Raw genomic sequence first — 110,928 nt, forward strand, 5'->3', positions numbered from 1 at the left:
AACCCCACGAAAGTTCGATACAGATCAAGACCAAGTTGGCATATATTATATAAGAGGAGTTCCTTTTTAGAATTACATCACAATAGCCTTTTCAAACATTGCGAAAGAACAGAACAAAGATCCAGCAGTGTTAAGGGTCAAACATAAATGGAAAGACAAGAACTCGGTTGACATTCGTCAGGATTATTTGCTGAAGAATGATCTGCGGTTCCACAGACGAGACCCAAGCACTAGTTTGTAAACGGTATGTGTTCCTGATGAATTAATAAGCAGGGCGAAGAAATGTTTTATGAAACTTAAAGAGACTGCACATTTCCCCAACATGGAAAGACGAAATTTAGAGATTGCCAAAGAGCCAAACATGTTACATTTCAGACTAGACCACCATTATCAACTATAATACCAAAGTCACTAAAACATCTAGCAGCAAGAGATTTGATGGGACCGTTACCTAGGACACGTAATGGGAATACTTTTATTTTCGTGGTTGTAGAATTCACATCAAAGTATGTCACATTGAACCCTTTGGAAAGTGCAAAGGGTGTTACAATCAGTAGAGCGCTGCTACGTGATTCCCTCAAACAAGTAGGACATGTAGAAAGGTTAATTTCAGATAATAGGCCCCAATATAGATCTAAACCTTGGTTGGCAACTTTAAAAAGACATAAAATTAAACCCATCTTCATATCCAGATACAAACCAAGCTCCAATAGTGCAGAATGAACAATGAAGGATATTGGGCCATGGTGACGGTTATATTGTAGTTCACGACACACTACATGGGATGCAAATTTACATCAGTTACAAACTATCATCAATGAAATGCCACACAGAACTACACGCTTACCGCCAATCACTGTACTCAAGAATAAAAGACCAGTGGATAGGGTAAGAGTAGTGGTACATGTAGTGGACTGACAAGGCAGTCAGTCCACAGAGACGGGTAGCCGAAAGGGCACACGTACACACACGCCGACTGGCGCGAAGTCTGGAACAGGATACGTGATGAATGTGATAAATAAAGAACGTAGCTACTAGAACACTTAACTTTTATATCGTCCTTTGGTATACAGCATTCTTGATGATACAAGTGAGACTATCTTGAGATACATGCAATGGTACAAATGGCGCCTTGCTAGGTCGTAGCCATGGACTTAGCTGAAGGCTATTCTATCTGCTCGGCAAATGAGCGAAAGGCTTCGTCAGTGTAGTCGCTAGCAAAGTCGTCGTACAACTGGGGCGAGTGCTAGTCAGTCTCTCGAGACCTGCCTTGTGGTGGCGCTCGGTCTGCGATCCTGACAGTGGCGACACGCGGGTCCGACATGTACTAATGGACCGCGGCCGATTTAAGCTACCACCTAGCAAGTGTGGTGTCTGGCGGTGACACCACAGTACAGTTCCCCCCATCCAGAAGACCATCACACTAGCAGATAATAAAATTAGCACTTGAAAACATCGAACGAGCAGCGGAAAAACGGAAGCTCAAAGCCGACAGAGGTGCGTCCACACGAGTATTCACGGTGGGACAGTTGGTTCTTGATAGAACTCACTTGTAATCGAATAAAGGGAAACAAGTTTGTCATAAATTTTATCCCGTGTGTAAAGGACCTATGGTAATTAATAAGGTAGTTCATGCCAATGCAGTGGAATTGGTGACCTCAAGAACTGGAAAGAATATACAGGGTGTCCGAAAAGACTTTCCCTGATTACATAAATTGATAACTCAGGCTAGAAGTAAGATACAAATATGACACTTGTGTCGAATTGTTTACAAGTATCAAAATTTTTTTTCTGTTTTAGGTTCGCAGTACGTAAGTAGTGGATGAGGTGCAGTGCTCAAGAAGCCATGTTAACCAATCAGGAGAAGGCACAGTGTGTCCTGTGGTACCATGAGACACGATCACAACCACAGTGCAGAGAAACTTCCAGACAACATTTGGAAGGAATCCACCTGATGTCAAGAGCATTGAAGTCTGGTATGAGAAGTTCAACAACACAGGATCGGTTGCTGACCTTCCGAGGTCTGGTCGACCAAGAACCTCAGCAGACAGGGTGGAAGCTGTAAGGCAGTCTTTTCTGCGGAGTCCGAAGAAATCGGTGCGCAGAGCCTCACGTGAATTACAGATGCCAAAAAGCTCTCTCCATGACATTTTAGACAAACGTTTATTGTTTCGTGCATACAAAGTGCAAATCGTTCAGGCTTTGTTGCCCAATGACAGTACACGTCGATATGACTTTGCGGTCAAAATGCTATCACGTATTGAGGACGATGATGGTTATCTCAGACGAATTGCCTTTTCCGACGAAGCGACTTTTTTTGTCAGTGGAGTAGTGAATCGCCATAATGTGCGCATTTGAGGTTCACAACCCCCTGGCGAGGTCATGGAGTGCACCAGAGGCAGTCCAAATGTGAATGTTTGGTGGGCGGTATTGCACGATCGAATTATCGGGCCATTCTTCTTCGCTGAGGCTACCATCACATCTGCAGTGTATCTGGACATGTTGCAACTGTATGCTGTTCCTCAGCTGCTTCAGTATCACCCCGATTTCTTGTTTCTGCAAGACGGTGCACCGCCTCATTGGGGTTTGGACGTCCGTGCCTATCTCGATATGACCTTTCCTGGGCGATGGATTGGTCGTGATGGACCAACGGTTTGTCCTCCACGCTCTCCTGACATAACCCCACTAGGCTTCTTTTTATGGGGTTATGTCAAGAACGAGGTCTACCGAACACGTGTACCAGATCTTGAATCCCTGCGGCAACGGATAATCACAGTCGTTGAATCGATCCCTCCAGTGATGTTGGCTAATGTGTGGACGGAAATTGAATATCGCCTAGATGTGCTACGTGCTACCAAGAGCGCTCATGTGGAAGTTTACTAATGTGTGAAAAAAACTTTGATAGTTTGTAAACAATTAGACACCAGTTTCATATTTGTATCTTACTTCTAGCCTGAGTTATTAATTTATGTAATTAGGGAAAGACTTTTCGGACACCCTGTAGGTCTACACCACGTCAGCCACCTTAAAGCTTATAATGAATAAAATTTATTACAGTAATCATATGGCAATTAGCAAGGAAACTAAAAATAATTGGAGCAGGAAGCAACAGAAATCAAGAGGCAGATAAGAAGAGCTACAAACAAGTAATTATTCAAGATTAAGTACCATAATACTAATCAATTTACCCGTTAAAGTAGATTTATACCAATTTGTGCATTCTTGTTATGTTACAGCAGAATTTCTAATTGATTTGAGACTATCTGCACCTAACATTAGCGGTATTACAGGCCAAAATTAATAGCTATGTAGAAAGTCTGTTTACCACCCTGGACTTGAGAAGACAGTAAGATACGTTATCTACTTGTGCGCGATCACAAAATGGCTATACCCACCAGCGCTTTACACAAAATAACTACACGTTACAATGCATGGTACGCGATCTGATACCACGACAATGAGCTGTCGATTACGAGTGTGTTATTGCAAAGGTATCCGTTTCCGTAGCGGGGGTCGCTGATGCACGCCTGTGCGGTGGCACTCGACTCGGAGATAAGACTGTTCGAATTCTGATGGTGGAAAATTTTCACTGCCAGTATTTCGTTGCCAAGGGGAGGAGAGGCGGTGTCGTAAAGTTCCCGATCGTCAGTCTTCGCGCCGATATCCTGATTTAAATTCCAAATCTCTCTGCAGTGTCTCATGAAGTGATGTTTTGCGGCAATGTTGATGGTGATGCATCTGTTGGATTCAGAGGTTATGCTCGGCGTCCTCCTTGGTATTAACGATAGGAGTAGGTTATGTGTCAGCACCAGGTTTCATCCTCTCTCTTCCCTTTACCCTTAACAACACAAACCCAATAGTAAACTGTACAGCCGGCCGGTGTGGCCAAGCGGTTCTAGGCGCTACAGTTTGGAACCGCGCGACCGCTGCGGTCGCAGGTTCGAATCCTGCCTCGGGCATGGATGTGTGTGATGTCCTTAGGTTAGTTAGGTTTAAGTAGTTCTGAGTTCTAGGGGACTGATGACCTCAGATGTTGAGTCCCATAGTGCTCAGAGCCATTTGAACCATTTGAACTAAACTGTACAAACACTCATCTCAGTCATCTGCACTACGTACGTAGACATCAGACACTTCATAACAAGTCGAAGGAAGTCAACAGCGAGCCATCTTCACTAGAAAGTTGTCTAGATCGGTGATGCAAGATTTCTGCATCTTCTCACCTACTCTCAGTCTGTGAGTATTGGACTATTTTGATTGAATGGAAAGAGTATTCGTGCCACCGTGGCTCTAAACGACCACCGTGGCTCTAAGCGAGGTGGCTCTCACGCCTTCGTCAGTGTGTTCTCTCGCTGAGTTTCTGCCACGCGGAATTATGTGGAAATAAAGTAAGAAACTTTACCTTTTGCCAGAGCGTGACACCAGCGATCAAGTTCGTCGTTCGTTGTCGTCGTCCTTTACTGATGTCTGAGTGGTAACCTGTATAGCTTCTTTGAGGCTTTTCTGAGCTTACGTTGCTTACTACACTTTACTTTCATACATTTAATGACGTGTCCAACAGATAACGCTGCTGGAAGAGATCTGTTACGGCGGAAGGGATACCTCGCTTTCCAAGACAAACCTGTGGCATGAAGAAGAGACCAACAGTATTTATCGCCCCAGGGTGTCCTCGTGCTTCCCAGGACGCATTATGGGAGAGAAGCTATGCGGTATGCTTCCCTCCCGCTTTTATTCCTTCTGGGCTCTCTACAAGGCTTCAACACACGAAAATAATTACCTTGACCCTTTCTTCAATCACCTTACTGTGTCATATTGGATGATGAAACTTGGTTACGTAATACGTGCGTAAACTGTCTCTATTTTACCTTCCAAAATGGGTTTCTGTGCAACGATACTTGCTAAAATTTATAGTAGGCTTCACACTGTAATTATTTGTTTAGATGCATACTTATAGTATTGATGTTACTAAACATGCACCCGCATGTGTGTTTGTCACAGTCTGTCACCAGGAACGGGCGCAGAGTGTTTCGACATTCGATAAGGAATAAAACCTAACCTCACCTTAAAGGGCGAAAAGGCTTAAAATGGAAAATAGTGGAAAATACTTACAACATATATTACTTAGGATGTTCGATGTTGGAGATAATGGGAGATTAACAGGTTTGTGCAGAAGTGAAGGAAATGAAAGAGACTATTATAGTAAAAGGAAAAGTATGATCCCTCCAAATATTCCAAAAATTAAAGGAATAACAAACAGAAAAATTTCTTTGCACATAACCATTAACTTAGACATCGCGTGCGCCAGTTCTGCTTACAATAATCGTGTGCTGAGTTGAGAGCTCCAAGTGTTAACCGTAGATAAGACGTTTATCTGATGTACGTATATAGGAGTGCGGACTGTTGAACTCCGGATTGTGTGTCGAGAGCCGTGTGGACAAGAGGCCGAAATGCGTCGCTTCCCCCTGCAGGTCGTCGCCGCTGTAACAGGTGGGTCTACGTTTTCCACGTGCATTTCTTGGGTCTACGTTTTCCACGTGCATTTCTTCCGTGGTGTAACTACAGTCATACTCGACTGCACGATGAATGACAGATGATACGTGCGTGGAAAACATATTGTTTCTTGTTTTGGGTGGTGCATGATTGACTAACATTACTTTTATATCCGATAGTCCATTGTCCAATGATAAAAGGATAATAATGAATGTAGGACTTATTCAACTTAAGTTAGAACTACGTAAAAGCTTTACAATTGTTTTTTATGTCCAAACCGTTGATAATGAATGAAATGCTTAACGCCTGTTCGATTATTGGGAAATAAATATGATATCATTCACAAGTTTTATGACCATGACTTCTATTAAACACATCCAAGCTGCTGAGGAACAGTTCCTTAAACAGTATTAAAAGACACATATTTCATAATGCACTCATTCTGTTGATTTTGGAACTTTTCTACCATCAACCCTGAAACTAAATATGCTGACCATATGCCAGCATAGAGTATATTTCGAAACTGAGTAGGTACGAATGGTGAACCTAGAAACAGTTTTCAGACACAAGTTTAATGTATTTTCTTATTTCATTTTTAAATGAAGGCATTCATTTTTTATGTGCTGCCGTCTTTTTTCTGAAACTAGAAAAATAACTCCAGAAAATCATGGCTTTTACAAATGTAAAAACATGGTCCAAGGCACAGCATGATCATGTACTTAGGAACAAATACTCTTCTGAAATTTAAAAGCGTTGCATTTGAGAAAATCTTGTCAGTGTTGTATTTAGTGCATAAATGGAAACAAGTGCTCGGTACAACACGCGGAAGCACACCATTAATCAAACGCGCCGAGAAAACCAGAGAAATCACATCACTGCATTTTGTCGTCCATCTCTCACATTATTACTCTACTACACGCCGATAATCAGTAAGAGAAATCAAATTAAGTGGAAGTAGTATCAAAATGCAGTTAAAAGATAAATACATTTTGAAATTAAAGCTATTCGAAACTAAATCAATTTCAAGATAGATTTAATCGTTAAGACATTACAGAAACTCAATTAATTTGCAAATATCACACATTTCACGATAAAAGACTTTCTTCAGTTTCAAGGTACGAGATGGTGAACGACAGGCGAAGTATGTCTTAACCTCCCACTCGTTATACAACTAGTTTTAAAAACATTCTGAATTTTACAGAATGAAATTTTCACTCTGAAGTGGAGTGTGCACTGAAGTGAAACTTCTTGGCAGATTAAAAGTGTGTGCCACCCCGAGAATCGAACTCAGGACCTTTGCTTTTCGCGGGCAAGTGCTATACCGTCCTTTTTTTTGCTGATCTCATTTCGTTCGTTATTGTTCGTTGCATTTGTTCGACCCAGACGTCCCATGACACCTGTTCAAGTTCATCGTTGATCCTTCACTCAGTTTTTTATTACAGACGGCAGCTGAGCCTCTGACCGAACACGCTGAGCTACCGTGCCGGCAACCTATCTGAGCTACCCAACCATGACTCACGACCCGTCCTCACAACTGTAATTCCGCCAGTACCTCGTCTCTTACGTTCCAGGAGTGCTAGTTCTCCAAGGTCTGCAGGAGAGCTTCTGTGAAGTTGGAAGGCAGGAGTGGAGGTATTGGCGGAATTAATGCTGTGAGGACGGGTGATAAGTCGTGCTTGGGTAGATCAGTTGGTAGAGCACTTGCTCGCGAGAGGCAAAACTCCTGAGCTCGAGTCTCGGTCCGGCACACATTTTTAATCTACCATGAAGTTTCATACGGGATTTTACTCACCATAAAATTGTGTAACTGCAGGATCTCTATATACAGGGTGTCTCACCGAACTCTGCCAATATCCCTGGAACAACAAAAGATATTGAAAAACGGTTTTCATGAGCATGAACGTACTGCAGGGCCTTAGGAAACCAAATACTACATGTAATTTTAAAACGTAAACAAATACTATTTTCTAGACAAACTTGTGTATTTTTAAATGAACACCCCAATTATTTCGTATATAATCACTTTCACGAAAAATCACAAAAATAATGGCGTTGGTTGCATCGCAATACGTCAATTACATCCCGAGAAATTGCGAAGCGAAGTTGACGCTTGAAATAAATGAAGCGCGCAGCTAGCACACGTCCTGAGCCTGAAGCGTGCACCTCAAGCTCTCTGTGTCAGGGGCTCACACAATGGGAAGGTATTAACAAGTCACAAATATAAACAAGTAACACGTCGAACGCAAAGTTAGGTTTTTCAAATTGTAATTGTATGTTTATTCTAGCGAAATAACAAGTAGAGCTACAATTAGAGATAACACACTTGATTCACTTTGATAAACACATTTACTAGTGCCCTGTCGTCCACAGAAACTGTATTGTTGTGCATTACACCCACATCTTGACCAATGAAACTGTGTCACGTCAATATATGTTCGAAGTGCCCTCCGTTTGCATCAATATACGTTTGCAGACGGGTAACGAGAGAGCGTTGCACAGATTGTAGAGTTTCTACAGATATTGCCGCACACGCCGCAGTAATACGATGTTACTTATCCTCTACTACCGTTGGATTTTTTTGATACGCTCTGTCTCTCACTGTGTCCCAGAGAAAGAAGTCTAATGGCGTCAAGTCGGGGGACTGTGCTGACCATCGCACAGTACCTCCCCGCCCCATCCACCTATTAGGAAATGTCGCATCTAGAACGTCTCTGGCAATTTTTCCATTGTGTGCGGGACATCCATCATGTTGCAAGCACATTGATAGACGAGTTTCCAATCCTAGATCCTCCACGAGGAGCGCTAGTGTGCGTTGAAGAAATGATGCATATCGCTGTCCATTCAAAGTTCCACGGTAAAAATAGGGACCTACAATACAGTTAGCAATGATACTGCACCAAACATTGACACTCCACTGTCGCTGATGAGCAACTTGGCGAATCCAGTGGGGATTTTGTACGGACCAGTAGTGCATGTTCCGCAGATTCACATTACCATGATTTGTAAATGAAGCCTCGTCCGTAAATAACGTGTTGCTTAGGAATACTGAATTACCTTGCAACTGATGAAGTGCAAAACGACAGAATGCAATGCGGGATTCAAAGTCATTCCCATACAGTTCTTGGTGCAGTGAGATACGGAACGAATGAAGCCGATGCCGATGCAAGATTTTGCACACACTACTGTGGCTCATTCCTACACCTCGTGCGATTTCTCGTACAGCCACCTGAGGATTGTGCGCTACAGCAGCCAGAACAGCAATTTAGTTTCCATTGCCAGTCGCTGGCGTCGTACGTCGACGTTTTGCGGTAGCCCAGCTTCCTGTTTCCGTGAGTACCTTGCAGGTGTTGCCAATGGTTCGGCGTGACGGACACCGCTGGTCTGGGTAGCGTTCAGCATACAGTGTCACAGCTGCGGTTCCATTTCTGTGACATTCACCATTACTTAAAATAATATCTAGTTTTTCTTCATTACTGAAGGCCGGCATATCGACTTAATGATGAAAAATGTAACAAGCCACAAGAAAACAGGTTTTAATGTGGCAACGTATGTAAATTACGTTACAGTATGAGAGCAGTTCAGCAGACCAGATTAGGTGACACTTGTACACTGAAGGTAGAGAGTGCCGTGGTGACATTGGCACGTTTACGGCAGGATACAGGCGCCAGTGCAGCCAACCCCTGCTCTCAGCACAGTACTACATGCGATGTATTACGTCAGAAACTGTGACGCCGTTGCTATCCTTTACAAGCCACATATTTCAGAAATTACGAGGTTTAGAAATGTGGAACCAAGTGTTGCCACTAATTGTACCTCTAGTTGTCATTTAGCAACAATAAACATTATGCGCAAGACATCCATAATTCTGATACCGCATTATTTGACACATTAAAGGAGGTGGAGCGGTTCAAGTAAGGTACAGCTCAAGAAGGGTCTAAACTACCCCTCTTTATGAGTGCCATCGGTGAAATATGGGTCAATGATGTTTTGTCATACAATACCACACCATACATTAACACTCTACTGACGTAGTGCGTCAATCACATCACGAATACCGGCAGCGTGAGGTGCACGTTTGAGTCTGAGGACGTGCGCTAGCTGTGCACTTTATTTATTTCAAGCTTCAACTTCGCTTCGCCATTATTTTTGTGATTTTTCATGCTATTGATTGCATACGAAATAATATGGGATGTCCATTTAAAAATATACATGCTTGTGTTGAAAATAGTATTTGTTTACGTTTTAAAATTTCGCGTAGTATTTAGTTTCCTAAGCCTCTGTTGTACGTTCATGCTGGTGTAAACCATTTTTGAATATCTGTTGTTGTTCCAGATATATTTGAGGTGGCAGAGTTAAGTGAGACACCCTGTATAAAAGGCAGTGTCCCGACTGACTGACTCACTCACTCACTGTCTCATCATCCCAGCCCAAACTGCTAAGGAAAAAACTTGAAATATGGAGATGGTGTTGATGTTATACTGTAAGCGCCATTTAAGAAGGAATTTTTCAAAGTTACACCCCAAAGGGGGTAAAATTATAGATGAAAGGTCTTTTGAAAATACACTACTGGCCATTAAAATTTCGACACCAAGAAGAAATGCAGATGATAAACGGGTATTCATTGGACAAATATATTATGCTAGAACTGACATGTGATTACATTTTCACGCAATTTGGGTGCATAGATCCTGAGAAATCAGTACCCAGAACAACCACCTCTGGCCGTAATAACGGTCTTGATACGCTTGGGCACTGAGTCAAACAGCTTAGATGGCATGTACCGGTACACCTGCCCATGCAGCTTCAGCACGATACCACAGTACATCAAGAGTAGTGACTGGCGTATCGTGACGAGCCAGTTGCTCGGCCACCATTGACCAGCCGTTATCAATTGGTCAGAGATCTGCAGAATGTGCTGGCCAGGGCAGCAGTCGAACATTTTCTGTATCCAGAAAGGCCCGTACAGGACCTGCAACATGGAGTCGTGCATTATCCTGCTGAAATGTAGGGTTTCGCAGGGATCGAATGAAAGTGATATGAGGCCGTTGGGATCCAGCACGGCGTTCCGTATTACCCTCCTGAACCCACCGATTCTATATTCTGCTAACAGCCATTGGATCTCGACCAACGCGAGCAGTAATATCGCGATACGATAAACCGCAATCGCGATAGGCTACAATCCGACGTTTATCAAAGTCGGAAACGTGATGGTACGCATTTGTTCTCCTTACAGGAGACATCACAACAACGTTTCACCCGGCAGCGCCGGTCAACTGCTGTTTGTGTATGAGAAATCGGTTGGAAACCTTCCTCATGTCAGCACATTGTAGGTGTCGCCAGCGGCGCCAACCTTGTGTGAATGCTCTGACAAGCTAATCATTTGCATATCACAGCATCCTCTTCCTGTCGGTTAAATTTCGCGTCTGTAGCACGTCATCTTCGTGGTGTAGCAATTTTAATGGCCAGTAGTGTATGTCGGTATTAAGGCGATTTTGAAGTTTCAACTACGAAAACTGGAATTTGGTTCCTCAATCAGAAATAATAAAAAACAGGTGTTTCAGAATTTTTGGAAATTCAACCACTAAGTGGGCAAAAAATGAATAAAAGCTTTTTTGGAAATAAATCATTATTAAAGACAATGCTATAGGATTTCTGAAGCTATATCTATAAAAACTGGTATTTGTCTTCTCAGTTACAAACGAAAATATATGTTTCAGTGTTTTTGGAAATTCAACCCCTAAGGTGTTTAAGTAATGGATTAAACGTTTCATGAGAAGATTTCATTATGAAAGCGTTTTTAAGGCTAAATCCATGAAAATTTGAATTTCGATTCTCAGCTAGAAATAAATCGTTTTACTGTTTTTGAAAGGTTAACTCATATGAGGGTTGATATAGAGGATGCAAGTTTTTATGGAAATAATTCATTATGCAATCATTTTTGTAGCTACATCTACAAAATTTGTATTTGACTTCTCTGTTACAGAGGAAAAAAATACGCATTTCGCTACTTTTGGAAATTCAACCCCTAAGGGAGAGGAACGTTTTATGAAAATATTTCATTGTGAAAGCTAAAATGCTTGAAAATTAGTGTTTGGCTTCTCGGTTGGAAATGAAAAATACGTGTTTCATTGGTTTTGGAAATTCAACCCATAAGGAGGTGAAACAGGGCCACTGAATCATACTTCCCCACCAGCCGAAACCGCTAAAGATAAAATCTTGAAATTTGGAGAGGGTGTGCAGATTATACTGTGGTGTCATTTAAAAGGAGACTCGTCGAAATTACACTCCTGAGTGAGTGAAACAGGGGATAAAAAACTGTATGAAAATATTTATTTATAAAAAAATTATAACTAAATCTTTGAAAATTGGTATTTCAGTTCTCGGTTAGATATAAAGAAATATGTGTAAGGGAATGAAAGTTTCTACTACGGAAATGTCTCCACTAGAACGCGAAAGGTATAATGAACAAAACTTTGGACTCCACCTACTAGAACCGCTTTTTGGTCAGAAGTACATTCGGAAAAGGCCATGCTTCCATAGTCTTAAAGAGAGTGAAAAATTAAGATGTTGCAATTTGTGAACAACATAAAAAATTCGATTAAAGAAAGGAAAAAAATACTGTATAGGCTATACAGTATACAATATTATAAATGGCTTCAATATATCGTACAGCACTTAAAAATGTAGCGCTCGAAATATTTACAAATGCTGCACAAAACACAATCTCATGTCAAGCAGCAACAAAAACTGTAGAAAATGGAGGAAACTGCAAACACTGAACAGAAAAAGGCATAGGTTCCTCTGTACACTACCCTCTAGGAACAGCACTCTCCCCTACATGAAACCAAGGTTAAGACGAATTCACCATCTGCGCAGAGATGTGTCGATAGCTGCCTAAAACGAGAAATTGTCCGGTCGTTGCATCGATGGTGGCTCCTTTTGAGATACAAGATTTGAGCCATGCAGCTGTAACTGTTTTACCTTTAGATAATCATTTAGCCTCTACAGTCTTGTCCGAGAGATTACATCTATGCTCTAAACCGTCGCCTCTTAAATCGGTAGATAAACTTGCTAACTTCCGACTCCTTCAGTCTGTAGCTGACAAAATACTCTAACCGATCGTTATCGTAAACCGTTATCAGCTACTGTCCTCCCGATAACACTTCTAACCGCACTCCCGTCAACTGATCAACTTATTGTCAAGAGGAATGGTTAATACGGATTTGCTCCCGACATACAATGTGGTAAAACCCAGCTCTGAAATACAAAGGTCACAGTGTTATCGCAGCTGTCATAGTTAGCTATACTGTTTTATCAGGGGACAAATATGAACCTGACAAATACGGTCTGCAGATTTAGTGAGACGGAGAACAGAATACATTTACGTCGAAAAACAAATATAACTTTCACTATGAGTTGCAGTCTCTGATTCGTAACTACAGAATCTAAGAATGAAAAAAGGAAGAAAAAATGAATTCGAACCTATTACTGACGGCAAGTACGTACAGTGTTAAAATGCGGATGACAAGTGAAGACTATTTCAACTAGTTCCGTATGCTGAAACAAAACTTGTCGGAAGGTATATAAAATATTATTGCAACGTGTCAAACATGCTAATATTTATCTTCAACAAAGTTGGGAATCATGATTTCCGACGGCTGCCACACCTCAGTTGTTACATCTTGTATATAATCAAGAATCAGCGAAATACATCTGTGTTAAGCGTATTACATCAAAATCGTAACCTGTTTATGAGATAAGGTGCCGGCCGGAGTGGCCTGGCGGTTCTAGGCACTACAGTCTGGACCCGAGCGACCGTTACGGTCGCAGGTTCGAATCCTGCCTCGGCCATGGATTTGTGTTATGTCCTTAGGATAGTTAGGTTTAATTATTTCTAAGTTCTAGGCGACTGATGACCTCAGAAGTTAAGTCAGATAGTGCTCAGAGCCATTTGAGCCATTTGAGATAAGGTATCCAGTTAGGAAAGAGAGTAAAAGTCCGTCAACTGCCTGTGTTTCGGCTTTTTGTTCTTCTTTCCGATACGTATTTGAGAGTAAAGGCTCCATCATGAGGGTTCGCAAGATTCGCTTGTGGTTTTCTGTCATAACCAGGTGAAACGATCGCAACTGCAGGGTGTTACGTTGTTATGCAAAAGGAAAGCCTCGAGAAAAATTAGAAAACCCTGATTTGGAGCTTTCGGGAATAAAAATCTAAAAATCTAAAATATAGTCAGTTGAAAGAATTCTTTACATAATATACAGGATGATTCAGCGACAGTTTTACAAACTTTCAGGGATGATGGAGAACGGTCGTGCGGGAACGATCTAGTCGAACGTTATAAGCGAAAATCGTTCCCATACCTCTGTCAGTGGGAAGATACGCATTTTAGAACCCGTGGTTACTAGAAAATTTTTTCTTGTCTTCGTCGATACTGCCTCCTCCAAAAACATGGGAAGCAAAGAGCTTGCAGTAGAAGAGGTTCACTGAAGAAGGTATGAGAACGATATTCGCTTATAATTTTCGACTCGATCGTATCCACATCAGGGTCGCTCGCCGCAAATTGATAAATTTACCCTTCTCCATCATCCCTGGAAGTTTGTAAAATCATCATGTACTCACTCTGTTTGTGCCACGGGAAGGCATTACGCATTTGTTCAAAAGAAAATAAGGGAAGAGGTTTCTGGAACTTGGTTAACATTTCATCAGGAGCTGAAATGTGCTTCCAGTAAGAGTTTGCGTCTCCTGTTTTGTAGCTCTGCATTCTTGACAGGTTTCGCAAATTGACCTAACACAAAAAATATATTATTCTTTAGAAAGAGATGTTGTGTTTTTTATGCTGAAATGAAATCATTGGACACTGTTGGTTTGATTGTTCAGACACTCCTGATCGCATTTATTAAACAACACGTAGATAATTTTGTTATTGTTCATTTGAAGTATGACATCAGAAATAGCGTTTCACGGTTTCTTCCAGTTCCGCTATTGACCCAACATAGACTTCCTAAGCGGAAGTTAGCGGACGATTGTAAGTCTCGGGAAGTGTAGTGGACATGGGATTTGAACTTTACAGCTATCATCGAGGTGCTGCTGCTTTCTTCACGTTCATATAAAATTCGGTTTTATGCACTTTATCCTGACTGATGACGCCACATTCCACTCACAGCATACATAAAATCTACCGTCTCTCGTCGCATTCGCGATATGAACTTGAAAGGGAAAAACAGTAATAAATACGTTTTATGAAGAGACAAATTCCATCTTGGCTGCATTACAGTCATAAAGATTTATTTCACATGGTCAGCTGATTTCGATGATGTGACACATTCATGTGCTTACTCATAACCTCATAATTTTACACAGTCCATGAACGTGTGGGTGTATACAAGACACGTCTGTCATTGATATAAGGGACCGTGGTCCGGGAACGATCAAGTCGAAAGTTATTAGCGAAAATCGTTATCATATTTCTGACAGTGGACTTCTTCCACTACAAGCTCTGTGGTTTCCATATTTAAGGAGGAAAATAATGAGTGAGGGACATTATTCTCGTCAAAGTCTATTACGATGGCAGCTATACGTTTAAATGACAGACTTACCATATACACACTCACACATACATGAACTGTAAAATTTAGAGGTTATGAGTAGAAATGTCACACCATCGAAATCAGCTGATCGTGTTAAACAGATGTCTGTGATCGCCGGCCGCGGTGGTCTCGCGGTTCTAGGCGCGCAGTCAGGAACCGTGCGACTGCTACGGTCGCAGGTTCGAATCCTGCCTCGGGCATGGATGTGTGTGATGTCCTTAGGTTAGTTAGGTTTAAGTAGTTCTAAGTTCTAGGGGACTGATGACCACAGCAGTTGAGTCCCATAGTGCTCAGAGCCATTTTTTTTTGTCTGTGATCGCTGTACAGTACGGGGTAGCAACAGCAGTTGCATTTACTGGTTCAATTGATACGCAACCGGTTTCGGTGTTACACTACACCATCTTCAATTCCTCTGCGACCGTGGGCGATCACATCGATGCCGGAAATCATTATTATACGTTCTGTATTGTAGTTTCGTAGGAGGTACAAACCATCGGCTTCCCTAAATTCAAGCGTCTTATCGCTTGTGACGTGTACAGTGGCAGGCTATAAATTTAACTGAAGAACTGACTCTGGATGATCATGTTGATGCCGGCGACCATTGTTATATTTTACGTGTTACACTTCAGTAGAAGTTCCAAAATCTTGGCGTCCGCTAAACTGAAGCTTCTTATTGCCTATGGTGTGTACTCAGCTGATGTATTGCCAACGTGTACGTCACAGATTATAAGAAGCTTCAGTTTGTGGATACCGATACTTTGGACATTCTACAGAGAGTAGAATAATGATTGTGTGTATCAGTGTGATCACCCACAGCTGTAGGGGGCCTGACAATAGTGCAATATGACACCAAACCGGTTGCGAATGAATGAAGTCAGTACGTACCGCTGATGATGTTATCCTTACTACATATGAGATACAACAACAACGGTTGTTGCAATATCCACCAGAAGATGGATGTACGGGGAAGGTGGGAAATGGAATTGTTTTTCCATAAATTTGTGGCTGCAGCAGCCGACATAAAAAAGTTACCATTTTTATGCACTGAACGGCAGTTTGTATCGTTTATATAGGAATTTGCTTTTAGAATCTTGCTGATGTATTTTGAGCTAAACAACTTACAAATTAATATCGTTAGCGACCAATGTAAGACGGCCCTTGACGTAGATTTGAGGTACGTCATAAGTTCTTATCGTAAAGATACTGGTGCTCTAAAAATAAACAAAGGAATTCTCGTTAACTTGTGCCTTAGTTCAAAAGAATAGCGATCCAGCTATTTCACCCTTTGCATAGAACAGCTGTTCATTCACAGTTGGCACACGTTGCAGCACGGGTTGTTCATCTGACAAAAAAGCGCTATATTCTGATCTGTCTTGGGCCTACAGATTATTGAAGCCCTCTCAGTCTGTCTTCAATAATATTCAACTCTAATTGGCTTTTAAGTAGCAGCCGTTCATTTAATAAGACCGTTAAAACATATAAGTGACTTATTATTAAGATGCCGTACAGTTTATGATTATGGGCGATAGCACTACGGTCATTTATTAACTAAGAACAGAGATTTGGATATCTCTTCCGCCACCATGAGCGTCGTAAGATATTGTCCAGCCGAATAAAATCTTGCCATCCCACAGTGCAGAGGCACTCTAACATGGCGTCTAATCTGACTGCACAATACGTATCGTGTCCAACAGTAAGGTGGCAAATATTAACATACGTTTCAGAACGATTGCGTGACTTCGTAGCAGAGCAGTCAGGACGTCAGACTGCCATGCAGGTGGCCCGAGTTCAATTCCTGGTACTGGCAGGGATTTTACGTTGGAACAGAGTGCGTTCAGCCTCGTTAGTGCAGTTAAGAAGCTGCTTGAAAGAAGAGTGACAGCTCCAAGGTCTGGAAGACTGACAAAGACGGGGAGGTGCACGTGCTCACCCCGTAAATCTCCATACAGGAACAACACGACGCGACAAACCAGAGGATGACGCAGCGGTTGGTCGGCAAGGCTTGATCGTCTGGCTCTGATCGTGGAGCCGCTCTAAACGTAGAAGTATAGCCTGGTCATAACTAAACTTCCGCTACTTGACAGGCCCCCTATGCAAAACGGGTATTCGTATGACAATGAAACTTTGTGGAACGGACATGACGAAGAGAAATAACGAATAAATCACTGAAAGAAAGACATTTTAATTTAACTGTGTGCCGTATTTGCGTTCTAGGTTTCAATCGTTTGCTCAATGTGACGACCATCTGCTTTCACCACAACCTGGAGCCGCACTACAGATTCCATGTTACAACTGCTCTCAGCACTTTTCGATCGGTGGACTATGGAATGTTCAGTTGTAACATAGCTCGAGTGATCTTTCAACTTCGCATATTGCGCCCGGCGTTCTCAGCCACGGCAATAGCAACTTCAATTTGTGGCGAAAATGGCTGTCGGCCTCTCCCACAAGCAATTCCCAGATAGCTAGTTAATACAAACTTCCGAATCGTGTTCTTCAACCCCGGTACCGAAAGAGAGCCTCTCCGCTTTCCTAAAATGCTTCGATACTCGCGAAGAGCAGCAACACTGTTGCTGTTGTTTCGATAGAGCAGTTTTACGAGTGAAGCCCTGCTCACCTTGTCCAAAGCCATGTTGACTGTCTGCAACAGTAATGCACAGGGATAGTTGTGTATCATCCTTACGTAGCCATACAAGTACTGCGCATAATGGCAAGTCATGACACTGACACTATTAATAACGCAGATCCTGCAGCGCTCAGTCTGAACATAATTCGTATACATTTGGGTACCAACACTGTAAATAATTCTCCGTCTACACTGGCCCAACTAGCGTAACTTTAATTACACTACGGGCCATTAAAATTGCTACACCAAGAAGATGACGTGCTACAGACGCGAAATTTAACCGATAGGATGAAGATGCTGTGATATGCAAATGATTAGCTTTTCAGAGCATTCACACTAGGTTGGCGCCGCTGGCGACACCTACAACGTGCTGACATGAGGAAAGTTTCCAACCGATTTCTCATACACAAACAGCAGTTGACCGGCGTTGTCTGGTGAAACGTTGTTGTGATACCTCGTGTACGCAGGAGAAATGCGTACCATCACGTTTCCGACTTTGATAAAGGTCGGATTATAGTCTATCGCGATTGCGGTTTATCGTATCGCGACATTGCTGCTCGCGTTGCTCGAGATCCAATGACTGTTAGCAGAATATGGAATCGGTGTGTTCAGGAGGGTAATACGGAACGCCGTGTTGGATCCCAACGGCCTCGTATCACTAGCAGTAGAGGTGACAGGTATCTTATCCATATGGGTGTAACGGCTCGTGGAGCCACGCCTCGATCCCAGAGTCAACAGCTGGGGACGTTTGCAAGACAACAACCATCTGCACGAGCAGTTCGACGACGTTTGCAGCAGCATGGACTATCAGCTCGGAGACCATGGCTGCGCTTACCCTTGACGCTGGATCACAGACAGGAGCGCGTGCGATGGTGTACTCAACGACGAACCTGGGTGCACGAATGTCAAAACGTCATTTTTTCGGATGAATCCAGGTTCTGTTTACAGCATCATGATGGTCGCATCCGTGTTTGGCGACATCGCGGTGAACGCACATTGGAAGCGTGTAATCGTCATCGCCATACCGGTGTATCACCCGGCGTGATGGTATGGGGTGCCACTGGTTACATGTCTCTGTCACCTCTTGCTCGCATTGACGGCACTTTGAACAGTGGACGTTACATTTCAGATGTGTTATGACACATGGCTCTACCCTTCATTCGATCCCTGCGAAACCCTACATTTCAGCAGGATAATGCACGATCGCATATTACAGGTCCTGTACGGGCCTTTCTGGATACAGAAAATGTTCGACTGCTGCCCTGGCCAGCACATTCTCCATATCTCTCACCAATTGAAATCGTCTGGTCAATGGTGGCCGAGCAACTGGCTCGTCACAATACGCCAGTCACTACTCTTGATAAACTGTGGTGTCGTGTTGAATCTGCATGGGCAGCTGTACCTGTACACGCCATCCAAGCTCTGTATCAAGACCGTTATTACGGCGAGAGGTAGTTGTTCTGCGTACTGATTTCTCAGGATCTATGCACCCAAATTACGTGAAAATGTAATAACATGTCAATTCTAGTATAATATATTTGTCCAATGAATACCCGTTTATCATCTGTATTTCTTCTTGGTGTAGCAACTTTAATGGCCAGTAGTGTATAACCATTATGTTGTGCACCGATAGGCTGACACACCCACGGTAGCTTTACACCCTATCCATACAGTGTTATCGATACAAGAATAATGATTGATCCTGACAGCAAACCTCGAAACACAAATCCAGTTCGAATGCCCGTCAAGATATTAACTCAGGCGTCTGAAAAGCCACCATGTCAACAAAAACTGTTTTCGGTAGGCATTCCCAAATGCAACTATTGAAGCTTTCATTCGGATTCTACGTTTCGCTAGGTAAACTTTTTCCAGCAGTTTAGAATCTGAAAGAGAGATCTCTATATATTAGCTTTAGTTCTACCGTGACAGTTTCTGGCATGGGATGTGCATGTGTATGTTTCTGTCCATTTGCTTCACACTTATTATACTTGCAGTATGAACTGTTTCCTTATGGGCAGAGGCCATGCTGTGGACGCTCATCAGTGGATGTTGTGTGAGTCAGAATTACCCAATTTCTTTTCTCGTCTTACTGTCTTTTTCGCTCTTTCTCCTGGTTGCCAGAGCAGCCTAATATTCTGTGAAGTTTTCTATGTATAATTTGGTGAATCTATCTTGTCCACCAATTGATCTGCCGTCAGAGAGTTTTTTTCCTGTCACGTCTTTGCAGAGTTTCCTAAGTCTTGTCCATTCTCTTCTGCATATGTTTTATACATTCCATTTTTTAAATTTCTTTTTCAACGTATGGTTTAGCAGCGACAACACTACTGAAGGCTTCAGAGTCACCATTACGAAGGTAGTAAGTGTATTGCACAGCACATGTAGCAATAGATCTACTAAAAGCAGATTGCCGCCTTGGATCCGTGCCATCACTGTAGCCTTCAATGTTTTTTCACATTTGCGTTCATTTACCTTATTGGCACAACTTTGGTTAACTGTGATAACTCCATTCAGCGATGTATGGCCTCTCTTCTGCCGGGACAGGTCAATTGCAGCAACAATATCAGTAGACTGACAAAAATCTCCAGTTTCTGTCACGGCCCTCTGCGTAGATGATTCAGTGATTTCTGTAAGGGCATTATGCAGACGTTTATAATACATTTCAAAATCGACAATGGCGGTAGGAGATCCATCATGGCACAGAATATCTGGGCTAAGTTTCTGCCCTTCCCAACACACCTCGTGGCATAAGCAAGCCGAATATTCACTTCACTATATTTGGTGCATGTTATAGGAGAATTCACTGTACGTTTCGTTATTTCAGACATTTGACACTACTACTCTGTTGGATAAGCCTGTTTTCTTACTTATGTACTCAATAAATGTAGGGGGTTTTTCACTGTTAAAGTATTTACAATTAGGAACAGACTAAAGCAACTCTGAAAGCTTGCACATACCAATTAAAATGTGACCTCTATTTTCACTATTTACGGCTCCATACTTCGTTTTTGGTAAGATGTTTCAACTTGAGTTTTGTAACACTGCATGCCAATTTTTAAGGATAACCATACTTCGCTGTGGCGTAACAGTTTCATCGTTTTTACGATTTCCAAGAGCATGATTGTTGATTACCGTAATACCTACGACTGCAATTAAACTTATTCATTTTTGGTATTTTACGAAGTAAAATGATTGAAATATACAGTCACAACAACAAGTTTACAACAGGAACGAACTCAAAAAACATAAGTATAATCGTTTTATGTACTTGTATCGACACAAAGATCGGCTGCAATAAATCGCTGCTCAAAGTAAATGTTACAAAAACGACTTGCTACGGAAGTAGCGACGCCAAAATTAAATAACGAGACATTGTAGGCAAGGTTTTGTGTTGACAGTAGTGTGACATCTAGCCATTCTCTTTTCTGTATCTGCTTTAGAGAGGCATTAAAACACGAAAATGAAGAGGTACAATACATAAAGCATATGTATTTAGCATCAGAAAGAATCACAGAATTTTATTAAATAAAAATTTTCCATTTTTTGTCCTTACTGACGTCCATGACCCAGTTCTTCATTAATCTCTCAGTGAAAACTATATTTCTGTTCTTTGTAACAGATAACGTTGCGTCACTTTGCCAGTCTGTGCTCGCTGTATAGACAGAAGTTTATAGTAATAAAAGATTTTTGCAGATTTTTTGAGCTTGGGAATCTCTTGTTCTCCAACTACAGACTCAGTTATGCCTAAGTTACCACGCTGTCCATGGAGAATTCATACGCATTACGTAGGGTAATCTGGAAGGACCCAAAGAGATATGAAGATAGAATAAAATGTACAGCAACAAGTGTTAGGTTGCAGACAACACAGCGGGATCTTAGTGAAGTACCTCAGACATCGAAATGCTATGTAGAAAAATCCATAGTCATTCGCTTATGTACTGCAAGATGCAGTTATTATCCTTTACCAAAGGTGTTGAGCACGGCCTACTCAAAATATTTCTGAAAATAGAATTATGAACTCGGAGTGACACTGGAAGTGACATGCAGAGGATAAAAGTCACGGGAAGTGTCGTTCCATTAGAAGATTTAAGGTACGCCATTGATGCAGCTAGATGCTGAGTATCGCGAGAATATAGACACGATATCTGAGCATTCTATTACAGACGGGTGTGTAGGGAATATGACAGCATGTTTTGAGTTAACCGACTTGAATGCCGGATGATAATCAGTGTGAGCCATGCGTGGCTCGTGTTCGAGCCATCTTTTATTTAACATCTTTTTTTTCCGAACTGCCACCTCATGTCAATTTTCAATTACTGGTGTCACTGAGTATCTTCCTTGCCTGCCCTTGAGTGGCAGCAGCAGCGCTTATCGATATTGGCCCATGCTGTATTATCTTTGCTGGACTGCTATTACTTCCCGGTCGTCGTGTGTTGTCAGTTACTTCGGACCTGGCAGTGTTTGAGTTGGCACGCGGCACACGTTCAGTCAGGGCGCGGCAGCAGTGAGATCCGGACCGCCATGTCTCGCCCGACGTTTGCCGACACATATGATCTGTGTGGGGACGACTTTGGTTGGTTGTCGGTCGGTTGTCTTGTCATACTACGTGTATTTGGTCGGCGATCGCTTATGGGTTGACTGTGTGTGTCCTTGTTATTGTACAGTCACTGCCGTTAGCATTGTCTAGTTCTTCGGGCAACTGTTCGTGAAACTGTGAGTAGTTTGTGTGATTTTGGTTTACGAGTTATTTTAAATGTTGTCGGCGTACTGGCTCTCAGTCGGTCGGTTGGTGTGGAGCAGTGAGGAATTCTCGGCGGGGCGTTGTTTGGCCGGGCCCGCTGGCAGTCTGTACATGGTGTCGGAGTGTGTGGCACTGCTCCCATTGCTACGAGGTCCGTGGCTCACCGATCCTGGAGACGAAAGCTGAGTTTGACCAGCAAGTCAAGACTGTTCACATTGTGTCGTCTGGAGTTCGTTGTCGGCTGTTGGGATATTCCCGCGAGCAACAACGTGGTTTTTAAGTTGGAAAATTCTAGCCACCCTCCAGTGGAGTTTCACTGTATTTGGTTATTTGAACCGAAGTGCACCAGCGGAAACTTTTGCCTTGTGTCCGTTAACGTTCCGGTTACCTGCCCTGGCTGTTGACTTAAATTTCAGGCAGTGTAGTTTCCTCATCGTGTTGTTACTGTCCAGCACATTGTGTAGTTTGACAGCTCCATGTATGATTGGTTGTGGGCGCTAATACTTTCTACGTTGTTCCATCGAACTCCCTGTTGCTCCCTGGTCAGGTAAATGGAAATGTCGTGTGGCTAGGGGATCCCGTCGGGTAGACCGTTTGCCTGGTGCAGGTCTTTCGATTTGACGCCACTTCGGCGACCTGCGTGTCGATGGGGATGAAATGATTATGACTAGGACAACACAACACCCAGTCCCTGAGCGGAGAAAATTTCCGACCCAGCCGGGAATCGAACCAGGGCCCTTTGGGTTGACAGTCTGTCACGCTGACCACTCAGCTACCGGGGCGGACCCCTGGTCAGGTGAAGTGGTAGTTATCTTGTCGGTGGGTCTGTTGACTGTCGGTCGGTTGGGTTGTCGTCGGATCGTGAATGGTTCGCCCGACAGCCTATCTCACCTAAGCGAGCATTAGTGTTTGAATTCCAGGCCGACCCTCGAACATCTGAGCGCCCTTGGGTGTACTGCCCTATTTTAAAAAAAAATTGTTCTTGTTGTTTGTACTTGTATGGCTTCTAGCCGATATTTTTTAAAAATTATAGTGGTTTTGCTCTTAAGCCTGGTTCAAAGTACTGTTTCACATAAGCTCTTTGGCATTTTGAGATTTTTAGTATTGTTGAATTTTTAAGTCTTGGGCTTTCAGCCGATTTTGAGTTTGAGTTGTTTTCTCTTAAGGCCTTCAACCTAAATTAAAGAACTGTTTCACGTAAGGCTTTCGGTATTTAAAAAAAATAGTAATGTTATGGCCTTCAGCCGACTTGAATTTAACTTGTTTACTTCAGCCTAACTAAAGAACTGTTTTAAGATAAGACTTGCCTTTTAAATTTCTGATTATGCTTGTGTTTTAAGTTATTGGCTTTCAGCCGTTTTTAAATTAAAGTGGCTTTCAGCCGGTAATTAAGTCCCAAAGATTAAAGCTGTGTGTTAAAAAAATTTTTTTTGGGGGGCTCTTGTAATGTTGGATCAAATAATAAAGTTGTATGTTCGAGTGTAACTGACAGCCCCTTATTTTGGCCCCTTTACACAGTTTATAGTATCTGTCCTGTCCTGCGGGATAAGCGGGGCGCCGCGGTGGTCTCGCGGTTCTAGGCGCGCAGTCCGGAACCGTGCGACTGCTACGGTCGCAGGTTCGAATCCTGCCTCGGGCATGGATGTGTGTGATGTCCTTAGGTTAGTTAGGTTTAAGTAGTTCTAAGTTCTAGGGGACTGATGACCACAGCAGTTGAGTCCCATAGTGCTCAGAGCCATTTGAACCATTTGATAAGCGGGGCGTTTCACAGTGGAAGACGGATGGGTCGTAGCATAACGGAGATTACTTGGGAATTCTAGTTTTCGTTGTTAACAGTATCTAATATGGATCTTCAACACTGCAAGACTACATTCCCAAACTCATAAATCACCGCACAGAACGACAACATATGTTCGACGAAAAGGCGTCACGTCAACTCTGCTGAGCCATACGGGGCAGTTGGTGATCATCTGTGAGTCTGGTCGCCGCCGATTTGAATATGGGGAGTCAGCAACTCAATTGCACCAGCACTGTACGGAGACGAATGTACCGCATAGACATCAGCAGGTGACGACCGGCATGACATCCAGTGCATAGTGTGTTTCGAGAGGAATAGTAAATACACTGACGGAAAAAAATCGCAACATCTAAAACAATAATTAAGGTAGAGTAATGAAATTTCGTCAATACATTTGTCTATGTAACATATTTAAATGATTAACATTGCAAGATCGCTGGTTAATGTAAGCGCGAGGTAAGCCGTTGCAAATGTGAAATGCCGGTACATTAACACCGACGTAACCGCGAGAATGTTGAATGCAAGCATGAAAACGTGCATGCATTGTCTTGTACTGGTGCCGGCTGTCAGTCTGTGGGATGGAGTTCCATGAGTGAAGCACTTGGTCGGTCAGTATACGGACGGTTAATGCTGTTTGTGGATGAAGCTAGACTTGTAGTCCGACGATGTCCCGTATGTGATCGATTGGAGACAGATCTGGCGATCGATCAGACGAAGGAAACATGCTGGCACTCTGTATTGTGGGCGAGAGCTATCCTGTTGAAAAACACCCCTCGGAATGCTGTTCATGAATGACAGCACAACTGGTCGAATCATCAGACTGACGTACAAATCTGCTGCCAGGGTGTGATGGATAACCACGACAGTGCACTTACTGTCAAGCGAAATCGCACCCCAGACAGTATCTCCACGTGTAGGTCCAGTGTGTTGAGCACGCAGACTGATTAGTTGCAGGCCCTCTGCTGGTCGTCTTCTAACCAACACACGGACATCACTGGCAGAACCAGCTTCCATCACAAAACTCAAATCTCCACCCTGCCCTCTAGTGAGATATCGCTTGATACTACTGAAGTCGAGATGACGGTGGTTTGGGATCAGTGGAATGCACGGGACAGGTAGTTTGGCTCAGAGCTGTCGTTAAGGTAACCGACTTGTAGCTGTTTGTTGTGTCTCTGTGATGCAAACTGCTGCCCAGAGTGCTGCTGTAGATGCAGTAGGATGCGTCAGAGCCATACGCCGAACACGTTGGTCCTCTCTCTCTCTCGTCAGTGCCACGTGACCGTCCGGAGCCCGGTATTATTGCGACTGTACGTTCTCGTAAACACCACTGCCGGCAGTCATGTACAGTGGCTTCATTCATGCCAAATCTTTCCGCAATATCGCAGAAGGAACATCCAGCCTCTTGTAGCTCAATTACACGACCTCGTTCAAACTCAGTGGAGGTGTTGATAATGGCGTCTTTGTCGCCTTAAAAGGCATTCTTGAGTAAATCAACTCACGATGTCCAATCTCAAAGGTAGGTATCGCTCATGACCGTTACAGCACGTATTTCAAGCAAACCAGATTTGCATATTTATAGTGGCGTAGCTATAGGCAGTGTTATGCGACTGGCGCGAAAAATGAATAGACATCATCTTTCAGATGTAGAAACACGCCTATCCTTTCGTTTACGTCGCATAACTCCTTCTTGGTGTTGCGATTTTTTTCCCGTTAGAGGAGACCTAATATACGCAAGGAAGGCTGTCCTTTGAAAACGATCGTCGATTGGATCAACTCTTCCATATATTACCTGACAAATCATCTAGCCCACAAATTATGTAGTCTGGTTGGTCATACAGAATCTCATATTAAGGATTCTGCGCATTGCATGTAGCTCACATGGGAACTGCAAGTATTAACTACTGATCTTATAGTTAACTTCGTCATAAAATCTTTGTTTACCAGCCGTCAGCATCTAACAGGAAAAGATGATACTGCCACACATCTGCGATCTAGTGCAGTTGTGCTGGTCGTCAACATATTTTAGTTGGCTGACAAATGTTACTAGCAGACAGACGATATGGGAATTTCCCCCCCGCCCCCCACCCCATTTCTCCTGTAGCGACCGAAATATTCTTAGAACATTTCGAACAGACAGTGCAAAATTTCGCGCCGCTGCGTTTCATACCGCTGGCTCAGGTACGTGGACTACACGTTCATCAGATTTCATGAGCACCTCAACAGCTTTCATAGGAACATTTATTTCACGGTAGAAATTGAAAATAACGGAGCGTTTCCTTTTGTGGATGTGGAGGTGTTCTGAATATCCAGCGGTAGACTAGGACATAAAGTCTACAGGAAACTGATGCATACCAACAGGTACCTACATGCGAATTTTCTCACCACCCAGTACAATGGAATGCTTTACTGCGTACGCTGACAGCATAGCTCACTGATTAGTGACTTTAGCCACGTACAACACGAAGTGAACAAGCTGAAGACAACATTCCGTGCGAGTGACCACAGCAACAGAGACAGATGCTCTAAGACAACAAAAACAACGCATCACGAAGAAATTATCAGAATGGAACGGAAATCGATAGACGTGATGTACATGTACAGACAAATAAAATGACTACAGTTTCAAAAAAATTGAATGATTTATTTAAGAGGAAAAGCTTCAAAAACTGAGCACTTCAATAAAGCGTTGGTCCAACACTGGCTCTTATGCAAGCAGTTATTCGTCTGGGCACTGACTGATAGTTAAGTATCCTCCTGAGAGATGCACTACCAAATTATGTCTAACTAGAGGGTTAAATCGTCAAAATTCCAAGCTGGTTGAAGAGTCCTACCCATTCTGCTCCAAACGTTCTTAACTGGGGAGAGATCCGGCGACCTTGCTGGCCAAGGCAAGGTTTGGCAAGCACGAAGACAAGTTTGTACAATGTCTCACCGTTGTGCGGAAGGGCAATATCTTGCTGAAATGTAAGCGCAGAATGGCTTGCCATGAAGAGCAATGAAACGGGGCGCAGAATATCGTCGACGTACCGCTGTGCTGTACTGGTCCGCGAATGACAACCAAAGGTGTCCTATGAAATGAAATGTCCCCCCCGCCCCCCCCTTCCTCCTTGACCATCACTCCTGGTTGTTGCGCCGTATGGCGGGCGACAGTCGGGTTGCTATCCCACGGCTGTCCGGGGCGTCTCCACACACCTTCGCCGGTTATCAGAGCCTGCAATTTCATTGACTAAAGTAGAACGGTCTCCAGTTACTTGTTGTATGTTAGGAATTTAGTAACAGTGTTCACATTATTACCAAACAGCCATCTTAAACTTCAGTGGGAAGCTGAAGTGCATACCTTTGGAATCGCATCTTCTGATGATATTCTTTGTAAGCTCTTGGTGTCACGCATCAAGAAATATGACTTACCTAATAAAAAACCTACTTGAAGAGTACCATCGCAACACTCAAACACTGCAGCACTCTAATGTACAATAAATACACTCCTGGAAATTGAAATAAGAACACCGTGAATTCATTGTCCCAGGAAGGGGAAACTTTATTGACACATTCCTGGGGTCAGATACATCACATGATCACACTGACAGAACCACAGGCACATAGACACAGGCAACAGAGCATGCACAATGTCGGCACTAGTACAGTGTATATCCACCTTTCGCAGCAATGCAGGCTGCTATTCTCCCATGGAGACGATCGTAGAGATGCTGGATGTAGTCCTGTGGAACGGCTTGCCATGCCATTTCCACCTGGCGCCTCAGTTGGACCAGCGTTCGTGCTGGACGTGCAGACCGCGTGAGACGACGCTTCGTCCAGTCCCAAACATGCTCAATGGGGGACAGATCCGGAGATCTTGCTGGCCAGGGTAGTTGACTTACACCTTCTAGAGCACGTTGGGTGGCACGGAATACATGCGGACGTGCATTGTCCTGTTGGAACAGTAAGTTCCCTTGCCGGTCTAGGAATGGTAGAACGATGGGTTCGATGACGGTTTGGATGTACCGTGCACTATTCAGTGTCTCCTCGACGATCACCAGTGGTGTACGGCCAGTGTAGGAGATCGCTCCTCACACCATGATGCCGGGTGTTGGCCCTGTGTGCCTCGGTCGTATGCAGTCCTGATTGTGGCGCTCACCTGCACGGCGTCAAACACGCATACGACCATCATTGGCACCAAGGCAGAAGCGACTCTCATCGCTGAAGACGACACGTCTCCATTCGTCCCTCCATTCACGCCTGTCGCGACACCACTGGAGGCGGGCTGCACGATGTTGGGGCGTGAGCGGAAGACGGCCTAACGGTGTGCGGGACCGTAGCCCAGCTTCATGGAGACGGTTACGAATGGTCCTCGCCGATACCCCAGGAGCAACAGTGTCCCTAATTTGCTGGGAAGTGGCGGTGCGGTCCCCTACGGCACTGCGTAGGATCCTACGGTCTTGGCGTGCATCCGTGCGTCGCTGCGGTCCGGTCCCAGGTCGACGGGCACGTGCACCTTCCGCCGACCACTGGCGACAACATCGATGTACTGTGGAGACCTCACGCCCCACGTGTTGAGCAATTCGGCGGTACGTCCACCCGGCCTCCCGCATGCCCACTATACGCCCTCGCTCAAAGTCCGTCAACTGCACATACGGTTCACGTCCACGCTGTCGCGGCATGCTACCAGTGTTAAAGACTGCGATGGAGCTCCGTATGCCACGGCAAACTGGCTGACACTGACGGCGGCGGTGCACAAATGCTGCGCAGCTAGCGCCATTCGACGGCCAACACCGCGGTTCCTGGTGTGTCCGCTGTGCCGTGCGTGTGATTATTGCTTGTACAGCCCTCTCGCAGTGTCCGGAGCAAGTATGGTGGGTCTGACACACCGGTGTCAATGTGTTCTTTTTTCCATTTCCAGGAGTGTATATTATTACACAGTTTTCCAGAGTAAGTGTTAGAACTTGATTTTTAAATATTTGTGGGGTCATTTTATCTCTTTGTAACACCGATGGTTCTCGCGTGCCAGTTTCAGTATTTTGTGTTTTTCCATCTTTAATGTTTACATTTCTAGCTTTCGTAAGTGCTAACAAGGAAAATTTGCTGGCTTTTTAATTGCGCCGGCTTTTTAATTGTGTCATATGCTCCTATTCTCTCAGTACCCTTCGGAGCCTTTGTGTGCTGTACACAGTCCATCCCTTAATACAATGGGTCCAAGAAAGCTTCCACTTGCTCCCTGTTGAGGGAGCCACTGCGATGTTCATGTGGGTTCCTGGTCACGTCGGTCTGACGAGAAATGACGCTGCTGACGCTGTTGCCAAATCTGCAGTCCCCCTACGCCAGTCCACTAGCTCTTCCATCCCTTCGGATGATCTCCGTCTTTCTGTCTGCCGGCAGGTCACTCTGACATCACCATCGATGCAGTTTAACTATGTAATGTCTTCTCATCACGGGAACAGGCTCCGGGGAATTAAACCTCTTCCAGCGGCTTGGATGGCCTCAGCTTACCCTCCTCGCCGCGAGAAGACCATTTTAGCTTGGTTGTGTATTGGGTATTCTCGTTTTAACGATAGCCATTTGTTAGGTGGTGAATCCCCGCCGTTTTATGCTCATTGGTTCAAATGGTAAATGGCTCTGAGCACTATGGGACTTAACATCTGAGGTCCTCAGTCCCCTAGAACTTAGAACTACTTAAACTAACTAACCTAAGGACATCACACACATCCATGCCTGTGGCCATAGCGGTCGTGCTGTTCCAGACTGAAGCGCCTTAACCGCTCGGCCACACCGGCCGGCTTTGTGCTCATTATCGTCAATCTTTTACGGTTCACCATTTCCTGACAGAATGCCCTTTTTTATAACCACTTACGTTCTCATTTATGTTTGCCGTCTGAGTTATCGGCTGTTTTAGCGAATGACGCGCGGGCTGTCGACCACGTCCTACTTTTTATCCGTCGTAGCAATATGGCGAAGGCTATTCTTATGCTTCGGGAGCTCCGCTGTCTCTACAGCGTATTTTATGAAGTCCTTGCTCTTACTTCGCTTTCCTTCCGTCAGTTGAGCTTAAGGTATAGCCGCTTTTAAGTTCTTTTACTTCTTAATGAACTAAAGTTATGACATGAGCGCTTATGACCTTAGTTGCTTTTGCACCCAAAAACAAACAAAAACAGAAAACAAACAAACCCATTTGCGCTCTATAATTTTTTTCTGTACAGTGTATTTTACATTCCATTAAAACACATTCTGACATGCTATGTGCACAGATGTGTTATTCGGTCCAGCTGCCATGCAGTTTCTACGATTAAACAGCACACGATGATAACGTTTTATACGTTCAGGTAAGGTCAATACATCAGCTTGGGGTCACTACTGTCTGAAAAACGATGATGACTGATATTAGTGTCAGGCTGAGTAAGTCCTGTTCTAGATCTCTGTACCTCACATTAATATGAGGACATACCGGAAAACGAACCCAGGTTCTTCTACACCAAAGACTGTGACGCTAACTGTACAGCTATGCCGACCGCGGTGGCCGAACGGTTCTAGGCGCGCAGTCGGGAACCGCGCGACTGCTACGGTCGCAGGTTCGAATCCTGCCTCGGGCATGGGTATGTGTGACGTCCTTAGGTTAGTTAGGTTTAAGTAGTTCTAAGTTCTAAGGGACTAATGACCTCAGATGTTGTCCCATAGTGCTCAAAGCCATTTTTGAACCATTTGTACAGTTATTGATTCAAATGGTTCAAATGGCTCTGAGCACTATGGGACTTAACATCTAAGGTCATGAGTCCCCTAGAACTTAGAACTACTTAAACCTAACTAACCTAAGGACATCACACAACACCCAGTCATCACGGGGCAGTGAAAATCCCTGACCCCGTTGGGAATCGAACCCGGGAACCCGGGCGTGGGAAGCGAGAACGCTACCGCATACAGTTATTGAGGTGGTCAATTTTATGGTGTATGTGTGGCAATTTAAAAACGTTGCATGTGATTTGTAACTAACTTTTTCTGTGAACAAAATAATAGATCGGTTCCATTTATTTGATGTGAAAAGCACTTCAGTTTAGCAGCAGGCTGACCATTAATCTGATTTACGTAATGCTGATATGCTGATCATTTTGAAACGTACTAACCCATGTGAAATGATACTACACACACTTCACTTGAAAGTCCTCATTGAAAGATTAAACACGGAAACAATAAAATTTACTAATTAGCCTGCAGTATATATATATATATATATATATATATATATATATATATATATAATTTTTTGATAAATATTCGAATATTTTTCAACGTGTTGCCTGAAGAAACTTGGTCAAAAAATAAGCTTGCTTTTCAACATGAAAAATAATAACTTCATGTGTGTGTGTGTGTGTATATGTGTGTGTGTGTGTGTGTGTGTGTGTGTGTGTGTGTGTGTGTGAGAGAGAGAGAGAGAGAGAGAGAGAGAGAGAGAGGGAGTGAGTGTGCGTGTTTATATGGTGGGTGTTGGAAAAAAAAAAGGCTACATTGCGATTGGCTTAAAAACTCTTCCCGACAGCACCACCTTATACTTGAATGACTGTAATATACAGGTTTTAAATTTATTGCCATACGTAATATGTACTTCTTAAATTTATCACCATATTTGACTTTTAATTTCACCAACATATTTAATTATGTAAATTTCATGCCACCTGCCTTCTTGATTAAATAATTGCCTATTGCACGTAGGCAAGCCCCAACCTCTGAAAGTAGGCAGCGTAATGGGCAAAGGTCAAAGCAGTTCAATTTCGCCGTATACATACCACTCCTTACTCCAGTTACTTCTAGTCCCCAACCAATCGTACAGGATGACAGAGAAGTTGCAAAGTGTCTGTTAGTTGTTCTCGGGTGGCAGGCACAGACGTGAAGTGGTTACGATGTGTTTGGTGCACAACGACGGTTTTCTCTTGTGGTGGTCAGACGTGACCTACCGGAACCTCCAGGAGTATGCCACACTCACATTCTCACGCATACCAACATCGGGCCACTGTCACATCCTAGCGACCCACAGTACTGGAATTTGCACAACCCGACTAGGCGGCAACTGGAGATGGCAGTGAGGCCCCTTTCAAACTACGTCAGGTTTTTACAACGCTCAATAATTTGAGAACAGTCTTAATCGCATTTATTATTGTTATAATACCGCCAACCGGTTTCACCCCTACATAAGGGTCATCTTCTGGGCATTTACGCCATTGGTCGACTGCTGGTGGTGTCATAACGGCAGTTATGTAGACACTCCTGTCTACATAACTGCCGTTATGACACCACCAGCAGTCGACCAATGGTGTAAACGCCCAGATGATGACCCCTACGTCGGGTTGAAACCGGTTGGCGGTGTTATAACAATAATAAATGCGACTAAGACTGTTCTTGAATTATTGATTAATCATACTAATCGCTGCTTCTCTCCACAACTATGTTGTCCAAAAATCTTACAACACTGTCTCACGCAACTGGCATCTCTGTCGCTTCAACATCTGATGCTGTTCACACGCCTTATATGCCATACTAGGCCTGGTAAAAGCAATAAACGCGAACAAACTAACGCAGTCTGGTGGCCATTCTACCTGTCACAGAGAACTGCAGCTCTGGTCACTGAACTGCCTGCCGGTGGTGTGCACGAGTACAGACTTATATTGACATCCTATCGTATCTTCTGGTTGCTTCACTTGTATTGTTAGATAGTGCAAGAGATGCCATTCATATGGAGTCATGGAGAAAGTGTTTTTGCAGCCACCTTGGCGTACATGACTTCGGGCATGTTCACGGCGTGGAACGCGCCGGTGATGCCGCGCCTGCAGCAGAACACGTCGCACATCGTGCTGACGGCGGACCAGGCGTCGTGGATCAGCTCGGTGGGTCCGCTCGTGGCGGTGGTCCCCAACTTCTTCACCGGCCCGCTCGTGGGGGCCATGGGCAGCCGGAAGCTTCTGTTGGCCTCCGCGGTGCCCTTCTTCGTGGCATCGCTCTGGCAGCGCTTCGCCACATCCTTTGGTGAGCTGCTCGCCACCATCGTCATCTCGGGCTTCGGTATCGGCATTGTCATCCCGGTGAGTACCTGGCGAAGCAGGCGAGTTGTCTGGCGCGTAACGATTTTCACGGGTCTGGTCTACAAGTGATATCCCATGTTCATATCTACTTCTACAGGGTGCAACGAGATTCCCGTTACAGACGATGAGGTCTTGTACTGGGGACCAAGACGGTTAAGTTTAGCATGGGAACTCATGTCCATAAATGTATAGTTTTCCCGCATGCGCAAAATACCACAACACACGTTCGTATCTCCCACATTTAGGTGCCACTGACTAGATTATTATGTGCGTCAGTTATCCATCCCTGATGTCTCAAGTCCACTACAGATTTTGTTTACATGTCATTCAGTTGAGTTTGTGTTCTGCCCCGAGAGCTTTGTACCTGTTGTTTTGGTTCAAATGGTTCAAATGGCTCTGAGCACTATGGGACTCAACATTTGAGGTCATCAGTCCCCTAGAACTTAGAACTACTTAAACCTAACTAACCTAAGGACATCACACACATCCATGCCCGAGGCAGGATTCGAACCGGCGACAGTAGCAGTCACGCGGTTCTCGAATGAAGTGCCTAGAACCGCACGGCCACCGCGGCCGGCCATGCTGTTTTGCTTGTGGTCTTTGATCATACTGTACTGCTGTACAGCAGTGATCACTCACTGTAGTACAAAATACAAGCTGTACGTACACTTCAGTTTTAGAGTGCTGCTGTTAACCACTGTGAACTACACGTTTCTGGAACACGCGGTCACGATGTTACTGTACGGCGAAGCTCGGTGCCGTGGGAGGGCTGCTCGTCAGTTGTATGTGGAGCGTTTTCTAGACGTTCGCACTCCCTCCCTGCTATGACGTAAAAGCGGCCTTCAGAGGTGGATACATTCACCACCATGAGGGCCGACTGTGGCGCTTCACGGAGACGCCGCACATCCGAGCTCGAAGTGGCTGGACGCCATGCAGTGGAAGAGGACGCGACGATGAATACCAGAAACATAGCAGATATATTAAATGTGGGTCGACGAACTGTCTAGAGTGTTCTGCATGAGCAACAGCTACACCCATACCACCCTCTGAATGCATGCAACGCAGACACAAGATTTTGAGCCCACTTCTTACAGGTGGTTCCTGTACCGTTCTGTGGACGATCCTGACTTACCATAGCAAATCCTATTCACGAATGAAGCCAAGTTGACCATAGAAAGTGTTCGTTCTCACAACAGTGATGTGTGGGCTGATGAACCCCTGCTCGCTGTGCACCCACAGGTGTTCAGGAGTGATATAATCTGCAGATCTGGACAGTGTTCCTGGATGAACGTGTGATTGGGCCATACCTTCTTTCACTACATCTCACGAGTGCCACGTACTTGCGATTTCTTGACGGCCTGTTAGATGGTCTCTTGGAAGATGTGCCAATGCACGAGCGACAAAATATGTGGTGCCAGCATAATGGCGCATCACCTCATTTTCCACGTGCGATATGAGATCATCTGGCCCAACGATTTGAGCACCAGTGGATAGATTGTGGTGGCCCTATTGTTGGCCTACGCATTCTCGCGAACTGAACGCTCTAGATTTGATTTACGAGACCGCCGTGATATCCGAGGAAGTGCTACTGTCGCGGATTGTGGCTGTGGCAGATGCTGGAGGTTTAGAGATTGGTGATCGTGTGTACCGGAACGTGGTACGGAGGTACCGTATCTGTGATGGCGTCGGTGGTCGTTACATAGAGCCTACTTGTAAATGGACTTACACGACAAGCAGCAATAGTCAGAGAGCAATGTGCGTTGAGCTATATAGTGTGTAGCAGAAAAACGGTACGTTCCCGGACAAGAGCTTATTATAAACTTACCGGTATGCGTCTTTGTCCCCACTACAAGACTTCAACATCTGTAAAGAGAATTCAGTTACACCCTACATATTGTTTTTTTGTTCATGAAATTCAAGCCTCCAGAAGATTCTCACATCGACAAAGGTTGTGTGTTTATTTGTACTTACCTTCTGGTCGTTGATTTCTCAGAGATTGCAGCTCCATGGCTTCATATAATGTAGCAGCTTTGTACATTACCGTTCATTATTAGTACTATATTATTCAATAAAATCGAGTAATGGGAATCACAGTCCGCCTCCGTAGCGCAGCGGTAGCCTTACTGCCTACCATACAAGGGGGCCTGTGTTCGACTCCCGTCAGGGAACTGGGTGTTGTGTGTCCTCCATCATCACTGACATGCAAGTTCCCGAAGTGGAGTCAACTAAAAAGACGGCGGCCGAACCCCAAAGGGGATATCCCGGCCAATAAATGCGATCATTTCATTCTTTTTTCATATCGGAATCACACTGTTAGTAACGCTCTGTAGGAATGTCCACAGCTGCCATCTTCAACTAAGATGGCATCTTCTATTGTGGTGATATATGACGCCATTCCTAAGACGATCAAGTCCTGCGTGAAAACGAGAAATTGTGTTATGTATTAAATGAATACTTCCACAGTTTTCAGTAATGCTGAAAAACTATTTTTAGTACGATTCAGTGGACCAAAGAAGTACTCCTGGAAAATTACAGGTTACCTGTTATGTTTCACTGAACTCAGTCAACGTGGGTGTAGAAAGATTAAAGACATGCAGGATAAAAATATCTCAAAACAGTAAAAATCGAAATCAGACAGAATATTTCATGTGTACATCAAAAGACTGAATTTTGATCTTGCATGTAGATTACAAATTGGGGTTTCTTCCCAGGGCAAAATATTCGTATCTCGTTAGTTATCGATGCAATTTAACTATGTAATGCTAGCTGCCATAGTTTTGGTACCTCGTCATAATGTAAAAAAAAAACCTGTACTTGAGAACTAACGTTTCCGCCATATTTACAATGGCCTTCTTCTGCCTTTGCACCAGTAGATTTGAGTGGCGTATACATCAGACCAAGGCCACAGCAACCATGGCCGAAACGTTTTTTTTTTTTTTCAGTACAGTTTTTTACATTATGGCGCGATACCATATTCACAAAACTTTTATGTCAAGTAACTCTGGCTACGGAAGCCTACGTAACTACACAGGGTGAACAAAATTTCGCGAACTCGGGCTTCGCAGCACGATTCCTCACATACTAGCAATATAAAAATGCCTCTCACAAAATTTCGTCCTGAGCATATTTCCGGCAGTAAATGGACGTTAAATATTGGCAGTCTGGCAACACTGTAATCACATGTACCGTAACAGTCTCTGTCAGCATGTGGCAATAATGCTGTGGAGTTGGTGCAGTGGATAGCGTTTTGTTTTAGCTATCGATTTAGGGTTCGGTTTTGGGTCGAGGCGTATTTGTTTCTATTTGCTAAATTTAGTCTGCATAGTACGTAATCTGGCGTCTTAATCGTCATAGAGCGATCTTAATCTTCATGCAGCGATTACAGTGGGTCTTCTATTTGCACTTACGAACTACAAACATAGGAATGGAAGTACAGTCGTTTTCAATGGTCAGAAGCCTTTTGCATACCGTGGACGCGAACTGTTTCGCACCACTGCGTGTACTAGATTCCAAACCTGTTCCCTGTATATTCTCCCCAATGGTCTCATCGATTAGCACCAACTATTATTCTTGTCACGTTCAAGTCAATTATTTTCATTAGGATCTTACATATTCGTAAACATATCGTACTTTCTTTTTGTGCTATTTTGAACCAGTGTGGCAGACGAATGGCATACACAAACGACGAACATGTGGATATGCATCTGATAACCGAGCTGGTGTTGCCGCTCGTGAATGAGCTGTTAGATATCCTGGTCGACGTCATCCCGATAAAAATGTATTTCCTCGTCTGCAGCATCACCTTCGGGAGACAGGTTCTCTCCTTCCACCATCGCGTGACAATGATCGTCCACCGGACTCGCCGTACTCCAGCTACTGTGTGAGCCATTGCGGAGGTCATACACCAAGTAGGCCAGCGAAGTACACTAGCACAGCAATGCAGGTGCGTGTCTCGCAACGTACCGTCATTCACGTGCTGCACGAGCATGGGCTGCACCCCTATCATTATTCCCTAACACAACATCTACATCCTGCAGGCTGCCGTCTGCAGATGCAATTCTGTGAATGGTTCTAACAACAACAGGAAGCCAACGACGACTTCATAAACACTGGAATATGGCCGGATGAAGCAGCATGTTCAATATGCACGATGTCCACCATTCGCGTGACGCTAACCCGCACGTCACACGGGACCGTGGTTATCGAGATCGCTTTGGCATCAATGTCTGACCCGGAATGTTGGGAGACTAGAGCTTGGGTACCTAGTTATTGACCGACAGGATGACTGCACGAAGATATGCATTCGTCTTAACTATTTGACTGACGGGCTGGAAGATGTCCCACGTCATATTCGGCAGAGGTTATGGTTCCAACATGATGGTGCACCTTCACACTTTGGAATTAACATGCGACGGTGTTTAGACAGAACATATCCAGGAAAATGGCACTGACGAAGAGGTCCATTTATACGGCCTCCGCGTTCATCTGACCGAAATCCCCTGGACATGAAGGAGCACGTGTGTTCTACTACGCGGACACATGTGGAAGAACTAATGGCGCGTGTTCATGCTGCTCTTGAATTTGTGGGTGCTGCCACGTTGCGAAGAGTGCAGAGCTGTACCATCCAACGGGTCGCGCAATGTTTGGAAGTGCTGGTGGGTCGCTTTGAAATTCTGCTCTGAGGACGACGTATTCGTTTGCATACATCATGCGGTCATTGCTATGGAAATTATTATTGTCACTGGTTGCTAATGTGTTACTTCTGGACGTACTGCATATAGTATAAATAACTAGAAGATGTTGAGTTATTTAACAGTGCAATCATCTTTATCACCTCGAAATTGATATTGTTTAGTAGTTATTCTATCCTATAGCAGTTCATTTGTTTCAACTGTCTATTTCTCACTTGTCTGACCACGTATTCGTTATATTCAGCTCTACAGAACACTACTATGTAAATGACGGAGACGTGTATACGACAGTATTATATGGCAGAACGAAACTGACAAATAAAAACAAAATCGAACCCTTAACCTCTTGCATGCTAACCCAAAACGCTATCCAATGTACCAACTGCACAGCGCAGCTCTTTCTTTCTGACAGATATAGTTATCGTACGTGGGATTACAGTGTTGCCAGATTGCCAGTCTTTAAGGTCAATTTGTTGCCGGAAATACGCACAGGATGAAATTTTATGAGAGGAATTTTTGTGTGGTATCGTGCTGCGAAATCCGAGTGCGCGAATATTTTATCACCCTGTGTAAGTAGTATTAATTACAACCTGGTCGTCTGGCTGTAACATATTACATGTATCGAGGTATTTCCATCTTGTACATGCCTGTGATACTTCAGAATACTTTTTAAATATTAATATGTAGTTAAAAGAAAGTTTGAGACTTATTAAATGTTTGTATAATACACTCTAAGATAAAAATAACGTCGCACCATGAAGGGATTATCCGAATGGGAAGGAAATCAGTAGATGTGATGCACACTTACAGAAAAACACATCATTACAGTTTCAGAAAAATTGGGTGATTTATTCAAGAGAAAGAGCTTCACAAACTGAGCAAGTCAATAATGCGTTGATCCATCTCTGGCCCTTTGGAAGCAGTTATTCGGCTTGGCATTGATTGACAGAGTTGTTTGATGTCTTATTGAGGAGTATAGTACCAAATTCTCTCCAATTGGCGAATTACATCGTCAAAATCGCTAGATGGTTGGAAGGCCCTGCGCATAATGCTCCACACTCGATCGGGGAGAGATTTGACGACCATGCTGGCCAAGGTAGCCGTATTCAGGCGGGAATTATCTAGCTGAAATGTAAGCCCAGGATGGCTTGCCATGAAGAGCAACATGACGGAGCGTAGAATATCGTCGACGTACCGTTGTGCTGTGACGATGCTACATATGATAACCAAAGCGGTCGTGTTGCGAAACGACATGGCACCCCAAACCACCAATCCATGTTGTGGGGCAACATTTTCAGGTTGGTATTCCACCACTGTCCAGAAAGTCTCCAGACACGTCTTCACTGCTCATCGGGGCTCAGTTCGAAGCGGGTCCCATCACTGAAGACAATTCTACTCCTGTCAATGACAATCCAGGTCGAAAAAATGAGTGGAGCAGAAATTAGGGGAATTACCCTTCTCTTTCAGACCATAACTTCTAACAGGTATGCCAGAAATATACTACACCACTGGCCATTAAAATTGCTACACCACTAAGATGACGTGCTACAGACGCGAAATCGTGATGGTAGCATTCGTGTTTGGCGACATCGCGGTGAACGTACATTGGAAGCGTGTATTCGTCATCGCCATACTGGCGTATCACCCGGCGTGATGGTATGGGGTGCCATTGGTTACACGCCTCGGTCACCTCTTGTTCGCATTGACGGCACTTTGGACAGTGGAAGTTACATTTCAGATGTGTTACGTCCCGCGGCTCTACCCTTCTTTCGATCTCTGCGAAACACTACATTTCAGCAGGATAATGCACGACCGCATGTTGCAGGTACGGGCCTTTCTGGATGCAGAAAATGTTCGACTGCTGCCCTGGCCAGCAAATTCTCCAGATCCCTCACCAATTGAAAACGTCTGGTCAATGGTAGCCGAGCAACTGGCTCGTCACAATACGCCAGTCACTACTCTTGTGGTTTCGTGTTGAAGCTGCATGGGCAGCTGTACCTGTACACGCCATCCAAGCTCTGACTCAATGCCCAGGCGTATCAAGGCCGTTATTACGGCCAGAGGTGGTTGTTCTGTTACTGATTTCTCAGGCTCTATGCACCCAAATTCCGTGAAAATCTAATAACATGTCAGTCCGTGTATAATATATTTGTCCAATGAATACCCGTTTATCATCTGCATTTCTTTTTTAATAGTTGCACGTACTGGGAACATTCCATAGGACACGGAGAAAGTTTCTTCATTCTTCAGGAACTGTTTTTTTTTACGTATCTTTTACTCGGAATAGTTCTAAAGCGCAGCACTGTTAAAAGTTCATACAGTTACTCAGACGGGTTACCATTTTGGAGCCACAGTTTCGCTACTACAGACGGAAAAGTGGTACCGTACCGAGACGATAAGCTTAATGTGACTAATTCAGTCTTTTAAAGCGATTTAGAGATTACTTGAAGACTTAACCTTGCGCATCGTATAGGTACTATTTTGCATTTTACATAAAAGGAACTTCGTTATCGTCTAAAGGCATCAACACACGAACTATAGATCTCTACTATTGCTTCCTTCGTATGTAACATTGAATACCTGTGATATTCAAAACTTGCCGTCGAATAAGAGTTTTAGAGGCACTTAATTATCTTACCTTCAGATAGGAGTCTGTGGAAAGCTACTGTCTTTCCATCTCTCTGTTAGTACAACAGCTGAGATATGGCAAATACAATTATTTAACCGCAGCTCACAATCTCACCAGGTTTACGTTTCTTTCGGGTGTTTAATGTAAACGATATTTGTACAGGAAATGTTTGCAGCTTGTTCAGCTGCTGCGAGAAGACAGTCACATGTGGAATCAATATAGATTGAAATTAAACCATATGAATTCAAGAACGCAATTCTGCTACGCAGTGAGTTATGCGATTCGCATCGCCTGGTAGCAGAAGTTGTATTCGAATCGCTTTATTACAACCGATGCGCGAGCTGCATACGTGCTTAGACTACCGTCTCAGCTGCAGGACGAAGACATTTCAACACCAGAAATCCAACTGGTCAGTACCCGTGAGATATCAGTTTAGATTCTAATTGCGTTATCGAAGGCATTAACCATGGCAGGAAGAATTTCTGAAAAAATTGTTGTTGTTGTTGTGGTCTTCAGTTCTGAGACTGGTTTGATGCAGCTCTCCATGCTACTCTATCCTGTGCAACCTTCTTCATCTCCCAGTATCTACTGCAACCTACATCCTTCTGAATCTGCTTAGTGTATTCATCTCTTGGTCTCTCTCTACGATTTTTACCCTCCACGCTGCCCTCCAATGCTAAATTTGTGACCCCTTGATGCCTCAGAACATGTCCTACCAATCGGTCCCTTCTTCTTGTCAAGTTGTGCCACAAACTCCTCTTCTCCCCAATTATATTCAATACCTCCTCATTATTTATGTGATCTACCCATCTAATCTTCAGCATTCTTCTGTAGCACCACATTTCGAAAGCTTATATTCTCTTCCTGTCCAAACTATTTATTGTCCATGAATCACTTCCATACATGGCTACACTCCATACAAATACTTCCAGAAACGACTTCCTGACACTTAAATCTATACTCGATGTTAACAAATTTTTCTTCTTCATAAACGCTTTCCTTGCCATTGCCAGTCTACATTTTATATCCTCTCTACTTCGACCATAATCAGTTATTTTGCTCCCCAAATAGCAAAACTCCTTAACTATGTTAAGTGTCTTATTTCCTAATCTAATTCCCTCAGCATCACCCGACTTAATTAGACTACATGCCATTTTCCTCGTTTTGCTTTTGTTGATGTTCATCTTATATCCTCCTTTCAAGACACTACCGATTCCGTTCAACCGCTCTTCCAAGTCCTTTGCTGTCTCTGACAGAATTACAATGCCATCGGCGAACTTCAAAGTTTTTATTTCTTCTCCATGGATTTTAATACCTACTCCGAATTTTTCTTTTGTTTCCTTTACTGCTTGCTGAATATACAGATTGAATAACATCGGGGATAGGCTACAACCCTGTCTCACTCCCTTCCCAACCACTCCTTCCCTTTTATGTCCCTCGACTCTTATAACTGCCATCTGGTTTCTGTACAAATTGTAAATAGACTTTCGCTCCCTGTATTTTACCCCTGCCACCTTCAGAATTTGAAAAAGAGTATTCCAGTCAACATTGTCAAAAGCTTTCTCCAAGTCTACAAATGCTAGAAACGTAGGTTTGCCTTTCCTTAATCTTTCTTCTAAGATAATACGTAAGGTTAGTATTGGCTAACGTGTTCCAACATTTATGCGGAATCCAAACTGATCTTCCCAAAGGTCGGCTTCCACCAGTTTTTCCATTCGTCTGTAAAGAATTCGCGTTAGTATTTTGCAGCTGTGACTTATTAAACTGGTAGTTCGGTAATTATCACATCTGTCAACACCTGCTTTCTTTGGGATTGGAATTATTATATTCTTCTTAAGTCTGAGGGTATTTCACCTGTCTCATACATCTTGCTCACCAGATGGTAGAGTTTTGTCAGGACTGGCTCTCCCAAGGCCGTCAGTAGTTCTAATGGAATGTTGTCTACTCCCGGGGCCTTGTTGCGACTCAGGTCTTTCAGTGCTCTATCAAACTCTTCACGCAGTATCGTATCTCCCATTTCATCTTCATCTACATCCTCTTCCATTTCCATAATATTGTCCTCAAGTACATCGCCCTTGTATAGACCCTCTATATACTCCTTCCACCTTTCTGCCTTCCCTTCTTTGCTTAGAACTGGGTTGCCATCTGAGCTCTTGATATTCATACAAGTGGTTCTCTTCTCTCCAAAGGCCTCTTTAATTTTCCTGTAGGCAGTATCTATCTTACCCCTAGTGAGACAAGCCTCTACATCCTTACATTTGTCCTGTAGCCATCCTTGCTTAGCCATTTTGCACTTCCTGTCGATCTCATTTTTAAGACGTTTGTATTCCTTTTTGCCTGCTTAATTTACTGCATTTTTATATTTCATCCTTTTATCAATTAAATTCAATATTTCTTCTGTCACCCAAGGATTTCTACTAGCCCTCGTCTTTTTACCTACTTGATCCTCTGCTGCCTTCACTACTTCATCCCTCAGAGCTACCCATTCTTCTTCTACTGTATTTCTTTCCCCCATTCCTGTCAATTGTTCCCTTATGCTCTCCCTGAAACTCTGTACAACCTCTGGTTCTTTTAGTTTATCCAGGTCCCATCTCCTTAAACTCCCACCTTTTTGCAGTTTCTTCAGTTTTAATCTACAGTTCATAACCAATAGATTATGGTCAGAGTCCACATCTGCCCCAGGAAATGTCTTACAATTTAAAACCTGGTTCCTAAATCTCTTTCTTACCATTATATAATCTATCTGATACCTTCTAGTATCTCTAGGATTCTTCCATGTATACAACCTTCTTTTATGATTCTTGAAACGTTAGCTATGATTAAGTTATGTTCTGTGCAGTATTCTACCAGACGGCTTCCTCTTTCATTTCTTACCCCCAATCCATATTCACCTACTATGTTTACTTCTCTCCCTTTTCCTACTCTCGAATTCCAGTCACCCATGACTGTAACATTTAAATATTATGATGCGTATGTAAGTCATGACTTGCGACGCTAGGATGTTACAACAGTGGTCGCTATTGTGCTTGCGCGTGCTGATTCCGTGGCCGACGCAAACTAGGAGACCGTTATTTACTTTGTACTGCTCAAACACAATGGACCCCCACGTACGCTATCAGGTCAGAAGTATCCAGTCACCGTTATGTAATACGGAACTGACCACTAGATGTTAAGAGAGGAAAACTTCCATTATGAAATGGGGCAGGGAGTATTTTGTTGTATTCGTAAGTATAGGAGCAGTAAGAGTGGAATGAGTTGGTCAGACGAGCTTAGTGACTTTGAACATGGATTAGTCACTGGATGTCATCTGAGTAATAAATCCATCATCGACATTTCAACCCTTCTAAAGTTGTGTAAGTCAACTGTTGGTGATGTGATTGTGAAATGGGAGCACGAAGGAACTACCAAAGCTAAACGAAGGCTAAGCTGACCTCACTTACTGATGGACAGGCACAGTCGAGGATTGCCAGGGTGGTCATTAAAAATTGCATGAAAGAAAGTGGCCAGGTCCAGGATTAATTTATTTAGAACTGGTTAAAGCAGCACAGTCAAAACTCTTTGAGATATTGGCAGTGATTTGTGACATATTCCTTAGAGGTGACGAAGCCACAAAAGTGTGGAAAAAGGTAACAATTACATCAATATTTAAGAAGGGCTACAGGAGAAATTGAGCAAACTATCGTGATATTAGTGTGATGCCATCCATGGCGAGAGTCTATGGCCGTATCCTAAAAAAGAGGATAGAAGAAGAAATAACTGAATCTGAAGAAGAAAATGGATTCAGATCTGGTGGTTCCTGTTCTGAAGGAGTATTTAACCTCAAAAACATATTGGAGGAAAGGACAGCAAGGGGCCTGACAACCCACCTTGTCTTTGTAGACCTCCAGAAAGCTTATGACACAGTTCCACAGAACAAGCTATGGACAAGTCTAATTGATAGTGGCGTGTCACCAAGCTATGCGAAATGTGTCTACCAAGGCTGTACGGCAATGGTAATAGTGAAAATTCAACTGCCTCAAGAGTTTGAGGTGACAAAGGAACTACGCCAGGGATGCACACTCGGCCCTACACTCTTTAAGATCTACCTAGACGAGGCACTAAATTCCTGTAAAAGGAAATGCGGAGGAATGGGTATCCCCATAGACGATGAGATCTTGTTCACTTTATTTTTTGCTGACGACCAAGTGTTAGTTGCTGGAGATGAGGAAGATGCAAATTACATGCTCCGTAAATTAAAAGAAGAATGTGAAATATGGGGTGTTGTCATAAACTTATCTAAAACAGAATATCTGAAAGTGGGAGAGAATGCTGTTAACGTCTTACAACTCGGTGCTGATACTGTTAAAGGGTGTCATAATTTTAAGTACCTGGGAGTGACCCTGCCGTCCACTGGTAGAAGTGTGGATGATATAAACAGTATAATTGGCCAGGGCAAGCGAGCCATAAAACAACTAAATGGTTTTCTGTGGAACAAAAACAGAACAAAACATACCACTACCACACAATTATTGAAAGTATCACTGTGGTATACACCACTTCTAACAAACACCGAACAACGCGCTCCAGTACGCGGCCGCCAAATACATCGCTGGCCGCACTTCTCTGGGCGGCCCGCTGCTTCCATCGCTGGCCGTCTTCACACGCACGCTCCCTGACGTGGCCGAGAAATACATCGCTGGCCGCACTTCTCCGGGCGGCTCGCGGCTACCATTGCTGGCCGCCTTCGCGCGCGCGCGTTTGTCAGCACACAGGAATTGGCTACGCCAGGAAACATTGCGATTGGTTTTCCCTGGAAAACAGCGACCCCAGCCGACGGCTCCATTAACTAGCAAGCCTTATATAAACCCGGCCGCCGCCGCAAACGACAGTTCTCATCGGGAAGTGCAGTACGCCGTGTTCCAGCTGCTTGTGAATGACTCGTCGTACCACTCGAGGTTACCTGGCTGCTCGGCGGAAAATCTTGCGACTTCACTTGGAGAGTCTGAACTTCACTGGACTTGGGAATAATTACGGGACGTGCACCCAACCATGCACATTCGGACATTGGTATAACCAAACTTTAATTCTGCATTACTTCTGAGTGTGAGCCTGGGCTAACATAATTGTTAAAAAGTGATTTGTGATTTAATAAACCAGACTGAAGAGGTTATTGTGTTATTCCTGGTTATAACAATCACAACATATGGTGCAGAGTTGTGGGATCTACCCCAGAAGCAGAAGGATCGCCTGCCGTCTGTCGAGAAGGATTTCTGGAGTCGGAGTTGTGTATGTTCCAAACTTGATCATATTAGAAATGGTACAATCAGAGAGGTTATCAATGTCGAAAGCACAATCCTAGACTACATAGGAAGGAAGCGCCTACTCTGGTATAGTCACTTACAGCGTATGCCAGACACAGGATGGCCAAAACGTGTATGGCAATGTACTCCACACAAAGAAGAAAGCGCGGTAGACCTGCGAGATGCTGGAAAGGCGACGTCAGTGAAGCAATGGCGGCGAGAGATCTTAATGAAGGAGACTGGAATGACCGCGAACGGCTGGTCGGTGTGGCCGAGCAGCTCTAGACGCTTCAGTCTGGAACCGCGCGACAGCTACGGTCGCAGGTTCGAATCCTGCCTCGGGCATGGATGTGTGTGATGTCCTTAGGTTAATTAGGTTTAAGTAGTTCTAAGTTCTAGAGGACTGATGACCTCAGATGTTAAGTCCCATAGTGCTCAGAATCATCTGAGCCATTTGACCGTGAACGATGGAGACTAGGATGCGAGAGGCGGAGGCTGCCGTAGAAACCTCGTTCATACATACAAATCAGCAGACTTCTCGTGAGTTCCAAAGTGTTATCAGCGGTCCAGCTAGCACGACGACTGGACGACTGTGTGTAGGGAGTTAAAAAACTATGGGGTTCAGTATTCGAGCAACTACTCCGGAGCTACACATTTCTTTAATCAGTACTAAGTGAAGCTGTACGTGGTGTAAACAGCCACGTCATTGGTCAGTGGATGACTAGAAACGAGTAATTTGGTATGATAAATCGCGCTGCACTTTGTGGCAGTTCAAAACATGTTGTGTGTGTGTGTGAATTTCTAAGGGACCAAACTGCTTAAGTCATCGGTCCTTAGTCTTACACTACTTAAACTGATGCTAAGAACAACACGCACACCCATGCGCGAGGGAGGCCTCGAACCTCCGGCGGGAGGGGTCGCACAGTCAATGACATGGCGTGTGGCAGTCCGCTGGAAGGGTTTGGATTTGGCTAATGCTTCGAGAACGTTGCCTGTGAAAATGTGTCCTGCCAGCAATGAACTATGGAAGAAGTGGTGTTACTGTATTGTGGATGTATTTCGTCGTTGGGTGTGGTCAACGTGGTGCGCTTAAGAAAATGCTGAATGCGGAGTGTTAAGGACGCTTTTGGTAGTATTGTGTACTGCTTACAGTAAAGGAACAGTTGGAAAACGATGGTTGATTGTATCAGCGTGACAATGTATCTGGAGGCAATGATTTGTGGACAGAAACATAGCTCAAATAGACTGGCGTTCCAAAGTCTTGATCTCAACCTAATGGAGCGTCTCTGTGATGAGTTATAACGTCGATTTCGGTCCAGACCCCAGCGTCCGCTATCACTGCCTTTTCTGGTTTAGGCTGTTGAGGAAGAATGGGCTGCCATTCCTCCTGAGATTCTCAGATACCTCACTGAAAGCGTCCGTAACATAGTTCAAGCCACCATAAAGGGTGGACGCACCTCATATTAATGTACACTAATGAAGTCCAGATATTTTTGATCACACAATGTATGCCAGGGGTGTCCAACCCGCTACCCGCGGACCGCAAGCGTCCCAAAGTAAGTATCAATGCCGCCCAAGAAGTGAGCGTCCGTCATATGATCCTTAAAAATTCGAATACTCGTCTTCTTCGCATATGATCCAGGTAAGCTAAAAGACTGGACACCACTGGTGTACATCGCCAACGCTGTACCCTACTGTGCAGCGGATTCATCCGCTATATTGCATGTAGCTTGAGAAACGATCTCAGCAGGTACTAACAACACACCATGGTCGCTGCAAGATTTTAAACGCAGAATAAACGAAGCGAGATAAAGAGCTCGTTTTTGGTTTTCACAAAAGGCTATCGAAAAATCTACAAAATATTTTCTCAGTTAACTGTTGTAGAACTGTTCCTGTGTTAATCTACTACAATATAATTTACCTTACAATATCTAGGCAACGATTTGTTAATTAAACGGGAAAAGCAACGCAAATTGACCTCTTACCCACGTTGTGAAATATCAATGACAGACCGATACTCTCCTGAAAGCCTGCATCTGCTGCCCACCTACAGATCACTTAGCTGTCTCGTCTGCTGTGCAAATCGCACAACCAATGTTTTTGCCACTCAGTTAGGGACTCATACCTCCTTCCACGTGACTCCTGTTTTTAATGCAATTTATAATATCTGAGATTTGGGATAAAATTAATCCCTTCAAGTCGCCTGTCGTGCTTTGATAGCTCATTTGGTAGAGCACTTGCCGCGAAAAGCAAAGGTCCTAAGATTGTCCACCTGCAGCACACAGTTTTAACGGACCAGGGATTTTCAAATTATGGCTCACTCCATTGCAGATGGAAAATTCACTCTGGAAACAAATCTCACGAGCTGTGGCTAGGCCATATCTAGTAAGGTATGAAGGAAAACTGCTGTGATGTTGGGAAGGCAGAAGTATAGCTCTGAGTGCGGGTCGTGAGTCGTGCTTGGACAGCTCGCTTGGTAAAGCAGTTGCCCGCATGAGGCACAGGTCCCAGGTTCGATTCCCTCTCCGGTACACAGTTTTGATCTGCCAGAAAGTTTATTTGAAGATGGTTTGGTGGGAGAACTTCTCTGTTTGAATTTAGGGAACAATTTCTTAAAATAAATAGTACATACCAGCTCCTTGCTCCAGCATTGACGTCCCAGTCAGTACTGATTGGCTGCTGTGTCATCTTTTGCCATTGGCACCATTCGTGTGAGGTATGAAGAGGGGTGTGATCGGTACATCTCTCTCCCAGCCAGTGTCAGCTTCCCAGAACTTGGTGCCTCTTCTCATTCAAGCAGCTCCTCAGTTGGCATCATCACTGTGAGTGGACCCAGTTCCAATCCACTCACCGAGGAAATTTCTCAGTTAATGTTGGGAACTGAACCCAGTCCTCCACGTGCCGGCAGACTCACGGATCACTCAGCTACTGAGGTGAAGAATAAATAGGAAACAAATAATCTAAATACATGTTTGTTGCTTCTCGACTCAGTTTCTTGTGGCTCTCTAATGTTTTTAGGCATGCAAGACTGGGTTCAAAAAGCTCCAAGCACTATGGGACTTAACATCTGAGGTCACCAGTCCCCTAGACTTAGAACTACTTAAACCTAACTAACCTAAGGACATCACACACATCCATGCCCGAGGCAGGATTCGAACCTGCGACCATAGCAGCAGCGCGGTTACGGACTGAAGCGCCTAGAACCGCTCGGTCACAGCTGCCGGCGCAAGACTGGGCACACTTTTGGCTCCCACCACATGGTACTCAATTGTTGTGCCTGACGCCAGCGTATGGATGGTCTGCCACCGGTAGCATCCACTGGACCAAGTACAAAGAGCTGCTCTGGCTCTTCCAATCCTTTGCTGCTTGTTCAAGCACACCCCTACATTCCACTTTTTATCCAGCATTGACATCATTTTTGAACGTAACCGCAATAACTAACATTGAACTTGTGTCTAGTTAAGTAAGCCGTTCCATCAGACACTACGGTTTTTCTGAGAGAATTTGTGACTTTTGACATTTAGCTTCCAGGAGGATAGATAGCACGTGACTCCAATATCACCAATGGAGGACCAGCTTCCCCTCGCGCTACCAGCAGATTGATGTTCACTCTGCTGCGACTCCACTAGTATACAATACCAGTAACTGTCAAGTACCAGTGAGTCAAGTTTGGCGTGTTAGATCCACACAGGTAACAACGCTCTCCTCCGCTGCATTTGCCCAGAACTATCAGGAGCCAGATAAGTTATTTTAATCATACTGTATTACAAACAGATGAAACGGAAAACTTTAAAAGTCTGTGTGCTGCTTGTTGGCAGGTGAGCCCGCAGTATCTGGTGGAGATTGCAGAGGATCGCATACGTGGACTCATGGTCTCCAGTTGTATGGTCATGATGGGTATCGGCGGCATCCTCATGAGCAGCGTGGCACCCTACGTGGACTTTTTCACGCTGTGCGAGGTCATGCTGGCGTTCCCAGTGCTGTTCGTGGTGACCTTCTGGTGGATGCCCGAGAGCCCATACTACCTGGTGGCGAAGGGCCGCACGGAGGAGGCGACGGAGGCGCTGATGCGGCTGCGCGGGAAGGACCATGCCAAGGATGTGGATGGCGAGCTGCAGCAGATCCTGCGCTCTGCAGAGCAGCGCGACCAAAAGGGCGGCAGCGGCATCGCAGAGGCGTTCCAGGAGCTGCGGAAAAGCTCTGCGGCGAGGAGGGCGCTGCTGGTGAGTAGCGCTCTGTACTTCTCCGTCTTTACGCACCAGTTTCCTTACACAGTTAACTCACACAAATTTAAACTTACTCATGTGAATACTAAAGAGGACAATAGAAATAATGCAAGCAACTGAGTTGGAATCATCTCATACAGGGTGTCCCAGAAATGTTGCAGAAAACTTCGAGGAGTTGAAGAGAAACAAATCGAGCAAAGGAACCCACGTCCAGACTACGGAGTGTCGAAGTTATAGGCGCCGGTACCTGCCATCAGGAAACCCCCTCGGCAGCAAACGTGACTTTGTGCATTGACGGACCATAGGCGGAATGTTTCGCAATAATGGTTATTAATCGGCGATCGTGTCTGATTGCCACGATAGACAGTGTAGAAGATGGAGCTAGCTGCTGTGTAGAAACGCCTTTTCTCCTATTACTGCTGTGGTATCATTGCACCGTCCGCGGCTCGTGGTCTTGCGGTACCGTTCTCGCTTCCCGCGCAAGGGGTCCCGGGTTCGATTCCTGACGGGGTCAGGGATTTTCTCTGCCTCGAGATGACTGGGTCCTGTGTGTCTTTCATCATCATTTCATCCTCATTCACTCGCAAGTCGCCGTAGTGGCGTTAAAGAACTTGTGGAGCGGCGGCCGAACCGCCCCGCGAGGGGTCTCCCGGCTACCAATTCCATACGCTCATTATTATCATTGCACCATCGATACGACACAGGCAGCCTTGGTCACTGGAGACTCCAAAGTTGGCAGCACCAGTGGCTACTGCAACGGGGGCCAGCCAACCCCGAGCGACGTCAGGGCCACGCCCCCCATGCGGCAGCGCGTCTAGGGCGCAGGATCAACCGCATATAGAGGCGCCCTCTGCAGCCTCATTTACTCCCTAGTTAGTCTTCAGGGCCCAGCCAGCATAGTCCACGAGGACACCAGGGGAGCCACTTAGCAGTACAGTGACGTACATCGCTATTAAGTGTTTACCTCGCCTCAGAGATGTCATCTAGAACAGTTAGCTTTGTGGAACTTTGACTTCAGTCAGGCGCAATTGAACTGTTGCACAGAAACTTACTATTGTGCATGTCCACGCCATCAGTATGCAAAGGACTTCAGTGTATAAGCTGAGTATTCACAATATAGTTATTTTAAGTCGATGTACAGTATGTTTATTCATTCCATGTTTGATTTATGCTTCAGCTCCCATGCACATTCCTGAACAGAACTGTATTTTGTGCACACGTCGACCAATCGGACACATATCGTTTGGCGCCGACACTAGGTGTCATAACAACTGTGATGATAACTTGCTGCAGGGAGGGCTGTTTTGGACATGGCTTTCCATCTGCAGTTTATTTTTCTTCTGGAACTCTCTAAAATCTCCAGTGTTTATACAGGAGAAAAATAAACTGCAGATGGAAACCCTTGTCTGAAACCGTCATCCACCAAGGCAACAGAAAATAGGAGATGTGGTCTGTCTATGAAGCAGCTAGCTCCGTCTTCTCCACTGGCGATTGTGGCCATCAGTCGTGATCACTGAAAAGCAAACAGCCTTGCGAGATGTTTCGCCTGCAGTCGGTCAGTGGACAAAGCCATGTCTGCTGCTGAAGGGGTAGCCTAGTGGTAGGCGCTGGCGCCTATAATTTCGAAGCTCTGTGGCGTCGTTGGATGACGTTTCCGAACACTGGTTTCCACCCTCGGTTTGTTCCTCAAGACATACACTGACATACACTACAACCCCTCGAAGTATGTCGCGACATTTCTGGGACACACAGTATAAATGGCAATCAAATGGCAGTCAAATGACAGATGGAAAAAGTAAGTAAACTGTTTATTATTTCAAAAGTAATGGTAGTAACTGTTAAATATATTAATCCCACTGTGGGACAAGATGGTCAATTCCTTCATGGAAAAGGTCTGTGGTCGTCTTCAGAACCATGATTATCCTAGGTCTGCACCTCTTCCTCCAAAACAAATCGACAACCACGAATGTCTTTCTTCAGGGCTCCACAAATATGGAAATCGCATGGTGAGCATGTGTAAGGTATTCACAGGGAAACTTCTGCAACGTAGTGGAAACAGGCACGCCAGCACTGGGATAGTCATGAAGACCTTTTCCTTTGACTGCAGCTGCCCACTGCTTATTGACTTTCTGGACAAGACGCCACAATTAACGCACAACAGTACGTGTACACTTTGCAAAAACTGAAGCGTGTCAACGAGTCAAAACGCCCAGGAATGTTGACGGAAGGCATAATTCTGTTGCAGGATAATGCATGTCCGTATGTTGTCAAGGTTGTTTCGATTACGCTGCTGTTGTTTCACTGCGAAGCCCTTACAGATCTCACCCCATGTGATTTCCATATTTTTGGAGTTTTGAAGAAAGACATTCGTGGACGTAGATTTCCTTCGGACGAAAAGGTGCAAACCTGGGTAGAACTGTGATTCTGTGCGCAACAGTAAGTATTCTCCCATGAAGGCATTGATCGCCTTGTTTCACAGGGCGACTACTTTTAAAACAATAAACATTTTACTTACTGTTTTCATCTGTTCCCTATTCATTTAACTGTACTTTACACAAAATATTATGCTGAAGGTGAACCAAAAACTGCATTTTATTTGCAGAACAGAAGGTGCAACACATTTACTAAAGAGACCGCGTACACCACGCTTCTCCGTCTTGTTCTGGATTATTGCTGCGCAGTTTTGGCTGTTACCAGACAGGGTAACTGGAGGACCTAAAAACTTTGAAGAAAGTTGGCTGGTTTTGTACTAACTCAAAATAGGGGACAAACTGAAGAAAGGTAGCTGGTTTTGTACTAACGCAAAACAGGGGGGAAAGAGTCACGGATATGATAATCGTTTTGCCTGGTCATCATTATAACAAACGCATTTTTCGTTTTGGTAAGGTCTTTTCAGGAAATTTCAACCAACAAATTTCTCCTCCACATTATTAATTCCCACCTACAGAGGGAAAATGACCATTGTGATCAAATAAGAGAAACCAGAGCTTCCACGGAAAGATATAGATGTTCTTATTTCCCATGTGCTATTTGATAGTGGAATGGTCGAGAAATAGATCCTTACATCCTCTGTCAAAACTTATGTGCGAATTGTGGGGCAGTCATGCAGTTATTTGGATGGAGCTAGCAAGAATGCTTTGAAAAAATAAAGACGGCTCTTATCTGATATTGTTATACATGTTTATTTGAACCAAGACTGTAATAAAATTGCCTAACTGGACAACATTTTGTAGAAAGGTACCAATCAGCATTATACCTCAGTTCGCAAATAAAGGAAAGCGCAAATGAAAAATTCCTAGACGAATTCAGTTCAGTATTGACTGAATAATATGTCTGTTTGGATGGCCATCATCTGCAGAGTTTTTATATAAAAAATATTATTTTCGTTCTTTTTCTTAAGCGCACTGCGACAGCTTAGTTTCGCTCCCACTACATCCATTTTTTCGGCTGTTCGGAACCCTGATTTTTCGTTTGCTGAATATTGTTTTAGAGCACTTCGCTTTACTTTCGTAAAATTTTGCATAGATTACCTTCTCACAAATTTTGATGTGACAAGAGCTGTTTTGCATTCAGTGTATTAATTTGTTTCTTGTTCGTGTTAGCAGTACCTCCTGTTCTTCTTTCTCTGATGAATAACTCGGTTAAATAACCAAATTTCGTATTGTTTCATTTCATACGGACACATCAACAAAAGTTTTAAGACACACACACACACACACGCACACACACACACACACACACACACACACACACACACACACACACACACACACACACACATATATATATATATATATATATATATATATATATATATATATATAGCGTATACATAAAGTTCGGGAACACTTTAACACTTTCAATTGCCGGCCGAGGTGGCCGAGCGGTTCTAGGCGCTACAGTCTGGAACCGCGATACCGCTACGGTCGCAGGTTCGAATCCTGCCTCGGGCATGGATGTGTGTGACGTCCTTAGTTTAGTTAGGTTTAAGTAGTTCTGAGTTCTAGGGGACTGATGACCTCAGATGTTAACTCCCATAGTGCTCAGAGCCATTTGAACCATTTTTGAACACTTTCAGTTATTTATTGCACAAGAACTAAACATTGTACAGATGTCTACCTATTGCATTTGAAGAGAAACTTTGAAAGTTCTTTTACAAACACTCGATATGCGAACCATGAGTGACCCGGCAGACGCTAATACGGTAATCGAACTCTAGCCACACCCGTCCCAGCATGGCACCGTCGACTGTGGCAGTCGCTTCCCGCACAAGAAACCCGTCGTAACGAATTTGTTGTGCCAGTGGTAAATGACCTTCCTTGTTGGTGGCTTCTTACCGTACTTGGCTCTAAGCATTTGTTGAACAGCTGTAGCACACTTGTTTTTGTCGAACTCCAACACTCAGAAAGCTCGCTCCGCACCTGGACTCGCCATGTTTGCGACTAGCGCTGACTATCGCCAAATTATACATGAAAAAAAAAAAAAAAAAAAACTTTGAGGTTTTCTCTTCAAAATGAAATATGTATGATATCTGTACAATGTTTGGTTCTTGTACAATAAATAATTGAAAGTGTTCTTGGACTTTATGTACACCCTATGTATCCATGTAGCCAGTTTTGTTATGGTAGGGGGCTAGGATCTGGGAATAGCAAGGCGCTGAGCGTAAATAAAATAATTTTTAAAAAATACTTTTTTTCCAGCAGAGATTATCTTACAGGTATCAAAACAAGCAAAATTTGTCCGCCACAGTGGGAAAATGTTTGATTACACGAATCAGTAAACATAAAAAAATTCTTTAGATTATGATATACAAGAAATTTACCAAGATTTTATCAACACATTCTGTAATAAACAGCAATAGATAACTAAGACATTAGCTGCTACACATGTTTGGGGAACACATAGTGAAACCACAAATGCAAAATAATTTTTAAAGGCAACAAATGGTCCCCGTCTGTGAACTATACCTAACACTGCGTTACAAATTTTGTCAAAGCACATGAGTGAAACCATTAATGAGCAAAATTTGAAACAAAAGCAAATCTTACAAATCTGAAGCGTAGTCAGTGAAATAATTAATCCAAAATTTTAAAAGGGAAACTTTTGTCACGTCTCTGAAGCAGACCGATATTAAAACAAACTGGTAATACAATCAAACCTTTAAAAGGGAAAAAAACTATACACACCTGTGAAGCAGACGGAGCAGGATGCTAATAAAAATATTTTAAAGTAAAATAAATTATGCATGTTTGAGAAGCGGACGGAGCAGGATGTTGTGACAGAACCTAAACTTATCAGTTGTTGACAACAGCTTTACTTTTAGTATTCCAGGCGATTGCTCTATTCAGAATAGGTTGTGGAACATACAGAATACAAATTATGTGTTTTGGCCACAAATACTACGCGAGGAAGTACTTCAATTCAGTGAAGCTGATTTTTATATTAGCAACTACATGAACCAATAGTGCAAATTACAATTAAATAAAATTCTGACTTGCTGTAAGTAGACTAATTTAAAAACTTGCAAATTGCGGAATGCGTTATTGCCTGCTGTCGTGCATACAATATAGAACCAGTATATGTTCTGAAGACATATACTTAGAACGCAAATCAGTTAGCAAATGGAATACCCCACAGGTCTCCCCCAAATGTCACAGAAATAGAACACGGGCGTTAAACTTGAGTGTAAGGTTTTAGCTTCAGCAATACAAAATGCTTAAATTTACAAATGCATTCATAAGTAGTGCCTTGCGAGAATTACAATCAAATGAGTGTTAGGCTGAATGACGTTCAGGATGCCGATTCTCTTTTAATGCATCGGCCAAACAACAGCCAGTAGAATGATCGGCCAACAAAAGACACTTAATGGTGACAGAACAGAAGTTAGTATCGCGAACCGTTACTAACACATTAATGCCTGCCAAATATGTAGCTCACCATGGTTCCTGCAATACGCCGAAGTCAGTCATGAACGGCGTAGGTTGCCATGTCCACCAACCAAGGCAGCAGGGAATTCCCCAAAACGAACTGCAGACTGTGGCCTCGTCACGTCGTAGACAGAGTAAGGTCCCAACTCTTCAGTATGCGAAGGCACGGTCTGCGATGTAAGCACACGTCAGTGCAAGTCACGATTCCGAGTACGGACGACCTCCAGCCTGAGCAGACCCACTAGCTTCAAGCTGTGCGCGCGCTTAAATTGTCGTCGCCTTGCTGCAAACGCGCCACCACAGGGTCACCCGAGAAGCCGTAACTTAGCAACGCAACCAAAGAGGTTAAACGAGCACCCGAATCGATATCAGGGCACGCGGAAATTTCCATTTGTCTAACGACAAAATCGTCTGTTTTCCATGGGTGATAGGAGCGGGGGGAGGAGGGAAGGGAGAGGGTTGCACAGTACTCCTGAACCATATCGATATGTGGTGGAACATCCTCTTGCTCGGATGTAGGCTTGCTGTCGTGGCATACCATGAATGAAATCACTGATCTAGATTGTCCAACTTTTCAATGGCGATTCTGCGTAAGTATGTAGTTGTTGTCGATGTTCAAAAACGGCTCATTTCAATTGATTCCCCACATTACAGATTGGGTTCATGTCCGGCGAACAGGCAGGCAATTCCACTTTGATGATCATAGAATCCTGAAGGAATGTGTTTACAAGAATGGCAAGATGAGGACACGAGTTGTTACCCATCAAGATGAAATTTCCGCCACAATGTTGGCGTTGCGGTCCCACTATTTGTTGTAAAGTCTCGTCTTCCGTAGAGCAGTAAGATGGCCATCAACAACCAGGAGAGGAGTACAGTGGCCTCACCTAATGCCACCTACAACTTCACTCCACGATTACATTGTTGCACATATGGGACACAGATTTAGAGGCGTCTGATATTACCAGGTGCGCCCAAAAACGTTGCCTGCGGTTATCAGGGTACAAAGGAATCCCAGTTTCGCCTGAAAACAACACCCAGCGCCAAATCTGTGACGTAGATTCTGCTTGATTTCTCGCCCTCCATGATGTTGTGGTGTACGACTTGTAGCCCGCCACGGTAGTAGGGAATGGAGGTTCGTATCATGTAGTCCTCTTGTAAGAATTTTATGCGGAACATGATATCGTGTAGGCTCTTCGAACGCCGATATCAGTTCTAGAGCAATCAGCTCAGTGCTCCTTTGACTCAAAAGTCGTACAAATCGATTATACTGTGCACCAATCGAAAGTGGACGGCTTGTGCGGCCTAAGTCCTCAACATTACTTTTCAATTGCAACCGATTCCCTGTCCGCATCACATCACTTTGTCTCCGGCGCACACATCGAGCAACTTCCCTGGTTGAACACTTTCTGCCTGTAACTTGATGATGTGGATTCGATCACTAACAGCGATCGTTCGTCGTGGTATGGTGCTTGTTCATTCTACTCTTCCATAAGCGTCTGTAATGCGTCCCTACAGGTGCTTTACTTGCGCCTGAAATGCTGCAATCCTTTCGAGTGCTGCATTCTATCACTAGGTAACGCTCACAGTAACCGTGCGTGTGTTTACAACGTCAGAGATGACCTTCCGACCGATACAGGTAGAGTCACAATAGTAACACACTTGGACAACAGCCGGCCGAAGTGGCCGTGCGGTTAAAGGCGCTGCAGTCTGGAACCGCAAGACCGCTACGGTCGCAGGTTCGAATCCTGCATCGGGCATGGTTGTTTGTGATGTCCTTAGGTTAGTTAGGTTTAACTAGTTCTAAATTCTAGGGGACTAATGATCTCAGCAGTTGAGTCCCATAGTGCTCAGAGCCATTTGAACCATTTTTTGAACTTGGACAACATGTTGGAGTGATGTATAACTATTGTTGTTGTGTGTACCTGCGTCCTAGGGGGGAATAAGGCCGATTTTTTTCCGTCGCCTTTTAACGCAAGCTGTCAAATGTGAGAAACTGACCCATTTGAAGTTTTAGAGCAGGAAAAAAGCATGCAAAAACTGTCTAAGTATCCTTAATTAAGGCATAGATAGTGTGTTGCGTCTTTTTTAACTTTCGCATAAGACTGCAACGATTTTATTTCCAAAAGAACAATCCGATTATACAAATGCGTATCTTTTACTTGCATGCACGTACAACCTTGAAGTACTTTTTACGATTACGTATTGCTTCAAAGTTTTCACTTATCTTTCACAAATCTAGAGTGTGCTGTCTATTTTATAACCTACAAATGTCTACACGGCATCAAAGCCGTCGCATTCTTTTGCTACCATGTCTGTGGTTATTGCATTCAGTGCTGTTGCTACGCGGCCTCGCACTTCACGCAAGGTGTTGGAAGGGGAGGTACTTAGGCGGAATCTTTCACAAAAATCTAACAAAAATAATCGTGTACTGTGAGATTAAACGACCTTGAAGGCGATGCGATGCGATATCTACACGGCCGATCCATCATTCTGATAGCCGATTGTTACGAAATGCTCTTACATGCAGCTGCCACAGCGGTGGTGCTCCGTCTAGTTTAAATATGAAATTTTCGTCGTGTCCTCACAACTGTGGAGAAAACTAGAACATATGTAGATACGCGATGCATCACGAGCGAGCGTGTGAACTAGCTGCACAAGGGCCGGCAACCATGTCAGGCGACAACTTTACAATTTTTACTTTCGTCGAGGAAGCAGAAATTCACTTCAAATTTCTGTCGTCCCTCATACAGAAGATCTTCTGAAATCGGATGAATATTTTTGAAACGTCCCGTAAGTTGGTATTTTAGGAACCACACTGCACGATTAATTACAGTTATTTAGCAGTAGGTGTGGTTCTACTGAATGTGGTCTAGTTATTATTATAAGTCAGTGGCTCACGCACTAGAATGATGTTTCTCGTATTTAAGGGGTTCTAAGGGATCAAGGAGTAAGGAATGAAAGAGGAAGCCACCCGATAGAATTTTGCGCTGAGCATAACTTAATCATAGCTAACACTTGGTTCAAGAATTATAAAAGATGGTTGTGTACATGGAAAAAGCCTGGAGATACTGGAAGGTCTCAGATAGATTATATAAAGGTAAGACAGAGATTCAGGAACCAGGTTCTAAATTGTAAGACATTTCCAAGGGCAGATGTGGACTCTGACCACAATCTATTGGTTATGAACTGTAGATTAAAATTGAAGAAACTGCAAAAAGGTAGGAATTTGAGGAGATGGGACCTGGATAAACTGAAAGAACCAGAGGCTGTAGAGAGCTTCAGGGAGAGCATTAGGAAACGATTGATAAGAATGGGGGAAAGAAATACAGTAGAAGAAGAATGGGTAGCTTTGAGAGATGAAATAGTGAAGGTAGTAGAGGATCAAGTAGGTAAAAATACGAGGGCTAATAGAAATCCTTTGGTCACAGAAGAGATATTGAATGTAATTAATGAAAGGAGAAACTATAAAAATGCAGTAAATGAAGCAGGCAAAAAGGGATGCAAACGTCTCAAAAATGAGATCGACAGGAAGTGCAAAATGGCTAAGCAGGGATGGCTTGAGGACAAATGTAAGGATGTAGAGGCGCATATCACTATGTGTAAGATAGATACTGCCTACAGGAAAATTAAAAGAACCTTTGGAGGAAAGAGAACCACTTCCATGAATATCAAGAGCTCAGGTGGAAACCCAGTTCTAAGCAAAGAAGGTAGAGCAGAAAGGTGGAAGGAGTATATAGAGGGTCTATACAAGGGCGATGTTCTTGAGGACAATATTATAGAAATGGAGCAGAATGTAGATGAAGATGAAATAGGAGATACGATACTGCGTGAAGAGTTTGACAGAGCACTGAAAGGCCTATGTTGAAACAAGGTCCCGGAAGTAGACAACATTCCATTAGAACTACTGACAGCCTTGGGAGAGCCAGTCCTGACAAAACTCTACCATATAGTGAGGAAGATGTATGAGACAGGCGAAATACCCCCCGACTTCAAGAAGAATATAATAATTCCAATCCCAAAGAAAGCAGGTGTTGACAGATGCGAAAATTACCGAACTGTCAGTTTAATAAGTCACGGCTGAAAAATACTAACACGAATTGTTTACAGACGAATGGAAAAACTGGTAGAAGCCGACCTCGGGGAAGATCAGTTTGGATTCTGTAGAAATGTTGGAACATGTGAGGCAATAATGACCCTACGACTTATCTTAGAAAATAGATTAAGGAAAGGCAAACCTACGTTTCTAGCATTTGTAGACTTAGAGAAAGCTTTTGACAATGTTGACTGGAATACTCTCTTTCAAGTTCTGAAGGTGGCAGGGGTTAAATACAGGGAGCGAAAGGCTATTTACAATTTATACAGAAACTATATGGCAGTTATAAGAGTCGAGGGGCATGAAAGGGAAGCAGTGGTTGGGAAGGGAGTGAGACAGGGTTGTAGCCTATCCCCAATGTTATGAAATTAGATGAAATAAAAACTTTTAGGTTCGCTGATGACATTGAAATTCTATCAGAGACAGCAAAGGACCTGGAAGAGCAGCTGAACGGAATGGACAGTATCTTGAAAGGAGGATATTAGATGAACATCAACAAAAGCAAACCGAGGATAATGGAATGTAGTAGAATTAAATAGGGTGATGCTGATTAGATTAGGAAATGAGACGGTTAAAGTAGTAAATCAGTTTTGCTATTTGGGGAGCAAAATAACTGATGATGGTTGAAGTAGAGAGGATATAAAATGTAGACTGGCGATGGCAAGGAAAGCGTTTCTGAAGAAAAGAAATTTGTTAACATCGAGTATAGATTTAAGAGTCAGGAAATCGTTTCTGAAAGTATTTGTATGGAGTGTAGCCATGTAAAGAAGTGAAACGTGGACGTTAAATAGTTTAGACAAGAAGAGAATAGAAACTTTCGAAATGTGGTGCTACAGAAGAATGCTGAAGATTAGATGGGTAGATCACATAACTAATGAGGAGGTATTGAATAGAATTGGAGAGAAGATAAATTTGTGGAACAACTTGACTAGAAGAAGGGATCGGTTAGTAGGTCATATTCTGAGGCATCAAGAGATCACCAATTTAGTATTGGAGGGCAGCGTGGAGGGTGAAAATCGTAGAGGAAGACCAAGAGATGAATGCACTAAACAGATTCAGAAGGATGTAGGTTGCAGTAGGAACTGGGAGATGAAGAAGCTTGCACAGGATAGAGTAGCATGGAGAGCTGCATAAAACCAGTCTCTGTACTGAAGACCACATCAACAGCATTGGATCAAGATGCTCGTACTATGACATTGTATCACGAGGTTTGTGATCTTCGCAGGGCCAATGTCAATGTGACTCAAAACACAGAGACGGCAGCACCTTCCCGGGCGACTATCTATACTGCTAAAGACCACATCGAAGAAAGTCGCGTGTGCGAGTTGTTGGCTATTGTGCGAAATGTTTTCGGCATACATTTGAACTGCAGCATTATTTTCATTTGTATAATACAATCGGGCGTAAATTCGATACGAGTTCGTTATAGGAATGTACGTGCACAGCGTTAGTGCCTGTGAAACAATTCTACCTGACTGTGTGAATACACTGTCTAGTAGAAGCACATCTTGTCTAATACTGACGGTGACGAAGCTGTTACTAAAATGGAAATCAGTCGTATAAAGTAGCTCTAACTGAAATGATAATATACACTATTTATCTACGTCTACATCTATATACATACTCCGCATGCCACCGTGCGGTTCTTGGGAAGGGTGCCTTGTACCGCTATTTGTCATTTCCCTTCCTGTTCCACTCTAAAATACAACGAGACAAGAACCACTAAGTGTATGCCTCCGTTCGAGCCCCACTTTCTCTTAACTTATCTTCATGGTCCTTACGCGAAACGAACGTTTGCGCTAGTAGACTCTCTCTATAGTCAGCCTCAAACAACGGTTCTCTAAATATTCTCAACACCGTTCCTCGAGAAGAACGTCGCCTTCCCTCTAGGAATTTCCATTTGAGTTCCTGAAGCATTCCAATAATACTTGCGTGTAATCCAATAGTCCAGGATTATTGGAATCCTGAAGCATTCCAATAATACTTGCGTGTTGATCGAATCTACCGGTAACAAATGTTGCAACCCGCCTCTGAACTGCTTCGATGTCTTCTTTTAATCCGACCTGGTGCGGATCCGAAACACTCGAACCGTTCTCGAGCATAAGAATTGATCGCACTAGGGCTCCATATGTGGTCTCCTTTAAAGATGAACAACACTTTCCCAAAATTCTCGCAATATACCGAAGTCCACCATTCGCCTTCCCCACAAAAATCGTTACATGCGCGTTGGTTTCATATCGCTTTGCAACGTTATGCCTAGATATTTAGTTCTACGTAACTATGTCAAGTAGCACACCCCAAATGCTGTATTCGAATATTGCCTTTCCTACTTATCTTTATTAACTTAGGTTTTTCTGCATTTAGAGCCAGGCGCCCTTCTTCACATCGACTCGATTTTTTAAAGTCATCTTGAATCCTCCTACAATCACTCAACGATGACAGCTTTCCGAAACTCACAGTATCCACAAACAACCGCAGATTGCTGCTCACCCTGTCCGTCGCATCACTTACGTATATAAAGAATAATAGTGGTCCTATCACACTTCCGTGAGGGACTTCTGTCGATAACCTTGTCTCTGACGAACACTCGCCATCGAGGACGACGTACTGGGCCCAATTACTTAAGAAGTCTTCAAGCCACTCACATATCTGGGTACCTGTTCTGTATGCTCGTAACTTAATTAACAGTCTGCAGTGGGGCTCCGTGTCAAACGGTTTACAGAAGTCTAGGAATATGGAATCTGCCTGTTGCCCTTCATCTATTGTTCGTAGGATATCCTGGGAGAAAAGGCAAGCTGAGTATACAGTGTATTACATCGTAAACGACGTGTAATCAGTGAGTTAGTAAGTCAAAGTTATAATTCTGGTAAAAATATGTACGTTAGGTGGGGTTTTCTACTAGAAGAATGACGGAAGACTACAGGTATTATTATTTAAATGTTTTAGAAAGGGATAGATTTAATAAATTTTGATTGAAAATATTTCTATATTTATATGCTTGTAGATCCAGGAGTTCTGGTTTTGAGCAACATTTGCTCACACACAGACTAACTTTCTTAATTTATTATTAAGGAACACGTTCTTTTTAGTCCCTTGTTTATGATATATGCATGAATGATGTATACTAGTCATGGTAGCAGAGGAGCCACAACGATTTCGTAAATATTAGTAGTTGTTGCTCTATTTATAAGGCTTCAGTGTTGCTTACATGTGAGATTTTGGACCTAGCGTGGAACATGGTTGTTTTGAATTTACTAATACGAGCATGTTTATGTGTTATGAAGAGGCGAGAGCCAGTGGGACAGACATTCGTCGTGTCTACAGATAACGATTTCATAACCTGGAGGAACTGATATCGTAGTACCTGCGATACACTTTACTGACATCTTTAAGAGTCGAGAAGACTTCGTCCTGAACATACTGATTGTGAGACGCTTGATGGTGGATCATCGGATACTGAGGACGGCGTGACAGAGAACACACTGTGTCACGAGCTATCAGCACACATCACGTAACCGTTTGGAGGGTGTTGCAGCGTGTTGCACAGAAGGTACGAGCAGTAGAACCACCGGATTTTGCACCTAGTATGGATTTTGTGAGCAACTTCATTGTGAAAATGTTAATAACAGAACCCCCCTCTCCCTCGTGTCCCGCCTGTTCCCACTAACACACGCTGTTCCTAAAACACAACTGCCGATTTTGGGGAAAATAACGTATGAATTCCTGCTGCTCTGGGTAGATGATCATACATGTAAGGCGTGACACAATAGACCTTACTGTGACGGCTGATGGGAGTGGTGGTGGTGTCGGTTTGAGCGGTGTGCACAAGATTCCAAAAAAATAAAAAAGACAACAATTTTTTGTTATTAACACTAAAACATTTGTTTAAAACAAATGCCAATCAAGAGAGCAAGCCCAAGTTAGTCTCGGAAGCTTATTACTACAATGTATAACAACACCAATGTAGAATGATGAGAAATTACACAACACAAAACCACTTGTATGTTTTACAAACGTTTCAAATTCTTACAGTAATCAAGATAAAAATAAATGTCGACTGACTAGGGCCTCCCGTCGGGTAGACCGTTCGCCGGGTGCAAGTCTTTCGATTTGACGCCACCTCGGGGATTTGCTCGTCGATGGGGATGAAATGTTGATGTTAGGACAACAAAACATCCAGTCCCTGAGCGGAGAAAATCTCCGACCCAGCTGGGAATCGAACCCGGCCCTTAGGATTCACATTCTGTCTCGTTGACCACTTTTTTTCGTTGTTTATTGGTAAAAGCAGACGTCACATAACATCCATTGAAGTTCGTTGATCTTTCACTCCGTTCTTTTATTACAGAGACCCTCCAGGCCTCTGACCGAACACGCTGAGCTACCGTGCCGGCTATCATTCAGCTACCGGGGTAGGTTAATAAAGATTAAAGGAAATAACCTTGAAATGGAAGATTTACATCATCTACACTCCCTTTTAAAATAACATCGAAATATTTGCTTATAGTTTCTATTCAGGCTGACAGTTACACAAAACGAACTTCAAAATGTAGCCACCTGTGATGTGAGATAACACTTTAGTTTGAAAAGATCCCACAAAATATAGAACTGTCAAACAAGGGGCTCAAGATTGCGAGCAGTAATCAACCGGTCTTGGAAAACCCCACAGCAACCGCCATTCAATAGGCCAACCGAGTTAAGAGAGAATCTCTGTCAATTAGTAATGAATTAAGCTTTTGTAGAAAACACCATCACCTTTCCTAGTTAACAAAAGCGGAATCTGTCAGACATCTGTAGCCTAGTGCATCCTGGCACGCAACAGGTTTCCAGTGATCTAAAAGATATAGCCACAAGATCAAACCACAGCTCGTAACCATACGCCGGTCCCACTTGTCCGCCAAACCGAAACACGTAGGAAACTACTCCCACACAGCGCAAATTGTCGGTTAAGTGTTTACTTGCTGGTCGCCCGACAAGACCCGAAATGCCCCGAAACTCACCATCGCTGAAGCAAGCCACGGAACACCCTCTCAGCAGCTGCTGCCTACGGCAACAGTTCTGCGACAAAACGTGAAAGCCATACAGCTGCCGCCGTGCAGTTATCTAAATTGGTTTGTGGTCGTGGTGGAATTAAACCGGCACACTTAGGCTGATTTCCTTATGGCATCATCCTGTGTTAGACGAATACTCCTGTTACTTATGGCAGTCGATTTTCGATACAGATTTGGTCATAAGACTATGTAGTTTAAAAATCGGTTATGTATGAATAGTTAAACACACTGACCAGCAAAAACCATTATGTCAACCTGGTTAATAGCCTATTGGTTCATCTATTGACCGCCTCACAGCAGGTATTCTGCATGTCATGGATTCGACTAATCCTCGTTAGATTTCTGAAGGTGATGCCTTCGCAAAGGTGATAGAGCTCCCTTAAATTGTGGGCCAGTGGTTTGTGGGTGCTGGAGCCTGATAGCGTCCCAGGTGCGTTCAACGGATTCATATCACGTGAAAGTGGTGACCAAGACATCAACGTGAATTCGCAACCGTGCTGCTGAAACCACGGTGGCGAGATTCTGGCTTTGCGATACAGACAGGTATCCAGATGGAAGACATCAACGTGAATTCGCATCCGTGCTGCTGAAACCACGGTGGCGAGATTCTGGCCATGCGATACAGATCCAAATGGAAGATGCCATCGCTGTCAGACATCAGGCAAGTCGGAAAACAGCTGACCTGCAATAGTAGTTGCTATTCCTCAGATGTCTTGGTGGCTTTGATTCCTACCAGAGACGCTATAGAGGAGAAGTTGAAAGTCTCCCATAGCATATTTATGCCCAGACCGGCCTGAGACCATGGCATGGTGCACCTTTCGAACAGCCGTTCACCCAGATGACGGCATACCGGACACGGCCATCGACTTGGTGTAACAAGAAACGTGGCTCATCCGGTCAAGCGACACGTTTACATTGGTTCACGGTCCGGTCTCGAAGATCGTAAGAACATTGCTGTCATAGCTGACGGTATTCGATTAAACATGGGATCACGGAGCTGCCGTCTGCTATGGAACCCCTTGTTGAACAACGTGCACCATGCCTGCACCAACACTGTACTCTGTCTTCAGATCTGCCACAGATCGCCACTGGTCCTGCTTTACAGAATGGACAATCCTCCCATCTCCAAATTCCGTGACAGGTGCACGTCGAACGCCTTGTCGCCTATTTGTGATTTCCGTGGACTTCAACCCCTTCCCCCTCAAGACAGCAGTCCGACCCAGCACACGAAGGTTGGCAGGAGAGTTAACATTAGCTTTGTATTTCCCACACATGTTTCGCGTTCTATCCAATGGAATACAGTACTTCTTTCTGTTAATTGGCCCTTGGACTGAAACTTCCTGGCAGATTAAAACTGTGTGCCGGACCGAGACTCGAACTCGGGACCTTTGCCTTTCGCAGGCTAGTGCTCTACCATCTGAGCTACCCAAGCACGACTCACGCCCCGTCCTCACAGCTTCACTTCTGCCAGTACCTCGTCTGCTACCTTCCAAACTTTACGGAAGCGAACCTCGCAGAACTAGCACTCCTGAAAGAAAGGATATTGCGGAGACATGGCTTAGCCACAGCCTGGGGGAAGTTTCCAGAACAAGGTCCCGAGGTCGAGTCTCGGTCCGGCACACAGTTTTAATCTGCCAGGAAGTTTCATATCAGCGAACACTCCGCTGCAGAGTGAAAATATCAATCTGGACACTTGGACTGTTACTTGTGGAGGGTGCAAAAGACGTCACAACAGTAGAATGCTTCAATTAATTTCTTTATTCCGGCCCTCAGCCGTAGTACATCAGAAACAGCTTGGTGGAGGTGTCCAGTTGCCTGTGAAACAATAGACATCCAGCGTTGCTGTCAGTGCAGAAAGCGGGCCGAGTGTGACGTCACTCGAATGCCACTGTCAGTGACGTCACCAGTTGCGACCGTGGTGACAGCACAGCAGCGCAGCTGACGATGGCTGTGAACACCCTTCAGCGGCTCAGGGCAAGCTGCCCTGTCTTGCTGTCGAACAATAACCCCATACTGCATACCAGGATATCGCTCCAGATGTCACAGGCTCATGGTGTAGGCTGTGATACTGAGACAAGAATCATTTAGCACGCGAATGGCTGAGTACTTACACGCTCCAGACTATGTTCGTTTGGGTTTTAAGGCATGTACTCTAAACATTTCCATGGTGGCAAATGAGGAAAGGCTTCCACCCTTCCGCTATCGCATTGCAGCGTCACCTGTTGCTATACTGCACGCAGCTGGCTCCGCTTCGCAACGCCAGACGGCCGCGTTTTGCTCTGCAACGCCTAACACTCTCGCCCATCTGCAGCTGACTCTTTTGCAACTCGCTTCCACTTTGGCGTATTTTTTGACCGAATACAGTCGATAAGCTACACTTCCAATTCACACTGCAGTCGGATATGTGGAAGAGAACGCTAGTATGAAGATGGCATGATGATCAGCTTTCTTTTCTTAGCTCAGAACTTGCTGATAACGTGGAGAAGGGAAAAGCCAATGGACCAAATCTTTCTAGATAACAACTTACGAGATCAACGAGAGTATTACTTAAAATTCACTGTTAGAAAAGATGTCTAAAGCTTTCCAACGAATGAAGAACTCTGTGCTTCATATAATTACAAGGTGATTGTGCAACCGACACCCTTAAGTGTGATGGTCCTTGAAGAATGAGGACACAATGGTTTTTGCTATAGTACATGGAAACATGGCACTACTGGGCACTACAGAAATAGGCACATTGTAACAACGATAAGATTCAGGATATGCGGCCGATTTTGTAAAGGAATGTGGGTGCCAGTACTTCACGCTACAGGAGAATCAGCTGTGCACTGAATCTCATCTAATCTATAGACCTGTTTGCATACACAGATGGAGCATAGGCTGTCAGCGATACCACTGATATTCGTTCGTTCTTGAGCCAGCGATATTTAAAATTTAAAAGTCTATGTAAATTTAAGGAAAAACATCATTCTACCACTGTGTATTTTAAAATCTTACTTTATTCAGTACTTCTAGTTTCCATACTGGACCGTTTTGAACGATGTCTGTAAAAGACGTGGATACATCGTCTTCGTCTCGTCACACAAAAATAGTGTGTCATTCGTTATTGTGCATAGTACGGTCATCAAAATGCATCATCTCTTGATATGTAGTCACAAAATACAGTTACACACAGATGTACATGGTATTGATCAGTGTGTGATGAGGCGAGGACGATGTATCCACATCTGTTAGACGCTCTTGAATATGGGCCTTGGCCAAAGCTGGTAGCACTCAATAAAGTACGTTTCCAAATCACAGCCGGTGGAGTGGTTACTGAAATTGTTGCAGGCTTTCTAAGACCACGATTATGATGAATACAATTAAATTAAAAACTTGTTAAATTACTTGTTCCCCAAGTTAAAATATTGATAACTTTGTCTTAAAATGTAACAGTCTATTTAGTTCGTCGATATGCTTACGACAACATTCTTACCAACATGTTCGAAAACGCCTCGCATAAAAACGGGATTTTGTGATGATCAAGTGTGTTGAATTTGTGTACCCAACAGAAGTATCTTCTTAGTGTCACTATCCTACCGTACAGATTCAAAGTAAGAATATTACGCACGTCTTCTTGCTTAGAGGAATGGAACAAATCAGTTGATCCTTTTTGTGTTTTATGTGGTATACTGTGGGCTGGATGGGACTTATGGAGGCATCACTAATTCATTGGCGGTTCTTCGAAAAACAAAGGAAAAAGTTTTTTACCATATTTTCACCATCACCAGCAGACCAAAATCCAGGCGAGGATCCCAAATTGCTAAGCACAACAAATGTCTGAAATTCTTGCGACATATTTCTAAGATCACTATCTAGAACGAACTTGAATATTTTTTTGATATGTTTATCTATTGTCGAGATACAGAGGTTCAGAGTTACACTACTTGAGTAAGTAAAATACGCAGGTAAAGATTAGTAAATGAATCGACTGGTGATGACGGTTATATCCGTGATATCCCATGATTTAAATTGAAGTGTATAACTGCGATGAATGAATGAATGAATGAATGATGGGTTTGAGTACGCTTCTTCAAAATTGTATTAACTGTAGGCTTAAAAATTTGCAGAAAACATGATTTTTTGGTATCTCACCACAGCAGCTGATTCCAAGAAGGCTATGTGGCTGAACTTTTTACGGTATATTCATAACGTTCTGATCTCGAGCAACCTTGAAAATTTTCTTGGCTTCTTTATCCGTTTGTTTCTTTTATTCCGTCTTGTGTAAATGGACTGTAACTGTGGCTGGTCGAAGACTTAAAGAAAATAGATACCAGCAGACGTAATTTTATTTAGTTTCGAGTTTCGGTGCCTCATTGGCACCATCTTCAGGCCCGTAACACGAATCTAGGTAAGTCATGTAGTAGTTTGTGCTATTATAGAGACCACTAATCCAACTAGTTTCTCTAGACTTCTAAAAAGTTCTCGGTCGACGTGGACTCTTCACACCTCTAACAGTAGTTAGGGTTGTTGGTATCTATTTTCTTCGCGTATGCACTTTGTTGTCGTCAGGGCTTTGGGTAATAAAGTTAAATGAGTACCTCCTCATGGACCACAGGTGGCGCTCATTTTCGCGGGGCTGAACATCCTGTGCGGCAGCGCTGCGATGGGCGTGAACGCGACACAGATCTTCCTGTGGAGCGGCAGCTCCATGGACTCGGACATATCCACCATCATCATCAGCTGCATCCAGGTGGTGTCGTCGATGGCAGCGTCGCTGCTGGTCGACCGCGTGGGAAGGCGGCCGCTGCTGCTCATGTCCTTCGTAGGGGCGTCCGTCTTCGTGATCGCCGAGGGCGTCTATTTCTACCTCAGGGAGCACTCTACGACTGACGTCACAGACGCTCTGGGCTGGCTCCCTCTTACCTGCCTCGTCTGCTTCTTTGTGAGTATCAATGTCCTCCACATGGGTCCTGCATACTGTAGTGGCCCAGGATCTCCTCAAATAGCGCGCAAAATCCTTATGGCGCTGAATATCTTTCCATCTCATTTATTTATTAAAACTATCTGGTCTGCAGCAAAAAGAAGGAAATTCGAGGGGCGTTCAGTAAGTAATGCAACACATTTTTTTCTCGGCCAACTTCACTTGAAAAAATGCGGAGTTCGTTGTGGAATATTCGCTCTTCAACCTCTTTAGTTTCATGAAGTTCCGACAGGTAGCGACTCATTACCTAGCCTTCAAAACGGAGTCTGTGACGGATGTGGATTTCAAGCAGAAAGCTGTCATTACGTTTCTTTTGGCGCAAAACCAGAGCATTACAGATATTCATAGGCGCTTACAGAATATCTACAGAGACCGGGAAGTGAACAAAAGCACGGTGAATCGTTGAGCGAGGCGTCTGTCATCATCGCAACAAGGTCGCACAAACATGTCCGATCCTCGGCGTGCTGCCCAGTTGCACAAAGCTATGACTCCTGCAATGTTGGAACGTGCGGACAGTCTCATTCGAAGTGATCGACGGATCACAGTCAAGCATCTCCCTACTCAACTGGACATCTCTGTTGGTAGTGCTGATACACTTGTCGGTCAGCTGGGTTCAAAATGGTTCAAATGGCTCTGACCACTATGGGACTTAACATCTGAGGTCATCAGTCCCCTAGAACTTAGAACTACTTAAACCTAACTAACCTAAGGACATCACACACATCCTTAACCGAGTCAGGATTCGAACCTGCGACCGTAGCGGTCGCGCGGTTCCAGACCGAAGCGCCTAGAACCTCTCGGCCACAAGATCGGCCCGCCATCTGGGTTCCTCGCCGCCTGACGGAAGACCGTAAAGATGAATGCAGGTTCATCTGTGCGGAATTGGTTGCGCATTACGAGGCTGATCTTGAGAATTTTTTGTCGTACGTCGTAATAGGAGCTGAAACATGGGTTTATCACCTCGAACCTGAAACAAAACGACGATCCATGGAGTGGGACGACAACACCTCTCCTTCGAAGAAAAAGTTCAAAGCCGCACTGTCAGCTGGTAAAGTCGTAGCGACGGTCTTGTGGGACTCTGAAAGGATTATTCTGTTTGATGACCGCCTTTACGGTCCAACGATGAACTCTGAAGTATATTGCGCTACCCTCAGGAAATTGAAGAAACGACTTCAGCGAATTCGTCGCCGCAATAATGCAAACGAACTTCTAGAACGCAAGGCGCCACACAGGTTTGCGTACCCGAAAGGAGTTCAGCTCATAAAACTTAACTGGACGCTTTTTCGTTGGGTAAGAGGTCTGTCATCATCGCAACAAGGTCGCGCAAACCTATCCGCTCTCTCGTGTGACGGCCATCCGCACACAGCTGTGACTGCGCAATGTTGGAACGTGCGGTCACTTTCATTTGAGATGATCGACGGATCACAATCAGACACCTCGTTGCACAGCTGGACGTCTCTGTAAAAAGTTTGTAGTGCTGACACATTCGTCCACCATTTCGGGTAACCAAATGTGTTTGCCCGTTGGATTCCTGGCCACCTAACAGAAGACCTTAAAGAGCAACGAAGGACCATCTCTGAGGAATTTCTTGCGTGTTACGAGGCAATTTTTTGTCGAACATCGTCACTGGCCATGAAACATAGGTAATGTATGGAGTTGCGCCACAGCACCTCTCCTCCCAAACAGTGGAAGGATATGTCAGCACTACAAACTTTTTACAGAGACGTCCAGTTGAGGGAAAAGTTCAGAGCCGCACCCTCAACCGTTTAAGGCATGGTGACGCTCCTCTGAGGTTCTGAACACGCTCTTCTGTTTGATGTCGTCCCTCGGTGTGCAACGATCAACTCTGAAGTGTGTTTGCTACCCTCAAGAAACTGAAGAAACGACTTCAGTGTCTTAGTCCCCACAGAAATGCGAACTAACTTCTCCATGACAACGTAAGGCCTCATAAAGGTCTGCGCACCGGAGAGGTGATCAAAAAACATCTAACGACTGTTCTTCTTCATCCACCCTACAGCTCGGATCTCGCACCTCCCGACTTCCACCTGTTTAGCCCAACGAAGTGATGCAATCCTCAGGAAGCAGTAAATGGATGATGGGGAGGTCATTGATGCAGCAAGATGTCGGTTCCGACGTCAGCCAGGATTGTCGTACCATGCGGGGATATAGGCCGTCCCAGTAAGACGGCGTATGTCCGACTCATTAAAAGTATACGGGGTGAGTCACCTAACATTACCGCTGGATATATTTCGTAAACCACATCAAATACTGACGAATCGATTCCACAGACCGAACGTGAGGAGAGGGGCTAGTGTAATTGTTTAATACAAACCATACAAAAATGCGCGGAAGTATTTTTTTAGCACAAACCTACGTTTTTTTAAATGGAACCACGTTAGTTTTGTTAGCACATCTGAACATATAAACAAATACGTAATCAGTGACGTTTGTTGCATTGTAAAATGTTAATTACATCCGGAGATATTGTAACCTAAAGTTGACGCTTGAGTACCACTCCTCCGCTGTTCGATCGTGTGTATCGGAGAGCACCGAATTACGTAGGGATCCAAAGGGAACGGTGATGGACCTTAGGTACAGAAGAGACTGGAACAGCACATTACGTCCACATGCTAACATCTTTCTATTGGTCTTTTTCACTGACGCACATGTACATTACCATGAGGGGTGAGGTACACGTACACACGTGGTTTCCGTTTTCAATTACGGAGTGGAATAGAGTGTGTCCCGACATGTCAGGCCAATAGATGTTCAATGTGGTGGCCATCATTTGCTGCACACAATTGCAATCTCTGGCGTAATGAATGTCGTACACCCCGCAGTACATCTGGTGTAATGTCGCCGCAGGCTGCCACAATACGTTGTTTCATATCCTCTGGGGTTGTAGGCACATCACGGTACACATTCTCCTTTAACGTACCCCACAGAAAGAAGTCCAGAGGTGTAAGATCAGGAGAACGGGCTGGGCAATTTATGTGTACTCCACGTCCTATGAAACGCCCGTCGAACACCCTGTCAAGGGTCAGCCTAGTGTTGATTGCGGAATGTGCAGGTGCACCATCATGCTGATACCACATACGTCAACGCGTTTTCGGTGGGACATTTTCGAGCAACGTTGGCAGATCATTCTGTAGAAACGCGATGTATGTTGCAGCTGTTTGGGCCCCTGCAATGAAATGAGGACCAATGAGGTGATCGCCAATGATTCCGCACATGATTCCGCACCATACATTTACAGTCCACGGTCGCTGTCGCTCTACCTGTCTGAGCCAGCGAGGATTGTCCACGGACCAGTAATACATGTTTCGTAGATTCACTGCCCTGTGGTTTGTGAAACCCGCTTCATCGGTAAACAGGTAGAACTGCAACGCATTCTCTGTTAATGCCCATTGACAGAATTGCACTCGATGATTAAAGTCATCACCATGTAATTGCTGATGTAGCGACACAAGAAACGGGTGAAAGCGGTGACGATGCAGTATGCGCATGACACTACTTTGACTCAGTCCACCGGCTCTCGCAATGCCCCGTGTACTCATGTGTGGGTTCATGGCAACAGCAGCTAACACACCAACTGCACCCGCTTCTCCTGTGACGGGCCTGTTACGGACCCGTTTGCGTGCTACGACCATACCTGTTGCATACAGTTGGCGGTAGATGTTTTGCAATGTGTGGCACGTTGGATGCTCTCTGTCCGGGTACCGTTCTGCATACACCCTGCAGGCTTCAGCTGCATTTCGGTGACACTCGCTATAGATGAGTATCATCTCCGCCTTTTCAGAGTTCGAATACACCATGGTCATAGTTCCTACAACACTACACTATCACAGACGTCTGGTAACACGGTGTACTACAGTTGGTCTGCGTGCGGAGACGAATGCAGAAAAACAATAGCAGCAAGCGCTACATGCGGACACTGCGACAGCTAGACCAAACCACAACAGTGCACTACAGGAACACTCGTAAACACGGTCGTCATCGTAAACATGTCCCTGTAGATGCTGCTCGCCGACCGTGGCCCGTGTTTGTTACAACACGCAACTGAACGTCGGAGGTTTCAAGCGTCAACTTTAGGTTACAATATCTACGAATGTAATTAACATTTTACGATGCAACAAATGGCACTGATTACGTATTTGTTTATATGTTCAGATGTGCTAGCAAAACTTACGTGGTTTCATTTAAAAAAAAGTAGGTTTGTGTTAAAAAACATACTTCCGTATATTTTTGTATGGTTTGTATTAAACAATTACACTAGCCCCTCTCCTCACGTTCGGTCTGTGGAATAAGTTCGTCAGTATTTGATGTGGTTTACGAAATATATCCAGCGGTAACGTTAGGTGACTCACCCTGTATTATCTTAGAAATAGAGTTTCGTGGCCAAAATGGTTTGTTGGAGTCCTGAATAAAACCAGCCTGTTTTCAGAAATAATTGTAGCACTGCTTATTGAACGCCGCTCGTAAGTTTACTGTTTCCTGTCCTCTCGATGAGATCGTTGGCGACGAAGCAAGAGCGCAGAAAGGAGAAGGAAGAGTGTTCGAACGGTTTTCCCATTCGCTTTATTTGCAAACGAACGCTAGTTACAATTTCTGTAAAGTCAAGAGTTTGAGGTGAAACGCAAGCTTCTGGTTGACTGGGTTTACACAAAGGATGAACACTGCAAGCGCTTGTGTAAAACCCAGGTCCGTTTTAATGCTTTGAAAAATCCCGACAGAGACAAACATACAAAGATACACCGAGTTTGCAGCTCAGCAGATTGATAGTTGACGGGTATCTGGTAAACATATAGGAGGTGAACAAGAGACTGAATTGTTGTCCCTGTACGGTCCCCTTGTTCCTTTTTAAAGATCACAGATCACGCCACATGACATGACTTCACGAAGGGGCCGTGTCTCCAGCCTGTTCCCCTGTTCTCGCTGCCTACTGCAATTATGTGGCGTCGCTGCTTGTGGGAGTGGATCCACAGTGTCGTTGTCTTCAGAAAAGAGGAAGAGAATCTGACATGTTCTTTGCAAGGGAACCATCCTACAATTCACTCTTCCAGAATCTGCGATCTTTAGAACCGAAAGGAGTACTGTAATAGGCTGAGATGCAGAACCTCAACGATATGTACTGTATTTAGTCTACGAAAGAATTAGCTTGAAGACATTCGTTCAACTGATTTGTGAACATTGTTCATCAGTCTGGAGCTTTTATAACGTTTGGTTAATAGAAGATATAAAGATCCAATGAAGAGCATTGTGTTCCGTCACGGAATAATTTAGTCGCCGCACAACGAACTCCAGTGGATGATTCTACAGAAGAGGCGTTGTGAATGACGGAGAGATTTACTGTTGAAATTTCGAGAATGTAAGCTCCAAGAAGAGTCGCGTAACCTACTACTTACTTTCACATCTTTCTGGCAGAATGAGCGAGACGATAAAAATTAGAGAAATTAGGGCTCATACTGAGGCTCAAAAGTCGTTCTTCTCGCACATCATGGAACAGGGAGGGGGAAAGTGATGGTGTTACTCGAACTACCCTCCTCCACACGGCATCAGCGGTTTGCAGGGTATTGATGTAGATGTTCATCTGGTGTCTGAAACAAACTCACCTCCATAGCTATATAAAGCTGCATTGTTTTCCATTTCTTCATACTCTTTAACGACACACTTCTTTGCAATCGATATATACACTACTGGCCATTAAAATTGCTACACCACGAAGATGACGTGCTACAGACGCGAAATTTAACCGACAGGAAGTAGATGCTGTGATATGCAAATGATTAGCTTTTCAGAGCATTCACTCAAGGTTGGCGCCGCTGGCGACACCTACAACGTGCTCACATGAGGAAAGTTTCCAACCGATTTCTCATACACAAACAGCAGTTGACCAGCGTTGCCTGGTGAAACTTTGTTGTGATACCTCGTGTAAGGAGGAGAAATGCGTACCATCACGTTTCCGACTTTGATAAAGGTCTGATTGTAGCCTATCGCGACTGCGGTTTATCGTATCGCGACATTGCTGTTCGCGTTGGTCGATATCCAATGACTGTTAGCAGAATATGGAATCGGTGGGTTCAGGAGGGTAATACGGAACGCCGTGCTGGATCCCAACGGCCTCGTATCACTAGCAGTCGAGATGACAGGCATCTTATCCGCATGGCTGTAACGGATCGTGCAGCCACGTCTCGATCCCTGAGTCAACAGATGGGGACGTTTGCAATACAACAACCATCTACACGAACAGTTCGACGACGTTTGCAGCAGCATGGACTATCAGCTCGGAGACCGTGGCTGCAGTTATCCTTGACGCTGCATCACAGACAGGAGCACCTGCGATGGTGTACTCAACGACGAACCTGGGTGCACGAATGGCAAAACGTCATTTTTTCGGATGAATCCGGGTTCTGTTTACAGCACCATGATGGTCGCATCCGTGTTTGGCGACATCGCGGTGAACGCACATTGGAAGCGTGTAATCGTCATCGCCATACCGGTGTATCTCCCGGCGTGATTGTATGGGGTGCCATTGGTTACACGTCACCGTCACCTCTTGTTCGCACTGACGGCACTTTGAACAGTGGACGTTACATTTCAGATGTGTTACGACCCGTGACTCTATCCTTCATTCGATCGCTGCGAAACCCTACATTTCAGCAGGATAATGCACGACCGCATGTTTCTGGATACAGAAAATGTTCGACTGCTGCCCAGGCCAGCACATTCTCCAGATCTCTCACCAATTGAAAGCGTCTGGTCAATGGTGGCCGAGCAACTGGCTCGTCACAATACGTCAGTCACTACTCTTGATGAACTGTGGTATAGTGTTAATGCTACATGGGCAGCTGTACCTGTACACGACATCCAAGCTCTGTTTGACTCAATGCCCAGGCGTACCAAGGCCGTTATTACGGCCAGAGGTGGTGGTTCTGGGTACTGATTTCTCAGGATCTATGCACCCAAATTGCATGAAAATGTAATCACATGTCAGTTCTAGAATAATATATTTGTCCAATGAATACCCGCTTGTCATCTGCATTTCTTCTCGGTGTAGCATCGTTTAATGCTTTTAATGTAATTTGGTGGAACTTATAGCTTTTTTTTAATTCCTCCCCACGATAGTGAAAGACATGTGGCAGCGCATGCCGAGCAGGCATTTCTTTTGCTCTATTATACAAGTGTACGCACTAGGTCTTCATTTTCTTGTCTGGGAGATATTGTTGCAGACACAAACTGCAAGTAGTCCCAGTACACTGGTTAAGATCAAGGTTTTCGAGAGATTTCTGTTGGCTGTAAGGGAACTGCCAGGACAAGAAGTAGCCTCCCAGAACTCCCAGCTGGGAACGCCTTAGAGTGAAAGGAATTGAACCGTAGAAGGACCTGTGTCTGAAACAGCTCACTCCAGCTTTTAGGGTCGAAAATGAAATGTAATTATGACTCGGCAGTGGTAGCATACTATAGTCGTATTCGAGACGACAGCGGCTCAAATCGTTGTTTTGCTATTCACATTTACGTTCCACATGATTTCCATACGTCGCTTAAAGAGGTGTTCTTCCCCGTCATTTCAAAATTCGATACGTTTCTATTGACCACATCATCGATGTGTCTTTAGAGGCTTCTTTTTATAGCATTACGTGGGTCATATTTCATTACTAACACCACTTACTCTAAAGTGTCAGAGCAATGGGGTAGCGATATATACGTATATAGATGGCGGCAGTACCATGTACACAATGTGTAAAAGAACAGCGTATTTGCGGAAATGTCAGTTGTGCTCAGGTTATCCACGTGGTTTCCAACGAGACTACGGACGCACGACGGCACTTAACAGACGTTGAACGCGAAGTGGTAGTTGGAGCGAGACGCATGGAACATTCCATTTCGAAAATCATTAGGGAATTCAATATTCCGAGATTCACACTGTCAAAAGTGACTGGAAAACATTGAGCTGGTCAGTTGGTAAGAGCTGTTGGTAGGATTCGAGCGTTGCGCGGAACCCACGAAACCATGGACCCAAGTTGTCAACGAGGCACTGTGCAAGCTGGTGGTAGCTCAATAATGGTGCGGAATGTGTTTACATCGATTTAACTGGGTCCTCTGATCAAGCTGAACCGATAATTGACTGGGAATGGTTACGTTCGGCTACTTGGAGGCTTGCTGAGTCCGTGGCACAGTTGCGGAACTACGTCGGGCAAAAGAAGGTCCGACACGATGTTAGTAGGTATCCCATGACTTCAGTCACCTGTGAATGCGAATTTCTAACCGTAACTTATTACTAATGCTTCTGGATAGTCTTAGACTACTCATAAATATTGAATCACAAGTGTAAGACAGTGTCTCAGGGGAATTTTAGGTACAGTCACCGTCCATAGTTTTAACATTTCGAAGGTTTTTTGGGCCTCATAAGAACCACCCTGAAGGGTTTTAATCATTGCTTAGGAAAAGAAATCAGCACTTGTCTGTTTTAGTTTTCATAGAATTTTTTTTCTGGCTGGAGTATTTGTGCATTATGTGGAGACCAGAAACATGTACATTGGTCGCTGTCATTGCATTAAGCTGTCCACAGGAGCCAACAAGACTAGAGCCTTACTCTCGTACTTTGCTGAAGCTAGAGTTCCACAGCCTGTTCTCTCACGGCAGCTATTTATTGTGCATCACGTTTAATGCTTCCAATCACAGTAATTCAACACCTTTTCTAGCCCAACCAAGCAGTTACTTTTCATAAATGTCCTGCAAGCGAATTCACCATCAAACGGCACTAGTTTGGGCTAATTCTCAACCATAAACCGGCTTTTTAGCTGACTGCCTCAGTGACTGTAAAGGAATTACTTAAGACGTTCTGTAATATAATCGTAGGTGACTAGACGTCACCATGAGAGGACGATTAATACATCTGAATCCTCAAATGTTGTCAAGGTTCTTCCGACTATGCCGCGGAAGTTTCTCTGGCAATCCATTACACATCCTCCCTCCAGTTCCAGTTTCTCTCCATGCGACTTACATATTTTTTGGGCCCTTGAAGAAAGAGATTCGTGGCCACCGATATGATTCAGACGAAGAGGTGACGCCTGGGTAAAATCATGGTTCTATAGGCCATGAAGGCACTGACATTCTTGTTTTAGCGTGGAATAAACATATTAACAGTTATGGCGATGAATAGTTTACTTACTCTTCCATCTGTCTCGTTCTCATTTAACTACCCCTTGTATAAGTGGGAAATTAGTTAAATGACTAACTGATTTATTCCACGTTGAAGCTGCCTGATTATGATTATGCCCTGCCGGACTGCGTCATTTTTGGACTTTGTAGTGGGCCTGTAGATTATCTAATTCATATAGATTAGTTTTCAAGCCAACATTCCTTTTTATCAACACATACTAGTCCTACAAGGATGATGAAGTATCGTTACAAAGAATTTTTAACCGGCTTGTGACATTGCATACCGATTTTACTCTGAGACTTACTATTTGTGGAAAATTTAACATAAAAGAGTCTTTTAACTATCATTGGCTAAGCTTCATAACTATATTTTATGAAGCTGACTTATTAATCACGTATACGATACTCCCTTTTCATATTACCTCATTAATATATATCATTTTATCTGTTTTAAAGTACTTCTTAACCGGATAATTTGTATGCAGCGTTGTCGTAGATAATGACCATGACCATTGCGGTTGTAAGTTATTTCTGTACAAGCTGACTTTTCTAAACGAATGTACTTCCCGAAATGATAAACATATTTGTCGCTGTAAATTGTGATTTACCTATTGCTACCACAGCGTAGCGTGCTTACTGTGATTGGAACTGTTAGTCGAGTTAAATTTATAGGTTATGCGACCCTACTGACGGTTCCTGCTCTCCACCCGTCGTAGAATCCGGGACAAACAATCCGAATGCAAAACACGTTTGGACACATGGATATGTGTATCCAAAGATGCACCATAAAGTCATTACTATTATTCACGTCGTTCGGTTCATTTTTAGAGATGTTTTCTCTTCGTTTCCACAGCAAGCCTTATCCCAGGCCGGCCGCTGTGACCGAGCGGTTCTAGGCGCTTCAGTCTGGAAACGAGCTGCTGCTACGGTCGCAGGTTCGAATCTTGCCTCGGACATGAGTGTGTGTGATGTCCTTAGGTTAGTTAGGTTTAAGTAGTTGTAAGTCTAGGAGACTGATGATAGATGTTAAGTCCTATAACACTTAGAGCCATTTGAACCTTAGCCCAGCGACTACGCTTACTCCAAATACTATTTTAATTTAAAACTATAAACTCGCGAAAGTATCGCACGGGTCCCGCGGTCACCTCATAATAACGAGTAGGTAACCGGAGAACACCATGACACTCGAACATTCCCGTACCACAGACGAAGTGGGATTATCGCTACCATCCAGTGTTAGCTGAGGAATATTTAAAAAATGGCGCTGTTAATATCCTCATTTACTTTTATTTTATTTTATTTTATTGAATCTATATCACTGTCATTTATCTCAGTATAGTAATAATATTGTGTTTTTCTAACGGTATTTTGCTTTATTTTGTCCACATTTACCTTTTTAATAGTACGTACTAACGCCATCGATTTTAATGATTGTTTTCTGAATATTGAAGTCTTTTAATAGAGGATTCTTGTGGTAGAACTGCTCCAAACAACCTCATGTATGGATCCGTCACCCTGATTCTCTTCGTAATACAAGTTACCTTATTCTATCTCGACGGTCTACTTCATGTATTTTCTTGATTCTGTGGTCCTGCTAAGCAGAGGGTCGAGAGCTACAAGAGAGCTCGTACATGGGGCAACTTGCTCCAAAACCACTTAACCACGATTTAAAGAACACTTCTATATTTAAATATTCTCGTAACTGATTCAACATAGAATGAAGATATCATTTATTTCAACGTGCTCATAGCTAGTGCCTACATGATACTTCATCGCATAACATATAGCTGATCAGTCGGTAAATAAGTCCGAGATTATATGAAACTTCCTGGCAGATTAAAACTGTGCGCTGGACCGAGACTCTAACTCGGGACCTTTGCCGTTTGCGGGCAAGTGCACACTCCGCTGGAGAGTGAAAATCTCATTCTGAAGTCGGAGATTATTTTAACAAGCTTCTTTTGTTCCGGCGCGAAACCATTGTCGTCCGGACCTCTTCTTCTCTGCAGTCGACAGCTTCCCCAAGCTGCGACGACAAAGTGTGAACAACGTCTCCATTGCAAGTAAAACCACTCGCTCGTCGTCGCGTATTGTTAATAAACTGTGCTCATATTTCTCCCTTCGTGTCTGCGCACGAATTAAAAAAAATACGCCTACAGTACGCAGTCCACTGCATAATAGCTACTAAAATACATTTTCTAACCCTACGAACATCTTTCAACATTCTAAGAGAATAACAATGGAACGTTTTACTCCAGAAAATATCATGCTTCCCTGCAATACTTTGGAATAAAGGATGCGTGCTCTCAAGTGCCTCGTTACAGAATAATATTTCGTTTCATTTGTTATCCCTATTTATCTTTGTATCTGTATTGCTCTGAAAACATCTGCACAACAGTGCAAACTTAGTCGGTATGCGCTGTTCGTCTTCTTTGCTAACATACCTGTTCCATTCCGTAACGGTACTTGCTGTTTCTAATACTTATTCCCACTTTATTCTTTACCCTCAATATTTCATTCCAGTACTATTCGGTTCTGTCTTGGATTCGTTTATCTAGTAGTGTTACCTGTAATGTAACAGTGATACACAGCGGTAATGACAGGTGTATTGCTGATGAGTTGGCCGATCAGAACCTAAATTTAATGGTATAATGGCGTGGCAACGCTATATTCAGTTGTTCCCGCAACAACAGGAACCACATTATACCACTATTGTATCTGAGGGTTTTGCATTAACCTGAGTTTTTTGGTGTACTTTTTGGTGAATAGATATTAGAAACATTTTTACTGTTTTGTAGATATTTTCACAGTGGTAATATGGGAAACAAACCGAGTAAATCAAAATCACATTATTATACTCCAACGAGGAACTGGAAACCACGAGTCCCTGATACCAAACTATTCCGAAAGTATCACTGGACAACCTCCGAAATTTTGTCGGTGGATTTTGGGTTCATCCTGTATTTTAGTATCTAAGTTCGTCGCCGTGTGTGGAAGGGTAAGCTCCTTCATCGCGGTACTTGTTAGCTGAGAGCCTACCCCACAGCTGGCTAGAATGAAATCCATATCCGTACGCATTATAAAAATGTCCGGATGTATGTATACATGGATATATAAGCAATAGCCTTGCCGCATTGGTACCACTGGTTCCCGTCATACCACCGATGTTAAATGCTGTCGTATTTGGCTAGCACTTGGATGGGTCATCTTCCGGGGCTGACGAGCGCTGTTGGCAGGTGGGGTGCACTCGGTCCATTATGAGGTTAGTTCAGGAGCTACTTGACTATGTAGTAGCGGCTCCGGTCACGAAAACTGACAACGGCCGGGAGAGCTGCCCCTCCAATCTGCATCCCATGATGCCTATCGGTTGAGGATGACATGGCGGTTGGTGGTTACCGTTGGATCTTCAGAGACCTGTTCGGATAGAATGTATATATGTGTGTAAGTTTCACGCCTACTACTAAACCACTGGACTGATTTCAACCAAACTTAGTCACTGTGTGTGTAAGAAGAGGTGGGGGTGGGGAGATAGATCAGTTAGCATTGTAGCCCATGGGGTGCGAATTCACAGACATTCAGTATTTGAGAATGAGATCACTTAGTGACCTGCAGCCAGTTTTACATGTAATTTCAAGCCTTTACAATACTTTTTCTCTCTTTGATAACTCCCTAAAATGATGAAAGGACAAAAGTCTATCGCTTGCTACATTTTGGCTGTTCATGCAGTAAAAGTGACGCATCAGGCATGACCTTTTAATTTATTATTTCTTTAGTAATTACCGTGTCGGGACGCATTTTGCTGACAATATTCACTTATGCTATTGAATTCCCCTTTAAAATTGTATCAATGTACGATACATAGTTCAGCAGTTATGACGTCATGAAAGGCGAGATATGGGAAGAACTGCCGTATCCTACAAGATGTTTAAATCTGTTACTTCTTTCCTACTACCTCTATTCACACAACACAGTTCCTATGTAGTGTCCGCATCTGCCACTGAAAGCCCAGACAAAATTATATTACATTATATTACTGAGCGACACATAGTTCAGGAGATAATGACGTTATAAACATAGAGATGGATGTGAACGAAACTGAAGGGCGGCAATCGCTAGAGATACAGGTGGATTATGTTTACAAAAACTGTGTTAAATATGTTAAGTATATGTACAATATACGTGACACGTGCGTAATCGGTCAGAGCCACGGGTGGAAAGCTTCTTCTGAACCGCTGGATCAATCTCAGCCAAATTTGGTACACGTGCTACTTTCTATAAGGGCGTGTTGAAAAGTGATGCCTCCCATAATTTTATGTTAAAACTCCTAAAGATTTTTAAATAAAACAAACGTTATTTATGTTCTACATCTTTATTCTTCGTGTCTACATATTTGTAGCCCTCTGCCGCTAAAGGGCTACGAATTGTAGCGTGTAGCATGGCAGTGTGTAACGTAACTTTGTCGGTGGGTGAGAAACAGCTTGCTGTGCTACACAACCGAAGACATTTTTTACACATGGAGCATCCCCTTCTTCACCATGACAGTGCCTGGCCCCAAATGAGGGCTGCAACATTTGCAAACAATACGACACTTTGGGTTCACTGTTATTTATCATCCTTCATAAAGTCACGATTTGGCCGCATCGGATTGTCAGCTGTTTCCAAAACTCACAGAACGCGTTCGAGGACTTCACTTTGATCGTGATTAAGCGAAGAAGAGGAGAGGTTGTGTCTCCGTCAAAAAAGTCAAACCTTCTACAACAAATTGGTCTCTCGTTGGGAGAGATGTGCTCGTCACCAGGGCGACCATGTTGAGAAATAAATACGTAAACATGAAGAGTAAAGTCGCAGAATGTAATAAGCTTTAAGAGTTTTCACGCGAAAACCTTTCAGGCGTTAAATTTTCAGCACGGCATCCTATCTAGAAGGAAATACTGTGGGAGTAAGAACGAGCAGCCTCCTATTGGGACAGGGACGATAAAGTGGAGAGAGAAGGGGTTGGAGAGACTGACAGGGGGAAGTAAGAGGGAGGGGCGAGGAGGAATGGTCGGAAAGAGGGGCGAGCAGGAGTTGGACAGAGATAGGGGGAGTAGGAGATAGAGGGAGGAGGGGCAGGTAGACAGAGAAGGAAAAGAGGAAGGTGATGGACAAATGGTTCAAATGGCTCTGAGCACTATGGGACTCAACTGCTGAGGTCATAAGTCCCCTAGAACTTAGAACTACTTAAACCTAACTAACCTAAGGACAACACACACATCCATACCCGAGGCAGGATTCGAACCTGCGACCGTAGCGGTCGCGCGGTTCCAGACTGTAGCGCCAGAACCGCTCGGCCACCATCGGCCGGCAGGTGATGGACATAGAGAGGCAGTCTTCACATGTGGTGTTCCTCAAGGTTCCATCTTGGGAGCATTGCTTTTTCTTTTGTACATTAATGACCTTCCATCTGTTACGTTGCCAGATGCTAAGTTTGCCTTGTTTGATGATACAAACATTGCAATAAGTAGCAAGTCAAGTACAGATTTAGGATAGCTGCCAATCAAATTTTCACTGACATTAATAAGTGGTTTGAAGCTAATTCACTGTCATCAAGGGCATACCACAGATTTGCTTAAGCGCCTAAACAAGTATGTATTTGCAGTGAGAATGATGTCAGATCAAGGAATATAAATACAAGAAAACTTGCATACTTTGCTTACTTTTATTCTATTATATCATATAGGATCATATTCTGGGGCAACTCATCAAACCGAGCAAGAGTTTTTTGGTTCAAAAGTGTGTGATACGAATCATTTGTGGTGTAAATTAAAGAACGTCATGTAGAAACCTGTTCAAGGAACTTTGTATTGTAACCACTGCTTCTCAGTTTATTTATTCCTTAATGAAATTTGTTGCAATTAATACATCTCTTTTTCCAACCAGTAGCTCCATACCATTTTGCTGGAAACTCCTTCTATTCTATAGATGAATACCTTAACAGACCCTGTAAAGCAGCTTTAGTAAAAATGTCTGTTAAATTTCAGTTTTGACAGCTCTCGGTCACAACAGTCAAGATTAGTTACATGTGTATAATAAATTTATTACTAGTGCATTAGAGTGCTTTATTCTGACAGAAAGTTAATTTTGTAAGGATTAACTGTTCCAGTTTACTGCATTGTATTAAGCTATTTCGACAATCTCCTGACAAAAAATTGGGGTACTAAGTATTACATTCAAATGTTTTATGTTTTTATGTTACACTCTCTGACATGTTCCACACCCGCCAGAATCATGTAATTTTTTGGGTCTATGGAACGAAAACTTAATTTTAATGTAATCTAATTCAAGGAGGAGGAGATGAACAGATAGAAGGATGAGGAACAGATAGACATAGAATGGAAGGAGGAAAAAGATGGGCACAGAGAGGAGGAGAAGGAGGAGAAGGAGGAGGAGGAGGAGGAGGAGATAGACAAAGATAGAAGACATGGCCTTAGAAAGGGCGTGGAGGAGATGGCAGAGGAGATTGACTTAGATGGGGTTGGGAGAAGATGGACAGAGGGACGAGGAGCAGATGGACAGAGAGGGTGGAGGAGAAGATGGATAGAGAGGGAGAGGAGGAGATGGATACAGAGTTGAAATAGGAGATGGACAGAGGAAATGGACTAACAGAATAATGGAAAAAAGATGTCTGGACAATGCCTAGCACTTTTAATGATAAAATAAGAGCAACAACTGAAAAAAGGGTCATCATGAGGCTTAATTACCTAGAAAAGAATTGAACTAAGATTGGCTGCTCCCAGTCTCTGGACAGTGACACTGTACATCTAATAATGTGTTGTCATGAGGGTTTACCTTACCATAGGTTCACTATTCAAATTTTGAAAGTAAATCCCTTTACCTCTATCACAGCTTTTTGTCAGTTTTCTCAAAATAGCAAATTTTAGGCCTAGTAGGAGACCAGTCTGTAATTCAATTATTTCCTAACACTTCAGTCCATTCACCCAGCACAAACCTGTTTCCACAGTATTTTTACCATAATCAAAAATGGTTCAAATGGCTCTGAGCACTATGGGACTTAACATCTAAGGTCATCAGTCCCCTAAAACTTAGAACTACTTAAACCTAACTAACGTAAGGACATCACACACATCCATGCCCGAGAGAGGTGGCGCAGTGGTTAGCACACTGGACTCGCATTCGGGAGGACGACGGTTCAATCCCGTCTCCGGCCATCCTGATTTAGGTTTTCCGTGATTTCCCTAAATCGTTTCAGGCAAATGCCGGGATGGTTCCTTTGAAAGGGCACGGCCGATTTCCTTCCCAATCCTTCCCTAACCCGAGCTTGCGCTCCGTCTCTAATGACCTCGTTGTCGACGGGACGTTAAACACTAACCACCACCACCACCATGCCCGAGGCAGGATTCGAATCTGCGACCATAGCAGTCGCACGGTTCCGGACTGCGCGCCTAGAACCGCGAGACCACCGCGGCTGGCTTACCATAATCAATACATACTATACTATCCATATCAAACTATAAAATAGATTCTCCTAGCTTATCTAACATATCGTATAACCTAAGTCTTGCATTTGATGTAGTGAATACAGCAATAAAAATATTTGCAATAGTGTTATTTTCTACATAACAGTCCTTGAAATTGTACTTAATCTGCACCTTATTCTTATTAATAAATTTTATAATTATATTATCTAATTAATCATGCAATAATCTCTTATAAAACTGTCATAGGTCTGTAACACACTCAGTTTTACTCATATTTTGTCGTTGTCCTAATTTTTCCAAAATGAATTCAGACATATGTTAGCAACATCAGATTTTCCTGGATTTTCTTGTATTCTGTTAGGATACCATTCAATATCCAGTTTTTCTTTCACTGTTTTGCACTGAAAAATCATGAGGCCTGGGTTCTAATTTTACTTCCATAAAGTCTTTTAAATAATTCTTAAACAACAAATTCCTTTTATTTTTAAAATCTCACACTTCATAGAATCCAAAAATTTTGTATCCTTTTTCCACAGCTTTCTTGCCTCATCAGTTGTTGAAGCTCTAATAAAACTTGTTTTGTCATCATTGTGATTATATTTATTTATTTTTTTCTTCTGTACATTTGATACATAAAGGAAACAACAGTTTTTCGTTTTTATTGATCTTTATCTGTACTGCCAAAACTGCATGATCCAGTCTGCTAGGTGTTGATATTTCGCATTTCATAAATCAATCCATTTTTAGAATAATATCCTTGGTCTATATATTTTTATTGAATGTCATTCAGGACAATAATCATAGTGTTGTTTTGTTTGATATACACTACACTCTTTGATATAGTTTTTGTGGTAACACCATCTGCATTAGCTCTTAATTTTATCATATTATTATGATAACCACAAAAAGCATCTCACAGATTCAAAGACTCCACAATGTCAGCTAACTACTTTAATTTCTTAAGTCCTTCATACTCTGCTGAATAAATACAGTTACATTCCCACATCCCCACTAAATTATATCCAGAATGTTGTACCCCACTACTTTTTGTTAAAGTCTTTTGATTAAGTCATCCATAGTCCCTTGACTGTTCATTCTTGGTGTTAATCATTTCGTTTTTCAAATATTTTCACAACTATGACCAAACCAGCCCTGATATTGATAAATGGTACTGTTTTCATTTTCAAAATCATCTACTTTTGCTCCAACTATACTTAACTTCGCCACCATTAAGAGCATGTTGAATATTATTATTGTTTAACCTATTTAACAAAGCTATAGATTATTTACTATGATTTTCTTTTTATTCTTCACCCAATACAGCAATTCTTCCATCAGGCAAATATTTAGATCTGTATATAGCGACGAAAATCCCTGCAAATGTTAAAATAACAGAAAGGATCGGTATTGGCTATATATAGAAACTGTTTTCTTATGTCTAAGCAACTGCATTCATTATTTCTTTCCTCATATTGAATACATAATTTTCTTTAACCTTCTGACTGTGCAGTCTGAGATATATTTCTGTCTTTTGGTTGCTTAGTGCCAACTCAGTATTCGATGTGAGGAACTGGTCCTATCTAATTTACATTTTCTTGCACATTGAAAAAATGTGGCAAGTAATCTTTCTCTAATTCTTTCAAAACAAAAATTTTGGGAAGTTGCTAAGAGGGCCTGCCATCTATAATTTTTAGAACTAACTACTTTAACTCTAATTACATTAGTTTAGTTCCTGTGTAGAAAGTAGATGGTTTTATTGTATTTTCAACACAATACCTGAAAATGAATTGTGAATCATAACCTTTAGAATAATGAGCTATGAATGTGTAGTTCCTGTTTTCTTCAGATCTCATCCACATACAGAATTCATTATTTGGCTAAATTCCAAAGTGTATCACCATTAAAATTATGGGATAGTATGAGATTTGGAAGATTTATACCAATCTCTTGTTGAGCTTCATAATCAAACCTAATGTACCTTTCAGTATAGGTACAAAAATTCTTATTGGTATTCCTTCTTTACAAATTTTAACTGTTTCCTTGTAACTATTTCATACCATTCCCAGCACTGGCAAACACAATATTTCTTATATTATCCATTAATATAAGAACTGTCTTTACCACAGTTTTGGTAACCTTTGTCTACAAATTCATCACCAAACTTTCTGTTACATATACCACCTTTTTGCAATCCATATTCCACCTTCCATGCATCTTGATGCCTTATCCATCGTGTCCCAACCGAATTTCAATAAGTTCTGGCTCCACAACGATGAAATCTGTCCTGAGCAATACCCCTTCTTCCACCCTAGTCACAACGCTCTATCTCACCCCATCTCTCCTTTTTCCTCTCTCCCTCCTTGCCTGTTTGTTCTGCAGGATCTCATAGTCATAAACATCATTCCAATTGTGATGACCCTGGCCTGCTTTATCTCGTCATTGATTTGTCCTCAGTGTCGATGTACTGGCTGCTACACTGGCTGAAAAATGGGTTGTGGAAGTACACCAACTGTCTACTGTATATGGTTTAGCCGATAGATGCACAGTTGCGTTTCACAATCTTTTACTTTCACTATTCACAACCCCCCAATATTACACAGTTATATGATCAGTGCACTATTGTTTAACTTTCGATAAGCCTCATTAATAGATTTCAGGCGAACCTAACCACAAAGTTCACATTTCTTGAAGAATAGAAACGTACATTTTACACATGGCCTAATTTTTTAACACTTATTCCACGGTTAAGTTGAATCATTGTTGTTGTTCTAACCAACATGGGGTTCTCGTCTGAAACTCAGCCATGGACTGACTGTCTCGTGAACAAAAATTGGAACCTTATATATTCTCACAATAACAGGTGCTGAAACTATGCATTGTTTGAAGTTTGATTTACAGAAATTGCAATTAAAACTACACTCATTAAATTAACTGAATACATTGAAAAATTGGTTCATTTTAAGTTTCTTCTACTGCGAGGGTTAAGCCGAATTATTTGTTTAAATCATTAGATTAACAAATATTTTTACGCAGACAGTACTTTTGACTAAACTTTTAATTACTTTGCAATTAATTAAGGGCTCACTTTGCTAACATGTTCTCAAAGAGAGCCAAATAGATACTTTAAGATTACTAGTAGCTGTCCCTCCAAATGTTTATAATTAGTACAGAATTTACATTTGTTTATACGTCAACAATAGAATTTATGTTACGAAACAATTTCACCCTATAATGAAAGTATTAACTAGGAATAGTCAAAATAAATTAGAAAATCAATGGCATACCTAAAACTAAGCACAAAATTCGATGTGGTATTATATTCTTTAAAACTGAGGATCACCCTTTCTCTCTTATGAAAATGCAGATTATATTCACGTATGTTAATGGTAATCAGTTAAAAAAATGAAAAAAAAAAACGAATTTAAGGAGGCAGATAGCGAAACAAGAGGGGAAGTAAAATTTTCCCAACTTGCTTCATCACACGATCATGATCATTTCCATTCACCTTCAGCATTACCATTAAAGCATATCACCATTAACATTATCAACACCTATTTAATTCTTATGTATAACCTTGTAAAAAGATTAAAAATCTTAAATGTACTTCACCATTGGGTTTTTCTAAAAAAAATCGTTATCATTTGTTTTTCTCATATTTTAAATTTGTTTAACATTTTGCTGAGGAGTGGTTTTATACGCTGCCAATCTACCCCTTCGAGGGGAGTTGAAATAGCAACAACATAAAATGTCATAGGTCAAAGGTAAAGGTTCTCTACAGTCAATATGTTGTCCTTCAAGAAATATTACTCGACACTACATGGGCAATACATTATTTGCTCTGGGTATTAGAGACTATAAGGAGTTACCAAGTGGTCTGCAAGTGAACATTTCGATCTCTGTCCACATGTCAGACTCACCTGTAAAAACGTTACTAGTTTTTAATCAGCTTGAAACCAAGATAGTAAAATTTGTATGAAACGGGAAATAACGTTAATTAAGAATTAACCGTCTAATAAACAAGAGAAATCACATTAAACTGACTGTAACTGTGATTGAGAGAATAAATTACAACGGCAAGACCCATCATGGAGACTATACCGGCAGATGTCACTAGTTCGCGGAACCAACAATAGGTCGAGAGACTGTATTGTGATTGTCTAACATTCTGCGTGGTGTCTGTTGTTCTATATCGTGTCTCCCTACCACTTTCGCACAACGATGCTCTGAGCGTGTTTTTTAGGGAATTGACTATTTTGAACCTGGGACCTGTTGCTGGTAAGGAGACGTCAGACCACACATGACATGTAGAGTTCAGAAGAGTTCAGTGAGACTAGCGATGATATAACCAAATACTTAATGATTTCAGCATCAGCTCCACTGCACTCCCTGTAAAAGAATCTTAATACTAACTAAATTTAGTGGACGGGTTTCAAGGCTTTCCTATTTTTAGTTATCTGGTAAAATAACGTCGAAAAAGCGGTTAAGTTTACCATTGGAAATTTTATTCTACTCACAAAACATTGTTTAAAAATTGCACTATTGATAAAAGAAAATGTTTTAATACAGGATGATAAAAACCAAATGCGTTCAACAAAAATGTGAACGAATATTCCGAGTGGGTTTCCAAGTTCTACAATGGATCGAAGGATGACATATGCCATATCACACCTATAATCTAGGTTTAAATTAAGTTTCACAAGAGAGAAAACTATCAAAATGGTATACAATGACCATCAATTATCTTTAATTACTTATCCAACTTACAGTGGCTGATATGGCTTCTCAATAACTATATAACAGAAAAATCATCACGTTTCAGAGTTTTACTTCAAGTGGCAAATGTGAACACCATGAGCTTTAATTGACGATCGACACTAGTATTACGCAAAAAGGGGGTGTAACAGATGAGACTTCTGCAGTTCTGAGTGAAGCTTTATGCGCTGTTATGCGGCATCGTATGCGTTCATTACCTTGTTGGTGTTCGTCAGGGGGCGGCGGACAGCACAGCTCCACTCACCTCGCCGTCTCGGATGCAACTCTCTCCTAACTTCTCCTTACTACAATTTACCGAAGTTGGTTTAAAAAAACTATCTGGCTGTGTTTTCATCTGACCAATCAGGATCTCAATGTTAACCTTAAGCTCTGCCTACAAAAATTCTGTCTATGCAATGAGAAACGTTATACTTTTCGTGGTGGGGCAACGTTTTTAAAGTTTGCAACGTAACAGAGACGCGAAAAAGTCTCACGCTAAAACTTGCAGTTGGTGTGGTCTTTTTAGGGTTATCATAAGATCTATACTGTTCTTCTGGAGGGGTCTATCTTTTAACATGGGCTGGGGGGGTGATCCTGACGTAACAGAGACGCGAAAAAGTCTCACGCTAAAACTTGCGGCTGGGGTAGCCCTTTTTGTGTTATCGTAAGATCTATACTGTTCTTCTGGAGGGCTCTAGCTTTTAACATGGGCTGGGGGTGGTCCTAGCGGTTAACTGTTGACGTGGGTGTCCGTCCCTTATTGTAGGGCCTTCCAGCTTAACACGGTTCTGCTCTCAGCTTCTCGTTTCTCCCCTCGGAACTGCGTCTGTCTCATGGTGGGAAGGTATGACATGCATTTAGGCATTCTTGTGTTAGTCTGTGGTATTCCATTTGCTCACTCGTTACTCGTATTACTTTGGTTAATTTAATGTCACGATTTATTCGGAGCTATGTGACATACTACTGGATTTGCTTATCATGTCAGGGTTTTCATGGAATTTGTTGGATTTGCCTGACACCTTACATATCACCACCCTTCGAACTTAATTTTTGCACTGAAGTTAGGCAATGATTGAATCGTTGTGTAAGTCATTCAAAAATTATTCCGTTATCTAAATTTTGTTGCCTACTGTTCAGCCATGTTATTCTGTTCTATGCTAGTTTGTATTACTAATTTATGTTTTATATTCTTCCATATTGTTATCAAAAATATGTTTATATTGACAAGGGAAGAATATTTTTTCTATTATAATAATTATTTTTTAATTATTTTCTTTCTTTATTTAATTGTGAGGTTTGTTTTTTAAGAAGTTTGTTATCGAAAGTGAGGTGTCTTTCACATCGATTTTCTTAGAAATATTGATTTTATAAATGTAGTAATTAAGTAAAATCTATTCCTAACACATTTTCCAAATATCATTTACAATTAAAATGCTTTTGTTTCTAGGCACTCATTTCAACATTGTTACACTAACAAATAAGAATAATTTCCAAGAATTGCTTTGACAATATATATATATATATATATATATATATATATACATACACAAGTATTGAGATATTATCCTATCAAATGGTACAAATGTTAAAAAAAGGGAAAACATCCAACAAGATAATTTTTTATTCTTTGTTTTTATAAGGAGAAAATAAGTAAAATATAGTTATTCTTTTATTTTTATGAGGAGAAAATAAGTGGCATATAGTTTTAGTGTTTATTATGCCTTATTTTTGTTCTTTATATACTGTCCATTTAAGAACGAATGACTTATTTTTATCGATAGTCTATTTTTTACTTAAGTCCATAGTCAGTGACTGTTATTTTGTAGTTTATTAGCTGTCTGGTGTGCTTAACTTATTTAGTTTTTCACACGTTTCTTTTGCACAATTCCTACATCACATAATTTGATTTCTCACATTCACACAATCCTATGTATGTTTAAGCATGAGGTTGGCAAATGATTTTTGCACGAAGGTGATGGACTTGAGCGAGATGGATGTGGGCAAGTATTTGATGTACAGCTTCGTTCGTCGTTCCTTGTTGGCTTTGCAAGTGTGTGTTGCTGTTGTGGAGGTCCCATCATGGAATGGAGCTGTGAGTGCAGAATCTCGTGGTTTACTGGCTTTGTATGCGTGAAAGTCATCGTGATGTGTCGCTGAAAGCGGTCGTTTTTCGTTGTAATACTTCGCAGATGACTAGTTTACAATAGGATAGGGATTTGGGAAGGTATGTCGTCTATTCTTCACCCATCTTCTTTCTTGGTCTCAATCTTGCGAATCTTCAACTTCTGTTCTTCCTGCTTTTTCTCTGCTACTTACTTGCTTCTTGGTTCTTCTCTGGGCAGGATATGGAAATATTTATTGATAACTAGTCGCTTTGAAGTTCTCCTCTTAGTAACAGTTTGATAAATTGTTTGGGCGTGTCATTTTTACTTTGTGGAAGTTTTCTTCAGTTTCGTGCATCAGCATGCAGTTTAATAGCAGTAGTGTGACTTTTACACATGTTTTTTGCCAGTGGTGGCTTGACCTAGCCGTCTTCTCGTCAGGCCGTTTTTTGCTTGCTCCGCTGAGTTGGGGCGTCCCAGGCTTTACGAGCGGTGAAAGTCCAGTGTTTGCTTGTCAGTTCCTGCACGGGTCCCTTCCGTGTTCCGCCACTCTGTGGTTCCATGTTCTGTCCCAGCAGGGTTCCGCCTAGCGGGCAGATTTATTGTCCACTTTCGATACTAGGGCCCTCTGTTGGTCTCGCTGTCCTTTCCCTTCTCTCAACGCTTCTGCATTGTAGGAATCGTGTCTTGCTAATTACGTCCTTTTCTTTCTTGATACTTCTCTCGTTGCAACTTGTGGGTCATTGCATCTTGTCCTTGCTGGAGTTTTTATAATGGTTCTTACAAAAAGTTTTACTTATAATCATCTAACATATGTCTAGTACCTACATTGTTTTATACCTTCTTAAAAGCTTTACAAATTTCGGCGCCCTTTCCATGTTACAATTCTAAGATATTTTGAGTCTTAACTTCCACAAAAATCCTCAAATTCGTTTATTTTTTATTTTTTGTGTAGTATCATGGTGTATAGCATTTTAGTATTTCATGCTGTTAGACTATCTACGTTTTGTCCCTTCACCTTAAGCTATGGTACTATTCGTGTTATTTTTGTTTTTGTTTTTATTGAAACTACTTTCTTTTTCCCACCTTCCTCTCTCTTCATTCTTCTTTCCCCTGACGATCTTATCTGCAACATAATCTTGAAGTATTGTGCTGATTATTTACCAGTATTAAAAGTAATCTTCAAACTTGTACTGAAAGTGTTTAATACTGCCAGTCTTAGGTAAAAATACCTCTGCTTTATCTCGTAAAATACCCGCTAATTCTCTTTTACTGTGTTCCGAAATACCTTGAACTCCTTGCAATTTTTCGTCGATTTCTTTATGGACTTCTAACATGAGTTGAGGCGATTCCCCCTTTTGTGCATGCCATTCTAATTCTTCATCCTCTTTATCTCGCATCATTCTTAATTGTTTGTTTATAACTGGTATTTCTTCTAACTTTAGCTTTTGCTCAAAGAGAAGTGTGACATTCCTGAATGTTACGCTACCTTTCCCCATATCTATTATCGCTCGTCTCTCATTCAAAAAATCTGCACCTATAATCAAATCTACTGTTAGTTTAGGTATAATCATGAAGTTGGCTTCGATCTTTTGACCTTGCCACGAAAGAGTTAACCTTGTTTGTCTCGTAACTTAAGAAGCATTGTTTCTAATAGGACTTTAATCTTGCGTGTTTTCAGAACTGGCAATTCCTCATTAGCATTACACTGCATGAATAAATTTTTTGAGATCGCAGTCAGTTCACTTCCACTATCAATTACAATATTGACTGTGATATGCTTTACCATGGCCTTCACAATTGGTTGAATTTGAAAGGGTTGGTTCTGTTCTTCTTCTTCTTGCATCGACGAATCCTCCACTGAATCATATATGAGTCTTTTTAGGAATTTCCCTTGTGAATTCGAACTTTCTGTAGGATGAGCTCCGACTGCTACTTCTCTTTCTTTTATTTCCTCTTCTCTATTTCTTCCTTCATTTACGCTTTCTTCAACATCCTCTACTTTTTCCTCATCATCGTCTATCTTCTCCTTCTTCGTCGCTACTTCCACATAATCGCATCTAAATGCTCTAATTATCGCTTCATAACTTCCTTCATTATATACGTTGGGTTGTGTGCCCACTCGTAACTTATTTTCAACTTCTGTCGACTGCACATTATCCTCATTGAATTCGCTTTCCCTGGTTTCCATCTCAAATAGCCTTGCAATACTCATTACTTCGTCCTTTCCTCCTACATTCATTGTGCATGCCTCTGGTAATTCATCTTCCTCGTCAGTATTCTCCCAATTAATTTCGTCCCAACACGATATTGTTATTTTCTTGTCTTCGTTTTCATCTGGTCCCTGCGGATTTGTTTCTTCCTTCTTCTCTTCTCGTGATAAGAGTTTTACTTCTCTGTTCAAGGTGCTGCAATTGTCCTGGGTCGGTGCGTCATTCTGTTTGGCATGGGCGCTTAGCTGTCAATTCGAACGTTTATCGGGGTTTGGTGGTCTCACCTCCACCTCTTCTATCTGTATTCTCTTTTCTTGTTCAGCTTGTTGATATTGGTTTCTTTGTTGATAATTTGTCGGTCTATTGGTTCTCCAGTACCCGTTCCGGTTGTCGTTATTCCCTCTGTAATAGTTGTTGCCGTTCCTGGTGAATTATAGTTATTGCCATATTCTCTTCTAAATCCATAACCGGTTCTTTGTTGAAATGTATTGTCGTTTCTTGGTGCGAAGTTATCACATGGTTCGTAATTATTGTTTCTTCGTACTGTGTCTTGTGGATTCCACTGCTTTTTGCTTTAGTTTTCACGTGCGCTTCGTCTTTTTCTTACGTCATCTTCCGAAAATATGAACTCTAGTTCCCTTAGGATACCTTTAAATGCTTCGACGTCATTGCCTCCGCGACCTACTAATGATTGCTGGTATTTCAATGGTAGCTTCATTGCGCATAATTTAATCAACTCTCCGTCACTGTATGGTACATCTAAGCATTGATTTTTCTTTGCCATTAATTCGAAAAATTTCACGGGACTCTTCTCTTCTGAATTTTTAAAATATGGGTTCTGTAATAATTCGTACTTCACTCTGTTCTGTGCTTCGCTGGACCAATATCGTGAGAGAAACTTCTCTCTGAAATCTTCGTACGATCGGCATGTCGCTGCAACATTCTGCATGGTTTCTGCGACTGTTCCTGACATGTGTGCACATATAAAGTCTAATTTGTGTGCTAGCGTCCAGTGTTCTGGTAATCCTACTCGGAATTTATCAATAAAAGTTCGTGGATGTAATGAGTTTCCTTCTCGAAAGTGTTGAAATTTTCTGACTGTGAGGAAATGATCGTTGTCGTACTTCGTCATAGTTCCATATGAAATTCGCGATTCTTCGCCAATTTTGTTTCTGATCATTTTTCCCGTCGTTCTTTCCGGTTGTGGTAGATCCATTGGATATTGTCCACTGTAACTTTCGCCTACCCTTGCGTAGTATCGTTGGAGTGGTACGCAATAATTTTCTTCCATCGGTTGTGAACGTGTAGCTGAATGCATTGCACTGTACTCTTCGCGACCTGGCTTTCCATTGTCACGTATTGGTTCGGTATTTTGTCTGGCTAACCTTGCTGCTTCATTTCACGATCCAAACTGTCTTGAAACATACATTTGTGGTTCCGCATGTGTTTGTGGTGACGTTTGTTCATCAAGAATTTCGAAACGTGTTTGTTGCTGTGCAGGCTATCTGATTTCACGTATGTTACTTTCCGCCTGTGATTGGAATCGCAAATGTGTAATATCTTCGTTAATTGCTTGTTTTTCCGGTGCTGTTACAGATACGGATGTGGTTGCAGACTCCGTGCTTGTTCGATCCTGTTCACTACGCTCTTCCATGGTTTGCAACAACTCTGTTCTCAATTTCTGAAATTGTCGCTTCGTTTGCGCTTCTATTTTGACTATGCGGTTATCATATCTTTTCAGCGCTGCTTTTGTGATACGTTTGTGTAACACACTGTTTTCAACAACTTCACGCGCTGTACCTGCTGCTTGGCTAGTAATTTCGTTTATCTGTTTCTCTAGTTTCTTGACTTCTCCCTGGGTGTTGTTACGTAATGTTTTGATCTTGTCCTGAATGTCATTACGCAATGTTTGTACGTCCGCTTGTAGCTTGTCAATGTCTGTTCTCAATTGATTGTGACCCGTTATTAAGTTTCCTATCACTCGAGATTCTTTTGCCTCGTCTTCAATACGACTTAGGTGTAACTGAATTTTTTTGTTTTTTTCTTTAATCTCTTGCATTTGTCTCGTGGTTTCTGCATTCTGAATTTGAATTTGGTTCGCTATGTCTTTATTTTGCCCTGTCATGGTTTCCGTAATTTGTTGTAATAATTCTGGTGGGTCCTATTGCGTTTTCTTCCGACGTCCTACGCTCTGTGTTTTCGCCCAAGTGTTGGTTCGCAACCGATTGCATTGATCTGTGCTGTGACACGTTTCTGATCGCATTCCTTGTACTCTGTGGTGACGGAGCTCTGATTACTTGTACTATGGGTTCTACGTATTCAAGACGCAAGTTAGAATACTCATCGACTGTCTCTCTACTTTCCTCCTCGTCTGTCGTATGCTGACTTACATTTTCTATGCCTTGACGTACATTATCCTCGTTATGGTGCGTTGTATGTCCTATTTCTCGCGATACTGCATCGTCTGTTGTACTGTCCTCTATTCTCTGTCCATTTTCATGCTGGGTATCTACCTCAATTCGGTCAAGGTCTCGATTTGCCATTGCTAATCATTCCGAATCCCTTATTTTCTGTTTTAAAAGCAATTCACGCGCCCTACTTCGAGTCAACATGCGCTCATACGATCTCGCGCGTTTCATAAACTTTTTGTTCACACGACTTGACACTTATTATACCCAAGACTGACAATCCATTCACTTACTTGTTGGGTCAGAACCAACTTGTCAACGATGTATCCGCCACCTGTGCGCTTGCGTTGGAGAGAAAACTTAATTCTAACCATTTTTAAAATTCATAACTTAATTATGCTATTGTCTCTGCTAGAATGTCGCACTTTTTATTGAATACTTTATTACTATCTATCGCTGCAGCTTCTGTTTTCAACTATTTATGCCTTTCAAAAATTTTTTTTTTATTACGAAAATTTTTTAACACGATATTTTTCGGACCTAGTTAGGCATGTGGTCGATCTTCAATCATGATATTTTACAATCCTGGCAGGGTCGCCATTTTCTAACATTCTGTGTGGTGTCTGTTGTTCTATATCGTGTCTCCCTACCACTTTTGCGCAACGACGCTCTGAGCGTGTTTTTTAGGGAATTGACTATTTTGAACCTGGGACCTGTTGCTGGTAAGGAGACGTCAGACCACACATGACATGTAGAGTTCAGAAGAGTTCAGTGAGACTAGCGATGATATAACCAAATACTTAATGATTTCAGCATCAGCTCCACTGCACTCCCTGTAAAAGAATCTTAATACTAACTAAATTTAGTGGAAGGGGTTCAAGGCTTTCCTATTTTTAGTTATCAGGTAAAATAACGTCGAAAAAGCAGTTAAGTTTACCATTGGAAATTTTATTCTACTCACAAAACATTGTTTATAAATTGCACTATTGATAAAAGGAAATCTTTTAATACAGGATGATAAAAACCAACTGCGTTCAACAAAAATGTGAACAAATATTCCCTGAGTGGGTTTCCAAGTTCTACAATGGATCGAAGGATGACCTATGCCATATCACATCTATAATCTAGGCTTAAATTAAGTTTCACAAGAGAGAAAACTATCAAAATGGTCTACAGTGATCCTCAATTATTTTTAATTACTTATCCAACGTACAGTGGCTGATATGGCTTCTCAATAACTATATAACAGAAAAATCATCGCGTTTCAGATTTTTAATTCAAGTGGCAAATGTGAACACCATGAGTTTTAATTGACGATCAACACTAGTATTACGCAAAAAGGGGGTGTAACAGATTAGCCTTCTGCAGTTCTGAGTGAAGCTTTATGCGCTGTTATGCGGCATCGTATGCGTTCATTACCTTGTTGGTGTTCGTCAGGGGGCGGCGGGCAGTACAGCTCTGCTCACCTCGCCGTCTCAGATGCAACTCTCTCCTAACTTCTCCTTACTACAATTTACCGAAGTTGGTTTAAAAAAACTATCTGGCTGTGTTTTCATCTGACCAATCAGGATCTCAATGTTAACCTTAAGCTTCGCCTACAAAAATTCTGTCTATGCAATGAGAAACGTTATACTTTTCGTGGTGGGGCAACGTTTTAAAGTTTGCAACGTAACAGAGACGCGAAAAAGTCCCACGCTAAAACTTGCAGCTGGTGTGGTCCTTTTAGGGTTATCATAAGATCTATACTGTTCTTCTGGAGGGCTCTATCTTTTAACATGGGCTGGGGGTGATCCTGACGTAACAGAGACGCGAAAAAGTCTCACGCTAAAACTTGCGGCTGGGGTAGCCCTTTTTGTGTTATCGTAAGATCTATACTGTTCTTCTGGAGGGCTCTAGCTATTAACATGGGCTGGGGGTGGTCCTAGCGGTTAACTGTTGACGTGGGTGTCCGTCCCTTATCGTAGGGCCTTCCAGCTTAACACGGTTCTGCTCTCGGCTTCTGTTCTCGTTTCTCCGCTCGGAACTGCGTCTGTCTCACGGTGGGAAGGTATGACATGCGTTTAGGCATTCTTGTGTTAGTCTGTGGTATTCCATTTGCTCACTCGTTACTCGTATTACTTTGGTTAATTTAATGTCACTATTTATTCGGAGCTTTGCGACATACTACTGGATTTGCTTCTCATGTCAGGGTTTTCATGGAAGGTGTTGGATTTGCCTGACACCTTACAATTGTGATGTTTCATTTATTTCTTAGTTACTAATTTTACATATGATCTGCATCCTGGAAGATAATGCAATCCATGATTCACAGTTATTTTATTTATTTATATCCATAGTACATACATACATTACCGGAAAACAGATTGTGGACATATGACGTACAGAAGCTACTAAATCGCGGGACCGTCGAGTGCTCAAGCAAAGCCCGATATTTTCCAGAGCTGTGACGTAAGCTGTTCTAGCAGGCCGAGTCGTACCGAAGCACAGCTCTTGTTTTGAAACGATGTCATTCAGAATAAAATTCAAGAACTTTTGACAGCTGTGTTTCCATCGTCATCAAGACCTAGAATCCATCGACTTCGAGATTAAGCGTATTGGTTAGTTAAAACTAGGAGACCTCCACAGGACAATCGTGGGAAATTTATGAAGAGATTTCGGTGGTTCTTGGTCTAATTAATTGATGGAGATGTGGAAACAGAATTAGTTTTAAATAAAATCCGGTAGATTTTCTCTGGATTATATGATAGGTACATGGTAGCCCTAAGAGTTGTGTAATGAAACTCTGTTCTGAAAGTTTGTTGTTTTTTCAAGTCTGTGTCGGTGGGCATTCACCACACTTCACAGAAGTTGGCCAAAAGCATGGTGTTAGTGCGCCAGTCTTGAAGAGCGCGTACAACTGGTAAAACAGGCCACAGCCCTTATTGGCAGCGCTGATTATGTCCGACCTCCAAGCGAAATTCGTGTCTATGATAAGACCAAGGTATTTGACTATGTCACAGCAAGTCAGGTCAGTGCCAACCGCTGCCGAGGCTGTGTTTCTTTCTTTATTGTTATAGCAATTGCTCACGAAGGGGCCGCCTGGCAACGGATAGAATCACTTTTCATACAAAAGCGACATAGATTTAAAAAATGTTTTATAATACTTGAAAACGGATGACGATAAATGATGTTTGTTTAAAACATGTTGGTGGACAATATTTATGATTTTTAAAACATTTTAAATGTTTTCATTTTACAGTTAAAATATAATCTCCGATGATAATGTGAATGATAATCTGCTATGGTGATGCTGTTGGCAAATGAAAACGAAAATGGTCAGGATGAAGGTGGAATAATGAGTGACTATGGAACATTGAGGAACCGCAGATAACGACTAAAGGTCGGTGAGGTGTAGGAAGAAGTGGGAGGGGACAGAAATGGAAGGATGGTCAGCGTTGTGAATACAGATCTCAGGACGGGTGTCATTTTTGGGGAGCGGGAGAAGACTAATGGAAGATGGGATATGGTTGTAGTGGCGTTATATGGCCTGGTTTTTAGTGTGTGGGATTATGGGTGCCGGAACTGTCTTTTGCTATTAATGTGTTGAATACTAAGGTGCTCTAGGAAGAGAAGATGTGAGAAGAGGCTGATTTGGTATAGGATACTAGCTGGGGATGGAAGTTGGGTATGGAAGGCGAGGTAGAGTGCTTGTCTTTTCAGGATTCCGAGGGACTTGTAGAATTTAGGGGAGGCAGACGTCCATGCGACGTTGGCATAAGTGAGGATTTATTGTTTATTGCTATTTAGCGTGACCAGATTATGACTGAAGGTCCTCTCGTACATCTGACCAGGAACAACACATACCAGAGATTTCACAAAGAAGTTCACAGTAATAGTAGTCATAATAATATTAACAATTATAATAGTAATAATAGTAATGGTTGACACTAACAATAATAATAATAATAATTATCATAAAAATAAGAGAATGACATAAGGATTTAAATAAATTGTTTTAGTACATTTGAGTCTGTGATTAGAGTTAACAGGAGTGAAAAGAATATTGGTGAAGAAGAAGAAGACAGTGACAGTAGAAGATAGGAAACAATGAAACACAAATAGAGAACTCTGCTGACAAGAAGGGGGGGGGGGATTTTGCGAGACTAAGCACAGATCTGAGTATAAGATAGATAACTATTGTAATAGAATGTGGGCCATTAGCTGTATTTTGAAGCTCGACAGGGATTTGGTACCTCTTATATTCTATGGAAGATTGTGTCGGGTTCCTGATATCGAGAATGATTTAGAGAATTTGGCAATGTTATGTGCTGGTACGGAGAGTATTTTATTCTGTTGGGAGCGGGTGTTTCTGCTATGCTGTTCAGATAGTAGTATAAAAGATGACGATAAATAAGAGGGATAAATAAATAAAGATAAATAAGACGACGATCGAGCAAGCATAGGGTATGATAGTCTCTAGGCTTCTTAGCACGTAACCATGATAATTGTTTGCTGGAAGAAGTGATATGGTCGATAAAGGGAATGTCACAAATGTATCATGCACAAGCATTCATTGGCAGTTCCAACCTGCATGTGCTTTCGTGTGAAAGTCCTTGGAGAATAGCATCACCATAGTCGAGTATAGGAAGTAAAAAAAAATGGTTCAAATGTGGCTCTGAGCACTATGGGACATCAGTTCCCTAGAACTTAGAACTACTTTAACCTAACCAACCGAAGAACATCACACACATCTCCATGCCCGAGGCAGGATTCGAACCTGCGATCGTAGCGGTCGCGCGGTTCTAGACTGAAGCGCCTAGAAGCGCTCGGCCACAGCGGCCGGCATAGGGAGTACATGTGACGCTACAAGCTTCTTATTAAGTTCGAAAGAAAACACTTTTTTATGTTTGTCTAGTGAGTGACGTGATGCTGACACCTTCCTACAGACTGCAATTGTGTGATCAGTCCAGTCTACGTGATGATCTAGAATTATCCCCAAAGAAAGAATGTAGAAGTAAGAAAGTTTATTTCTGTGTCGTTTAGGATTAATGGTGGAAGACATTCTCTGTATTGAGGAGTAACGAGTCTTTTGTGGGCGACTAAAATGTTTTAAGTTTCATACATAATTTCTACGGCCAGTTTGACAAGGCAAATAAGTCAGTATTTATATGCTGGATGGATGCGCACTAGTTTTTTGGGTCTGCACTTAGATGTAGCTGGAGATCGTCAGCGTAAATTTAAAGTGGGAGAGAACAGTTGAGACGTCATTAACATATAATGAGAATAGTTGCGGTCCCAGTACTGATCCTTGAGGGATTTGTGATACTGCACTCCTCCATTGTGACCTTTTTGTTCCAATCATTACACAATGAGTGGAACCATTCTACAGCACTTGAAGAAAGGTTTAGGCTTTTTACTTTAGCAAGTAAAATTTCAAATGTGAAATCTGAAAAGCACATAATAGTCGCCTGCTGTTTGTCCATGGCTTAAATCATCAGTCACTTTTATAAGAGCCGTCTCTACTCATGTTGCGATTGACCTCCACATGCGGTATGTTTATAGTTTTACTCGGTTTCCGGCTTTGTGCTGGATGTTGAGGAGGTGTGAATTCCATGTTAGTTTTGTGTCGAAGGATAGTCCCAAGTGTGGATGCCGAGGCTGGCACACTGTTCCGCTTATATAGGTACAGCAGCAGCGTATGTAAGCATCCAGAGGAAGGATGCAGTGACACATAGTGGGAAGGCTAGTTGGGCAGTTCTTGGCAGTTGTGATCCGCAGAGGGACTGAGTGACGGCAGGTGGCGTGAGGGACTGGCGCTCCGTTTGGAACTTTCGATCCTGTTTCTCTTCTTTGTTTCCGCTCGTTGTCCAGTGCCTGGATGTGTACCCCTAATCATTTTGTTTTGTTCGAAATGGCGCGGCTTGAAAACTGAGCAGATGTTATGCACGAACAACGTATCACTAATGAAAATTGTCATTGTATTTTAATAAATCCTTTGTACTGTTAGTAGGGTACTGTTTTGGGGTGGGGTGAATGAGGGTACAGCAACAGACACAAGAACTTCACTTATTACTAAGCTTACAGCACATGTATTGCAAAGGTGTTCAATGAGTACCGCAACACATTTTTGTTTCTGAAAGAAGGTTGGTTTCATTCAGGTTTCCAATATAGCATATTAATCCCCATCTTTTAACTGCAAAACCTTATTTTTCAACAAAATCTCCTTTCAATGCGACAGCCTTACACCAGCTAACTGGGAAGGCGTGCATGGCTGCATGGTTCTATTCTACTCGTCGACGACGAAGCCAATATTTTGCCGCATCAATAACCTCCCCATCATCCATGTACTGCTATCCTTCACTGACCAGACAGATGGAAGTTGGATGGTGCGAGATCCGGACTATGGGATGGATACGGAAGGACAGTCCAATGAAATTTTGTGGGCTCCTCTCGGGCGATGCCTTGCGTTATCATGGAGAAGAAGTTCATTTCCATTTTTGTGGCCACGAGCATGTTGAAGTCGTTTCTTCAATTTCCTGAGGGAAGCACGACACAGTTCTGAGTTGATCATTGTGCCATGAGGGAGGATGTCAAACAGAGTAACCCTTTCACAATCCCAGAAGATCGTCGCTGACTTCATGACTTTCTTGACTGAGGATGCGCCTTTGAACTTTTTCTTCGGAGGAAAGGTGGTTTGGCGCTGCTCCATGGTTTGCCATTTTGTTTCCCATTCCAAGCCATGAACGCATATTTGATCGCCTGTGAAGATATTCGACAAGAAATTGTCACGATAAAACTCGTAGAATGCAAGCATTTCCGCACAGATGGTCCTATGTTGCCCTTTTGGTCTTCTGTTAGGCGCACACCTTTGAGTACAGTAACTGGTGGACGAGTATGTCAGCACTACTAACAGAGACGTTCAGTTGAGCAGCGAGGTGTTTGATTGTAATCCGTTTTCCACCTCGAATGAGAGCGGCCTCACGTTCCAATATTCCAGGAATCACAAATTCAAATGGCTCGGAGCACTATGGGACTTAACATCTGAGGTCATCAGTCCCCTAGAACTTAGAACTACTTAAACCTAACCACCTAAGGACATCACACACATCCATGCCTGAGGCAGGATTCGAACCTGTGACCATAGCGGTCCCGCGGTACAAGAATGAAGCGCCTAGAACCGCAGGAATCACAGCTGTGTGCGGCCGGCACGAGGGCAAGACCTCATTGCGATGCTGACAGACGCCATGCTTAACGACTCACCGTGCTTTTTTTCACAGCCGGGTCGCCGTAAACTCACTGCAAGGCCTATGAATATCTGTGATGCTCTGGTTTTTCGACAGAAGAAACTCAGTGAAAGCTCTCTGACTGGACTGTACCTCCGTTACAGACACTATTTTGAAGGCTATGTATAGCACCGACACCTATCGGAAATTGATGAAACTATAAGGGCTAAAGCGGAAATATTGTGAAATATTGCCGTTTCAGCCCAAACAACAAATTCCGCATTTTTCGACCAAAACTGGTCTAGGAAAAAGTGTTCTATTTATTTTTGAACGGCCCTCGTAGAATAAACCTGAAAATGTAAGCTGTCTAAAGCCTCAACGTCTGTTGTGTTATGCAGGTCACCTACAACCTGGGCGCCAACGCGCTCACGTGGACCGTGGTGAACGAGTTGGTGCCTTCCTCGATACGTGGTCTCGCCAACTCGGCGGTGGCAGTCTGGACGGCACTGCTCACCTTCGCCTGCATCAAACTCTTCCAGGTGGTCTCTTCTGCCCTCGGAACATACGTTCCGTTCTGGTTCTTCGGAGCGTGCGCCATTGGGGACTTCGTCTTCACTTTCTTCTTAATTCCCGAGACGAAAGGCCGCACGCTGGAAGAAATCAACGCCGAGATGAGGGGCAAAGCTATGGGGAACGTAACGACTGATGGGGAGAAGCCTGGCCCCTGATGTGTGTCCTGTAGGCAGTGTGTTACGAGATCGTGTTCGTCGATTTTCTGCAGGACCCAGTCCACCCTGTTAGGAGGCAGCTGATTCTCTTGTCGAAGTGGATTAAGCACGCTTCTTTTAAGAGGAAAGGGACTATTGCTAATGACTAGATATACTGTTTCCGACGAGGATGCAGTAATGTCTTTCCTGACTACCTCGAACAGTGCTTGCGTTGTGGAGTTCATTGGGCATCAAGCTCGAAATAATTTAGTCAATTCGACATAGCAGTTCAACTCTACAGCACAACAAGCTACTGACAAAATGTACTCATATCTACACGATCTGATTAATGATACAAATGTGATGAATACATCAAATTGCATACTGTTTAAAACAGGAATTATTCGTCTCTGTGTGACAGCAAACAAATGTGTATTCGTTTTATAAACTTGTTCGCTTTAATTTCAAGTAATCTAATGTCTCTCTCTGTATTGTTTTGTTCGTAAATCTGTAAACTGTTGTTATAAATAAAACATGTGCTTCATGAAGTGAAAAATTTATGCTTTCGACACAGAGTATGAAATAACGTTGGATGTAATGAATGTGACGTTATAGGGATAGAAAAGAATGTTTAACTATTGGTATTCTTGTAAGTGTTCACACAGAAAGAAAACGCCGCCAATTTGTCTGTAGTGGTGCAGATGGTGGTGTTTATTCACTAAAATATATTGCAGAACAGTGACTAAACGCCTGGGAGACATGAAATATCCGAAAACTGAGACATGATAGAGAAGAATGCCTTCGGCCAAACCAGCACTTCACCTATGAGGAGAGAGGAATGTTAGAAAATAGTATGACTGGCTGCAGAACTGTGTTCGGAATAATTGTCGTGGGATCTTTATTAAATCTACATACTGAACAGAACTAAGATTATTTATCGTACGATTATGCTTTCACTTCAAAGTTAGAATATATTCTGTAATCTAGTAACGTTAGTAAAAACTAAATATTTTCTAACAATCATGTTAGAACGGATCAACGGATCACACATTTAAGCTGTTCGTCAATTCTTAAAAAAACTGAATTCACTGACTTGTTCACCAAAATACTAATAGAGGAAAGTGGGGCAAGATTGCGCACTCAAAGTTTAAATAGCGATATACTGAAGGAAACGTCACAAATTACAGTTATATTTTAACTGACATTTCATCTGAATTTTGCCTGTCCGAAAGTCATAGAGACAATTTAAACTGTAATTCGCACTTAGTAAAAAAAGTAATGCGAATGCGCAGTCTTACCCGAGCGTGGGGTAGGGGTGCGTTTCTAGTGGGGTAAATTTGCGCATTATTATCAAATGAGAAAAACATGTGTGTCATTTAGTTACTCATCTTTTATTTCATTTATAGCGTACATAGACGTAATATATCTTGTTTCTCAGCATATAACAGTTACTGTTGATACAATATTTGACCTAATGAACAAATCTGGGCCTGTCATCAAAAACATGCAAAAATATTCCTGTCGGACGAAAATATTTTTAACAGAGATTTCAAATGAAGTGTCCAGAACCTTCATAACAAGAGCAGGATTCATACCACCACTCCTCGCACTTGAGACATTGAATCCAGTCTTCTGTTGGTGGATTGTTGTATTTTTCAGTATAGCCTGGATAGTGAAAAGTTTGTGAATTTTCCCTAGACGTATTTAAGTTTTGCTTTGCTTTCTTTTTGTTTGCTTGATCAGAATCAAACAGTTTCCTTTTTGGTTTCTTTATTTCTTGTTCTGTTGATTGGGATTCCAGTTGCTTCTTGAATGGAATCCCAGATACTATTTCTGACTTCTTTCCTTTCTTCTGTCGTTTTTCGCAATCTTTTCTTCTTGGCAAAGGAATTATTTCTTTTGGGGAAACGTAGGTACTTGGTCCTGGTAGTGGTTCATTTGTAGATATCTCTGAACTTTGGCTCTGGGGAGATCCAGTTTCAACTGTGGAGGCATCATTAAATTTGTCACATTGGTCTGTAACAGTCGAAGGCAGGAAATCTTCCTCGGTGAATATGTGATGATCGACTGGATAAATGCCACATATCTTGAACGCCTTTGGTGCCTTCGTCATTGTCGCCGTCCTTTGATAAGCGTTTCCAAACAATTCAGCGATACATTCTTGCGTAATTATATATCCAGGGTGGCTAATGAGCCACTTGTCGCATTCCTGTGAATAAAAGTCCTACAGTGGCTTGAAAAAGCAGCGATCCATTGGCTGCATTTTGTGGCTACAATTAACAAGACTGGATTGTCTTCTGTTGGCTGTGTATGTTTTTCAAAATGTTGTAGCCATGTCAGATACAAATCTGAGTTGATGTATCCAGTGTCCGAACACATCATTAGTGACTAAGGAGGGGCACCGTTCTTCAAACTCTCCTTCATCCTTTTCCGAGGGAATATTATTCCTGGAGGGATGTAACTCCCCCCAGCTCCCATACAACATACAACCGTTATCAGCTGACCTCTTTCTGTAGACGCTATTTTGCCTATGTGCTTCTTGCGCGCGTTGCAATTACTTTCGGAACGTTGTTAGGAACAGTTGTAATTCCTGACTTATCCATGTTATATCTGCGATGAGGTTAAAAATTTATATCTCTCCATCAGCGACGAAATATTATCGAAGAAGATGCTCGTTGCTGTTTGTTGAACCCCATCACATGTCAAAGACTAGTTTTCTGTGGGATCCGAAGGCTAAGATTTCGTCTCTGCAGGAAATCATAAGCCCAGTCCTTTCCGGCCATCTTAGTGTTTTTGTCAAATTTTGTTTTTATGTTATTCCTCACAGACTACTCATGAACTAATCTTCTGAAATCTTTCAGAGTCATACCATAATAACATTTGTCCAAAGATCTGCAGTGTTCGGCGAGTTCCAGTTCCTGTTCATCATTAAAAGTTCTTCCGAATCTTCCCAGTTTGTTTACCCCAAAACCCTGAAAAAAGTGGGGGTGGGACTATTAATTTAAGCTTATCCCTACGTAGGCAAAAGTTTCCAAAATAAAAAATATAGAGATAAAAGTATACCTGCAAGGGCCTCGTACCTCTTTAAGGCGATTTCTGAGGACAGTTTCACTTATTCCAAGCTCCCTCGCTATTTGTCGTTTAGACTTGCCATTTTTATAGCTTCTAGTATTTCTGGAGTGCACGGTTTCCGACGCTAAAATATAAAAAAGATTCTTAGAGGACTACTGTCGATATATAATATCCACCTCAACGTTCATAAATATTTCTAGGTCTATGAAAAAGCTGATAGTTATAACGTATGGGGTAAGATTACGCACTGCGCAGTTTTGCCCCACCTGCAGCGCGTGAACTTGCCCCGCACTACGATACTGCAGCTTTTGACTGCACATGGAAACGCTTAGTAGGAATATAGATGTGTTAATACACCACAAGACTGACAATGCATCGTAGTACACAATGGAATAAAGTTAAAATTGATAATCCCATTATTGCCTGAGTTATAGCTTATTTCCAGAACAAGAAATGTTATATGAAAATAACGTAAAACAATTCTTACCGCATTGCACAGCCGTTAACACCAGGATAACAATCAAACTGCGGCAACAAAGGGTCAGCCACAGAGGCTATTTCGTGCCCTGGAGAGTAGCCAACTGCTGCATTACTAAAACTGAGATACAAGCCGCGCAATCTAACCCCACTCTACTCTATGGTTGTATCTAGCACTATCTGATGAAATATCATCAGTTTTTTGTTTTATTTTGTAATCACTCTAATTAATAAAGAAGTCTTATTTCAGTTACAAGAACGATACATACAGTTATGGAAGATAAACACCCCCCCTACAGCCATGTATAATTTCAGTTTTAGTTTTCATGTAATACTGATTTTTGTAAATGCTTACGGAGCCATGTGTTAAAAATACGTATGTAGTAAAATGACACTCGAAGCAATGCTTAGAAATACAAAAAAGTCAGTATACAAAGAAAGCAGAGAAAAGGGTAACGTAAGAGTGAAGAAAAGCAAAGAATCATAGCTAAAACTATTTCCTTCCCCATTTCCTGCGACTCTTGACCTCTGGAATATCGCTTCGTAAGGAACAGCTGTAGTCGGACAACAAAGAAGCACCCCATTTGCATTGGCAACGTTTTTCCATTTGAGGAATGTCTGGTTGGATCTGTTCTTCTCTGGTAAGAAATCCAAACGATCATTCAAGGAATGTAGTTCAGGCGGTATGTTACTTCCTATAAAGTAGTATGGCTTCAGCAGTTCTTGTTCAATATAGCGATGGTTTTTAGTTTATGAATCTAGACAGTCAAAACAACGAAAATAATGCTAATGTTGAATACGTATGTCTAATTAACCTCCTGCAGCAATTCAAGTAATATTGTAAGCAATAGAGGCCCACACTGTGAGGCACATGGAGGTTTGGATCGATCTGGGGAGCATGGACGAGTTTACAATAGATTGAAATGATAAAATTAAGTCGTGACGGCACGAAAACCGGTGCAATAATTTTGATGCGTCACAGTTCCTTCTGTTGGCTTAAATATTTCAATGCTCTGTCAAATTCCGCTAGCATTACTGCGTTACTGACTTCAACTTCATCCAGTTGCTTCCTTTTCCATGCTTAATTCTGTAGGAAACAGTAATCTCACCACAAAACTCGAAAATGAGTGTCGATTTTGTTTCCTCTGTAACGTGGGAACAATTCGTTTACGCAGGTATACTGCTATGAAAAACCTTATCCTCCAAACAA

The 110,928-nt window shown here is 42.7% G+C and overlaps 1 protein-coding gene across 1 annotated transcript; it reads left to right on the plus strand.

Moving 5' to 3' along the window:
* Positions 1-5,423: 5,423 nt before the first annotated feature.
* LOC126260068 (facilitated trehalose transporter Tret1-2 homolog) lies at positions 5,424-106,500 on the plus strand. Its single transcript, XM_049957265.1, has 5 exons — positions 5,424-5,484; positions 32,976-33,292; positions 49,710-50,114; positions 69,783-70,109; positions 105,861-106,500. Exons 1-5 carry the CDS (start codon positions 5,445-5,447, stop codon positions 106,188-106,190), a joined length of 1,419 nt encoding a protein of 472 aa, XP_049813222.1. The 5' UTR covers positions 5,424-5,444; the 3' UTR covers positions 106,191-106,500.
* Positions 106,501-110,928: the final 4,428 nt, after the last annotated feature.

The sequence above is a fragment of the Schistocerca nitens genome, chromosome 5, assembly GCF_023898315.1.
Source record: "Schistocerca nitens isolate TAMUIC-IGC-003100 chromosome 5, iqSchNite1.1, whole genome shotgun sequence".
NCBI lineage: Eukaryota > Metazoa > Arthropoda > Insecta > Orthoptera > Acrididae > Schistocerca > Schistocerca nitens.

What these genes read in the sequence shown, in the direction of transcription:
- LOC126260068 (XM_049957265.1), top strand. Translation starts at nt 5,445, where the DNA reads ATGCGTCGCTTCCCCCTGCAGGTCGTCGCCGCTGTAACAG. An exon ending in GGTCGTCGCCGCTGTAACAG is followed by an intron (nt 5,485 to 32,975) that starts GTGGGTCTACGT and finishes GTGTTTTTGCAG; the next exon opens with CCACCTTGGCGTACATGACT. An exon ending in GTATCGGCATTGTCATCCCG is followed by an intron (nt 33,293 to 49,709) that starts GTGAGTACCTGG and finishes GCTTGTTGGCAG; the next exon opens with GTGAGCCCGCAGTATCTGGT.